The 144,179-nt window shown below is 39.8% G+C and overlaps 1 long non-coding RNA gene across 1 annotated transcript; it reads right to left on the bottom strand.

The window, feature by feature from the left end:
* Positions 1-33,804: 33,804 nt before the first annotated feature.
* Positions 33,805-98,119, bottom strand: LOC140454875 (uncharacterized). Its single transcript, XR_011952745.1, has 3 exons — positions 98,012-98,119; positions 64,175-64,295; positions 33,805-33,880 (listed from the first exon to the last, which is right to left on the bottom strand). It is a non-coding gene; the product is annotated as an uncharacterized lncRNA (long non-coding RNA).
* Between the last annotated feature and the right edge of the window lie 46,060 nt (positions 98,120-144,179).

Below are 144,179 nucleotides of genomic sequence, written 5' to 3'. Positions count from 1 at the left end.
CCTTTTTGGGTCCTCACTTCTGGAGAAGGCCATGGAGTAGTAAAGTGCCTGATTGGGCCTAACAGCAGGAACAAAGAAGACGCATGTTAAATCGGCTTTCAGAAGAATTGAAGATAAGTTTGAGATGATTTTTGCAAGCAGAAACTATGGCGAGGTTTAGAGAAGGAGTTCGAATAGACAGGAAGTAGTTCAAAAAGCGTTCCAGCAAACACTACCTTATTGCACCTGGGGATGAAAATAATCCTGGCCATGCCACTGATACCAATGTTCTGCAAACAATTATTTATAAATTGCTTGTACTTCTTTCTTGTGAATCTCAGAAATGCCTCTGCAATTGTTAGTGAAATGTTTCTACATCATGCAGTGTTTTTGTATTTTTGTTGGCACATTTTCACATTTCCAAATAGTTAGTTAATACTATTGGATCCATTAGAGTCATAGAGAAACACTCCCCAAGGTCCAACTCTTCCCCAGTTTTCACAAACTAAGCTTGTTCCACTTGTCGGCTTTTGGCCCATATCCCCCTAAACCTTTACTACTCATATTCCTGTTCAAATGGCTTTTAAATGTTATATCTGCATCTTCCACTTCCTCTGGCAGATTATTCCACAGATTGTGTGAAAAAGCTGCCCCTCAGGTACCTTTTAACTCTTTTTCCTCTCACCTTTAAAAATATGTCCCCTAGTTTTTTTATAAATTCCCCTGCTCTGAGGGAAAAAGACCTTTGCTATTCACCTTATCTATGCCGCTTTGCTATTCGTCTTATCTATTTTATAAATCTCTGTCAGGTCACCCCTCAACCAAGTTGCAGGCTATCCAGCCTGTCCTTATTATTCAAACCCTCCAGTCTCAGCAACATCCTAATAAATCTTTTCTGAACCCTCTCCAATTTAATAATGTCCTTCCTATAGCAGGGTGACCAGAACTGTACACAATACTCCAAAAGTAGCCTCACAACCTCAACATGATGCCCCAGCTCCTACACTCAATGGTCTGAGCAATGAAGGCAAGTGTGCTAAATGCCTTCTTAACCACCATGTCTACCTGTTACACAAATTTCAAAGAATTATGTACCTGAACACCCAGATCTCCTGTTTGACAACACCTACCCAGGATCATACCATTAACTGGAGAAGTCCTTCCCTTGTGTGTTTTACCAAAATGCAATACCTTGTATTTATCCAAATTAAACCCCATCTGCCACTCCTCAGCCCATTGGGCCAAGTGATCAAGATGCCTTTATAATTTTCAATAACCTTTTTCACTGCCTATTCTACCATCAATTTTGGTGTCACCTGCAAACTTACTAACTATGCCTCCTAAATTCTCATCCAAGTCGTTTATATAAATGACAAACAAAAGTGGGCTCAGCACCAATCTCTGCAGAACACCACTGGTCACAGGCTTCCAGTTCAAGAACAACCCTCCACCACCACCCACAAGACAATTTTGTATCCAACTAGCATGGTCTCACTGGGTCCCATGTAATCTAACATTACTAATTAGTCTACCATGTAGAACCTTGTCAAAGGCTTTGGTAAAGTCCAGGTAGACAATGTCTACTGTTCTGCCCTCATCAATCTTTTTGGTTACATCCTCAAGTTTATGAGACATGATTTCCCACAAATAAAGCCATGCTGACTATCTCTAATCAGTCATTGCCTTTTCAACTGCATATAAATCCTTTCTCTCAGAATCCCCTCCAACAGCTTACCTATCACTGATGTCAGACTTGCAGGTCTGTAGTTTTCCCTACAGCCTTTCTTCAATAAAGGCACAAAATTAGCCACCCTCCAGTCCTCTAGCAGCTCACCTGTGACTGCAGATGATACAAATATCTTGCTAAGGGCCCCAATTTCTTTTGTAACTTTCCATAATGTTCTGGGATATTCTTGATAAGCTCCCAGAGATTTATCCACCTTTGTTTTTTTAAGACCTTCAGCACCCCTTCAGTAATGTGGACTGATTTCAAAACATCAATATTTATTTCCCTGAGTTCCCTAACCTCCATGTCTTCCTTCACAGTGACTACTGATCCAAAATATTCCATTAGTATCTCTCCCATCTACTGTGGTTCTACACATAGATGACCTCATTGATCTTTAAGAGGCTCTATTCTCTCTATGGTTGCTCTTAGTGTCAAAGTAGATACAAGTTAATTATGTTAAGGAGAAAAAGTCTCAATACAGAGTGAACTCATTGTTTTGTAGGCATTCAACCAAACTGACTCAAAGAAACCGGAGCTGTGTGAAATGAACCCCTTACTTGAGTATTTAATAACTTGCAGAAAATTAGTTGCTCCTGTGCCTTAGAGAAAGGCTGATACTAACATTAATATTAAAAAAAGGCAACAAATCAGAATCAAAATATTAGAAACAGTCTATAGCATCCCCTTGACAGAGCAGTGGTTGGTTGAGGTTGGAGAATCAAGCTTGATAAGCTTCTAGGGTGAATCTCCACCATGGGAGTGCAGAGTCAAAACAAACCTGTTTTTGCACCCTGTCCATCGAATGAGATTATAGCGCTAGTCAAGGGATGAAATTGTTAAATTTAGATTTGGTTTCATGCCTTTGGGCTTTCTAAGTGAACTCTTGAAGAAAATATATATGTGCGTATAATATTAGGTTCAAGTTTCATTCCTAGTATATTTGAATATGTCACCATTGATAGTGAGACATGACAAGCATCCTGACTATAACCCACTTGTGAATTTGTCACTACTCAGTTATTTGGTTCCCCTCATTTGTAGAGATATTTATCATATTTCACCACTACCCATGAAATCACTAAGGTTTCTCCCATCTTGCAAAATATAGAAATATTTTTAATTTGTGTTGATGAGTTGTTCTGCTTATTTGCAGTGTAAGTCTTAATTGAAATTATGTTAAATAGTTGTGACTTTTAACGGCATACGCGAAGTGCTTCAGGCTTCAAATGCTGAGATGACATAATATTAAGTAACAAACAATTTTTCTTTAAAACCTTCTTTGTAAGCTATATATTCATGCTAATTTTCCAGCTGATTATATTTTTTCTTAAAAACTTACTTCCTAAAAACTTATACCGAAAAACTTAATTACAAGAGTTTTTACACACCGGCCAACCTTAGTTTTAATGCAATCAGTCTGCACATACTCACTCACCTGACAATTTATGATAGTAAGAAATATTAGGGCTATTTAGTTCACATTGCAATTTATGTCTGTGAAGTATACTGAGGTGAGTAATTATTTACCAGTGACAGCAAATACATTATGTCCCAGTTGCAAACTGCAAAGGTAGAAGGTAAATTTTAAATGGTGAAAATCAGATAAAACAGTCTGAGCCAAGGGACTTCTTTGCATGAAAAAAGTTTAATGGAACAGTCCCTCTCTTGTTCATCCACATCCATTAAATTTATTACCTTATGGAAACGAGTGTTGAACAACTTATCTGTCCACTATCAACAAGTTTTAACATCTTGCGATAAAAATAATATGACAATAATTCTGATTATTTTTGAAAGGACAGCCAGAATCATAACAATAAATAATTTTTGTAAATATTTTTGAGGGCCTTTTTTTCAGGATTTGATCGATTTTGTAGCTCCAGTTTAAGTGCACCTGACAAAGAGGGAGCATGGTCTCTTTAAGTGCTGGCACACTTATGAAACAGTATACATGATTTTTTATGACTGTTAGAATATGAGTTTGATTTGTTTCCTCACTTCCTCCACCACCCCCCCCCCCCGCCCCCACCCCCACCCCCACCCCCACCCCCACCACCACCACCACCTCCTCACACCAATCCCTTGCTGGCTTGTTCAGGGACTCTGTCAGAGATCACAGAAAGTAATTTTTCCCATCAATCTCTGCAGCGCAGGCCTGCATGGATGGAGTGGAAAGGGGAAGGGGGGTGGGGGAGGGGGCAGCAGAAATCAAATCACTTAATTGCGGCATTTTTCATCAACGTCTTTTGTTTTATGGTGGTGGAGCCCTGAAGTAGCCGACCATGATTCATGGCTGCCACAGCCGCCGCGAGCAGTTCAATCCTTCATTCTGGGCAGTTTGGAACTGAAAGTACCCACACAATTACTTTGATGAATATGACTTGTTTGTTTTTTTTTTCCCTTTTTTTGTGAGGGGACCTGGGAAGGCTGATGTGAAGTATAAAGATGATTTTTGCCTCACATGGGCAGGTTGAACATTTACATACAAGATCTTGGAAATGCCGAAGGATTTCTGTCGTGCAAACACTGATATGTGGAATAACTATCAAGTCTTCCACCAGCACACGAGAAAGGGATAAAAGATATTGAGGGTTTTTTCTTCCCAGTCAGCACAAGCATACCCTGCTAACACGGGAGGTCAGGCAATAGAGAGAGAGTTAATTTATTTATTAACACTTGCATGGTCACACACTTTTAGGTGTTGTAACATATAACTTCTACATTCATTTTCTCATGTATTTAAAAATTCAATATATATTTAAACAAGCATTTTGAAACATTTAACAATTTATGGACACTATGGTACTTCTACCATGGACCGAGTGACTGCAATATTATGCATTGTTCTCTCTGCATTCTTTAAGTAATGAAATTAGGAGTGTAGTACAAAACCATTTAAGTTCACTACCTCCATCTCCTTCACAGAAAATGTTCTTTTTGTTTAACACAATTTTAGTTATGACAATTCAGAAGAGTTTTCATTGACCAAGTCCCTGCACTTCACCAAAGAGAGCTGTCGTCAGTGCAGTGGATCAACTAGACTCCCAGTCGCTACACAAACTTATTCCATTACTGCAGCTTTAGAATCATGCAGTACAGACGGGAGCCGTTCAGCCAATTTGTGTAACTGCCAGCTCATTTGCAAGCACTATCTGATTACTCTACTCTGTTGCTGCTTCTCTCTAGCCCTGCAATGTTTCCTTTTTTAAATGTATCTGATTTCTTTTGAAAGTTGCCATTGAGTCTGCTTCCACAGTCCTTCCAGGTAGTGATTCCTGACCATAACAACTTATGTCTGGAAAACTCTCATATTTCCTCTGCCTCTTTCTCAATCATTATAAGCCTGTGTCCCATGATTAAACACCCATCTATCTTTGATGGAAACTTTATTCTTGAATACGTTCATAGATGGATTGTGATCATTCTAATGTGGCCAGGTACAGCCAAGCAGATCCTTCTCCAAAGCCTTCAAGAGAAAGAAAGGAAAGGAAATCATTGTATTTCTGCAGCATAGATTCATGTCAACAAACCATTGCAAAACACTTCATATATTGAATGAATTAATGTTGATTGAAGATGGCTTGTCACAGGATGAGCAGTTCGGACTCTGGGTCTGTGCTCGATTGAGTTTAGGAGGATGGCAGGGAGCATCTCCTTGAAACTTACAGAAAACTGGGAGACCTGGATAAAGTGAATGTGGAAAAGATGTCTCCTCTAATAGAAGACACTAGGACCTGAGGGCAGAGACTCATAGTGAAGGGATAATCTTTAAAACTAAAATGAGGAGGAATTTCTTCAGCCAGAGGGTGATGAGGCTGTGGAACTCATTGCCATAAAAGGCTGTGCAGGCCAAGTCACTGACTGTATTTAAGACCGAGATAGATAGGTTCTTGATGAGAAAAGGCATCAAAAGTTACAGGGAGAAGGCTGGAGAATGGGTTGAGAAACAATCAGGCATGATTGAATGGTGGAGCAAACTCGATGGGCCGAATGACCTGATTCTGCTCCTATATCTTATGATCTTATGGACACTGGTTAGTGTAAAAATAAACTCTGATTTATTTAGTGCCTTAATAACTTCAGAATATTCCCAAACTACTCAAGAACCAATGAAGTACTTTCTGAAGAGTGGTCACAGCTGCGAGTTAGAACACGCAACAGCTAATTTGCACAAGGTTCTGAAACAGCAATTTGATAATGTCCAGATAATCTGTGATGCCATATTAGAGGTAAATATTTGCCGTAGGAATAGTATAATTGAATCTGTTCTGGCACCGAACCAGATGACTGATTCTTCACTTTAACATCTTAAGTAAATGATGTCATCTGCAAGAAAGCACAGATTCTCCTGGTTTGAACTGAAAGATCAGTCAGGATAATGTGCTCAGTTCTCTAGAGCAGGATTTGAACTCTCAAATTTTTATTCAGAAGAAGGAATGCTGCCAACTCCACCATTACTGACACTTGCTGGCTGGGCCTCCATCAATGAGAATTTAGAAGCTGATCGTTCAGATGTTTTGGGGCATGACTTGTCCCAACATGAAGCAGTACCATTTGGCCTATTGAACCTACACCAGCTCAGTTGTCTAGTGCCAATTGTCTATCTTTTCCCAGTATCCCTTTACTGTCCAAATGCTGTCTAGCGGTATTATTGCTAGACTTTAGATCCAGAGATCCAGGTAATATCCCATTATAATAAACAGGCAGGAGACTGCAAGAACACAGCAAGCCAGGCAGCATCTGGAAGTGCAGAAGTCAACATTTCAGGTGTAGCCCTTCTTCAGGTCCTGAAAAAGGGTTACATCGAAAACACTGACTTCTGCACCTCCTGATGCTGCCTGGCTTGCTGTGTTCTACCAGCCTTCTGCCTGTCTACTTTGGATTCTCGCATGTGTAGCTTTTTTGTCTATATTCAAATCCTATCATGGCAGATGGTGGAATTTGAATTCAGTTTTAAAAGGATTTCTCTCATTAAGTATCTAATGATGACCATGAATCCATTGCTGATTGTCACAAAAACCCATCTGGTTCACTAATGTCTTCAGGGAAGGAAATCCACCATCTTTACCTGGTCTGGCCTGCACATGACTCCAGATCCATAACAATGTGGTTGACTCTTGAACTGCCTTCCTGGCAATTAGGGATAGACAATAATTGCTGACCAAGCCAGTGATGCTATCATCCAGTGAATGAATAAAATTTTTAAAAATCGAGTTGATTTAAACTTTCCATCACCACATTTCCAGGCAGTCACTCCACACTATTACATTCCAATATACTACATGTTGTGAAAGACAAGAGGTGGACCTCATTACATCTCAAAAGTGGTTTATCAACTCCTATCATCAAATAGACAGACCCTTAGACTTGGGGAATGGTGCAGAGACTCAGCAGTCGTGGAGAAAGAGTTAATGTTTGAAATCCAAAATGAGACGAAATGTCATACTGGACTCGAAACACAAAATAAGTTCCTCTGAATATGCTGCCAAACTTGGTAAGCTTCTGCTGCATGCTCTGTGTTTGTTTCAGATTTCCTGTATTTGCAGTATTTTGTATTTAGTTCTGCATGTTATAACACATACAAACAGGTTAATTAAAAATATCTATAAATGAATAAATAGAAATGAACCCTTATGATAGTTCTTATTTCCAGGATGATCTAGTTTTGTTTAGGCTGTTTAGAACCCAAACAATGAGGAGATCCTTGTATTTGGCACAGTAAATGGTAGAGCAAAACACTGCAGGGCTTTATTAGCATAATGGAAGTGTCGCTACCTCTGGACCAGGAGGTCTAGGTTCAAGTCCCATGTGCTGCAGCGATTGACAGGGCTCTGGTGGTATAGTAGTAGTGTTGCTATCCTTGAGGCCAAGAGGGTCTGTGTTCAACTCCCACCTGACCTCGAAATGTGTCATAACATGTCTGAACAGATTTGTTTAACTGTGTCAGTGGTGGATCAGGGACCTCCCTCTCCAGCTGCTCAAGAGATCCAAATAAGGCAGCCACCAGTGTATTCCAATGATAACTTGAATCGATCAGGTCTGGAAAGATCTCTTAGCTTGGGTCATATTATCTAAGGGATCAGGCTTAGTGGTTTGTCTCTGACAGCTGAAGATCTCACATTGTGGATAAAAGAGTTAACGATAACTTTACTCTAAAGTTAGCTGCTGACATCTGCAAAAGGGGTTGTCATAGTGACGGCCGATCATAAAGGACTGGAGCCTCAGATTGAGTTCCAAAATGACTTCTCTGAACATTCCTTCGTTAAGTTGTATTTAATTAATGTTAATGTCCACACGCCTGAGCATCAACCTGATATTATTGTCTAAGTAACTGCTTAAAGCTTTGCTAATGGGATAGCAGATATAGTCCTTTACGTTTTCTATGAGCTAATCATCTCTGCTGGATTTTGCAGACAGCTTGTCTTCATTCCTCTGTACTAATAAAATGTACAACTTGGAGAGCCACCTTTTGTCAGTGATCTCAAGTCAGCTTTAGATTTTGTATCTTTGAATTTTCTTTGTTAAAAGTTCTATTCATAATTCCAGTTGATGGATTAAAAACCATTATTTTATATGAAAAATGCTTTCATAACAGTGTTAGATTTATATTGATAACTCCAGGATAACAAGTATGTTGGCACAGAAGCTGTCACCAGTAGCAACATGTAATGTCAACATCATCACTTATTTCCTTTCACATCAAAACATATTGTAGACACTTTTAACTTATTTATTTTTAAACTGCCAAATATTGACTAGTTATAAGTCCACAATTCCCTGCACCAACAAGTTAGATAATTTTCCCCAGTAGGAAAACCTTTTCCTATCACACAAAGCCTAAGCAATAATTATTTCTGTTTAAAGTTCCACCTTTCTTTGTTACCATGAGCAGGTTTGACAGACCCAATAGTTGTGGCACCTGATTCTTGCACAGTTCTGACAGAACCATGATAGCATGTATTAAGAAAACCAATGAACCAGGCCCGTTGTCTATAAATCAGGAACTCTGCTCCATTAAAGATAAAACAAAATAGATTTGGAACACAGGTAAGTGATCACCTTTAGGGCTGTAGTCTGACTGACAGGCAATTGCTCTTACATGGAACAAGATTAGAACCAAGCATTCCAGTTTCGGTAATACAGATCACTTTACTCTGTATATGTCTCAAGTTCGAAATTGAAAAAAAATCTAGTTTGGTACTCTCTGCAATTCCACATTGAGACATTAGCAATGTATTCCCTTTTCTCAGTTTCATTCTCTCCTGGCATCACACCATTTGGGAATTTAAAAGCACATTCACCTCCATGCTATCAGAGATTTGATCCAGATATGATTACACAAATACAATCTCCACTCTCTGACTGATTAGACCACCAACAGTTCCAGAGCAAAAGGATTTGTAGCTTGCCACTAGACTGGCAGGCATCTGATTCTGCCCATTGCAAAGCTGTCACGTACCTCAACTCCCTTCCCCATTCCATGTATAAAATCTTTTTGCCTACTAAATTCACCTCCGTAGCTCCAAGAATTTCAGAATCATAGATGTTGGTTTTTAATTGAAAACTAGCTTCCACATCACTTCTACCTGCTTCAGGCATAGTGTGTGCCTCTCAGTATCTTGTTGAGGACATTGTTAGCAATGCATTGGGAGTAGGCAGGTCCTGAAGTTCATGAGCATCAAACATTGATCTGAAGCATGACCTGCTATTTTCAACTTCACTGCCCTAGCTAACATTCAGTCTGAAACATATACAGCTAAGCATGCAAATCAGACTTGAGCACCTGTGAAAAACTGCCCCATCAGCAGCAGTAGAATTATATTGAACAACAATCCGCACTCTTATTATCCAACAAGGCCCTCACATTATCATTACTATCAAACCATGGGATCAATGGAGAGTGTAAAAGGGCACACAGGAGCATGATCAGGCTTACCGAAAGCTGCCAACACACTTCCCTGTTCCCTGGCCAACATCTTTATCTCAGGCTTGCTGCAGTGCTCCAGCGAAGCTCAGCACTAGCTGGGAGAACAGCATTTCATTTTTTGCTTTATTGACCCTGTAGCCTTCAAATTTTGAGCACTTTCTCTCATGTCCTTACTCCAACACCCACACACCAGGCCTTGTAATCACAAAGGCTGCTATCACAACCATCCCGTTGTCAGTTACTAATGGTCTCCATTATCAACTTTTAATTCTCTCAGGTTGACCTTTACCCATTCCTTTATCTGCCCAACTGTTTTTCTCACTCTCTGGGCTTCAACCCCTCCTATCATTAACTTCTTTCCCCCTCCCCCATCTTCAACATGTATTCACTGTACCACTATTTCCCAGCTGCAGTCCAGTTTTGAAGAAGGGTCACTGGACCCAAAATGCTAAGTCTGCTTTCTGTCCACAGATGCTGCCAGACCTGCTGAGTTTTTCCAGCAATTTCTGTTTTCGTTTCTGATTTCTAGCATCTGCAGTTCTTTTGTTTTTATCCAAAGCTAAAGTTCTGCCCTGATTAAACTACAATACAGGATTACAACAACAAACAAAATGCTCAGCATCGGTTTGACATCAATCGTTTGGGACTGCGACCCTTTCATTTAAGGAAGGCTTAATGATGCAGTTACAAAAAAGTCGTGTTGTTAGAACAAGGTAACATGGTTTTATGAAAGAGAAGTAGGTTCGACAAATTTATTAGAGTTTTTTTTTGAGAATGTAACTTCGAGGGTAGAAAAAGGGGAACAATTAGATAAAGGCATCTAATACATAAGATAAGAGCTCAAGGATTTGGGTCTTATTTTAGCCTGGATCGAGCGGACAAAAAGCAGAGAGCAAGGTTGAATGGTGGAGTTTCAAGTTGATAGGCTGTACTGAATGAACTCCAGCAAGGAACCTCAGCTACTGACAAACTATAACAATGACTTAAACAAGAGACAGAGAATAAACATCTGAGTTTCCTGATGATGCAAATTTAGGTGAGACTGCAATCTGTGAAGAGACACAAAAGCTACGTAGAGATATAGCTGGGTTAATTGATTAGGAAACAAGGTGAGAGGTGAAGTGGAATATAGGGTAATTGTGAGATTATCCTCTTTGGTAGTAAGAATAAGAAAGTAGATAATTAAAAACAAAATTACAATCCATATATTACATATTTGGACCTCTAACCCTCATTGTCCAGATTCCTAATTTTTCTTTGATAATCAGTCTTTTTTTGATAGCCAGTCATGTTCTCATCATCATTATCACAAAGCTTAATGTCATCTGCAAGCATCATTGATCATGGCAGAGGCTGTCTCAGTTGCTCAGTTAGGACATCTATGATCATCAGGAAGAAGAAGAGGCGCGGTGTGGATCCTTTGTGTGAAGTAACTTTGATTTTGAAACTTTAGCTTTCCCTCACATTGCTTCTTACTGTTGTCTGGCACATCTTGTATGTGTTTCTCTAATAGTCATATGTATCTGTTGGGGACTCCATGAATTTTAGCATGTCTCCATACTTTTTCCCAAAGCACATGGTCATAATCCTTCAACAGATCAATGAATACAGTCTTCACTGTGTTGTGTTGGCCTTCCATCTATTTCTCCATCACTTCTCTAAAATCAAAAGTGCATCAATGATGCTACTTCAAAGTTCCAAGATTGACATATGAAATAACTGAAACCAACATGTTCATTGTAAAAGATGAGAGACTTAACAAATAATCCAGGTCTTTTTCAATATAATTTCAGTTACATCACACTCTAAACTTTTTCTATAAATGCTGTGTCTTATGATCTTATACTCCACAATCAACTGATGAAAAAACAGTGCTCCGAAAGCTAGTGCTTCCAAATAAACTTGTTGGACTATAACCTGGTGTTGTGTGATTTTTAACTTTGTATACCCTAGTCCATCAGCAGCATTTCCAAAGCATGACTTCAAGTCTTGAATCTGTCCTGAATTTCGTGGATTTCCATTATTTTTCTGAGTCACTCTGCCATATCTTGAATTAGTGAGGTTGAAGTTTAATTCTTCAGTAATCTAAGCAGCCATGAATATCTCCCTTTCTTTGATTAGTAGTACCATTGATGCTCTGTGTTATGTGGGTGCTTCCTTTGGAATCAAGGCAGACAAATGGTAAATCTGAAAGGAACACTTCATTGATGATGCTCACACCTCCGAGACTGGACCAAGCTCTATCCTTCTGGGTCACCTGACCAGCTTTCTTAAAGGGGCAGCAACTCCAACTACATACATAACATTTTTCTTCCAAGCACTTGGGATTTTCCATTTGCACCACCTCTGTGTGAAAAAGTTGCCCCTTAAGTCCCCTTTATAGCTTTCCCTTCGCACCTTAACCTATGCCCTCTAGTTTTGGATACCCCCACCCTAGGAAAAAGACCTTGCCTATTTACCTTATCCATGCCACTCATGATTTTATAAACCTCTATAAGGTAACCCCTCAGATTCCGATGCTCTGGGGAAAAATAGCCCCAACCTATTCAGCCTCTCTCGATAGCTGAAACCCTCCAACTCAGGCAACCTCCTCGAAAATATTTTCTGAATCCTTTCAAGTTTCACAACATCCTTCCGACAGTAGGGAGATCAGAATTGCATACAATACTCCAAAGATGGCCTAACCAATGTCCCATACAGCCACAACATGACCTCCCAACTCTTATACTCAATGCACTGACCAATAAAGGTAAACATACTAATCTCCTTCTTCACTATCCTATCTAACTGTGACTCCACTTTAAAGAAACTATAAATCTGCACCTTTTTGTTCAGCAACACTCCCCAGGACCTTACCATTAAGTGTAAATGTCCTGTCCTGATTTGCCTTTCCAAAATGTAGCACCTCACATTTATCTAAATTAAACTTCATCTGCCAATCTTAGCCCATTGGCCCATCTGATCAAGATCCCATTGTACTCTATGGTAACCTTCTTCATTGTCCACTACACAACCAATTTTAGTATCATCTGCAAACTTACTAACCATGCCTCCTATATTCATAGCCAAATCTTTTATATAGATGACAAAAAGCAGTGGACCTAGCACTGACCCTTATGGGCACACCACTCACCGCTGGCCTCCAGTCTGAAAAGCAACACTTCTCCACCACCCCCTGTCTTCTACAGCCAGTATCCAAAGAGGTAATTCTCCCTGTATTCCATGAGGAACCTTGTCGAACGCCTTACTGAAGTTCATTTAGATCACATCCACTGCTCTTCCCTCCTCAATCCTCTTTGTTACTCTGCAAAAACTCCCATCAAGTTCATGAGACATGATTTCCCAGGCAAGGTAAAAACAATGACTGCAGATGCTGAAAATCAAATACTGGCTTAGTGGTGCTGGAAGAGCACAGCAGTTCAGGCAGCATCCAACGAGCAGCGAAATCAACGTTTCGGGCAAAAGCCCTTCATCAGGAATAAAGGCAGTGAGCCTGAAGCATGGAGAGATAAGCTAGAGGAGGGTGGGGGTGGGGAGAGAGTAGCATAGAGTACAATGGGTGAGTGGGGGAGGAGATGAAGGTGATAGGTCAAGGAGGAGAGGGTGGAGTGGATAGGTGGAAAAGAAGATAGGCAGGTCGGACAAGTCAAGGAGACAGTAACTGAGCTGGAAGCTTCAAATTAGGATGAGGTGGGGGAAGGGGAGATGAGGAAGCTGTTGAAGCCCACATTGATGCCCTGGGGTTGAAGTGTTCCGAGGCGGAAGATGAGGCGTTCTTCCTCCAGGCGTCTGGTGGTGAGGGAGCGGCGGTGAAGGAGGCCCAGGACCTCCATGTCCTCGGCAGAGTGGGAGGGGGAGTTGTTGAGTATCCCTAAACAGTCTTTGCTTTCCAAATACATGTACATCCTGTGCCTCAGGATTCCCACCAAAAACGTACCCACCACCGATGTCAGGCTCACTGGTCTTTGGTTACCTGGCTTTTCCTCACCACCTTTCTTAAATAGTGACACCACATCTGCCAATCTCCAGTTTTTCAGCGGTTCACATGTGACTATCGATAATATAAATATCTCGGCAAAGGGCCCAGCAATCACTTCACTGGCTTCCCACAGAATTCTAGGGTCCACCTGATCAGATCTCGGGGATTTATCCACCTTGATGAGTTTTAAGATGTTCAGCACCTCCTCCTCTGTAACTTGGATATTTTACAAGATGTCGCTATTTATTCTCTATCTTCCATTTCCTTCTCCACAGTAAACACTAATGCAAAATAGTCATTTAGTATCTCCCCCATCTCCTGTGGTTCCACAAATAGGCTGTCTTGCTGATCATTAAGAGGCACTATTCTCTCCCTAGTTACCCTACTGTCCTTAATGTATTTATAAAAATGCTTTGGATTCTCCTTAACCCTATTTGCCAAAGCATGTCCCCTTTTTTGCCGTCCTGATTTCCCTCTTACATAAACTCCTATTGTCTTTATACTCATTCTGGGAATTCACTCAATTCCAGCTATCTATATGTGACATATGTTTCCTTCTTTTTCTTGACTAAAAACCTCAATTTCTCCAGTCACCCAGCATTCCCTACACCTTCCAGCATGCCCCTCAGCCTATCAGGAACATACTGCCTCTGGATTCTTGTTATCTCATTTTTGAATGCTTCCCATTTTCCAGCCTTATTTGCGAACATCTGCTGCCCAATCAACTTTTGGAAGTTTTTGCCTAATACCATCAGACTTGGCCTTCCTCCAGTGTAGAACTTGAACTTTTACATTTGTTCTATCCTTTTCCATCACTATTTTAAAACTAATAGAATTATGGTCACTGGCCCCAAAATGCTCCCCCACTGACACTTCAGTCACTTGCCCTGCCTTATTTCCCAAGAGTAGGTCAAATTTTACACCTTCTCTAATAGGTACATTCACATACTGAATGAGAAACTTTTCTTGTACACACTTAACAAATTGCTCTCCACCTAAACCCTTAACACTGAGGTGGTCCCAGTTTATGTTTGGAAAGTTAAAATCCCTTACCATAACCACTCTATTATTCTTACAGGTAACTGAGATCCCCTGACAAGTTTGTTTTTCAATTTCTCACTGAAATATTAAGAGGTCTATAGTACAATCGCAATAAGCTGATCATTCCTTCCTTATTTCTCAGTCCCACCTAAATAACTTCCCTAGATGTATTCCCAGGAATATCCTCCCTAACTCTAGTTGTAATGTTATCCTTAATCAGAAACTCTTCTTCCCCTTCTGTCCTGCTCCCCTTTCTATCCCTTCTGTAGCATCTGTACCCTGGTACATTAAACTGCCAATCCTGTCCATCTCTGAGTAGACAAGTGTGGCACGAGAAAAGCATAGCAGATCAGGCAGCATCCAAGGAGTAGGAAAGTCGACGTTTCAGGCATAAGTCCTCCATCACAGCACCAATTCCCACCTCCCTCAACCCCGCCTCCCTCCAACTCTTTCTAATTTAAATCCTCCTGAGGAGCTCGAGCAATTCTCCCCTGCCAGTGTATTAGTCCCCTTCCAATTTAGGTGCAATCCATCCTTCTTATACAGGTCACTTCTACCCTAGAAGAGATTCCAATATCCAACAATGTGAATCCTTCTCCCCTGCATCAGCTCCTCAGCCACACATTCATCTGCTTTATCCTCCAAATCCTACCCTCACTAGCTTATAGCACTGCGTATAATCCAGATATTACTACCCTCGAGGACCTCCTTTTTTAGGACATGCCTAACTTCTTATATTCTCTCCTCAGAATCTTGTCCTTTTCCCTTCCTATGTTATTAGTTCCAATGTGTACAATGACCTCCTGCTGGACCTTCGCCTCTTCAAGAATATTCTGCACTGTCTCCAAGATATCCTTGATCCTAGCACCGGGGAAACAACACACTATTCTGACATCATGCTGTTGGCCGCAGAAACGTCTGTTTGTGCCTCTGACTAGCGGGTCCCTTATCACAATCAATCATTTGGAACCTGACAGGCCCCTTATTACATTAGAGAGAGTCTCAGTGCCAGAAACCTGGCTACCAGTGCTACATACACCTTTAGGGGTATCACCCCTCTCCTCCTCCCTACATTTTCCAAACCAAGATAATTGTTTGAGATGGGGATAGTCACAGGTGACTCCTGTACTACCTGCCTCCCTCTCCTGCCTTTCCTGGAGGTCACCCATCTACCTGATTATATCTTAGGTTTATCTCCCTCTCTGCAACTGCCATCAGTCACACCTCCTACGTCCTGTAAATTTCTTGTTGCCTCAAACTGCCACTCCAAGCAATCCATGTGATTCGATGGGATCCACAACCAAACACGCTTCCTGCAGATATAATCATCAGTAACATGGAAAATTTTCCCAATCTCCCATATCCAACAGGAAAAGCACATCATTGTACTAAAGGCCATTTTTGCACCTTAACAATCTACAGACCCAACAAGTAGCCCAGTCTTACTGCTCTAAAAGCACTGCTCTGGGCTAACTTAGTACCTATGTTTTATAAATTTAAAATTTAATCAAAAGACAGATCTCAACCAAAACATATATAATCAAAAATCCTGTTGTACTCGACCTTGTGGGGGTTAGCAGTTAATAAAATTGCTCTTTCTTTCACTCAAGAAAATCTTGTAATTGTTATTTCTAGTTAACCACATTTTAATTGGAGAACGACATACTTGTGCGCGAAGAAGGAATTTTAAACATTTCAGTGGGGCCAAATGAGGAGGTTGAAAAGCAAGGAGCCGAATCACCTACCCCCACTCCTCCCGCCCACAGCCAAACCTGGTTATAACATCTATAAATTTAAATACATACTATGCATTGCTAAATCACTGATTTATAAAGAAAATAAATGTAAGAATATAAAAGAAATGTGCTAGCTCTTTCTCCTTACCTCCTGCACACCATCTCTTTCTCTTGGCACCTCTTCTACACTCCAACCCTCCATACTACTGCAGGACATGCTCCCTGACCTTCTCCCTGGCTCCAGGAGCTGCACACCCAGAAATGGCAAGTAGAGATTATAATCTAGCAGGAGGATTGCCTAGGTGGAGGGGTGCCAGCACTGCAGGAGAGTTAGGGATCAAAGAACCCATAATAATGCCAATAGGATCTTGCATCCCTTTGCCATGTTTGGTACAAAATACTGTTAATGTAAATCCAATGTTAAGCAGAACTATTGGTCCCACCAAAAACACAAAGTTGTTTAAAACAGTGTGAAAAGTAAGGAATTACTTTGCAGTGTTTATCATATCTTGGGCAACCAGACTTTTTTTTCCTTTCAGAAGATGTGCTGGAGCGTGTTCAGTGGAAGTTCATGAGACTAGCCCCAGAAATGAAAAGCTTCACATATGAGGAATGTTTGAAGACTCTGGGAACTCAATGAAGTTTAGTAGGATGAGGGAAGATGCAATTGAAAATTACAGACACTGAAAACTGGACAGAGTGGAGTTTGGGAAAATGTTTCCATTTGTAGAAGAGACTTGGACCCAAGCACCTAGCCTTAGAGTAAAGGGAAGAACGAAGATAAAGAGAAACTTCTTCAGCCAGGGAGTGGTGAATCTATGGAATTCATTGTCACAGAAGATTGTGGAGGCCAGGTCATTGTGTGTATTTAAGATTGAGATAGATAGATAGGATCTTGATTGTCAAGGGGATCAATGGTTACGGGGTGAAAGCGGGAGAATGGGATTGAGGAACTTATCAGGCATGATTGAATGGTGGAGGAGGTTCAATGGCCTGAATGGCATAATTTCTGCTCCTATTTCTTTCAACCTTATGAATCTTTAGAACTCTCTTCCTCAAAAGTTGGTGCCGCAGAGTCCTTGAATATTTTTAAGGAAAACTTCCCCCGGCAGCTTGTTCCATATATGCACAACCCTTTGTGTGAAAAAGTTGCCCCTCAGGTTCCTTTTAAATCTTTCTTCTCTTACCTTAAACCTATGCCCTCTAGTTTTGAATTCCCCTGCTCTGAGGAAAAGACCTTCACTATTCACCTTATCTATACCCCTTATGATTTTATATACCTCTGTAAGGTCACCTCTCGGACTCCTATGCTGCAGGGGAAATGTCCCAGCCTGTCCAGCATCTCCCTTTAACTCAAACCCTCCAGTCTCGGTAACAGCCTTGTTAATCGTTTTTGCACCATTTCCAGTTTTATAACATCCTTCCTAAAGCAGGATGACCAGAATTGTACACAGTACTCCCACTGTGGCCGTACCAATGTCTTGTACGGCCACAACATTTGGATAGGTATATGGAGATTTAGAGGGATGTGGGCAAAATGCCGGAAAATAAAATTAGTTCAGTTTAGGAAATTGGGTCAGCATGGATGAGTTGGGCTGAAGGGTCTGGTTCCATGGTGTATAACTGTGACTCTCTATGAATATCTGACTCAAAGGTTGATCGATTCTTGCTAAGCAAGGGATTAAAGGTTATCGGGGGTATAGGGAAATGTGGACTGAAGGTTACAGTCAGATCTGGGACAATCTTATTGAATGGCAGAGCAGACTGAAAATGCTGAACGCCCCATTGCTGTTCTTTGTGTGAAAAGAAGCTGAAGCTTATTGAGGCCAAAAATGGTCAGTTCTGCTCCCTTTAAACTGTAAATATTTTGTTTACTTTCTTCATTCTACTAAAAAAACAGCACTTCATACTTATTTAGATGAGATTTCATACATCATGTGTTAACAGTTTCACTAGTCTATGTCATCCTACAGTCTGCTCCTATCCTCTTTGTTATATCTTCTACTGTATGTCATCTGAAAACTTGGAAAGTGTGCCTTGTATAGCCAAGTATAGGTTATTAATATGGATCAAAAACAACAGGAACCTTGATATGAACCCTTCGGGATATAACTCTATACTTCCTTTCAGTCTGGAAAACACTGTTCATCTCTATTGCCTGATTCTTTCGTCTGTACCTGACTTCAAAGGGACAGAATGTCAACATATTGACATAATTAACCAACAGATATAATTGAACCCCAACACTTACACATCCATACATACACACAATCTGTCATTTTATGAGAGTATTCATGTGTTCTACAAGTTTTAAAAAGGGATAAAGATTGTCAAAAGCTTGGGTAATTTATTAATTCAACCAGTGCTGAATTATGGCACATGATTTATTGATCATTCAAATACATTGATTTGACTGCAACTAAAGATTTAAAGTAAAAACCTTTAACCAACATTTTTAAAACAATGTACCTCAAGCAAGAAGGAAATTAAGCAAGGAAAATGTATGTGTTGCAATCAAAAGAGGTATTGCCTTTTTGGAATTATATCCTGTCTCACACAAAGAGCTATAGGTTAATACAGAAAGAAATGTTACAGTGACTCCTTATTCACCTCCCCTCATGCAATAATAAGAAGGATTAGGCAGATTCGTGCATGTACAATATTTATTTCTGTAATATAAGAAAATGTATTTCTGTAATATGCATCGTCTATGCATGCCCAGTTAAAACAGTTCAATTTTTAATAGGGTTAATGTTTCCATTTGTCACTCAATATGGCCGCACAATCCCATCTTGTGGTACAATTTACTTACAACTTATGCGGTTGATCTTGATGGTACAGCGCCTAAAAAATGGTATTGAAAAAGCAGTGATTTGTGGTAACTGATCAAATTCCATCAGTTTTCTTGGGACTTGGATAATTTAATTATCTGAAAACTTGGTATCAGTGGTTTTCTGGAATATTTATGTTGATGATTTGACCATATGGAGTTAGTCATGACCATGTTTGCATAAACGCAGCTCTTTAAATTTCCAGTTATGTTACCAATCATAATTTTATTTGTAAATGTGTTAATGTCTGTAATAGGTACATAATGCTTGCTAGCAGTTTTGCTTTCATTGCAACCCCTTGCTTGATACATAACACAGCAGATTCCAGTCTAGGATATGATTTTCAGCTATTAGCTGCTGTTTCAGTCTTAAAAGTTAAGGAGGCTCTTCAGCTGTTCCATTCATCCATAGTCCACCTGATGTAAATTTTCAGTCATATCTGTAATCAAGAAAGCAGTATGTCTGAATGTTTTCAAGCTAGAAGTACCCTATGTACAATTCTGAGTGCTCTGCTTGTTGAAGAAACCTTTTGATGTTTTCTGTTGCAGTGATGCATTGCATGTCCCATCTACTTGACAAAGGCTTTGAATGACCAAAACAATACTGCTCTGGTCCTTGTCTCTCCTACTAGTAGAAACATCTTCTGTACCTCCAGGCCCCTCAATATTGTGTAAATTTCAATGAGATCCCCTTCCCCCATCTTTATAAACTCCTTGAGCTAGAGTCCTTAACCACTCCCCATATGAGAATTCTAACAGATTTGCCAGACATGACCTCCCTTTGACTCAGCCCTATTTTTCCAATCACTTTCTAAGTACTCCACAAACTCATCCTTAATAATGGATACTGAAATCTTACCAATGGTTGAGGTCCTGTCTTCTGCCACAATCCCACCCCTGCTCTTAAGCAGGATTACACTAGTCATTTTCCAGTGCTCTCTTTGACTTGTGATTTTTCTGAAAGATCAGCAATGCCTCCACACCCTCCTCAGCTATCTCCTTGCGAACTCTGGGTGTAGTCCATCTGGCCTGGGTGATTTCTCCACTTCAGACATTTCAGCTTCCCCAGCACCTTCTCCTTTAAACTCACCTTTGCCCCCTGCCACTCTTGAAGTTCTGGTACTCTGCTGGTGTCTTCCACTGTGAAGACTGATGCACAGTGCAATGGAGTCAGTGCAGTGTGTAGTTAGTCATGTATTGTATTACCTTCATGTAATTTAGACATGACATCAATAAGTATATAACCCAGACTATGTGTAAGTCAGAAATCCTATAATAGTGCAAATAGTTTTGTTAATAAACATCAAGACATCAGTCTCAACCAAAACAAAAAGTCAATAGGCAAATATATAGGGATGCATTCAGAACATATCATACTGGCAATGATGTTTTACCCAAAATCTATATCATGGTGGCAACAACAGTGTCAGCACATTGTTGACAGCAAGTTGGTTCTAAAATGTTGCAAAACCAGGTATTCTATGCTGCGACATTGAGACTATCCATCACCTGACTAACCTTAACTCAGACAGATTTGATGTTCAAGGCCCCTTTCTAGGACATGTGGTGTTATATTTAGAAGGTGATGCCCAGCATCAATCCTCCACATAATGCCACATTCACATTCAAGATAGGTTCAAGCTTGAATTGGATTTCATGGTAAAATTATCATCCACGAAATCAAAAATCATTCATCTTGGAGCAATTCCATTTCTTATGTTTCAAAGAAAGATTGCAGTAAACAGATAGGTTTAGGTCCTAGGAGACTGAATTTTACATCGAAAGGATTGCTACATAAGATTCATACCTTTGAACAGCTTAATCACAAGCTCTGAAGTGCCAAGCATTTTCCAAGCTTGGTGCCAAGGATGAACTTTTAATTGATGTATCTCCCCTTAGAGTCTTAAGAACTGTCAACTTATATTGCACCTTTCATTGGATATGTTTTATTATGACATCACAAAATTAAGATGACATACAGCAGTGTTTCAGTTTTATCCCCATAGATTTAAAGTTTGTGACCAAAGTCTCTCCTTTTAAAATCTTATTCACAGAAGCACATCATATATATGACAGGCAATCACCAATTTTTAAAAAACCCATGAATTAGACCAAAGGGTCTGTTTCCGTGCTGTACATCTGTATGACTCTAACAATTTCTGAAGCTCTTAGCTGACTTTCAAATCCTGTGACTACTTTAGAGATACAAGATTATGAGAAGTAAAAAAAAATGTAAATAAAAGTGGAAAACAGCAGAAACAAGTCCTAGACAAACCAACGTGATATTACAGAATAGTGTTAAAAAACCAGGATTATAAAGATTCTGTCTCAATGCAGGCAACTCATCAAGATAGGCAAATTGATGGCTAGTATAGGTAAAAGGTTATGATTTAATTGCCATTATGAAAAAATGGCTACCAGGTGAGCAAGACTGGGAAATTAATACTAAATTTCAACATTTAGGAAGGAGAGGCAAAAAGGAAAAGGGGTTGTGTTAATAATAAGACATGGAAGCAGTGTATTAGTGAAAGAGGATCTCGTATTGGAAGAGTAGGTCTGTTCAGATGGTGTTAAAAGAAAAGCAGCAAGGTCCCAGAATTATTAGGAGGAATGGTTTATATGCCAACAAACAATTTAAATTGAAGGTGCACTTGGCAATGCAAAGGTAGTAATCAGGGTGAATTTAATCTGCATGTAGTCTTGGTACACCTCAGATAATTAATGCTGTAAAGGCAGAATTCTTGTAATGTATTCAAGGCAGTTTTCCTGGAGCAATATGTTGAGGAGCCAGTTAGGGTGCAGCCTATTTTAGGTTTAATGTTCTGTGAAGAGCAAAAGGTAATAATCCTATGGTAAAGAACCATCAGAGACTTGTGATGAACAAAAGTTTTCTCATTGAAATACATTTTTCCAAACGTAGTCTGCAACAAGGGGCTTAAATTTAAACGGGGACAATGATGAAGGTATGATGGGGACGTTGGTCTGGTTGATTGGAAAAAAATACATTAAAAACTTCAAAGGTAGATAGAGAATGATTTGAATTTAAAGAAAGTTTCATTTTTTTTTGAAAAGGCATGCATTTTTATCAAACAGAAAGTCCAACAGGAAAATCAAAAGGACCATGGCTATCAAGCAAAGTTAAAGACTGTGATACCTCAAAGGAGGAGCCTTATAAAGTTACCAAAATCTAGTTGTAAACCTGAGGATTGGAAGAATTTTAGAATTCAACAAAAGAGGATAAATAAATTAACAAACGAAAAGAGAATAGAATTTTAATGTGAAATGGCAAGATTCATAAAATAGATTGTAAAAGCTTTCATGGGTATTTAAAAAGGCAGAGCCTAAGCAAGGACAAATGTGGATCCATTACAGGCTGAGATAGGGAAGTTTATAATAGGATATGACAGAAATGACGGATACTAGGGCAACACAAGGAGTCTGCTGAAAATAACTAAAATCCCAGCATTTATTGACCATGTGGAACTGAAAGAAATTAGTATAAGTAAAGTATTAGTGGAGAAATTAATAGGGCCAAAAGTTAACATATCTCCAGGACCAGATGACCTTCACCTACACTATTGAAAGGGATGGCTACAGAGATAATGGATTCCTCAATTATCATCTTTCAAAATTTGAGAAAAGTAGATTTCTTGGAAGGTTGCAAGTTGAAGAGATTTTGGAGATAGAAATAGACAAAACTTTGTATGATTTAGGACTGTATGGCAGCAGATGTTGTGATTTGAAAACAAAGTTGAGAATTTTACCAGTAAGGTCATGCTTAAGCACGAACAATTGCAAGTCAACAAGTTCACAGCTGGGACTTAATGCAAACCTGGACAGGATAGTACAGTTTTGGATGACCCAACATCTGCAGAAGATAGAATGTAAGGGACCAACTAGGCATGTGTTGTGATTGTTAAATCTAGAGTTAACAAAGGAATAAGCAATGGTTTCTACAACAGATGAACTGAGGCAGGGACACAGTCGAATGATGTTATGGGCCTAGACATAGATAGTCTTTCTGATATTGTGAATATGTAGTTGGATGCTCATCTTGAGGCAAAATATGATGCTAATATTGTGTGCCCTTATCTGGGAGGAGATCTTGTCTTTGAGAGCTGGAGGCCAGTCAAATGGTACATTTGCGGTTTCATGACAGATAGTGAAACAGTTATGAGCAGTTTTGTAACAGTGCCAAACTTTGCTTAATTATGGTCTTGCTAAATGCACTCTTACTGGGGAACGGAAGTGCAGAACTGAAAACTGAGAGGGTTGAAACAAGTTAAGATATGTCCAAAATATGGAGAAATGCCAGGAGATTGGTGATAAGAGCCATATTGACTCACTCAGACTGTTGCTGTTATAGAGTCATAGAGATATACAGCATGGAAACAGACCCTTCAGGCCAATCCGTCCATGCCGACCAAATAACCCAACCCAATCTAGTCCCACCTGCCAGCACCTGGCCCATATCCCTCCAAACCCTTCCTATTCATATACCCATCCAAATGCCTCTTAAATGTTGCAATTGTACCAGCCTCCACCACTTCCTCTGGCAGTCATTCCATACATGTGCCACCCTCTGTGTGAAAACGTTGCCCCGTAGGTCTCTTTTATATCTTTCTCCTCTCACCCTAAACCTACGCCCTCTAGTTCTGGACTCCCCGACCCCAGGGAAAAGACTTTGCTTATTTACCCTATCCATGCCCCTCATAATTTTGTAAACCTCTATAAGATCACCCCTCAGCCTCTGATGCTCCAGGGAAAACAGCCCCAGCCTGTTCAGTCTCTCCCTATAGCTCTAATCCTCCAACCCTGGCAACATCCTTGTAAATCTTTTCTGAACCCTTTCAAGTTTCACAACATCTTTCTGATAGGAAGGAGACCAGAATTGCACGCAATGAGGGATGTTAATGGAATAGATTTCAGTTGATTTTTGAATTAGTATTTTCTTCCAAATGCTTACCATAGCACCTTGTTACATTCAGCCTGAATATCAGAACAAAAATGTTGTTTACCAACCTTATTTCTTTGACTGACATCTGAGTTCACCGCTTCACTATTTCCTCAACTGGATTAACACTGGGATTAGCAGAGGGTAGGAGACAGTACATCAGATCAATCTACTCACCAAATACGTCTACTTACAGAAATTGGAAAGCAAATTGAAATTCAATTATAAACTGACGACCAACCAAAGTACTTTTCTAAAGTAGTCATCTGCGGTTTCATTTTGACATTTAAGTGCTCATCATGATAAGAAATTTATATTTTATTAATTGGGAAACCATTTAAATTCAATTTATTTCCTTTGTCTTATCTGCAATCTTACATATGATCACAGCCTTGCAGAAATTTTTTTTTTTGCTTTTGGAATGTACTGTTAGAATAATGGAAAAGGAAATCAAACAGTCTTGCAATTTATCCAGTTTTATTATGAAATGCACCATTTACCAAATCACAGTCTATATTTCTAATTGTATTTTTTGTTATTTAATCATTACACTGTTTTAATCCAAAATGTCTGCCTTTTAAACCTCAATTTGGAACAGAATTCAGTTTGAAATCAAAATTATTATTTTGAGTGCATCAGTATTTGTAATTAAAAATAAAGGGATAACAGGCAGTTAGACCTTTCACCAGGTGAATTCTTAGTTTTGAGCCACAATGGTCTCTATACTTTGATACCAATAATAATTATTGTTACTCTCCTGTTCACCTACCATACCATGACTATTGCTCTTTCTTCAAATAATTCTCCTCTTTCCTGCATTGATAATGGCTTGTGTTGAAAAATGTTGCCTTTTAACCAGCCCCCAACTTTTCCTTTTAATTCTTATTGTGATCATTAGCACTTGACTGATGAGTTAAAAATATTGCAACTTCAAGCACCAGTCCTGAAATCAATTGCATAATCTGGACTGCCACTTTAGTGCAATACTGAATGAGTGCCACATCTTTCGAGGTTCTGTCTTTTGAGCAGAATGTTCAAATTAAGGCCCCATTTTCTTAATCAAATAAATGGAAAATACCACAGCAATATTTAAGAAGACAATGGAGTTCAACAGATATCCTTTGACCAACACCAACAAAAATAATTAGTTTGGTGTCTAACCTCATCATTATTTATACAGATTAGCTACCAGGTTTGTCTGTACTTCAAGAGCAAAACCAATTGAAAAGTCATTCATTGGATCTGAAGGACTTTGAAATATCATGAGAATGTGAAAAGAACTGTATGAGTTCTCATCTTTTTTAAGTTTGTGCCCACTGGCAGCTGTCTGTTGACTGATGGAAGCAATCTAATGATAGCTTACTATAAAACTTAATAGTTTTGAAAATATCTCCTATATCGTTCTTGAGCCTTCTCAGCTTTAATGGAAAAACCCAAACTTTCAAAGTGTACCTTCATTTGGCTTGATAACATCCTAATTAACCAACATCATATTGTTTTCATATGCACATATATCCTTTCAATATATGGTACTCAAAGTTGTATGTAGTACTGTACCCATATCAAGGATCTTAAGCTTGTTTAATATAACCTTGTTATTTTGTATCGTACATCCCAAGACACAAAATTAGTGATTTTTCCATTCCTGTAATCATTTCTAATGAGATTGCTACAATTAATGTTCGTGTTCATCTCTAGATGTGTTTGCTGCTCTATTCCATTTAAAACATTTGACGTAATTATTTTATAAATTGCCCCCAAAATGTTTTAACAGTTTCATTGTGCTATCCTATTTGTGTGTCCTTTTAGTCTTTTACTACATTCATCACACTTTGCAGTACTATTGAATTTAATGGACTTTTTAAATTTAATCTATCAGTGAAATTACCTGAACATTTTAGAACTGCATTCATGACATATTTCGAGAAAAGGAATTGTCACTTAACTCTTCTTTGTTTCCTGGTCTCCAACAATACCACAATAATGGCACTATCACCATGCTAAATGGGATAGACTTCAAGTAGATCTAGCAACTGGAGACTGGGCATCCATGAGGCACTATGGACCATCAGCAACAGCAAAATCATACTCCAATACAATCTTCAACCTCATGGCTTGTCATATTCCCCACTTTACCATTACCATTAAAGCAGAGAATCAACCCTGGTTCAATAATGAATGTAGAAGGGAATAACCAGGAGCAGCATCAGGAATACCTTTACATGAGTTGTCAAGTTGGTAAAGCTACAAATCGGTCTACTTTTATGCAAAACTGCATAGCTGAGTGACTGCATAGCAATTGGATTAGATCTAAGCTCTGCAGACCTGGAGAAAGAGCCTCCACAAATATCCTCATTCTCAATGATAACAGAGACCAACACATCACTGCAAAGGATGAAGCCAAAGCATTTAAAGCATCCCTCAGCAAGCAGTGCCAAGTGGATAATCCATCTTGGCTTCATCCAGTGGTTTCCAGCAACACAGAATCTACTCTTCAGCCAATTTGATTCACTTCATGTGCTATCCAGAAGTTGTTGTAGGTGCAGGATACTGCCCAGACTATAGCTATGATAACATTCTGGCAATAACACTGAAGACCTGGTTCTAGAGCACCTGGCCAGGCTCTTTCAGTACAATGCTTGCATCTACCTGACAATGTGGAAAGTTACCCAGGTATGTGCAGTACACGCAAAACAGGACAAATCCAACCCAGCAAATTACCACACCATCAGTCTACTCTCAATCATCAGTAAAGCAATGAAAGGTGTTAACAATAGTGTTATTGAGACAACTAACTTAGCAGCAAGCTGCTCACTGGCACCCAGCTTTGGTTCTGCCAGGACCAATTAGCTTCTGACTTCATTACAGTCTAAGTTCAAAAATGGACAAAAGAGCTGGCTTTCAAAGATGAGGTGAGAGTGACTACTCTTGAGATCAAGGCTGCATTTGACCAAAATAAATTCCCCAATGCCACTTAGATAGCACCTTCCACACCTGTGACCACTGAATGAATAGTGACACTTCAAGATAAATTCACAACAAATTTTATCTATTATCACAGCGAAGTTCCACCAGCCACCCTTACAGGAGCTATGAAGAGAAGAATGAAAGAAAGTGAAAATGGATTACATGCTTTGAATGGCAAAATGAAATTCCATGTTAAAACATCACAGTTTCTTACACATTGAGTCCAGGCACTAAATTGATCACATACACAGATATTTAAATGATTGGGAAGTGATTATACAATGATGGTGAAAACCCAGTTATTTTCAGTACAAGGAAAAAACAACAGAGTAAATATTTTGGTAAACAATTATACTGCTACTGCATATTCAGCACTATGTTAAATTATGCATAATCATGCATAAGTAATAAGCAGAGTTAGCTGAAATCCACTGTCTCTTTTTTACCTGACCTATTTCCTCTGCTGCCGTTAGCATCCTAAATCATTCATGAGCTTTCCATGAGGATTCACCAAGTGCGACTGGCTTAAGGAAAAGGAACTTTCATAAAATTGAATGAAGAGAACGCATGTTTTTTGACAGTAATCGTATAACAGCAACACAATACTGCCTTGGGAGTTTTGGATAGTCATTACAATACACATTTTCTGGCATCATTTTGGTGGTAAATGTACAAACAAAATACATGAACCAGTGGAGGAATGGCAACAAGAGTTATTTTAAATAATTTACTAGAAGATATTTCAAATGCTGATCATGAAACACAGGCATCCAGAGTGTGCCAAAAGCAGTTTATAAATAAACAATAATATATATTCCTACTGAAGCCACATAGTTATGAGGGAGAAACCTCTGAATTTGTAACCTCGTGCTGTCTTTTGTTTTGTAAATTTGTATTTATATGATTTCTGAGTTCTGGTAAACTAAGAATAACCAGCATATGTTTATTGTGTTGCCATATCAGTTCAGTCTGACTTCTGAGTGACTGAGTTTATTTCATTCAGGAACAGGAACAAGAAACAGCAAAATATAACTTTTTATCTTAAACTTTACATTTGAGTTTCAAACAGAGGTGCCAGATATTTAGGTTTTTTTTGCCTTTTCTCATGGCCAACTTCCATGCCCTTGTTCCTGGCATTTGTTTTATTCAATTTAATTCTAGATGTTCAGGCTGTGCTGGTGTACCCTCCCTTTGCTTAATACATAAATAATAATTTACACATTCATGTCAGTGTGAGTGTGGATCACACGATACAGGATGGTAACCAACCTGAGCCCAATCCTGTCCGCATTTGCAACTGAAGAGAAAAATCTCAATAGTAATAGAAATGGTATTTTTTTTTCAATTTCCTTTCCGAACACACAGGTACAAGAGATGAATTTGGCATCACTGACAAAGTTTCAGCTAAAATCTCCTGACTCAGTTTGCTGTTCAAAAGTTGCTGACAGACACCTTAAGATGGTGGGTATGGTGATGATGATAAAGAGTATCTTCTGTCCAGCTGACAAGAGGCTACACTGCCAGGAACTGGTGGACTGGAGCCTGATATCAGCCTGGGTCAGTGTCTGCTTAACAAGAATGCCCAGCAGTACAGGATATAGGTCAGTTAAGGGTCACCAACTAATCTCTGCTACCTCACACTCACGTATGCAGCACATGCACGTGGATCAAATCACAGCTCAGAGACCACTACTCTCAGAATTGCATGAAACATAGAAAATAGGAACAAGAATATCACATTCAGTCTTTGAATCTGCTCTGCCATTAAATCTAATCATGGCTGATTATCCAGCTCAGTATCCTATTCTCACTTTCTTTTTGATCCTTTTAGCTCTAAGGAATATATCTCTAAGAAATATGTCTAACTCCTTAAGTTCATGGAGATGTACAGCACAGATATATCCGTGTTGACCAGATATCCTAGATTAGTCAGGTCCCATTTGCTAGCTTTTGGCCCATATCCCTCTAAACCTTTTCTCTTCATATACCCATCCAGATGTCCTTTAAATTTTGTAATTGTACCAGCTTCCACCACTTCCTCTGGCAATTCATTCTATACAAGTACCACCCTCTACCTGAAAAAAGTTGAAAACTTTGGATGTTTTGAACTCAACCACTTTATGTGGCACAGAATTCCACAGGCTCGCCTCTCTGTAGGTGAAGAGACTTCTTGTCATCTCAGTTTTAAATAGCCGACTCCATATCATTAGACCGTGACCATGCTCTGATTCTGTTCTCCTGGGTCATTAGGAACATCCTTCCTGCCTTTACCCTGCCCAGTCCTGTTAGAATTTGTAGGTTTCTGTAAGATCCTAGTCATTCTTTTAAAGTCCAGTGAATATCGTCCTAAACAAACCAATCTCTTTTCATATGTCAGTCCTGCCATCCCAGAGATCAGTTTGGCAAACGTTCGTTGCATACATCATGTTAGAACCTTTGGTGATTTTTCATTATTTTTATTCTTTTATCAATTTTAGTTTGGAGCTATGAACTGAAGTTCCTTTGAGTTGAAAGTAACTTTTGGACCGTGACTAACAGCTTGTGTTAAAAGGGAAACAGACCAAACACATTTTTGTTTATTCATTAGGCAAAGCCTGGAAGTTAATTGCAGGTTGGTTCCTGATCAGAGGTTCTGCAGATGGTTCATCACCAGAGAAGAGTCTAACAGATAGTAGAAGTTGGCTATTAAAGAGGTCAATACCTGGGAACTGCTTCCTGCAAGTCTGTAAAAGATCTTACTTTCAAGCAGATGGCAGATATTGAATGTTAACTCAGACCAAAGTTAGAGTTTGAAGTGGGTTTTGGACTGTGTTTTCCATGGGAAAGGAATCTGGCAGCCGATGCTACAGTATGAAGGTTAGAAAGTTCCCATCCTATCCTCCCATGAGCAGCTCTAGCAAGCTCAGAGAATAAAAAACGTATGTTATAAGTATTACTGCCTTTATCTGAGCAAACTAAAAAGGTGGCTCTGATTGACAGCTTCAGAATATCAATTAAAATTAAAAAATGAAGTGCAATCAGTTCTTCTGTAATCTGGTGGTTGTGTTTTGTGTAACTCCACATTATAGAAAAATCATGCTTTAGAAACAGTGGTTAAAATTTTGGTACTGCAATTGTGTTACAACTAACACATGTTTTAAAAGTTTGTGCTTTAGAAACAATGTCCCCAGTTCGTCATTCACATCACAGAAAATTTGCATTGACAAAATGTGTATTAAAACCGAATGACCTGTTTGTTTGTATGTCTGCTTTTTGGACCATAAGATGTTAAAGCAGAATTAGGTAATTTGACTTTGCTCTGTCATTGGATCATGACTGATATGTTTCTGAACCGTTATCTCCTGCCTTCTCCCTGTAACCCTTGATCCCCTTACTAATCAAGAACCTATCTTTATCTTAATCACATTTAATGACTTGGCCTCCAAAGTCCTCTGTGGCAATGAATCCAACAGATTCATCACCCTCTCACTGAAGAAATTCCTCATCTCCATTATAAAGTATTGTCATTTCACTGTTAGGCTGTACCCTCGGATCATGGTCTCTCCTCCCAGCGGAAACATCTTCTCCACATCCACTCTCTCCAGGCCTCTCAGTGTTCCTTTTTCCCTTATCTTTTTAAACTCAATCATGTACAGACCCAGAGTGCTCAACTACTCCTCATATGACAAGGCCTTCATGTCTGGGATCATTCTTGTAAACCTCCTCTGGACCCTGTCTAGTACCAGCACACCTTTCCTTAGATATGACACTCAAAGCTGTTCACTGACCAGCATCCCTGCTCTTGTATTTTAGCCCTCTTGAAATGGATGCTAAAATGGTTTTCCGAGCTGCCAACTGAACCTGCATGTTAACATTAAGTAAATCTTGAACTAGAGTTCCTTAGTCCCTTTGTATTTCATATTTCTGAAGCCTTTCCCCATTTAGAAAATAGTGTAAGCCTCTATTTTTTCTACCAAAGAGCATAACCTCACATTTTCCCACATTGTATTCTATCTGCTACTTCTTTGCTGACTCTCCTAGCCTGTCTACGTCCTTCTTTAGCCTCCCTGCTGCCTCAACACTGTCTGTCCCTCCACCCTATCTTTGTGTCATCTGCAAACTTAACCATAATGCCCTCAGTTTCTTTATCTAGGTTATTAATGCATAATGTGAATAGTTGTGACCCCTGTGGAACTCCACTAGTCACTGGCTTCATCCTGAAAAAGACTCCTTTATCCCTTTTCTTTGCTTTCTGCCAATCGGCCAGTCCTCTCTCCATGCCAATATCTTACCCCTAATACCATGGACTCTTATTTAGCAACCTCTTGTACAACACATTGTCAAAGACCCACTGGAAATCTAAATATATCACATTCACTGGCTCTCCTTTGTCTGAGTTGCTCGTTACTTCCTTATTACTTACAAAGTATGATTTATCAGTTGCTATGGTGAGATTTGAACTTTTGTGCCTGGATCATTAAATCACAGCTCTAGATTATTATTCTATTATTATAACCACTAAGCTACAAACTCACCTTTATGTGAATAAGACTGAAGACAAAGGTTTTGAATTTGTACCATAGACAAATTAGATTATTTTGTCACTTAATTTTATGTTGCAAAATTTACTATATTGTTGAAAAAAAATCATTAAATAGTTTGTTTACAATAAAACCTGGTGTCTAGATTTGGTTACTCACAAGCTTGGTTAGGAGGTATTGTGTCAATTTTGGAGGGGCTTTAATTTTGCTGTGTTTCAAATGCAGAGGTAGATAGGCTGATGTGGTTCACTGTCTGTCTCCATGTTGTAACAATCATGTCCATTCAATAACTTTCACCTACTTCTTCCTCCCAAATACTGACACTACCTGGCCTTTTGCTCTTCCTATTCATTCATTATAAACGTCTCACCACCTCTCCTGTTCCTACATCACCACTAACTACTCTTCCATCCACTTCCATCAATTTGGCAATAGTTAGTGCTTCAATCTCACTTGCAGTGCATTGCAGAAGAGAGGCATCAAAGAGCCCAGCTGCACATATAATAAGGAGAACAGCAAAGGTTAGCTTGGCAAAAGCCACAATGATTCTTGGTGATGGATGCCATCAATCTCACTTAATAAAACACTACCTCAAGTGGGAAAAATCTGACCGTTGTTTTTCTTGTAACAGTGCCTCATCAGGATAAACTAATAATTGCCATGTGACAACTTCTATTCAGTGTACCAACCAAAAGATTTTGCTGCAGACCAGTGACACTGAAACTAATATGTAAATTTTCACAACACAATAATTTCACAATGTAGCTTGTACTTGTTCTATGCACAGTACTAATCTTTTTCTTATAACCAGTTCTGGCTTCCGTGTGTATCCGTCGAAGTATGGTTGGTGATCATTTTAAGAATCTGACCACATGACACCATGATAACATTATTGGTGACTTTGGGCCGGAAACAGCATAGTCAGCAGCACTTAAAAATGTAAACCAAATGCAATCATTTTTGGGCTTACTAAATTACGATGGAAAGTTTGTCCCAAATCCCGTAACTCATTCTCAAGCCATTGTACAATTTATTGTGCCGAAGAATTTGGAATGAGAAAATCCATGTGGAGGCCAAAGAGGTTTTATTAAAGTCCGGAGTCCTGACCATTTTTAAGGCTACCATTGCAACTAGTATATGACGCATCATTGTATGGAGTGTGGGCAGTTGTTTCTCACATTACCCATTGGTGAAGAGAAGCCAATAACTTTTGCATCACAATTGTTATATATAGCAGAAATGAATGATGTACAGATAGAGAAAGAAGCTCTTGGAATCATTTTTGGCATAGATGATTCTACCCTATTAACAGATCACAGACCATTGTCCATGTATTTCGGCCTCATAAAGGAATACCTTACCTAGCAGTGAGGCCTGTGCAAAGGGTGGATATTGTTGCTATCAACTTACTCTGATATGATTAAGTATCAGCAATCCAACTTATATGGGAGTGCTTCTGGGCTCCCTGAATTTCCTTTGTAAAATGTTAAAAATCACACAACACCAGGTTATAGTCCAACAAGTTTAATTGGAAGCACTAACCTGTCTGACTATAACCTGATGTTGTGCGATTTTTAACTTTGTACACCCCAGTCCAACATCAGCATCTCCAAATCATGACTTTGCAAAATGAGTTGCTTACAAACATTCCTTAAGCAGACATTTTCTAGTTCAGGTAGAAAGCACTCAGGTAATGACATGGCAAGTTGCGAAGAACACTAGAAATAACCCACTACTATCGAAGTGATGGACATGGCATGTGTGGTAAGATCACAGAAACAATCCCATAACTGAAGCCATATGTCACACGAAAGTAAGAACTATCTGTACAAGCAGGATGTCTCCTCCTGGGAATAGGGGTCAACATTCCCCCAAAGCGAAGGAGATGTGTGATAAATCAATGACGCAAAGGTCAATGCGACATTGTCAGCATGAAGGAGATAGCCAGAAGCTACCTGAAATTGAGGAGAAGGTGGAAATATGTGTAGCTTGTGCACGAGTTCCCAACCTACCTCCATTAATGCCATTACACCACTGGGATTGCTTAGAAAGGCCATGGCAAAGAATCCGTTTCAACCACACCAGACCTTTTGCACAGCAATTGTTTTTGAAAGTGGATGACTCACTTACCAAATGGCCTGAAGTTGCCTTCATGAAGATGCCATCTTCAGAGAAAACAATTGAAAGTCTGATGGATTAATTTGCGAGCTTTGGTTATCTGGAACACAAGAGTTTATGGATTATCTACAGCAGAACAGAATTCAACATTTCTGATCAGTTCCATATCAACTAGTCATGAATAGTTTGGCAGAAAGGTTCGTTCAGACAATTAAACATTCCTAAAAGGTACCTAGAGGACAAGGATCACTATCCAAAACTTATCCAATTTTCATTACCATACTAGAATACAACCCATTCACCAACTCAAAGTTTTCCAGCATTATTCATGGTAAAGCAAGTATCAATTGATTTGCTGAAACCACTCGAGACAAAAGTCACTGTTGACAAGAAACACCAGAATCAGGTTTTCCTGTGAAAGCACGGGCCAAATGCTATATGTTCTGAAAAGGTCAAGAAGTTGATAGAGTTAATAGCCAAGGTCTTTTTCCAAGGGTCGGGGAAGGTTTAAGGTGAAAAGGGAAAGATTTAAAATGGTCCTAAGGGACAACTTTTTCACGCAGAGGGTGGTGTGTGTATGGAACAAACTGCCAGTGAAAGTGTTGGAACCGAGTACAATTACAACACTTAAAAGCCAACTGGATGGTCACATGAAGAGGAGGGTTTTAGAGTGATATGGGCCAAGTACAGTCAAATGGGACTGGTTTGGTCTGGGAAACCTGTCAACATGGACAAGCTGTTTCCATGCTGTAAAACTCTATGACCCTAAATGTTGGCAAGGAATTACAATAGTGGCTAGAAGTGGATAACAACCATCATTCGGGCGCAAACTGGATCCATCTCCTACACCATAGAGATGAGAGACGATGCAGCAGAGAAAAGACATGCAGATAAACTGTTTGTGACCAGAGTGAATATGCCAAAGAAAACATTCATTGATGATCCGTAGATAACTGTGCCAAATAGGGACTTGGATATACCGAAGAGCAAAACAGTAACTGAAGCATCTGAGGGATACTTCCCTCAGTGGATAATACCACAACATGGTGAGAACTTCTGAACATTCGGTAGTCTCAGGAAAAGGCAAGGGCAGGTGATGTTCCTAGCACACTGAAAATATCAAAGGTTAAAGCCAATGAGAACAGTAAACAGTCACCTCAGGTGTGCAACAGCCACACAGGAATTGATGTCTTCTGGAATATCATGCATACTGACTGTGGTATATATGAATATAAATATTGTGAATGTTTTCATTGCAGGGACCTCTGTTGTTAACGGGGAGGAATATTATGCTTTCGTGTTTGTATGGTGGACTATAACTTAAAGAGTCTGCTCACATAAAAGCATCGGTTATTTTGGACAGGAAACCGCTTAGTCTAATCAGAGCTGCCTACAGAGTTAACAGCCCCTAATAAAGCTCCTGTTGTTAAACCCTCTGGCTTTCTGATCTTTCCTGGGACTATTTAGGTTGGAATAGTTGACCAAGACTTCTGTAAATATATGAAACAATTGGACCATCCTAATCTTAAAGTTACATTGGTGGTAACAGCAGATCCTACGACTTTACACAACATAATAACTTGGAACTGACTGCAATAAAATTGGTTAATAGATAACATACTCAGAGATGTTGAATATTCTTGGTGATACACTATTCTTCTTAATAAAATTTAACTTTCAGAAAATAATTACTACTAGTTTAATGCACAAATGTTATTCTGGCAAAATGAGTTGGGAAGAACTCTTAAAACCTTGGAGATTCGCCAAATAAATTATTGATTAGATCATTTTGTCATGCAAGTGGAGATTCTTTTCTTTACCTGGAACACTTAGCAAGAGCAATCTATCTTTAGATCAAGTGCCTGATTTGCAATCGAAATAACTCCACAAAGGCTGGCATCCCATCACCAAATCACATGTGCATAGTACAAGATAGCAGCTTGGTAAAGTTTGGCTCTACTGATAATAGGCATGCAACCTGAATGTCTTCCACTCTCACCAGGAACCTTTGGGTAAAAACAGGGCTAAGGATACAGAATCTTTTTCAGACATAAAATATATATTTCCTTTAGTCTCTTGAACTATGAAGCTGGTTTCTCAATCAAATTCCTCAAGGTCCAAATTTTCCAACTGTTTGACATGGGGAGGAGATAATGGAGTAGAGGTAATATCACTGAACAGAGGCCATGGTTATCATATAACGACATGCATTTAAATCCACTGTGGCAGCTGGGAAATTTAAGTTCAATGAATAAATCTGGTATACAAAGCGAGTCTCAGCTAGATGGTCATAACAACTATTCATTAAGGAAATCTACTATTTGTAGCTGGTCTGCCCTACAGACCCATTGTGATGCGGTTAATTCTTAACTGCACTCTGAAATGGTGTATTAAGCATTTAGTTCAGGGTAATTAGGAATGAGCAACAAATGCCGAACTTTTCAGTGATGATCAAATGCCATCAAAGAATAAAAAGAAAATGTGTACCAGCTGGGTACCTTATAACTGAAGCAGCATTTAGACAGTCTGTTTTGGTTGGAAGAGTATATAAACCTATTTTCATTTCTATTTGGCAGGATGTATTATTGATATGTGTTGAGAGCATTAGCTGCATTGACTTAATTGTGGTGAATAGGAAACATTACATTCAACCTAAACATATCAAATTTTAGATTTGGATTAAAATTTCCATAAACTTAGTTGCCATACACTGGCAAACATTAATCTATGTGTATTCTTGTGCAAAGTGTTTCATGAGCAAAAACCTCTGCCATTGTGATCTTCGCAGAAAGTAAATTTTCACCTGAGTCTGAACACACAATTTTGGTCTTGTTCATTGAAGCCATACTATCAATTGCAATATTTCTTGATTGCTAGAAATATATACAGCATTCAGGATATTTCACCAAGTGTTTTACAGCAACATACTAATGTCAACGAAATGTATTCCACAAGAAGTGAGAGCCATGAACTGTAACTGGCAGCCATATTGGAATAATGTCTCCAGTCTTTACACAAGCAAACATGTTCTTTGCCTACCATGATTAAGACGGAGCACAAAAAAAGATTTAAAGGTTACTTTAAAAGGCAGGCTAATAAATAAACAAAAATGCTCAAACTATATACACTAGCAAAAAAAGTTAACATCTTCCAGGGAACAGACTGTCTGAATTAAATATAAACATAACATGTCACCCATTTGTCTGCCTGAGAAATACATTATCATTTCTTCATTTTTGTTGAGTCAAAGTCTTCGTGCTTTGTCTCTCATAGTACTGTGGAAGTACCAACACAACATGGACAATAAGGCAATCACCATCACCACTACCACCTTCTCACTGGCAATTGAGGCTGGACAATATATAGATGCTCGTATAATCAAAATAAGCAACCCTCCCACCCGAATACACAATATAGCCTTGCTGTCAAGCTAACTCTTCCATTAATTCAACCACATTACTCTGGGTATGGAGTCACATGTAGGCCAGACCAGGTACAGGACAGCAGTTTCTTTCCCTTGAGGGTATTTGTGAACCATGTGGGCAATTGATATGGTTAGTATATTAGACTCTTAATTCCAAATTAAATTACTGAATTTAAATACCAAAATCTGCTATGGTGAGATTTGAAAATTACCTGGTGCCTGGATTAATAGTCAAATAATGATACCACCAACCATTACTTTTTTTTTAAGGGTTTCTGCTTCTTTCATCCTTACAGGTAGGGAGTTTGAAATTCCCACTACCCTTTGGGTGAAAACATTTTTCCTCACATCCCCTCCAGACCTCCTGCCCCTTACCTTAGATCTCTGCCCGTTGATCCCTTCATCGGGGAAGCGTTTGTTCCTGTCTACTCTAGCTGTGCGCCTCAAAATTTTAAACATCTTAGTATGTCCCTTTTAATCTCCTTTGCTCCAAGAAAAACTATTCCAGTCTGTTCAATCTCTCCTCATGACTGAAACTTTTCAGCCCAAGCAACATCTTGGTAAATCTCCTTGCACCTTCTCCAGTGTTATCACATCCCTGCCATAATGTGGATTCCAGAACTGCACACAATACTTTAGCTGTGGCCTAACCAGACATTTTCTTTTTCGTTTTTCAATTATTGTTTTGTTTTAGGGGAGGTGGGGTAATTATTCTTGATGTTTCTAATATATCATCTACATTTCAGTCCAGAAGATCATTAGATATAAGAGCAGCATTAGGCCATTCAGCCCATCAAATCTCTGCCATTCAATCATAGCTGATATGTTTCTCCCTATAACCATTGATCCCCTTGCTAATCAAGAACTTAACTAGCTCTGTCTTAAAGACACTCAATGACTTGTCCTCCTGACTTTCTGTCAGTGTGATGGGGATGATGTTTTCATTTAGCTTCTTCCTTGTTCACACACTTCTTTTTCAGGGTCAAAGACACCACTCCCGTTTGGAAAGGTGAATATCTCAGTCCGTGCCTATCTGGTTTATGAATGGGTAATTATAACCTGAGTAACGCATTGAGAAACTGCCAAGATTGGGTGCACTGACTAAAGAGTCACTGAACTCAAACGTTTACTCTGTTTTTCTCTTCACAAATGCTGCCAAACCTGTCGAGTTTCTCCAGCACTTTCTGTCTCCAATATTCACAATTTTTGCTTTATATTATTTGTGTGCAAAGCTGTTTTTACATCCCAATTTTCCATTGAAGTCAAAGGTCAGTGATATTGGCCAAATCATAACATTGCGATTCCTTGCCTGTTTTTCTAAAAAGAGCCCCCATCAAATCACAATGGTTGATCCCCGGAAATAATGTAAAGAGCTTTTTTTTTTCAGTGATTTAAATTGAATTCTTTTTGGTTCATTCGTCTTTTCAAGGTCCAGTTTAAACAAGCTTAGTTGTGTTGAGAACATAATTTATGAATTGTAATTATTTAATTATTTGACATATCAAGTGTATAAAGCCATTTAGTTCATGCCATGCATGCTGTCTGCTAATTGTGTTTTATTTGTTTCATGTTATTTGCTTTTATAAACACGCAAAGCTTGTTTAGTGAGCAATATTTATATGGATGTCAACTTTTTTTAGATTCAGAAGTGTGTTGCCATTTAGAATGAACAAAATCTTAGATGCAATGTTCATAATAATTCAGTTGGACCTGCACATAACTTGACTGAATGCTTGGTTTTTGATTTACAGAATGCATACATAGGATTCCATGACACTGAGTTTTCGAGTTTAAACTTTGCCGTAGAATTGGCATCCAAAAGAAATTGTCTTTGTTGCAAATGTCTTTTTATTGTTGTACATATAGATCAGTGGTATAGATGCAGTGTGTAATATTTAATATGGGCTGCAGAAAGAGAAGGGAAATATTATTATGAGCTGAGAAATTTTCTTGAACAGATGGTAGGTTGAAGAGGTGAGTTAATCCCAGATGTGAGAGAAAATTTGATATAATTATTTCAATTTATTTTTTTTTTCTCTCTGTTACTCTGGCAGTTTTGTTAGAAATTAACTTCCTCCCCATGCCCCTGAATAAAAATGTTTAAAACTTGACTTTTCTTTCCAGTTGAGTGGTAGCTGCAGTCATCAATGGTACACACCAATCAAGTGACTTTTTCAGTGTATCTCTTTCAGCTTTTCCTCTCATGCTTAACCATTTGCAGTTCACCCATTTGGGAGGTTGCCCGAGAACTAATGATCCTTCCCAAAGAACTACAAGTGCTTTATAATAAAAGGCAACTCATGGGCGCAACAGAGCTTGGCACAGCAGGAGTTGGATGCAGCATAAATGGGCAAGGTTCCTGCATGTTACACCTCATGGTCAGTATGTCAGGATGCCTTGAGAGACATGCACATGACCTTGTCACTGTATTATTGTATGTGACCTCAGGTTTGAAAGGTCTCATGTTCTATTTTTCCTCGAATCACATGAAGAACGACACTGGTAGAAGCATATTCCCGTGTGGTAAATTTAGTAGCTCCATAATTTACCCATGCACTTATGTGCCCAGTGAATATGTTTGTACGTCATAGTTAATTCTCATAAATGTTCATTCCATTTTTCAATATCAATGCCCTGTTCTTATGTCATAGGAGATAACATAAGCATTGCCATGTCAGTAAAACACCCTGATAGAGGCAAATTTACACAAGTCATCAGAGTACTGGTGCATTTGAAACAAAAAAAGAGAAGCAGTTCAGATTTAACAGTGAAATGAAATTAATGCCAGCTTGTTACCTGAAGAAACATCTGACCTCAGTAGGCTTTGAGTACTTTCAACATTTACAGTACTAAAATCGATACAGTTGGATATACATGCTGTGTAGTTATTTGATTGAATTATTCATAGCCTGGGTGTAAATTTTGTTTTCTGTAACCTGATCCAGTTAATGATGCACACAACATGAAGAAAAACAAATTGTTTAACAGGGTAAGTGCCGCAGTAATGAGCATACATAGAACCAGTGCTCCCATAGTTCCAGTGTCAAGCCATACTAAAAAGGAAATCCAATTGGAGGTAAGGTAACACCTGTAGATTCTCCAGCCCAAGTTTCTTTTGAAGCAAATCACACACCAGGAATAAGCCATCACTGGCACTGGCAAGATTGCAGAATCAGGGCTGAATGGAACTGAATTACTCTGGCTCCTATTTTGGAAATGTGTGTCTGCATTTGTCTGGGTTTGGCCTAGACAGTTATATTTTTCCATGGTTTACTGTGACATTACTGTGACCTTTCCTGATGAAGGGCTTATGCCAGAATGTCGATTCTCCTGCTCCTTGGATGCTGCCTGTCCTGATGTGTCTTTCTGGCACCACACTCTTGACTGTGACATTTCAAATATAAGTCTTGGATGGAAGAGAGGTGCATTTTATCAATTCTGTGTCTGAAAAAATTATAAACTCACTTGATGCAAGTGGACTTACGATTATGAAGTATTTAGCTGACAGAGGAAATTGTTCCCTTTGTATCTGATTTTTACAATACCCTGACATCTGTTTTGTTATGGTTTGGTGACACAGATAATTTGAGTTTTCAATAAACTACTACTTAGACCAAATATCAGAAACTCAAACATGTATGAAAATGATTTTAAGTTTTACCTACTGTCCAGTTTTGGTCTTGGCAAAAAATGGCAAATAAAGTAAGCAAAAGACTTTACATAGCATATGTTATAATATAGGAAACATGACAGCCATTTTGTACGTAACAAATTTCCAAAGACAGCATTTTTTTTTCTTTATTCAAGGGATGTGGGCATTGCTGGCTAGGATAACATTGATTTCCCAGCACTTATTACTTTATAGAAGTTGGCCTTGAGCTGTATATTTTAACTGGTGCATTCTATATTGTGTAGGTACCACCCACAATGGTGTTAAAGAGTGATTTCTAAGATTTTGATCCCGTAGCAATGAAGGAACAGTGATATATCTCCACGTCAGGGTGGTGAGTGGCTTGGAGGGAAAATTGTAGATTGTTCAGTCCTTATATGTCTGTGATCCTTGTCCTTTTGGTTGGTAACAGTGTTGGTTTGGAAGTTGCAGTCTAAGAAACCTTGGTGAATTTCTACAGTGTATCTTCAGGATGTTTCGGTGATGAAGGGACAGAATGTTTGTGGATGCAGTGTGAATCAAGTGGGGCTGATTTGTCCTGAATGGTATCAAGCCTCTTGAGTTTCATTGGAGCTGCACCCATGCAGCTAAGCGGGCAGTATTCCAACACACTCCTAACTTGTCTGCCCTTGTAGCCATTGTATTTATATGGCTAGTTCAGTTCAGTTTCTGGTTAATATTAATCTCCAGAATGTTGACAATGGGGGATCCAGTGCTGTTGGTGCCACTGAATTTGTTGGTGCAAAGCTCCCTGAAAAGTCTGCTGGTTAGAAATGCAAGTTTCTCCATAATCCAATAATTTCGGCACTACTACCAAAAGGAAGGAGAGAGGATTTATTCTAAATATTGTAAAAACTGCATTTGCTGAAATTATTACAACTTGCTAGATTTGAAGTTAATAAATACACAATAAGCTCTGGGATGTTGAATTTAACTTCAATTGACTTAAGTCAATTACTATCATAGACTGATTAGAGAGAGCTGGATTAAAAGAACTTCCAGTTAGAAGACGACTCTGGGTGTGAGCGATTTTTCATAAGTTTTACAGAATGTGTTCAATTTATCCCAATAACTATGAAGGAGAAATACTCAGTAAGGCAGTGTGCTCAGTTGGTTCATTACAGAACACCAAATAGTGACATTTATATGGCTGGTGTTTATCATTTGTTCTATTCTATTGACTAAATCTTTCTTCTGTCATCTTCTGGCTGCTAAAAGTTACTGCTTATTAACTGTTACTCACTGTTACCCTTGTGTTATCCCTAAACTTTGATTAGCTAGCCCAACACAGGTTCAGCACACTGTTTATCTCAATCGAATCAGTTTCTGACCTTTTTTTTAAGCATGATGTTTATGATACTGATTTCACTTCCTGCTATCTCCTGACAGATTCCCTAAGTTTTTTTTTAATCATGATTCATTCATGGGAAGTAGACATCGCTGGCTGTGCTAGCAGTATTGCCTATTCCTGTCTGCTCTGAAGGTGATGGTGAGCACCCTTCTTTTAGCGCTGCAGTCCATTTGGTGGAGGTAGACCCAAGGTAGTTCCAGGATGTTGACCTAAGATGTCAATCACTTTAAAAGTGCAGTTACTATTTCCTTTGTTCTCCAACGAAAACAAGAGAACACATATATTGCAATAATTCTGATTAGACCATTCCAGATTTCTGGGAATCAAACCTTGTCATTGTGCCGCATCTGTATAGCCTGGCTTTTCTTATGAGAAATCATTAAATAGTTAATAAAAGGCAAATAATGTAACGTAACAAGCTACCATGACAAGACACCTATTAAATACAACCAGTCACAAGAACCACAGGCAAAACTATTTTGGGAACTTAATTCAAACATAATTTGTAGATCTGTTATATGCTTCAAAGTAAAGTGACTGTATATCATTTTCAGTCAATTAAAGTTTAAAAAGAACTCAGCCAATTTTGGGCATAGCTGTCTCCTTATATCTAAAGCAATTTTACGTCAATATGCCTTTGAAGGGATTGCAAAGTATCAAATCACTTCCCAAAACCTAGCTTATTTTCAGTGTTTGCTTTGACAAAAATGGTCTCACGTCTGATACTAATCAGGCCATAAAAGCCAGCATTGTGTCTTCTACATTATTTTTCTGTGTAGCCTGAAGCCATATGGTCGATCCACTTGACAGCTGAAATGCAGGTACAGTTAAACACCAGCACGGTGTGATACTCAGGTCCCACTGACCACAATTAGATTGTTATTCTGCAGAATATTGCAAGAATTATACAGAATATTGTAAGAATACTTCACTTGCTTGATCACTGCACAAAACAAAACTATAACTAATTGTTGAAAAGTGACCTCAATCTGACAATCAGAAAAGAGAGTTTATTCTGAACATCATAAAAATCACTCATATTGACAAGTACAAGCAGAGACTGCTATTCCCCAAGAAACACGGACAGCAGGTCCAAATGATAGCTAACTTGAAGATAACTGACTCACTGCAATGCCAAATATCTCTTTAGAAATATACCACTTACAAAAGGCCATGCTTTAAATGCTGTGTCAAGGAAAGGGGATGGCTGGGTGACCTACCTGCGTACCTTGATGGCTGTAACCAGCAGGATCTAAATAATGATGAGGGCATGTTACAGACCAAACTTTAGAGGCCTGCTGCCAGATCTCCTTCACTGAGGCTAACCTGATGGTGATCCTACCTTCATGACCACTGGACCTTAGGTCAGTCTCATCCACCTTGTCTCCCAAAATGAGTCCTTGCATTGTAAGATAAACAATCCCTCAGTCAGTGAGGAGACCTAATGACCACCCTTGCCCAGTTTGGCCAGCCTACCAAAGCAGTTTTGCTGTGGTGTGAGCTTTGGTGTATGCTAATAACTTCCTGGAGCGAGAGGTGACAGCTGGATGTGGGATATATAGGATAAACCACTTCAATGAATGGGGCAACCCAGCCTGTGAGTGATGCTACACCTCTGTCATGCACCTGAATGTACCAGCCTGTGCCAGAAAAGATAGATCTTCATCCCAAGAGTTCAGTCCATGACCAGAACCTGTCAGCAGTAGATTATTTCAATTATCTTGACAGCATACTCTCTCTCTCTCTCTCTCGCTGTCTCTGTTGGCAGTGTGTCACATGCAAGAATTACCAAAGCAAGTGTAGCATTTGGCAGACTTAGAACATCACTCTGGGAATGCAAAGGAGTATGTCAACCAACCAAATTTTAAATCTCTAAGGCAACAGTCCACTCCCTTCTCCTGTATGCATGTGAAACTAAGCTGCATACCAGTGTCATGCCAAGAAGCTGACTCACTTTCACTTGAGCTGCCTTCTGAAGCTTCAGAAGATTAGATTGCAGGACAACCTAGTGGATACTTTAAAGTGACATGGAAAGAAGATAAGGGTGATGTGAGAAAAATACTTTTTCATGCAGCAAGTTGCCCAGGTATGGAATGTATTGCCTGGAATTATGATGAAGGCAGGCTCATTTAAGGCAATCAATATGATATTGGATTTTTTGGGGGATAGTAATGGTGCGCAGGGCTATGGAGAAAAGGCAAGAGGTTGGCATTAGATGGTAATGCCAGACTAAGCCAGCTTGGGCTCAGTAGGCCGAATGGTAGCCTTCCTGCACTGTAATAGTTCCATGATTCTGTGACACAGAACTGGTCATCTCAGCTGGTTTGCTGACATCTATACCATATTGAGACAGTCATAATCAATTGAAGCTGGTCATATAATCTGAATGTCTGACACTCAGTCAACAAAGCAAATCTGTTAAAGCAAGCTTGTAAAAGCAGTGCACTCACAAAGCAGCCTAAGGCTGAGAGTCTTGGAAGAGCGTCACCCCGAATTGCTGTAGCACTATTAGAACTGGAAAGGAAAGACAAGGAGAAAAAGTCCCAAAACAGCAATTCATCCAGAATTCAATCATCTGTAGTACCCAGTCCAGAACTTGCAGCAAAACCTTCTATTTCCAGGTCAGCCTTAGTACCTACAGGAACTCTATAAAACAACCTGGATGATGAACAAGGAACAGTTTTGCCTCAACAAATGAACTAAGTCTTTTTTTAAAATTACCATGCAGCGTAAAGTTGACAAAATCAGTGACAGCATTGGTGTCAGATGCAGTCTGAAAGAAACTTGTACCATCTCCTAGGGATTATACGTGATTGACCTGAGTGAGAAGAACAGTCATCCTCATGAAACATCATGATCACATCACCAACTATTGGATGTCTTGTGCTGTGTCAATACTTTGTCTGTACTACAAATTTATACAGGAATAGACAAATTGGGAGCTGAAAGACAACATTCGACCCTTCCACTCTGTACTGTCACTCGGTAACATTGGGGTTCATCCACTAGTGTTCCAGTACCATATTCCCACCTATAACCAGTAATTCCTTTGCCTGATAGGAGTCTATTTCTGTTTTGAATATATTGAATGACCCCATTTCCATGCAGAGATTCCAAAGTCAGGGAGGTGACTGGCCTTGACATCAAGTCTGTTTTTGATTTGAGTGGGGCTTCAAGAAGCCCTAGCAAAACTAGAGTCAATAGGAATCAGCAGGAAATTTATCGACAGGTTGGAGTCATTCCTGGAACAAAGAAAGATGATTGTGGTCAGTCATCTCAGCTCCAGGACGTCTCTGTAGGGGTTCCTCAGAGTAGTGTCCTAGGCCCAACCAGCCTCGTCTCTGATGAAGAGTCATCTAGATTGAAAATGTTAGGTTGCTGTCTCTCCATGGATGCTGGTGACGCACTGTGATTTCCAGCACTTGTTGGTTTCTGTTCAAATTCCAGAATCTGCAGTAATTTGCTCCTACATCCTCATGGACCTTTTGTCCATCATAACATCAGAAATGGTGATGTTCACCAATGATTGCACACTGTTCAGCACCATTCATGACTCCTCAGATACTGAAGTGTCCAAACGTAGCAAGACCTGGACTCTGTCCAGGCTTGGGCTGACAAGTGACAATCACCTCAGGTAATGCCAGGCAATTACCATCTTTGACGAGGGAAACAAATCATCACCCCTTGACAGTCAGTGACATTACCATTGCTGAAATCTCCACCATCAAAATCCTGGGGGTTACTATTTGCCAGAAATTGAACTGGACTCATCACATAATAACAGTGGCTACAAGAACAGGTCAGCGGCTAGGAAACCTTCAGTGAGTAATTCATCTCCTGACTCCCCAAAGTCAGTCCACCATCTATAATGCACAAATCAGCAGGTCTAGCAGCATCTGTGGAGAGGTAAAAAAAAAGAGTGAATATTTTGAGTCCAGTGACCCTTTGTTAGAGCTGAAAGTCCAGTGTGATGAAGGATCACTGGATTTAAAATATTAACCCAATTTTTCTTTCCACAGATGCTTCCAGACCTGCTGAGTTTCTCCAGTGCTTTTCTGTTTTTATTTTAGATTTTTAACACCCACTATTGATTGTTTTATTTTAGTGTGTTGGAATATTCCTTCCTTGTCTGGATGGGTGCAGCTTCAACACCACTCAGAAGCTTGACACCCATCCTCAAGCATCCATTTCCTCCACCACTGATGTACAGTAGCAGCAGTGTGTGTCATCAAAAAGACTGACTGCAGAAATTCACCAATGCTCCTTAAGTTGTACTTTCCATGCCCATGGCCACTAGCAACTAGCAGAACCAAGGCAGCAGCTGCATGGTTACAACATCAAGTGCTAGTTCCTGTCCAAGCCATTCACCATTCTGCCTTGAAAATATGTTGCCATTCCTTCATTATCATTGGGTCAAAAACGTTGCGAATGTGCCCATAGTTCAAAAAGGCAGCTGACCACCACATTCCTGAAGCAGGTCTTATACCTGAAATGTCCACTCTCCTGTTCCTCAGATGATGCCTGACCTGCTGTGCTTTTCCAGCACTACACTTTTCGACTCCGATCTCCAGCATCTGCAGTCCTCACTTTCTCCTACCACCACCTTCTCAAGGACAGGTAAAAAATGCCAATTAAGTCATCATCTCATGAATGAATAATTTTTAAAAACCCTGCTTTCTAGCACTGTTTTAATTTTACTTTTCACTTCTTCGCTCCTCTGATTCCTGTGCTACTTCAGAAAATGTGACGTATGTGGTTTTTAAAAGCTACAAAGTTATCAATGAAAGAATTTTGAAGTTAAAACTATTGCTGCTATTCCTTACATGTCAAAAAAAACTCTTGGTCTAATAAACATCAGCATGTGTCGACATTGAATTCCTAGATATAACAGAATTTTGTGGCCTATCTGTTGTACAAAAATAAGGAAATTGTATCCATTTGATTTAACACTGAAAAATGCATTTCATTTTAAAGAATATCTTATTTTCATAAACATCTGAAGTTGTGGTTAAACTCCCATTATTTTGTATTTACTTGTAACTTAATTGAATATTTTTGTTGCCATACCATCTTATTTAGACTGAATTTTTCATACAATGTGTCTTTGCCTGTTTAAAATGAATGTCGTTACAGCTAGCCTTGCTCACTTCCTTTTAAGTGATCTGTACAATCCAACATTAGTCAGACAGAAACCAAAAGGCGGAGGGCATTGATGTGGTGGTAGAGTATTCTGCTGGAGTTTAATTATTTTAGAGTATTTCCATAAAGAGTAATGGGCCCAAAGCACTTTTATTAAATATCCTAATGTAAATATAACAAAATGGCATACTGTATGTCAACTTCATTCATTTAAATGATGATTGCTTAATTGCATAACCTGCTTATTTGCATAAAGATGTACATTATTAAGCAAGAAGTATGGTAATTAGTGAATTTTCAAATTTTAAAGTATATTTTTTATCTGCAGCTGTCATCACAGTTGCCTCATGTTGTGCTATACTGGTGGCAGCTGTTATAAGATAGCCTTGTATGGACAGCTTGCTGTTTCCATACCTTAATGTGGAGGAACGTCTTTAAGCTCAGCTTTGATTTACTGTATTAGATGATTGCGATAAGCTTGATGTAACTTAGCATTTTTTCCCTAGATTTTGCAGTAACAAACAAACAGTTCCCACGAATATTTGGTAATATTTACAGATCCTTCCTCTGTCGTTTATTTCCTCATTAAGTTTTCTCTTGGCCATCTGTCAATTTCTTGATACTTTCACGAATATCAGATGGATGCAGATTCTGATCAAGAGGAGAGGGAGAGGTGAGGACCCTGAATCAGACAGTCAGCATCATTGAGAGGAGTGGGAGAAATTTAAGGAGCAGATAGATCAGTGGCAGAGCTTTATGGAGCAGTAGTGACAAAGTTAAAAGGAGCGGCAAGGTCCCAGAAGCAGATTGCTAGAAAGCAGATTTGTGCAGGACTTGTAACCTGCAGCAGAGAGGTTTAAAGGAGCAGAGAGAGCAGTGAGGTCCCATATGCAGACAGAGGATCAATGGAGCTGCTTCAATAAAATCAAGAGTGTGATATCAAGGAGATTAAGTCAGTATTAGTGGGTTTTTTTTATTGTGTTTTGGAACTATATATTAATTCGTGTTAAGACTGTTAAGTACAGTTTAAATAACCTACATCGATAATTAATATTTCAGAACTTTGAATTGAAATTGTGTCATTTGATAGAGCAAGGGTTTTGGAGTGTTTGTGTGACATGAACAAGATGAAGACTTTTCTGGTCTATATTTATGTAACAGCAAGGGTAAAATAAAAGCAAGGATCCACATTCTGTTTAGTCACAGTATGTCTGAGCTCAGGGCTGTGATTTGCACATCCTGCTCCACGTAGGAAATCCTAGTCTGGATGACCATGTGTGCAGGATATACCACCTGTTCAACCAACTCAAGCTCTGCATTTTTGAGCTTGAGTGGCAACTGGGGGCACTACAGTGCATTCATAAAGCTGAGAGGGTCATAGACAGCATATTTCAGGATGTGGTCATTAGGGGATCGGTTTGCTCAGCTGGCAGGATGGCTGGTTTTTGATGCAGAGTGATGCTAATGGCATGGGCTCAATTCTCCTTCTCAACCTCTCTTCTCATTTGAGGCATGATAACCCACAGGTTAAACCACCACCAGTTGTCTGCGTCTAATGAAAAAGAAACCCCAATAGTTTGGTGGGACCGTGATGAATTTAGCTCATTACATCTGCATTGGCTGTCCGAGTGTGCACTTCACTTTGTGCCGACTCTTGCTAATCTTAGATTTTCCACCTTACAATTTATAAATAAATAAACCATCCTTTAACAGCACAAACACATTCACTAAAACAATTCAGAGAAAATCCATAGCCGACAATTGAATTGATTTGCAGCCTGAAACTTCCTAATCAGATGATTATTTGATTAGCCACTAATTGCAGAATGAAAGGAGGGCCAGGGGATAGTACTGAATAGAATTTAATTTAAATAGCTCTTATTTTTGACTTGAGCACGTGCTTGATCTTAAGCAGAAGGTTTTACATTGCAAAGCATGATTTCATGGCATTTTGCTATCACTTGCCACTACCGTCATAAAGATCCTGGATAGTTTATCAAATGTCAGTCTTCTAAGGTTGAACCTATAGGAGTGAATTTCACTCAGCGTTTTCCCTCATTTTCTGGAACTTCAGCAGAATAGCTGCAGGAACTCAGGAAAAAATGTGCAGAATGAGATAACTCATTCAGACAGTCATACATGTTTCATCGTTCTAATCTTTACTGAGTTCTTTGAGCTGAATCTTTTGCCTAAGTGTGAGTTTTATTGAGTTGTTTTGGAAAGTTTCTTGCCACAAGACCTAATGTGAATTTTACGCCGTATCTATCTAAACTTGCCTCACGATCTATCTCTCCACCCTATGGCATCCCTCACACCTGATTCTACTTCCACCTCTCCACATACTCACCCCAGAACAACCTGTCACTTAGCAGATATGCGCCAAGGGACCAGCGACCCTGAAACACTCACCATCTTTCAAGGCTGCTGACTCTTCGGCAAGCATTGACAATCTGGCAACATCCCTCATTGAGAGTGTAGTGCTGGGAAAGCACAGCAGGTTAAGGAGCACCCAAGGAGCAGGAGAATTGAAGTTTTGGGCATAAGCCCTTCATCAGGAATGGGGCTCACTCCTATTTGAAGGGCTTCTGCCCGAAACGTCGATTCTCCTGCCTCTCAGATGCTGCCCGACCTGCTGTGCTTTTCCAGCACCATAATCCTGACTCTGATTTCCAGCATCTGCAGTCCTCACTTTCTACATTATCCCTCATTGGCACAGTAATGGCACAGCAGACGCAAAGCCACACTGCTCATGGCTCATGGCATCATTCCCTCACATGTACAACCAACATTCTCATCCGAGCAACAGTTTAACCGCCAGGTCTCACTCTTTACCTGACCTTTGCTGCATCATTTCTAAACACCTTCTCTATGTCACCATTACTCTGTGCCCAGTGCCCACTGGAGATCTTGTTATTATCCAGTAGGGAACCATCACAGACAGGCAAGCAATCAGACAATTCCAAACATGAACTTTTATTCTCAGCAAAAGTGAACAGTAACAGAATGGATAGGGGCCGCGGTTCACCAGCCAACTGTTGGTGTTGTGGCTAATGAATGTTTGATAGTCAATGATGATCTTCTGTACACTGCTATATTCTCCTGGAACTGGGCGTCATATAGGTCCTGACTGGCTTGTAGTGCACAATGTATCCCAGCTTCATCATGCACAAGGTGAGCTTTCTCTTACTCTTCAAGATGAGGATGGATTTGCTGGGCTGTGTGTGGGCTCTTGCCCGGAGCTCCTCACAGTGATTGGAGACAGTAGTGGCAGCAGGGACGTCCTCCTGGTGTTCTGGGGCTGGCAGCAACAGCAAGCCAGCAAGGTGACATCTTGGAGGAGGGTGACTGGAGCGGGACTTGTAGCGGGATAGCTGTGGCAGCCTGGTCTGGCAGTGGAGCCAGGGACTCCTGGTTGCAGAGTGTGTGTGGGTTCAGCACAGGACCTGGCCTCTGTGAGGTGGGCCCAGTGGTAAAGACATGGTGCCCAAAAAAGAGCAACTCCTATGTTGGTGGGTCTGGTGCATATTACACCTTAATAATGCCCACCCTGTTCCTGTATGCTGACCCACTTCTTTTGGCATTAACTCCCCCCCATTGCAGCTAGGGTCCCTGCACCCTACTCAATGATCAATGGACAAAACCTTCGGATTCACCCTGAACCTCTGACAAATTTTAATGGTATGGATGCTGTGATCATGTAAGTCAGAACCAAGTGAGAGAGCAAGGGAGCGGCCCTGAGATGCTGTCTGCTCCAATGTGAGCTGGGTGCCTTCTCCCTGAGTGCAAACTGTCCCTGCTGCAATCTTTCAATGCTAATTGCTGGTGCTCTCTGCAATGTAAGTCTGACAGGTTACCAGTTTGGCAGGGGGGACAGAAAGCTTCAATTCATTTAAAAAAGAATCTAGATCTGCACCAGATCAGGAGCTGGAAGGTGACTTCCTTTTGTCTGACAGACACAGTGGTGATTGGTCGAATGGCCTTTTTCTGTGCCACAACTTTCCTCTGGTTCTAATGACTGAAGAGTTAATATGAAAAGGAAAATTTGAGTATAAGAAAAAGCTAGCTGGAAATATATTAACAGATGCTAACGGTTTCTGAAACGTTAAGAAATGAAAGAATTGAGAAAGTCAGCATTGGTCCTTTACAAAGTGAGTCTGGCGAAGAATTGTTGAAAAGTACAAAAAATAACAGATGAGTAGTCATTTTGCTTTGGTCTTCACTATACTGGATACAAATAACATCTTAGAAATAGGTGTACATGAGGGAAAGGAAAAGAGGGAGGAACTTAGGAAAATTACAATCACAAGGGAAGTGGTATTGAGTAACTTGTTGGAGCAATGAGTTGAAAAGTGTCTGATTACTGATGGACTTTAACATTGTGTCTTAAAATAAATGGTAATTTCAAGAGTTGAAACATTAGTTTTAATTTTTCAAAAGTACCTAGATTCAGGGAAGGCTCCATTAAATTGGAAGATTGCAAATGTATCTTCTTCATCCAAAAGGGACGGAGACAAAACGTAAGAAACTACTGACCAATTCACTTAATATCAGCCATAGTGAAAATATTCAAAGCTATAATGAAAGAAGTCATAGTGGCTTCCTTCAAAAATGTAATGATTTGGAGGTGCTGGTGTTGGACTGGGGTGGACAAAGTTAAAAATCATACAACACCAGGTTATAGTCCAACAGGTTTATTGGGAAGTACTAGCTTTCGAGGCATTGCCTCTTCATCAGGTGGTTGTGAAACAGGACCAGAAGACACAGAATTTATAGCAACCTGTAACCCTTTTGCTGTAAATTCTGTGTCTTCTGACCCTGCTCCACAACCACCTGATGAAGAGGCAATGCCTCGAAAGCTAGTACTTCCAAATAAACCTGTTGGACTATAACCTGGCATTGTGTGCTTTTTTAACTCAACATGTAAGGTCTCCAGGCAGAGGATCTGAATGGTTTCTGAAAGGGAAGTCATGTTTTAACTATTTATTGGAATTCTTGGAGAAGTAATATGTGGTTGATAAAGGGGAACCTAAGGATGTATGGTACTTTGGTTTCTAAAAGGTATTTGATAAGATACCACATTGAAGGAATTAAAATTGTGGAATTAAAATCTCATGGTAAAAAGGAGAACATATGGTATTGATAAACGATTATCTAGCTAATAGAAAACACAGCAGTATTAATGTGTCATTTACTGCTTGCCATGCCATGCTACAGAGATCTATGCTAGGACTTCAACCTTTTACTATACATATCTAAATGACTTGGATGAAGGCAGATATTTTCTAATCACATGTTCAAAGATGTTATTATCTGCTTCCAGGTCAGATGAGATTTGAAACACGGTTTCCTAGTCGGGACACTGTCACTGCCCCACATAGTTGTTAAATTGGCTGAGCACAAAATTAGTGTTATGATCCTGGATGACTCCCTGGATCCTGGATGCAACTGGACATGTCAGATTCCAGAATGAAATCTAATTAGTAAATGTTGTTTTCATATTTTAATTTAACATGGGAGTCTTTCACTGAAACATGAACAAAGTTACAGATTTGGTTTTAACAATAGAACTGAAGTTTATTGCACAAAAGAAATAAAATAAAATGAATAAAACAAGCTAAATGATCTAATTATAGGCATAAAGATCTTCAACCACACAAGAAAGCAAAACCCCATTTACTTCCCAGTGCCATCAGTTGGTCAATATCCAGATATTTTTCTTCTCTATTCAATCTGTTTTTTGACTTAACCTTTTGTTCTCAGTTCCTGTTCTACACAATGTGAAACATTTTCCCTTGAGTGTGTACATTACTGAGATATTCGACTTTCTCAGCTTTGAAAAACCAGTGCAGACTTCGAACTAAACACTCCTGATCTGCATGCTTCTCTTTCACTAAGGGAACTGATTCCCTGAATTGCTCTAAATCACCCCCTTTTCCTAGGAATGACTGTACCCGCATCTATCTTCAGCCAGGTCTCCTTCAAACTGAACCTCAACTTTTCAACCTTTTTTTTAAAAGAACCTCCCCAGTCTAGATTCTATCAAAGTCTGAGAGTTAATACTTCCTGTAAACCTCCACAATATAAACACGTTTCTGTTAACACTCCAGAGGTCATTGCAGTCACTTGATCATCGACTCATGATTTTTTTTTCTTAGTTCTGGACAGACTGAACAAGTCAATTTTTCAATCCATAGAATCCCTACCGTGTGGAAGCAGGTCATTCAGCCCAACAAGTCCACACTGACCCTGCAAAGAAAGTCCCATCCAGGTCCATGCCTCATCCCTATAACCCTGCAATTTTTCCCATGGCTAATGCACATAGCCTCTGCGTCCTCTGGACACTATGGGCAGTTTACCTCGCCAAAAAATGTCATGAGTATAATTGTGAAACTTCAAAAATATTTAAATACTTTAAATCCAACCCCTTTCACCACACCTCCTAAAAAAGACTGAAAATGTATCTTTAAGCGGCATTTTAGTTCCCACTAAAATTCTTTCAATCCTGTTTCTGTCACATTAACAGTAATAGTATATTGACTTTAAGGACGCAATGAGTTCAGAAGTCCATTTCAGTCACAACATTGTTTCTTCCTTGTCTGCTCTTGATAAAGTGTTCACTGTAACATTTTATTTCCCAGGCGCAGAAATGATATTTAAGTTGGACAGCTGGAGGATTAAGCTCCACTGAAACAACAGGAAGTTCTTGTGCTGAACTTTCTCAAAATAAAAGGATTTTGATCTCTTCTATTTTGTTTGTGATTCATATTTCAGCATGCTGTAGCCCAAACCCAGGACTCAGTATTTCTTAATCACCTGTCAGACATTTATGTTGACTATAGTCACTTACTTCAAAAAATGTTTTACATTGATGAAGTTTATTTGTTGATCTAAGAGCTGATATTTCTCTGGCTGTATCAGTCAATAAAACATTTATTATCGCTTTAGCAAGTCAATTTTGGTGACAAATCATACATGTCCATGGGGTGTAGCGTTACTGGCTAGGCCAGTATTTATTGCTCACTCCCAATTACCGTTTAAATATTGTGGCTGTGAAAGCTGGTCTGATTCTGGGAAATTTGGCATGTCCAAAATGACTCTTACCAATTTTTATAGATGCAGCACAGAAAACATCCTACCCAAATGCATCACAGCGTAGTATGGTAACTGTTCTGCCCAAGACTGCAAGGAATTACAGAGAGTTGTGAATGCAGCCCACTCTATCACGAAAACCAGCCTTCTTTCCATTGATTGCATCTACACTTCTCACTGCCTCCAGAAAGCAGCCAATATAATCTAGGATCTCTCCCACCCCAGTTATATTTTCTTCCACCCTCTTCCATGATATAAAGGTTTGAAAAATGGGCCAACAGATTCACGAGCTGCTTCTTCCCCATTGTTATCAGCTTACGAATGGACCTCTCATATATCGGAGTTGATCTTTTTGTGCGCCTCTCTGTAGCAGTAACACTGTCATTTGCATTCTGTTCTAGAACCCTGACGTAATTATGTAAGGTATGTTTTTTTTGGATAGCACGCACGCAAAACAATCTTGGTATATGTGGCAATAATAAGTTAAATCAAATCAAATTAAATATTACACCCCTGGACTCCCAAAGCCAATCCATTATCTAAGAGGCAGAAGTCAAGGGTTTGGTGGAATGCTCCCCACTTAGCTGAATAAGTGCAGCTCCAACAACATGCAACTAAGTCAATGCCATTCAAATTGAAACAATCCACTTAATTAGCACCACAACAATCATTTTAAACTTTCAGTCAATTTACCATCGATGCATGGTAGCAGTGTGTACCATGTTCAGAATAAAGTGTAACAACTCACCAAGGCTCCTCTTTGAAAGGAGTTTGTAAACCTGCAAGCTCTACCAGCTAGGAAAACAAGGGCAACACATCTATGGGGACATGACCTTTGTTCTTGCCAGGCCATAGTTCTGGAACACCCTCTGTATAAATTCTGTGGGTGTACCTACACTACGTGAGTTGCAGTGGTTCAAGAAGGTAGATCAACACTTCTTTCTGAAAGACAATGGTACCCTTGTCAGTGGTGCACAACTTTCATTAAAGAATAAAACAAAACCCTCCCACACACGTTTTTGATGATACAGTTTTGTTTTCCCCTGTAGACCTTCCAGTTATGAAAAGTCAATAGGTGTACATGTGCATTCTGAATATGTAACAGGTTGCTTTTGAGTTAGGAACCATATGCTCAGGCCCAACTTCAGTGACGACCTGATTGATATCAGACCTATATGTTAAACCAGTTAGAGATCCACCAGTTCAAGACAAAAACTCTTCCAAATGGCTCTGATATCAAAATCTGCTTTTCAACTCCATTTGCTCTCCAAAATATCTAAAATGTATATTACAATGAAATTGGTGCATTGCCCTTTGGGGATTTGCTTCATAAATGGATGTTTCAATATTTCATATTCTGGGCTTTTATCATTCAGAAATCCAGTATAGTAGGGTTTTACAATGAACCTTTAGCAGTGAATGCAAATTCAAACCAAGATGTGGATATGACGTCAACTATCATTCGATGCTGAGGCTTAATTTTTGCACATACATTTAACAATTTACTGGGGTTTTCTGGCACTCAGACTGGTTCTAAACAGTTGTATTTAGTCCCACAAGATAAGTGGACTCACAATACCACAGTTAAGTTTCAACCAATCTATGAGAAATTAGCAGAGATTTTGAAGTCGTGATAACAGTGAATCCATGTTCACTATAATTATGATAAAATAAAACAAAGAACTGTGGATGCTGAAGATCTGAAACAAAAACAGAAATTGTTCCTGAAATTCAGCAGGTCTGGCAACATCTGTGGGAAGAAAATAGTTAACATTTTGAGTCCAGTGACTTCTCAAAACATGAACTCTACTTTCTTACCACAGATGTTGTCACACTTGCAAAGTTTTGCCAGAAAAATTTCTGTTTTTATTTCACTATCATTACTCCTGGGAAACTGCAGGCACTCTTTTGAAACCACGGATTTAACAGTTAATGGCAGAAATGCAGGTGTTCTTATTGGTGGTATTTAGCTTTTACAGTGGGTGCACTGTTCAGGTATCTGAGTCTGCGATCAGTTAGAAATCAATGAATTGATGAATACCTGTTATTTTACATTTTACTTTAGTTGTTAAAAATGTTTGGAACAGTTACATCTTATTGAATGTGATGTCTCTGAGTTTTTGTGGCAGACTAAGTTCATACTTACTACAAAAAAGTTTTACTGTTCCTGAAATACTACTGTTATTTTTTCTCCATGATAAAAAGTGTGAACGTATATTAATGTTTTTAAGTATTAGTTTCTGAGATTCTGGTTTTGACCTTATTACCATGTTCATGTCTCAATCATTAATTTCACTCCCTGTACAATCTTTGATTTAAAGTGAATGCATTTAACTTTATGGTTCATTGTCTGAGAATATTTCAGTGTAATCAGCTGCTTATCCTCCTTGATGAAATCATTGTTTCTGGTTGGCTGGAGATCCCCTTAACTTAACACAACATTCAAACTGACATTAGGGAAGGGGAAATTTATACTTTCTGGTAGCATTCTTTGAGGTCAGTGTCAAATACAACTGATTTGTCACTGACCATAAATCCAAGCCATCAAGTGGAGAGGTGCAGAATGGTGAACAAATGCCTTTCAAGCATTTCTGACCATTTCTTAATTGCAAATAGAGCTGCCTGTATTCTAGAGCAGCAAATTCAAAATGCTATTGGGTCGATGGAAAAGATACTTTAAAGGCACAAGCACTGACCTTGGTATGATCCCTAATTTCTGGATATTTCTGTAAGCTTTTTGGATCTTTTGGAACATGCATTGTCCTCATTTTTTGCTGCTACTTGCCATTGATTTTTTTTTGCCAAGGCTCTTTTCTTACTGACAGTTTCTTACTGACAAATAGCTCATGGTACAAATTCCTTGGGACACTCCTATGATGCTCCCAAATTTGGAAAAGAATGAGAGGTTTCTAAAAGAAAAGCAAATCCAATTATTCTTAAATACTCAACAGCCTGTTCTTTTTGTTCATTGCATGAAGTGTTCACGATCATAGATCATGAGACCATAAGATATAGGAGCAAAATTAGGCTATTCGGCCCATCACATCTGCTCTGCCATTCAGATGGATAGTGGGACAGGTCAAGAGAGCAGTGCCAAGATGGAGGGTTGGATCTGGAATGGGTTGGGGAGAGGTGAGATTAGGAAACTAGTGAAGTTACCAATGAGTAACTTTATGCTTCCCATCTTCAACTCATCCAAAACTCTAGTGCCCATTCCCTATCTGTCTTGAATATAGAATTCTCATTCATTCCCACTCCATCCTCTACCCTTATATCCATCTCCATTATTGTAACAACTATCATTTCATATTATAACATTCTCTCAGTTCCTCCGAGACTTGCCTCTTTTCCAACTTCTCTCCTTTCTTCATAGCAATGGTGGTTGTGCCTTCAGTCATTTGGCTCCCATGCTTCTGAATTCCTCACTAAAGTCTTGCAGTTTTTGTGTGCTTTCTTAAATTGAAATAACTTTGATTAATCTTGGGTAATTTTATTCACTCATGGGATGTGGGTGTTGCTGGCTGAGCTAGTATTTAGTGCTGATCCCTTGTTGCCCTTGAGAAGGTGGTGATAAAATGCCTTCTTCAACCACTGCAGTCCACATGTTGTTGACCCACAATGCTGTTGGGGAGTGAATTCTAGGATTTTGATCCAAAGATAGTGTTTTCCCAGTATCTGTTAAGGAAATGTCTTGGAGGTGATCTCTCTATGAAAGGCTGTGTAAAAATACAAGTTGCAGTTGCATTGTACCGAATTCTCCTCCTTGTAAAATCTCAGTTGTCAGTTCTAAATTAAGAATGCTATACAAATTCACTTTGTTGATTTTATGATCTGGATTGTGAATTTTATTTGGCATTTAGATATAAAATTGATTACTTATTGGAGTCGCTTACACTGCTGCAATTCTGAATTGACCTGTGAATGTTTTGCAGGTTTTAATTAGGGAGCCTTGAATGTAATGGTGTGCTTGGAGACACACAATGCAAATTAAATGAGGTCTCATGTTCCTTTTACATTAAGTATAATTTGTAAATGTTTAAGAGTGAACATTGTAACCTTCATAATTATTGTTGATTTAACAAAAAAAACATGCTTTTACACTTTAATATTGCATTAGTTTGCAACTTAGCATGCTAATGAATATGGAAAATAGGGCAGCTCGTGTTTTAGAGGAGCAATGAGAAGGGTGGAAAACCAATGGCAGAATTCTCTTAATTTCAGCAAAGCATTTTATCAAGTAAGCTTCATGATGCTGGTTAACCATAGCTTGGAGCAACTTTTCTCAGGAATATGCCACTGTTCCTATAAGACCATAAGACATAGGAGCGGAAGTAAGGCCATTTGGCCCATCGAGTCCACTCCGCCATTCAATCATGGCTGATGGGCATTTCAACTCCACTTACCCGCATTCTCCCTGTAGCCCTTAATTCCTTGTGACATCAAGAATTTATCAATCTCTGCCTTGAAGACATTTAGCGTCCCAGCCTCCACTGCACTCTGCGGCAATGAATTCCACAGGCCCGCCACTCTCTGGCTGAAGAAATGTCCATGCATTTCTGTTCTGAATTTACCCCCTCTAATTCTAAGGCTGTGTCCACGGGTCCTAGTCTCCTCGCCTAACGGAAACAATTTCCTAGCGTCCACCTTCTCCAAGCCATGTATTATCTTGTAAGTTTCTATTAGATCTCCCCTTAATCTTCTTATTACTTATGGAGTTGGGCTTTTGGGAACATTTTCTGGAAATTGCATGACAGGAGAGGTGGAAGTGCCCACCACTGCCAGAATCTTCCACCACTCCTGCTGCTGATATCATATTTAAAGCCCAATGCTCACCATTTCAGTTGCTACAGCTAGGAACTGCCCCTCAGACGATCATGCTCAACTATTTTCGCTGAAGGCATGGCCCAGAGAGTCATAGAATTCCTACAGTGTGGAAACAGGCCAGTTGACCCAACAAGTCCACACCGAACCTCCAAAGAGTAACCCACCCAGACCCATTCCCCTGCCTTATTATTTTACATTTACCCCTGACTAATGCACCTAACCCACACATCCTAAATATTATGGGTAATTTAGCATGGCCAATTCAACTAACCTGCACATTTTTGGATGCTGGGAGGAAACTGGAACATCCAGAGGTAAAAACAATGACTGCTGATGTTGGAAACCAGACTCTGGAGTAGAGTGGTGCTGGAAAAGCACAGCAGTTCAGGCAGCATCCGAGGAGCAGGAAAATCTGACGTTTCAGGCAAAAGCCCTTCATCAGGAATACAGGCAGAGTGCCTGAAAGGTGGAGAGATAAGTGAGAGGAGCATTTATCTCTCATTTATCTCTCCACCCTTCAGGCACTCTGCCTGTATTCCTGATGAAGGGCTTTTGCCCGAAACGTCGGATTTTCCTGCTCCTCAGATGCTGTCTGAACTGCTGTGCTTTTCCAACACCACTCTACTCCTGGAACATCCAGAGGAAAACCGCACAGACGTGGGAAAATGTCCAAGCTCCAAACAGGCAGTCGCCCGAGGATGGAATCAAACCTGGCGCTGTGAGGCAGCAGTGCTAACCACTGAACCAAGTTGCTTCCTGCTTCACGTACAGGGAGCTGGAGGTATCTGAGTTGTGGAGAGAAGAGGAACACTACCAGACAAAGTAAATCTGGACCAAAATTGTGGCCTGAGTTGGTGCTGCTTACTGTGTGAAGTGGAACATCCAGCAGTGCAGGGAGATAGTTAGTGATGTTCTGCACAGCACAAGGTTACTCACCACCAACTTATCCCAATGGTTCACAATCACAGAGCTAACATTTACTCCAACTATTCAACTATACACATTTCTCACAAAAAGGCTCATATACTGCAACTCTCACTCTTACATGCATCATGTCTATTCTACAGCTCTAATCCATTGCTGCCCACTGAATTTCCAATTCATTCACTGGGGACACTCATCACATTGATACCCCTGCTCCACCACTAACTGCTGTGGAAGAAGTGGAAGACATAAGGCTCCTCATTCTAAATGAAGAGAAAATACTTGATTTGTCTGGAGAAGATCACAATCACTCATGAGGCTGTGGAGATCTCAATAGCCAAGTAACCAGGAAATTTAATTGTGCTGTGCTGCCCATCCATTGGCATCATTCTTCATCCATATAAGCTTTTATCCCTCTTTGACAGCTCATTCCCTTCCTTCCCTCTCTTGGGCAATAATAGCACCAGTGAGCATCTGGAAATAGCCCACCAGCAGCAGAGAACCTCAGCTCCACCTCGAGCTCTGAGGAAGAAACTCCTGAACCCTCAGAGGATGTGCCAGTAAGCCATTCAGCTGCACCTCCAGAGGCACAGAGACCTTCTATTCCTAGTACTATTCCAAGTTAGGAATCAGGAGCACAATGTGGTGAGCACTTCAATGAATTGTCTCCTAGGTTGGCCAAGCACCAAATGTGCCAGATCTCTGGCACTCAGACGACAGCTGGAGACCAGGCAGAGGATGATCCCGTGATCATAACATTGTACAGACAGATACAGGAACAGCAGGTAGATTTGTTAAAACAGCCACTAAGCGGGATAAAGAATGGAGGAATTATCGGTATGGTGCTGGCTCCAACATCTAGCAGTCATCATGGACAGGTTGGTGACCACCATGGAAACCCAAGTCTAGCAAGATCAATATCTGACAGATCTGTGCACAAACCTGCACTCCTTTGATCTAGTCTTGCTTGGTCCATATCAATGACAAGGCTAGAAAGGGATGAGGAACCTTGCGCTCACTCGAGCTGCCTCTCCCTCTCAAGCAGAGTAGTGCCAGAAGACACCCATCATAAAAAGAATCAACACACAGGTGTCCCAAAAGAGTCCTCTCACTACACTCCAGATTTGCTCAGCCCCTGAACCTCCTGTGTCTTGCCTGTGATTTCAAAGCCTACAGGAATTCAAGTTGGGCATGTGCAGGTAACTCACTGCAGATCTCGTACCTCCAGAAGATGAGTCTGAGTTTTACAAGTCAATAGGGCCAACCTCAGAGCAGCTTTCCTCCACCCCAGATTGTGGAAGCCATGAATTCATTGTGGCTGTGATGACATTTCACCCTTCCTGCATTTCTGTCAGGTTGTTTCTTATAGTTATTACTTATTGTCCCAATTTACCCCAGAGCTCATGAGTTTTGAAATGCCCATGGCCTGTTGGCTCTACATTCTCCCTATGTAGAGGTCAGAGTTACCATGATACATACATAGGAAATCACCCATCCTCACACACCACTTCCAGGGGTTCAAATCCCCCTTCTAGTCACTGAGACGCACTGCACTATCACCAATTGACTCCTAATGTTGTCACCATTCACTTAGCAACCCAATGCAATGAAGCCCAACCTGAGACTCAAACTGTCTGTTTGTCCCAGGATTCCATAGACTGTATTCTAACAAATTAAGGCTGACCATAATCCAGCCCTTGAACTGAATTAGCAAAACAGCCTTGACTGACCAAAATCCAACCTCCAGATTCATGTTTCCACAGCAACCAGACCGATCTATCTCTAATCTCCTTAGTACTTGTACTTGCATGACTGACTGACTTCCCCAGAACTCAGATTGCATATATTCAGATCCTCAGACTCTGGTATGACCGAGCCCTTGACTGACCATGTCTAACCCGATGGACAGGAATCGGTGGTGGTAGTCTTTCCTGAATAACCGTAGTCCCCCTTGATCTCACTGAAGAATGATCATCCTACTATCAGCATCAGGCATTTACTTTAAGTACATGCCACACACTGCTTACACATGCTACAGTGTGATGTTGACGTGGCATGTACTGTTCACCTCTTTGGCTGTTCAACACTCCGCACTTTGACAAGCTGCCTGCCTGCCTTTCCTCTGCATTAAAAAGCAATGCAAGGTACTGAGGCAGCTAGCCTGTAGTTCAGCACAAAAGACACTGCACACCAAAAGAGCAATGGGAACCAACACAGGCTAGCAAAATATGACTCAGTTCTGAAGCCAATGAGAATGTGATTAGAAAGCTGTATGAAGTATACAGCACTTGTAAAAGTGCATGTGTGTTAAGAAAGCAAATTGAGAGCCATAAGTTGCATCTTGTGCAGATATGTGTGTGTGCCCTTCTGCACAAAATGACCTGACAGAAGCATGCATGAGATGGGTCCCAAATGAAGTGTTGAGTGGCTGAAGTGGGGTGTGTTTTAGACCGAGAGCAGACATGATGGTACTTTGCTGATGCCAACTTGCTTGGATAAAAGGTTAAAGAGGATGCTGGGAATGGAGAATGTGACAATGTTGTTGTGAATAAGCAGTTGAAAACTTGCTGGGACAAGCATTCAGCAACAGCAGCTACAAGGGAACTCGCTCTGACTTACATTGTAGGGATTTGTATCTTCTGTTTTTTTCAGGGGAGGGGAGAAGGATTTAAGTGGCTTATTAGTAAGGCAACTTTGGCTTTAATAAGTTGCAAATGCAAGGAAGTAAAGTAGTTCCCCAGTTAATGACAAGATTCAAAAGTCACCATTCAACTGTTGAGGGAAAAATCAAATCTGAATGTCAAAATTCTGATTTTTTTCACATTCTCTCTCTGTATTTTCCCATATTTTTCACCATTGCTTATATTATGAAGTACTGTACCTTTTAAGAGTGTTAAAAGCTAACAAGGACTTAGAGAGGTACAGAGAGTCCAGAACAAGGTAACAATGTAACATTTGGTGAAATAGTTAGATTAGCTGGGCTGCCTGGAGATGACAAAACAAATTCAAATTCCACCAATCAGTTTAAGTTATGCTCCAAAATACCAACTTGTAATCAGGTTTGAATTTAGTATATTGACAATATTTTTTTAAAAAAACAATGAAACAATCCAATGCTTTAGGGTATAAGACCAGAAAAAATTGAAAAGTTGAGGGGAGAACTGCCAAGTCACCAACATGTACAGACTGCCTGAAAAATAGCTCTCTTAAAGGTATCTTTATCGATCAGTGACCTGTGAAACAGAAATCCCTAAGAAGAAGAAAATCTACAAGTGGAAGATACCCAAAGAAGATTCAATAGCTGACTGGTTTTGAAATTTGAGTTTTGGTAAACCTTAAATCAGGGGTTTTATCTGACTAGTATCATAGAAGGGAAAATAAACTGGCCAAAGAGAATGCTGCCATAGATTCCTATAGGACATACGTTTCCTAATTTAGTTGTAATCCTGAGTGAGAATATTAGTGTATGGAATGTTTTGCAATAGAGTGTGGTTGAGATAAAGATAATCATTTATTACGGGAGATTGATTAAATCTTTTAAATATATGTTTAACAAGAGGAGGCTAGGACAGAGGTATTAATTTTGGATTGCTCCTCAGATGTTAACTAATCAAAAAATGGTGGATAAAAGTCTTTCTTCTGTGCTGTAATAGTTATGCAGTTCATGTGCAAAACAAACAGCTGTGTGGCACCTTGGGGCACCTTTCTTTATTAAATACATAATACAAATGCAGTTGTGAATTAAATATGACACAACAGTAAATTCTCAGTTATCTATTGTCAAGCCTATGAATTTGAGTATTGATATTTGGAGCATTGAACCTAAAGAAAATAACGCATTGCAAATAGGGATAAAGGTTAAGTGTCTGCAGCTAAAACTAAGTAACCAGAAAAGAAAATTGTGTGGAAGTAAATTAATGATATATGGCTAAAATCATTATTGTGGAAATGACCTTGGTTTGTCTTAACATACCATACAACAGAGCAGTTGTGCCTTTTGTATACAAATAGTCGTTTCCTCATAAGGAACTTGAGTATGGATAAAAAAATCAACAGGTTGCCGAAGCTGTTCATCTTGCAGTCATCAGGAGAACCTGAAAGAAACACCAAAGCAAAGGGTAAGCAACATTTTATATGAGAGAATCATAATTGGTTGGCAAGTGAACTCTGACTGGGAGAGGCATTGCCATGGAAGATGTACCAGTTAAAGATTACTGACAGTTACCTGCCCAGTTTTGTTTACTTTTAAAAAATTTTCAGAGTTCATTTCTCTATTTTTTTCTATTCATTGAAGTTCACGAAACAATAGTTCCAAATTTTTGTTTGGGACTGTTTCACAATCTAAGTGTGGCCCAGTTTGAGTGGATATTGGTTTATTATGAACTAGCATCTTCTAATTTTACTCCCTTAAAAAGAAACTATTTCTCTGTCTATCTATTTTTGCCGATGACTGACTAAAGTATTCCTTTGTCCTTTGTCTTCCCTCAGTTGCCAGCAATTTACTCACCGTTTTCCAATCATGCTGTTCTCTCTGAGATAAGCCCTTCTACTCACTACCTTAAGACAGACAGCCAAGATCTGAAGCTACAACACAGCCAATCTGGTCATTCTTTAAAGGGTCTAGTTCTACCAGATCAAACATTTAATGTGCATTTATCTCCTCACCTGTTTATGCTATTCTAGGATCATTGAGCTCAAGGACTACCTACTCCTTTTCTCCTTACCTCCCAGTCTCTATGACTATATCAAGTGAGAAGATGTCATGGGTTTCTGAAAATCTAAGATTGTGATCCATCATGCATCTACTTATGCTGTTACCTCTCATTCCTCTCCACATAATGTCCAACTGCCTTTAGATTTCACTTTGCATCATCATTAAACTCCTATTTTTCTCTCTTATCTCTCTTATTCCCCTTTTTTCCTTCTGAACTACTCTTCTGATCATTTGACCATCCTTCCTAACCTATGTGTAGCTGGGATTATCAATGTCTCACTTTGTTGAAGCATTATCCAACTTCCATTGAAAACACAAATAAAACAAAGAACAATGAATGCTGAAAATCTGAAAACTAAATGAAATTGTTGGATAAACTTGGCAGGTCTGGCAGCATCTGTGGAGAGAAAACTGAGTTAACATCCAAGTTCAATGACCATTCTACATAACTAAAGAACTCAAAATGTTAAGTCTGCTTTCTTTCCATTTAAAGCTATCATCATCACCCAGACCTCAGCAACATACTCTCAGTCTATATCTTCTTCCTACAGTCTCAACTCTAACCTCTCCTCCGTCTCTACGGTCTTTAAATATTGGAATCATATCTCTAGCCTGTTTATCTCTATAACCTGCTTAAAGCAAGCCTGCTCTGGCCAAAGTTACAATTGATATCTTTTGATGAGACCATGGTGCATTATTCTTTCTTGTGTTCCATGATCATGACTGAAACATTTGGCTAACCTTGGGTACTGCTGAAAAAAGACACAGTTTGCCAAAACTTTTCTTTTCTTCATTCATCAGGGTACTTCACAAGAACACAATTTCCAGAGGGAAATTTATACTCTGTGAGAAGAGAGTGCTGATTATTTGGCAAGTGGCATCTGATGGGCAGTGTTTTTGCCATGGAGAATGCATCCATTAATGTTAATTGTCAATTAAAAGACCGTCTTCATTAAATTTTAAACTGAGCATGTTGAATCTGATTAGACAGGTCATTTAATGGGGAACGCAGTAGCTCAGTGGTTAGCACTGCTGCCTCACAGCACCAAGGACCCGGGTTCAATTCCAGCCTTGGGCAACTGTCTGAGTGGAGTTTGCACATTCTCTCCATGTCTGTGTGGGTTTCTTCGGGGTGCTCCAGTTTCCTCCCACAGTGCAAAGCTGTGCAGGCTAGGTGGATTGGCCATGCTAAATTACCCATAGTGTCCAGGTTTGTACAGACTAGGTGGATTAGACATTGGGAATGCAGGACTTCATGGATAGGGTGTGGAGGTGCATCTGGGTGGGATTCTCTTTGGAAGGTTGGTTTAGACTCAATGAACTGAATGTCTTGCTCCTTATCTGTAGGGATTCTTTGAGAAATGAACTGGCGAATGGATGTCACTATTTAGGCACACAGTGTGCTTACGATATTTTGTCTGACAGCAAAGAGCGGGGCCCTGTGTATTAATGTATATAACTTCCAGCACATGCACCAAACTATGAGTCTGACTGATAATTATACATGTAATCCAGTGAATAATGTCCAATTGCAGAGCCACATCCAATGTTTTAAGTTTCTAAACTTGGCTCGTTGCTTGTTGCAACAGAGGGACATGTGATCAGTCAGTCTTAGGGGCATATGCCCTACAGATCAGTGGCACTGGCACTGAAATATACCACGTTACTCATTTGTGCGACAGGCAGAATATCCTTTTGGTTTAACAGCAGCATCCTCTAAATGGCAACTACAACTTGTGTTGTTACTGGATAGAAACAGTTTGAAACAGCTAGCTCCACGTGGTGGTCAAACTTTTAAGGTACCTTGCCCTAATCTGAGGCTGACTGGACATTTTCAGAAATAGCAGTGACAAACTTCGGGCCTTCTATGAGTTTGTGTGATATTCAGTGAAAACTTACCTGATCAGGGTAGCCATTATCACCTAGGATGGTTTTGATGTGCCCTGTTTCAGCAGTGAACAAACAGCTCAGGCCCTATATGATGTTTCCAATAAGGCCAATGTTATACTGGTGTAACTGTGTGAATTCCAATGCATACGCTGACCGGTGAAGGTAAGTTTGTGACAGGCAATAGTAGAGAACCCCCGGTCAATAACTCAATTAGCATGTTGAGGAAAGGGACTTCATTTGACAGATGATTTTGAAAAGAGAATTTCAGTGCAAGATGGTTCTCATTAAGATGTGTAAAGAAAGAAATACTTGCAACTGCAGATTCATATATAGCAGGCATATCATCAACATCATGGAAGTATGCAAGAATTTGAAGGTAGGTGTTATTCCATCCAAGACACTTCATCATGGAAACTCCAAAAAAGATATTTGTAAAAACAGGGCGTGGTAGGATCCCATGGCAGCATCATCAGCACGATGGCTCAGTGGTTAGTACTGCTGCCACACAGTGCCAGGGACCTGGGTTCAATTCTAGCCTTGGGCGACTGTATGGAGTTTGAACATTCTCCCTGTGTCTGCTTGGGTTTCCTCCGGGTGCTCCGCTTTCCTCCCACAGTCTAAAGATGTGTAGGTTTGGTGAAATGACCATGCTAAATTGCCCAAATTTTTGTTTAGATGCATTAGTCAGAAGTAAATATAGGGTAGAGGAATGGGTCTGGGTGGGTTACTCTTCAGAGAGTCGGTGTGAACTTTTTGGCCCGAAGGGCCTGTTTCCACACTGGAGGGATTCTATGGATTCTATCTGTCCAAGCGTATGTGGTATTATTGAAACTGAACTCAATTGCGCAAGTTGTTGAATTCAGCATGTTCACACAGAGGTGGCAGGTGCAGATCACCATGATATACAGCTGCAATGCAGATGTCTGTGTGAATAGGCTCACAATGTCAAATGTTAAATGGATACTCCATTGTTAGTGATTTGCGAGCTTTGTATTGTCCACATATATAAGATTGACCCTGTCAGGAACTTCATAAATAGAGCCTGAGCGGTTTGTTCACTGTGCAAACTAGATGGTGAAATCAGGTGCAGAGAAACCGTCCTGCAGGATAACGGCTACTCTAATGCTGAATACTGCATAAGCATATGGATGGCCCAAAGACTCTCTGTCCTGAGACATTTCCAGTCTACTTTACATTACCCAGATACATTGATGATTAAATACAACTATGGAAACTTTAGATGGAAACTAGGTATTTTACCTGCTGGACGTGAGTTGACCAGCAATAGTGGAATTGTGGCCATTCATAAGAATGCCAACATAATAATTACAGCAGAAGAGACCAATAATATTCAGTTTGAGTCAGTCCAGGACTTATAACTAAACCCAGACAGGTTTGATGCCAGGGGAAACTTCAACGGTAATGCTGTATTTCAATTCAGAGAAAATACAATTCCATAAATCAACCCTCCCAGAATGTGCAATGCTCAGATACTAGCAAAGCTTAAGAGTGATTTGGAACATATGGAATGTAGGAGTATGTTCCATCCTGTACATCAATACAAGGATTAGTGTAGATCTAAGACATATGTACGAAATACATGTGGACCCCAAGCATTTAAAAGCATTTTCTAAAGAGAAGCCCATGCATGTGAGCATGTGGGTAAATGTACAAATTGGGGTGAGGTGATGACCTATTGGTGTTATCAATGGACTACTAATCCAGAGACCAGGTAACGTTCCACAGAACCAGGTTCAAATCTCTTCATGGAGGACGGTGATATTTGAATTCAGTTTATAAAATCTGGAAATAAGAGTCTAATGATGATCAGGAAACCATTATTAATTGTTGGAAAAACATGTCTGGTTCACGAGTACCCTTTAGAGAAGGGAAGCTTGTCTGGTCCACATATGATTGTAGATCTACAGCACCATATTGACTCTTAACTGCCCTTGGGAAATCAGGGATGGCTGATATCGCTGGCTTGGGAATGAATGCTTTAAAAAATTAGGAGCAGAGGTTAGCAATTTAGTCTCTTCAGTCTGTTCTGACATTGAACAAGGTCATGGCTGATCTTATTGTAACTTAAGGCGAGGAATTTAAAATTATAACAATAGATTTGAGTTAAATGTTAAATACAAAGAAAATTTAGATTTTTACATAGAGGTGAAGACTTCCTTACCCAGCAACTGGCAACATCCAATATTAGATGATGTGAATCATTGCATCATAAGAACTACATTGTTTTCTGAACTGGAAGCCAATCATGAATATTGTTCTTGGCAAAGGAAGCTGAAGAAATCATTGTTTTTAGAACACGATTTGGAACATATTGCTTCCAGAGACTACCTTAGACTCGAACTCTCTTTCTAGGAGCATATGGACAGAGCTGCACAAATGCTTCTGGATGCATATGTTTTGCTGATGACATTGTGGAGACTGCAAATGCCGGAGATCAGAGTCGAGAGTGTGGTGCTGGAAAAGCACAGCAGATCAGGCAGCACCCAAATTGACATTTCGGACATAAGCCCTCTATCAGGAATGGTGAAGAGCTTATGCCCAAAACATTGGTTCTGCTGCTCCTCAGATGCTGCCTGACCTGCTGTGCTTTTCCAGCACCACACTCTTGACTGATGACATTGTGGTAATGGGCAAAACCAAATATGAACTTGATCAAAATCTGCACTCATTAATGGCACACCTGATAAGGCTAGGAGCATTAATTATGCAAAATGGCAACCTAGTTGCATTGGTTTCCAAAATATTATTGCAAGCACAATCCAATTATTCCAATATAAAGCATGAAACTCTTGCTCTAGTATTCACCATCCCAAAATTCCACATATGCCTGTTAAGTAAGAAATTCACAGCAGAAACTGATCAGAAACCAGTGGAAATGATGTGACATTGACGTGAATTAGTGCACCACACAGACTACAATAACTTTGAGTAAAAATACAGGAGTATGACTTTGACTTCTGCTACAAACCTGGTACAGAAATTGTACAGACTCACTAGCAGATTACCTAATCCCAATAAGAATGCAGAATTCCACTAAACGAATAAGTAGGCAGCATGGACATCAAGGGGGCAAATGCATTTAAAGTCAGTCTGATGAGTCTTAGTCAGCGCCAGTGCAAATAACTTCAGGAAGAAACAGCTACTGATCCATAACTGAAGGCACTATGGAAAGTTATCATTGAAGGATGGCCTGACATTAACAAGACCCCTCTCAGATGCTTTAACCAAGCAAAGGTCAACGAGGTATCTCAAGAGATGTATTTTTTAAAGGGAAATAAGTATTATTTTTTCCCCAAAGCTCTACACCAGAACATATTGTCACAGCTACATCAGAGACATATGGGCATATAGCAAACAAGATGTCTGGCACGATATACTGCGCATTGGCCAAGGATCAGCAGTGACACAGAGAAGACAGTGAGGATGTATGAGGCGTGCCAAAGTCACCAACCATAGCAACACAAGGTTCCTCTACACCCTCATGAGATTCTGTCGTCTGTCCCTTGATGCAAAATTACAACAGATTTATTCAACACATGCGCAACAATTTTCCTCATGGCCACCGACTGCTTCATATTTCCAATTATCTGAATTAAAGTACATTTCAAGCACATCCATGTAATATTCAGTTTGGTATACCTGAAGAAATCAAATATGACAATAGGCCACTCTATACATACTGTGCATTGATGTATGTGCCAAATGGAGCATAAACATACACAGCCAGTCACACTTTTTCCGATCCAATGGTGCCATCAAATGAATGGTTTCAATGGTTATCATCGAGGTCAGGGCATCAAAGCAAGATTTTCATAATGCAATGTTACACTTAAGGGCTACATGTACTGTCACCAGCAGATATTGGAAGGCAAGTTATTACAAGCCTATAATTGTCCAAGTTCTCAGATAGAAGACGAACATGTTGTAAAACAAAGGGAAATGAAGATCTTACATGACTGACAAGCAGGTCCAGAACTGAGGAAGGATCATTTGACCCAAATCGTTAACTCTGATTTCTCTCCAGACCTGCTGAGATTTTCCAGCAATTTATGTTTTTGTTCCAAAACTGCTTAATCTATGCATAGAAGAGAAATCAAAATTATACGTCCTCCATAAGAAACATGGTTACCTGTAGTGGTACCAAAAGTGTGCAAAATGTCTAGATTCTAAAAAGTCACCACATTGAGGAGAAACATAATCCAAATTAGGAAACTATACAATTGTTCAATTGTGCACAAGACACACAGAAAAATAGACTTGGATTGTGATGGTGTAGAATAACATCAGTTTAACAATCAACATGCTAACAATGACTCAATGACTCTATAATTTGCAAAGCACTAACACAGCTGGGCAACCCAGGCATGAGGCCTGTATCCCCAGAAGAAATGTTCAAACACTTAGATATTATGCAAGCTCTTAGCGGCATGAAAATTTCAATTCTTGTTCATATATAAATAGTTTAAAGATTACTTTTATATATGCATTTTCACTTCTAGGGTGTGTAATTTTATCTTGAATGAATGGGGAGTCTCTCCTGGTGTTTTAAGAGTTATGCTCCTTTAAGAGCTTAATATGCAAATGAGCTAATGTGAACCACATGACATTTGCTATGTGTAGTCCAGCAAGAAGTATGTTAGAAGAAGGCTGTATATATTCACTGTAACTGTATGATGCAGTTTAAGCTGTTAATAAACTTGATGTAGATTTTCAATTAAACTTAATCTGTGCGAATTAATCAACGTTGCTTAACAGTAACACAGAGAAAGAAGCAAACATTCCTTGATGCCATCACCTGCCAGCATTTTGAAAGACACTGTTCATATGATGCTGGTATTGAGTTCTTCATTACTGCCCTTGCCCCATAATAGCCTCTTCTGGGAATACCTGGCATCAAGTCATATATAAGTCAAAACGTATTCTTCGTGAGGATAAGAAGATCAATGCTGTTCCACCCTACCGTACACTTTAATGCTTATTCCATGGATATCTCCTTCTTAGCCACTTGCTCAGATTGGACCAGTCCACATGAAACTTTAGTGTCTTGCTTGACCTAAAGTTTAACTTCAACTCCATATCCTATCTATCACCAGGGCCATTGATATCCATCCTGAGGTCATTGCTGGCCTCCACTGTTACTTAACCCCACCTCCTGACAATTATCTTTTTTTTCTGTCATCTCTTGGTGTGATTTATCAAATGCTGCTGCTCAAAATCCATCTTCCATTTTTCATAAATCCTTAATTATTCTTAATACTCCTTAATCCATAAATCCCATAAATTCCAAAACCCTTGACCCCACAAGTGAATGATGCCACTGAGGCAGACTCACCCTTTGTGCTTGGCATGAGTCATCATTAGCAATAATATCGACTTTTGTTATTGTTGAATAATGCAGATGTAAGACAAATACCAGCTTCTCAGAAAAAGGTTTTTGTGAAGATTTTGTGATTCCATACTAGAACATTTCATATAAACATGATCTCTTTTCATGTTAATATTTATAACATGAAAATGTCCTTAATTTCTTTCCTGATGAGTGAATTCCATGGGTATTCCATGGGATCTTATGCCTTGCTTCTGTAATCCATAGATTAACGTTATGTGAATTACTGTCATATTGAGTCCTGCTCACCTATTATCCCATTGCCAAACACCAAAATTTGTTTCCTTTTCACCAACATATTGAAATTATCAACATTGTTCTCTTCATTCCGTCCTCAGTGTCATTGCACAACCCTTTTTTTCTATCCTTTGCCAACATTGTAGCAAGTTCCATGTTTGCCTTTTAGCCTGGCCTTTCATGCCTTTTCCTCTCCTTTACCCCATATTAATGTCAGAGCTGTTACCTTCGACCTCTTCCAATGCCTCTGTTCTTCTATTTCTCTCCTCACCTATAAAATCTTATTAAACTCATCTTTTCAATTAAATTTTCAGCTGCCTCTCCTAACTTTCCTGCCACCATTCTGTGGTGACTCCTTTATCTTTTTTTCTCTCCTCTATAAAGCACTGTGGATTGTTTTCAAAGATTGTCTGAATGATGAAATGTATCCTGTCAGATGTCAATGGAGTTTCTTTCACTGCTGACCTTACAGGTGAAGCAGAAGAGCATTATGATGAACTTGGATATCATTTTAAAAAGCAGGAAAACTGGCAACAAGGCAAAGCCATAGAAAGAGATAGCATATCTCAATTCCTCTGTTTTTCTTTTGCCTTATTAACCCATTTGTGAAAGTCAGGTTTGGTGGCACATTGATATACATAAAAGTGTGCCCTTGGGGGATTATTGTTCAGTAGTTGGGCTGACGTCCTTTGTTGTTATAGTATGAAGGGTGATTTATTTTGTAGCTAGTCCATTCTGTGCCTGGCAATGACAGCCAAATGTGTAAAATATTCAATTCCCAGCACTGATATTCCTCAGCCTCAAGAATAATTAACGAAAATAAAAAAAAATGTGCTGAGCTCCAACCCCTTGTCTGTGGGGCTCCAGGTAGATGGATTGTGTTAGGGGAGCATTGTGAAAAAACAAAAATCTTTAATTAAATTTTAATTCTGCTTCTGCTTTTGAAATCACTCTGTATATAGGGCAAGTATTCCCTTTTTAAAATTAATGTGATACATTTAAGTGTGAAAAATTGTAAAATTAGACCCATTACCTTCACTCACATAGTTAATCAATTGAAAACTAAACATCAGTTTATTCAGTGGCTCAAAGATAGAAAACAACTTTAGCAAATGGAAAATTAAATCTTCTGAAATGTTAGAAATGAAATGGTAGAAACTGCTTCATTATATAAAAAAAGCTCTTCGCAGAATATCTTCTGTAGCCATTCTACAGCAGTCTATTGAGTTGCACAGTTTATGTGTAAGGAAACAAGTATCAACTTCTTTCTGCTTCCCCATCTGAATTTAGTCTTTTACCTCAGCTTAATATTGAATCAGATTAAGTATATTGCAGTTTGGTCAGTATTGGTCAAACAAATATTTCAGTTTATAATCACAGTATTTTTAAAATTCCATGTCACTAGTTACTCTCCTGGGGCAATATGCATGGGGAGATAGGACTAATTTTCAGATGGAAGGGAGGATAAAAGGTGTAGAATAATTCAACTAGACAGAGGCAGTTTAGTCCTACTATTAAAGGAATATATTTTGCCCTCATTTTTATATTTACAATGAATTGCTGCGGCCATATCTATAATGGATATTGTAATTACAAACTCCTGGGGTGCAACAATAGCAAATGTGGACAGTTTGAAAACATTGATCAGGGCCAGAAAACTGGTGTAGGAATTGCAATGACCTCAATTCCAATTCAAGTTACAATCACAGAATGACTACAGTATGGAGACAGGCCATTTGACCCAACAAGTCCACCCTGACCCTCCAAAGAGTAACCCACCCAGACCCATTCCCCTACTTTACTTTACTCTGACTAATGCACATAGCCTACATAATCCTGAACTCTATGGGCAATTTAACATAGCCATTTCACCTAATCGGCACATCTTTGGATTGTTGGAGGAAACTGGAGCACCTGTAGGAAACCCACACAGATGCAGGGAGAGTGTACAAACTCCATACAGACAGTCGCCTGAGGCGAGAATCGAACCCTGCTCCCTGGTGCTATGAGGCAGCACTGCTAACCACTGAGCCACCATGCTATCAAGTTATAGGCAAACTTTGTGTTGCTTGTGAATATAAATGATGGCAGACGATTGGTGCAAAATAGTGAGGAGCTAACACTAGCTGAAGTCAACCTGCACCTTTTAAAGGGGAGATGCACTGTGGCTGGAACAGTTGCTGGAAATAGTTTTAAAAGTGACTTTGACAGCAAGAGGTCTCAATAATTGTAAGCATGGCAACTAGTGGTCTCTAAGGTTTTATAACACTGCATTGGTGGTCATAGTGTAGGAGGTGAAGTGGAGGAGAGATGTGATCTAACCATCAGGAACTAGAAAGTCAATAAGATAAACTTTGCAGATGGTGGGATCAAATACACATGACAGTCAATAGCTAGGAACGAAGTCTGAGGACCTATTTGAAATGTTGCAGAAGTTCAATGACCTTACCTTGGTGGGCAAGGTCGGTGAATATGTCCTCTAAGGCAGCATCCTACTGAATGTAACCACCAGCCTCCCACAATTCTCAATGCACTACACCCTTTTCACTCATAGTCTGTACCAATTTTGTTTCGTACTTCACAGTTATAGCTTCATCTCAGCTTCATTCATTTAGTTCCACTGCAGACTTCACATTTAGCAATATCTTGCACATTCATTGAATTAACCATAGCAGTCAGATCACCCACACTTGCACCATACTCAATATACTTCCAGAACAAAGTAACATGTGATGAGAAACAGCAGAATCTAATCAACAGGGAAACAACCGTCACCGTGAGTCCTTGCCCTCCAGAGGAGGCAGTGCTTGATATCACTGAATGAGTCATTGCGTAGGACCTGGTTGACAGTGGGGCTAAATCCATAGTTAGTGCTTATCATCCGACTTCCCACATTCACTTTCCACTCATCTGACAATAACTTTTGATTTCTAAGTTTAGGTTTGTGTATGTTTGCTCTTGTTATTTGATCTTCCTCTCATCGCTATCCTATTCTGTTTTTCTTGGTCTTTCAGACATTTGAAATCACAATCTGACCATGAAATGGTGAAAAAGTAAGCAGACAATGATGAGGAAGAGAAACATTACTTGATTTTGCAATGACAGTGACCAGCTTACTTGCCACCAACCACTGTGTCAATATATAATTAGAGGAATCTTTTGAAGCAGGATCTTCATGTGGGGTGGCAGTGCACAAGTGCACCAAAAGAAGGCTGATGAAATTATCAGTGCTAACATTGTCAGTGTGTTACCAGCTCTACCAGAGAGACTGCATGAAGTCTGAAAGGACATGGCATAGTCTGGCATTGCCTTTGTCCAGAAGATCGCACAGAGCTTGTACCCTCTCCTTTCCAATGGGGAAGTTATGGTCAACTCGAAAAACACTTGCAGATCCAAAACGCAATGCACTATCTGAAGATTGACTTCGGCATGTCAAGTTGAACTCTCCCAAATTCCTAATTCTGCAGAGAAAGCTTAGACTGAAGTCATGCAAGGTTAGTTTGTTACCGCTGGAGACACCAGTGTTCAGTGAGGTTTGTAGCATGTCACAGTTTGGCAGCAGTTTGCCTTCAAACTGATTTTTAAGGTTTTCATTGTCCCTATGAAGTGGCAGAGGCTCCATGCAACATAAACCTGATATCCTTTCAAGGTGACAGTGTTTGTCCTTTCTACTTTACAAGTGCCCATGCAACTGCCTGTCAGGTTGCTGCAGCACAAGTCAGAGTGGTGCTAGCTGAGGTCATTCCACCAGTCCCTTCCACTGTAAGTCATCAACCTTTCAGTAGGCAAGTTGCAGTTACTGGCCTACTACTCTGTAGGAACACTAACACATGCAAAGGCACATGGAAAACAGACACTAAGAATGCACAATGATGTGTCAATGACTTGTATACAATGTTGTACGGTTTGACTATATATTTGGTTTGGGGTATTTATTTTGTGTTGGTTTTTATTTTTGCATTGTGGCCAAATGGAGTCTGTGATGGTCACTGACAGTAGTTAATATAATGTGATCTTTTGGTGAATGGAGAATTGGGGCTCCAATTTTCCATTCACCAACAGATCATCACATTAGAGTTATCGCGGTCAGACACTCCATTCACAGGCAGACCAGACAAACAGAAAACAGCTCCATTAGTTGCTTCCACCTCCTTTTCCTCCTGAGTTTGTCTCTATGTAGCTGATATTGTTCTATAAAACTGAATCTATCTCTTCCTGAAGACAAGGTTGTGAAACAGGCAGCAGACTACTCATTCTACCAAGTACAACGTGGTTCCTCCAGCGTGATCTAGGCAATAGAAACATAATCTCAGCAGACTGCTCAGTGGCATTTCTTGTGGCATGAATCATAGAATCACAGAATTATTATGGTGCAAAAGGAAGCCTTTGGGTCCATTGTGCTTGCACTGGCTCAATAATCTAGTCCAGTTCTATTATCTAGTGTCAGTCTGCTCACTCTTCCCATAGCTCAGTGCAATATTTCTATCCAGAAAACCATCCATTGCCCTCTTGAATGTTTTAATTGAACCTTCCTCCACCACGTTTTCAGCAATATATTCCACAGCTCACTGTGCGAAAAAAGTGTTTTCTCCCATCACTCTTGTTTCATTTGCACATCACTTTATTCCGTGCTCTCTAATTCTTGTTTCTTTTACAAACAGAAACAGCTTCATACTATCTACTCTGTCCAACCAGCTCATGATATTGGAAATCTCGATTAGAACTCCTTTCTGCCCGTTTTTCTCTGCTCCTCGGATGCTGCCTGAACTGCTGTGCTTTTCCAGCACCACTCTACTCTAGAATCTGGTTTCCAGCATCTGCAGTGATTGTTTTTACCTAGTTGATTTTAACCCTACTGTGAATCTTCTTGCAAGGATGCCTGCCTTGAAGAAGTTTTCCTCCTCTCTCTACAAGATTCTCAGGGAGTCCCTCTCCCACTGCAACTCCCAGGTCATTTCCTCTACCCTGAAGCTCTTCAACCATGTCCTGAAACAGACTCACTACCACAGCCACATTTGCTTCGTCAGTGCCTGCCTCCATAACCTACTCATCCCACATGGACTCCGGACCACCTTTAAACCAGCAGAGTTCGGATCCAATCAGGACAAACTGTACAGACTACAGATTCAAAAACACCAGCAACAGTTCTTCTTCAAGATCCTCCGCTCCATGCTCACAGCAATGCGCCGGCACCTAACCTCATGTACAGTTAGCCCTGCTTCAGCTGAGGGCCACACTCTCTCAGAATTGCAAAGGACCCCTCCTTTACTATATTTTCAGGAGAATTCATACTCTCAACAAACAGTATTTCAACACCGTCTCAAACATCAAAAATTATAAGTACAACAAACTTTTGTCTATCCATCTCCATAAGCAGTATTCCTCAAACATTCCAATAGATTCCCCGGCCTCTGGAACTGCTCGGATGCCATTAGCCATGCGGCTGGTGCAGCTACCATCCCCATGGTGATGGATGACATCACTTCCACCCCCCATCATGGCCACTTCCACAGCCACTTCCGCCCCTCACAATCCCTCATGCACTACACGTGACATCACTTCTGCCCCTCACATCATCGCTGATGTCACACGCTCAGTGATGTCAGCCCCCCCGGCCACTGCCGTGTTCGGCACCACTTTTACCCCCACCAAGGCCACTTACCTGCATTCTGCTGACACGCCCCCCCCAGAGATCCTACTGTCACCATCCCCACCCCCAGAACCCTGAGGGGAACACCACCCCTGCTCATGACTCCACCCCCATTCCCCCCACCACCACACGCACTCCAGTTACAGGCTCCGCCCCTGCTCCCAGCTCCACACCCACACCACTTCTCAGCTCCGAGCCCTGCCAAGTTTTCACCATCCCTCCAGACCTCCCCCTCACTGAGGACGAACGATCAGTCCTCAGCAAAGGACTCACCTTCATTCCCCCTCTGCCCATGCATCAATGAATTTAATACACGCCGTGATGTTGAACACTTCTTCCATCGCCTCCGCCTCCGAGCTTACTTTCACAATCAGGACACCCGCCCACCTTCTGAGGACCCCTTCCCCCCCATTCCAACACACTCCATCCACCTGGACACCCGTGCCGGCCTATTACCTGCTCTCGACATCTTCATTTCCAACTGCCGCTGAACATTAACTGCCTCAACCTGTCTACCCCCTTCCCCCACTCCAACCACTCACCCTCACAACGCGCAGCCGTCCAATCCCTCTGCTCTAATCCCGACCTCACCATCAAGCCAGCAGATAAAGGGGGTGCAGTGGTAGTCTGACGCACTGACCTCTACACCACTGAAGCCAGATGCAAACTCGAGGACACCTCTCCTACCACCCCCTCGACTATGACCCCACCCCCATCACCAAACCATCATCTCCCAGACCATACAGAACCTCATCACCTCAGGAGATCTCTCACCCACAGCTTCCAAACTCATTGTCCGGGAACCCCGCACTGCCCAGTTCTACCTCCTTCCCAAGATCCACAAGCCTGACCACCCTGGCTGACCCATTGTCTCAGCATGCTCCTGCCTCACTGAACACATTTCTACCTACCTCGACACTGTCCTATCCTCTAGTCCAGGAACTCCCGACATACGTTCAAGACACCACCCATGCCCTCCACCTCCTCCAAGACTTCCGTTTCCCCGGCCCCCAATGCCTCATCTTCACCATGGTTAGCCAATCCCTCTACACCTCCATCCGCCATTACCAGGGCCTCCAAGCCCTCCGTTTCTTCCTCTCCCGACATCCCCAATAGTACCCTTCCACCGACACTCTCATTCGTTTGGCCGAACTGGTCCTCACCCTTAACAGTTTCTCCTTTGAATCCTCCCACTTCCTCCAGACCAAAGGGGTAGCCATGGGCACCCATATGGGCCTCAGCTATGCCTATCTCTTTGTTGGCTACGTAGAACAGTCCATCTTCCGTAATTACACCGGCACCACTCCCCACCTCTTCCTCCGTTATATTGATGACTGCATTGGCGCCACCTTGTGCTTCCGCGAGGAGGTTGAGCAATTCATCATTTTCACCAACACATTCCACCCTGACCTTAAATTCACCTGGACCATCTCTGACACCTCCCTCTCCTTCCTGGACCTCTCCATCCCCATTAATGACGACTGACTTGACACCGACATTTTTTACAAACCCACTGACTCCCACAGCTACCTAGATTACACCTCTTCTCACCCTACCTCCTGCAAAAATGCCATCCCATATTCCCAATTCCTCCGCCTCCGCTGTATCTGCTCCCAGGAGGACCAGTTCCACTACAGAACACACCAGATGGCCTCCTTCTTTAGAGACCACAATTTTCCTTCCCACGTGGTTAAAGATGCCCCCCAACACATCTCGTCCACATCCCGCACCTCCACCCTTAGACTCCACCCCTCCAACCGTAACAAGGACAGAACCCCCCTGGTGCTCACCTTCCACCCTACCAACCTTCGCATAAACCAAATCATCCGCCAACATTTCTGCCACCTCCAAACGGACCCCACCACCAGGGATATATTTCCCTCCCCACCCCTTTCCGCCTTCCGCAAAGACCATTCCCTCTGAGACTACCTGGTCAGGTCCACAACCCCCAACAACCCACCCTCCCATCCTGGCACCTTCCCCTGCCACTGCAGGAATTGTAAAACCTGCACCCACACCTCCTCCCTCACCTCTATCCAAGGCCCTAAAGAAGCCTTCCACATCCATCAAAGTTTTACTTGCACATCCACCAATATCATTTATTGTATCTGTTACTCCCGATGCGGTCTCCTCTACATTGGGGAGACTGGACATCTTCAAGCAGAGCTCTTTAGGGAACATCTCTGGGACACCCGCACCAATCAACCACATTGCCCTGTGGCCCTAACGTTTCAACTCCCCCTCCCACTTTGCCGAGGACATGGAGATCCTGGGCCTCCTTCACCGGCGCTCCCTCACCACCCCCCCCCCCACCGACATCTGAAGAAAGAACGCCTCATCTTCCACCTTGGAACACTTCAACCCCCAGGGCATCAATATGGACTTCATCAGTTTCCTCATTTCTCCTTCCCCCACCTCACCCCAGTTCCAAACTTCCAGCTCAGCACCGTCACCATGACCTGTCCTACCGGCCTATCTTGTTTTCCACCTATCCACTCCACCCTCCTCTCTGACCTATCACCTTCATCCCCTCCCCCACTCACCTATTGTACTCTATGCTACTTTCTCCCCACCCCCACCATCCTCTCATTTATCTCTCCACCCTTCAGGCTCTCTGCCTGTATTCCTGATGAAGAGCTTTTATCCGAAACGTCGATTTTCCTGCTCCTCGGATGCTGCCTGAACTGCTGTGCTTTTCCAGCACCACTCTACTCCAGAATCTTGAGAGAACAGTCCAACTTCTGCATTCTATCCTCATAGCTAAGGTTTCTCACACCTGGAACCTTTCTAGTTAATAACTTCCATACGGTCTTTCCTATAATCTGGTGTGCATAAATGTACACAGTACTCAAACTAGTGTCTAGCAAATGTTTTCTACAAGTTCAACATCACCTCCTTGCTCTTACACTCTATGTCCCCATTAATAAATCCAAGAGTATTGTTTATTTATTGAAATCAAAAAAAGCTGGTGATCACAGTGGGTAAGGCAGCATCCATGGAGAGAGAGAGAGCAAGCTAATGTTTCAAGTCTCGACGACTCTTTGTCAGAGCTGACATGACGTGTGGAGGGAGCAACATTTATGCGATGGTCGGGGAGGAGATGGAGTGCTGGGATAGAAAGGGTGCTGATAGCCTTTATTGTTTTCTCTACCTTCAATGATTTGGGCGCATATACACTCCTGCATCCTCTTTAGAATTGCATCCCGATGTTATATTGTCTTACTATGTTCTTCTGGCCAAAGTACATTTTCTCAGCAATAAACCTTAACTGTCACCTATCTGGCCACACCTTCAATTTGTCAATGTCCTTTTGGAGTTCCACATTAGAATCCTATAATGTGGAAATAGGCCCTTATGCCCAACAAGTCCACACCAATCCTCCAAAGAGTATCCCACCCAAACCCATTCCACGACCATATTACTCTACATTTACCCGTGACACATACACCTAACCTACACATCCCTGAACACTATGGGCAATTTAGTGTGGCCAATTCACCAAACCTGCACATCAATTGGACTGTGGGAGAGAACTGGAGCACCTGAAGGAAACCCACACAGACATGGAGAGAATGTACAAACTTCACACAAACAGTCACCCAAGGCTGGAATTGAACCCGGGTCCCTGGTGCTGTGAGACAGCAGTGCTAACCACTGAGCTACCATGCTTCCCTCCTTGCAGTTTATAATTCTTCCAAGTTTAGTCTCATCTGCAAACTTGAAAATTGTCCCCGCACACCAAGAACCAGCTTATTTATAATTATCAGGTAAAGCAAGGGTCCTCTGGGGATCTTCACTACTTGTCTTTACTTGCATTGTGGCCATACTTGTGTGTAGCTTGCACACTGGAACCATCAGCCATGTCCATAATGGATTTGCCCTGTTGTTCATTTTTATGCCATGGTAGCTCAAATGGTGATGGACAGTGGACTGCCACAGACTGCTGGTGCTGTGACTGCTGCCAGGCTCAAGATCATTGTGCCTTTGAGTTACCATTTTTGCAGCAAACTGAATGAGGATATGGGTGGCCATAAAGGCAGACAGACTAACAGGAACCTTTTAAAATAATAATGGTGAGTGTCATACCAGCTGCTGCATATTCAGCCATGCCTGATTAAAAGAAGACTTTAACTGGTTAACTAAGCGGTGTGGCATCAATTCAAAGTTATATGCTGATTGTTGTCATTATCTGTTTGCTTTTCCTGAGCAATGGTGGATACATGCTAAAAGTATCACCAGAATGGTGTCTGGTAAAATCTGTATAATAGTGATTGTATGGGTCCAATATGGGTGCCATTTGGAACATTCTTTGGGGCCATCTTTTAGGCAGGACTAATTTGCATCTATTGTTTCAAAGGGACAGCACTAATGAATTCCTGGCATGTTTAGTTCTCAGGAGAAAGTGAGGACTGCAGATGCTGGAGATCAGATCCAGCAACACATTTTTAAGCTATGTTTAGTTCCCAACACAGTCCAAAGCAATTTAATCTGGAGACAGAATTGAGGATATAGCCCTACCTCATCACAGTTTAGCCTTTAACTAAATGAAGATCAGAATAGTATATTTATACTTGATGTTGCCAAATGCATCCTTTAAGACTTCTCTGCAGAGAGGCACAGGAAGATGTGTTGCAGACTTCAGAGCGTTTGCCTGCACATATCTTCCACTGACACTGATGAAAATTCATGGTCAGAATCTTCAAGCTATAAGACCAATGTTTGCCTATTTCATGACCATTTATCTTGCTGTAAGGTAATGTCAATGCCATGAGTTTGGAATGTAAGCCTCTATGTTTTAGTAATAATTCCATACGAAAGTAGCTTGGAAGTGATGCCACATTACACAGTTCCTTTACTTTAAAACCCATGAGAGAACATTTGCTGTGTATTTGTTACTTAATAACACTGTGTATTATTCTTTGTTCTAATAAAAATGGCATATATTGATGGTTGATATCAATCATAGAGATCTTTTTTATATCAAGTAAAACTAATTTACAATGAAAATTGAGATAATGTTTTTGTTTCTTACAAAAACATTTCATGATTTTTCTTCTCTTCAAATATAAACCATTAAGGTAGAATTCTATGTATACCAAGTTACCATTCTTCATACCTAAGATTGAATGAGGAGTTCTGATGGCTAGTGGATTGTGCAGAGGATGAAGGAAATCTAGCCTAGTCGAATCCTGTTTACAAACAGCATTTATACACATGCACACTTTCTGATGACAATTGTGAAACAACAATCAGATAGGAACTCTGATCTCTCTTTCACTTGCCAAAAAACATTGAGGCCAGGTGGCACCCATATTCCCATTGTGATGCAGAGTAGCTAATGTGACACAAAAGCTAAGCACTGAATGTTATCCTACTGGTATAACTATGGCCCACTTGTAAGTAATTTCTCTTTGATTTCAGTTGCCAAAATCTGACAATGGTGAAACATGTATGCATGGAGCCAATTAAGTCAATTAGGGAACCATCAGTTCAGATGGCTCCACTTGTGATCACAGAGGGACAATTATTCAACTTGGATGGTACCTGCTGTCTCATTTGTCTTGCTTTTAGCATAAACGCTACCTGATCTTCTAATGATGAATAATAACCTTGGCACTGGTTGCTACAATAAGACAGAGAAATATAAGTTGTCTTGAACTTCAGAATGTATTGTCAAACTGAACAAGTCTCCATAGTCCTGTTTGAATTTGTAATGCTGACTCTGTTTAAATTATGTTGACCCGAGTTCAATTAATTTAATTTACTTTTCTTACTAATTAAGTGAGATCATAGCCTGGAAATTACTGTAACAAAACTATGACAATATTTAGCACTTTTGTATTAAATTCTTGTCTCTGCTGTTTTAATGAAGCTATTCATTCATTCATTTTAAATTGCTTGCAGTAATTTCCAGACTTACAGGTCTCAACCCAACTTTGCTTTTGTTTGTTCTATTCCTTTTCTTGACAAAAACAAAGGGGTGGTTTATTTTTTGTTCTCCAAGGTGAGGTAAGTTGTACAGGGACCTTTTTTTTAGATTCCTACAGCATGGAAATGGGCCCTTCAGCCCAAGTCCACACCAACCCTCCGAAGAGCAACCCACCCAGACCCATTCCCCTACATTTATCCCTGACTAATGCACCTCACACTACAGGCAACTTAGCATGGCTAATTCACCTAACTTGCACATCTTTGGACTGTGGGAGGAAACCAGAGCACCCAGAAGAAACCCACTCAGACACAGGGAGAATGTGCAAGCTCCACACATATAGTTGCCCACGGCAGGAATTGAACCTGGGTCCCTGGCGCTGTGAGGCAGCAGTGCTAACCACTGAGCCAATGTGCCACCCCTAATTGAGCTTTGCTTTCTTTGTCACCCACCTTAAAAAGTACTTATTGATTTCTTTTTAATATCCCTTGATGGGATGTGCAAACGCTGAATAGATGAGCGTTTATTGCCAATCCATATTGCTCTTGAGTTAAGTGGCTCCTCTCCATAGTTTGAACTTTGTACATCATTTTGATATTGGTATATTATTCTCATTCAATTCATGATACATTTGGCTTGGCTAAGCATGCGATACCAACATCACAACTGCAAGGCCAGGACAGAGGATGTGTATACTGCTACAGGTGGCTGGTCATCTGAACTTGCACAATTGGCAAACTGATTGCAATATAAATAAATATGAAGGAATTTGCTTAGCAGAAACAATAAGGGGGGCACTTACTGCTTGGATAATGAGAGCCTAATTTGAGATTACTGGGCTATCTTAAATTGTAAAATTTGTGGATTCCTTGAGTTCTTGTGATTGGTGCTTCTCTGCTTTGTTTTATTTCTTGTGTGGGGGTCTAAGACGTTGAGGAGGAAACAAGGAAAGAGTGAAAGTGAGCAGGCAATTCAGGTTCGGCTGTTCTGGATTCATTCTCCTTCTCTGCTCAGTCCAAAGCTGTTTTCATGAAATGCAGTGCACTCCTGAATTCCCAAATCTGCATCGTTTGCTTTTCAAGTTGCTAATCTGCAAGTGACTTTCATCCCAAGATGTGAAGTTTCAAAAGAGAAATAAAAGTAAGAGAAAGTTTTGCCTGACTGAGCTTCAGTGCGTTTTGATAAAATTTTAATGTTGACTCTGACTATCTTAGTTGATCTCACATTGCAGTTTCGTGAACTTTGTTTAGTCTGGTCAAGTGGCAATTGTGGCCATCTGAAATCTCTCTTTTTCCCCTTTTTTATAAAGCCCTTTAGTCTGGGAAAGGCTCAGGTATTAAAATGAGACGATGCAAGTTAAAAGTTGATAGTTCAGATTTTACCACTCTTGGGACAAACTGAACAGATAGATGCGAGTTTTTGTTCAGTTTTTCATCTAAATGAGGCATCTCTGATTAATCCTGAACTCCGTTGACTAGACTGTAGGCCCAAGTCTTGGAGTGAAACTTAAAATCACAAGTGTATGATATGGAGACAAAATGTCTACCACTGAGCCAAACTTTCTGCTTGCTTGGATGGATTCTCTATTAGACCACTCGAAGAACTTTACAGCAGTCAATCTAATCACCTCAATATCTGCTTCTCCGACATCATGTAATGTATTTCAGCAACACAGCAAGTGTACTTTGACAATTCCTCCGAGCTTAAGAGATTGAACAAGATCAGAAATATCTTATTACTATCACTTCCAAGTTCTCCAAGTCACACACCACCATGATTTGGACATTACCAATCCCTGCTCATAACTGGGAAAATAAATCTCAGAATCCTTGACCTGATTACCTTGTGAGATCCCAATGAGAGGACTGATTTGTTTCAAAAAGAGTTGCCGCCAACTCAAGGAGACTCCAGGCTAATTTTACTCCAAGAAAGATACTTGTGTTTAGTTTGGATGAGGGGGTTTCCCTTTCTTTTCTCTATTTTTACCCCCAACTTTATACCCCTTTGTGGAAAGGGTAAAAACCTGAGCACAGTTGATGCACAACTGCATTTGCCATTCCTCACTATATCTTACTCCAACAAATGGACCCAGGACCAATGTGGCAGAAAAAATAATCTCAGAGATGGGAAAAGAGTTCTGGTTTTTGTAATTGTGCCAGAGATTTTGTTAGACAAATTATAGTTGTAAATATAAATCAAGGAAGAGGCACATGAACTCACCTGAAATCCTGTAATAATAGCATATACTGCAGATGCTGAAAATCTGATCTTAGAAAATTAAAACAGCTGGAGAAACTCTGCAGCTCTGATCAAAACAGAGTTAATGTTTTGACAGTGATATGCAAAGGAGTCATATCATTCTTGAAAGTTTAACACTATCTCTCTCTCTCCACAGATGCTGCTAGGCCTGCTGAGTTTCTCCAGTAATTCCTGTTTTTATGCCTGAAATTCCATAATGGATAAGCTCAATTTATTGATATCTTGCTACCGGATTGGAGCAACATTGATCTTGGGTTACTATATAGCTTTGTCAAAGGAGAATGAGGTTTGACAGAGCTGAATGTAGTTTTGTCTGATTTGGTGATGGAAGGTGAAATAAGTTATATGGCAGATCTACACAAGTCTGCATCTCCCAATATTTAAGAAAAGATATGGAACAGACCCAGAGAATAACAAAAATAGTCAAAATCTTTATCTGTGACAATGGGATCAAGAATGGAGATGAGGAAGTATCTGAACTGATTGCTGACTGCAAGACCATCATGGCAAATATCGGCCAAAGGCTAAAGAGTTGCCAGTTTGAAAATTCAGTTATACGTGAATGAGCCTGGATGTTTATACCTATAAGGAATTACATAATGGTGTAGTGATGACCTTTCTGGGAGCAAGTGAGAACTGCAGATGCTGGGGATCAGAGTTAAAAAGTGTAGTGCTGGAAAAGTAGAGAAGGTTTCAGGCTTCATCATAAGCCTTGATGAAGGGCTTATGCCTGGAATATCGACTCTCCTGCTCCTCAAATACTGCGTGACCTGCTGTGCTTTTCCAGCACCATACTTTTTGACTGATAACCTTTCTGGACAAAATAATCCATCAATTTTGTCTAGTTTGTGCTCCTTGAGATGGAAGAACAGGCTCCAGATTGCTATGTCACTTACTGTCTTGAATTCCTACAAAATTTATGTGAAGTGGTCTATGCCAGCTTTTGCATCCTGGTATGAGGCTAGAATGTGTAATTCTTCAATGTTTACAATTGCCAAGTTTGTGCCATATCACTGTAAATAGCAAATTCATTTCAGCATGAATTTGGCACTGTGTTGTGGATATAGAGATGTTCTCTAGAATAGCACATTCTTTGTTGTGTGGGAATCCCTTTTTTTCATAGCTACTGACAGGTACAATACTGTCATGAGTAAAAATTATAGGTCTAGCCCACTAATCAGTGGTCACTTGAGGCCTATGCTTTTGTATAGACCATCTGTAGAACATTTTAATTTAATTATAAGCTTAACAAAGATACACTTGTCACCTTTCACTGTGCCTGTTCCCTCACTGTGTCTAAAACAAACAGAATATTACACACTATGTGGCAGAATTTGGACTTGATTTAATTTGTAGGAAAACATGGAGGGAGTTACACATTCTTTCTTGTTTAATAAATAGGCATTCTGGTGCTTAATTTATAATATCCTGTTCTCATATGTCATTTGTATCAGCTATTGTTTGGAATATTCTGCTGCATGCAAAAGTGGGCGAAATTACCAAAGCTGTAATTTTACATGTGTGCTTTAGCTTCCTTACATTGATGGCAGCAGTCCAGTAGAATTTAGTCTCCATGACTGAAAATGAATAATATCCTTGTAACACCAATGCATGAATGATATCACCAGGGTGAAGAGGAAATAATATAATCATACGTTCCTACTATTTAATTGTCAGAAGCACAATTGGTCTCCTGTGAAGCGTCTTGGCAAATTGGAGTTTACATTTAACACTGTTGTTCTTGTTTTTGTGCACCTACAAATGGCATGCAAGTAGCCAGTTTAGCAGGCCACAGATCCGAGCCTGCTCTGCACAGGAGTTCAGGCCATTGATAAATTGATCAGGGCCTCTATTTCAGCAGGCAGGAAATTTTGTGAAATAAGCAAAAGCCTGTGCTTATTTCATATCAGAGCAGCCAAAAGTGGTTTCTCTAACAAGCTGCAAGTGGCATTTCTGGGATTTGAATGATGTAAGCAGCTGCTGGAGGGATTTACAAAAATGACCCACAAACTTGGACATTTTTTTAAAGCTTTTTGTAGAATCAGAAGGAGGAGGGATTCCCTTGGTTCCCGCAAAGAATTGCAAGCAGCCGACCTTCCTCTATTTTCAAATGTTCCTCTCTGGCTGCCCAGACTGATCTCTCAACAATTTAACAAAGAAAAATTAATAACAAAAGACTTGAATTAAGTGAGAGAGTTAAGGAAATCTACTGTTGGCAGGAAGAAAAATGTAATAAAGCTTCCGGGGAACATACAGACCAAATAAAGATGTTTTGAAAGATTTTGTCACACTAATTCACTTGAGATTCATTCACGTCTGCCCTAGTTATTGAGGAAGAACAGAGATGGAGTTGGTCAGTACTGATTGGGGCTGATAGTGGTCTGCCTACTCAATCTCTACCTCCCTATGTACACTCGTCTTTGGGTGTTACCAGAGCTCAGCAAAATCCAATGGGGAGGAAAGGAAGTTGACTGGTTTATCTAAACTTATCCAGCAACTAATGGCAGCTGCTGAGGAAGGCAAGTTTAGGAAAACCAGTCAATTGAGTGGGGAGGTAGGGATTGAGTAGGCAGAACACTGGTCTTTTTAAAAAAATGTTCACAAGATATGTGCATCACTGCCTGACATTTACTGCTTCCCCTGAATTGCTCAGAGGGTAAACCCATATTGCTATGGGTCTGGACTCTTGCACGTAGGTTAGCCTCGATAAGGATGGAAATTTTCCTTCCCCAAAAGCTATTGGTGAAGATAGATTTTGTGACAATCAACAATATTAACATCGTCAACATCAGCTAGGCTTTATTCCAGATGTTTATTTCATTATTGAATTAAAATGTCATCATCTGCAATGATGGGATTATAAACTATGTCACCAGAACATGAACCTGGCATTCTAGACTACAAATCCACTGATATTACTGTTACATCACTGCCTCCCCCTCTGATGGCCAATTTCCTGCTCAGAGGAAAAAGGACCATCTGGAGGGTTGATTTCAGGGATGGAAATCCAGCATTAGACCAACTTGAAGCTGTACAGAAAATAAATATCCACCTTTGAAAATCCATTGTGAATGATGCCCCTCTCTCTAGTTTGTCAGTATAGTTGGACAGCGGCCTAGTCAGTCCAACACAGCTACAGAGTTAAATACTTGTGCAAAAACGTTTATATTTGAAAAAGAACTACTTGTGAAATATTACAGGGAACATTGATTGCAGATTTGATGTACTAAAGTCTATTTTTGTATATTTGACACTTTTATATATTCATTTCTTCTTACAGTTGTACAGCCTTTCTTGATGGGACAAATAGTTGCAATAATTTTGAAGAATAATTGCCGATGAGGTTCAGCTCCAAAGGAGCTCCTGACTCTGAAACCTTTGCTTTCCCTTTCCATTTAATTTTGAATAAAAAGTATAATTAAGCTTGCATTTCGTGAGTTGTTCACAATGTATAAAATAGAAGTAAATTTATGAACCAAGTATCAAAATGAACTTTAACAGCATTATCAATTTTCCTCTCAAATCTCTGTGTTCCCCATGGTAGGTTTTGCATTTGTTTAGAAAAGATGATGAAATTGTTACACTGTTAATCATTTACCTGTTCCAGAAAATGTCATGGAGAAGTCTAGAGAGTGACCCAGCTCACCCTTGTTGATAAGTCAGTAACAGTTATAGAGATTACCAATTGGGAAAATTCAGTATGTACAGGAGAAGATCGTAGACTAACTCACAAAAATCATATTGATATTCTGGTTATGCACTGTATGAAGAGTTCTACCAAAATAAACAGTCTTGTTTATCAGTTGAAATTGTCATGAAATAGTTGCAGCTAGGAGCAAATATTTAATACTGCAATCTGACATAATCAAGCTGGTGCTTCAGATTTTTTATTTCAAAAATATACTTTAGTCATAAAAGAATTTTTTATATACATAAATATTCACTAGAGCAGTTCAATTCTGTACAGTCTTAGTATTTTGAGAACAAACAAATGCTGGAGTTTGACTCTCCCAACAATTCCAAAAAATCCAAGGCATTTTTTACTTACACAAGATACTCTGTTGGAGAATGGTCTGTAAATTGAGTTTTCTTTAGTTTGGTTTTGGACCTTTTTGTTGTGTTACATAACAAGACACAGCATTACCAACAACCAGCAATTAATAATTTTGTATGCCAAAGTCTTAACTTAAAATTGTTTTTTTAACAAATCTGCACATCATTTTAATCAGAGCTTATTTTGTTTGTTTAGTTACTGCATTTTACATTGTAACAAATTAATTCGGTAGTCAAACAGTCACTCAAGGACATTTGAAAGTGCCAGTGATTATCACAAACATTTTAACCACTGAGCACTCTTTTTTCTTTACAATACTCCGTATATCATAGAATCCTTACAATGTGGAATCAGGCCATTTGGGCTAACAAGTCCACATTGACCCTCCGAAGAGTGTCCCACCCAGACCCATTCCCCTACCCAACACTTTACATTTCACTGACCAATGCACCTAGCCTACACGTCCCTGAACACAATGGGCACTTTGGCATGGTCAATTCACCTAACCTGCACATCTTTGGACTGTGGGAGGAAACCTGGAGGAAACCCACACAGACACGAGGAGATTGTGCAAACTCCACACAGACAGTCGCCCAAGGCTGGAATTCAAACCCGTGTCCCTGGCACTGTGAGGCAGCAGTGCTAACCTATCTTCAAGTAAATATTGGTAAATTACACTGCTGACTTGCAAAGAGCAACTGCAAAGAGGATACAAATGTTCTAGGTTATCAAAGACATTATTTTTTCAAATAGTGCAAAAGAGTAAGCAGTAAACCTTGCAAAGGGTTAAAATGTGTTTTCCATCCTTAGCAGCAGGAATAGGACCTCATTTGGATTTTGGTTGGTGTAAATTTCTAATTAACCCAAGCCGCCAACAGCAGGTGGTAGAGGGAACCAACTGCCTCAATTACTCTGTTCACACATGACTTTCCTGTGTTGCTAACATTTTCAAGCAATTTGATTACGTCTGCTGAGATACCATTGTCTGTGTATTGATTAAGTTGTTTTTCTTTTGTCGGGATGGTGGGGAAGGAGATCGCAAACACTGAGCAATAGGGAGCATGATACAATAAAAAGCAAAATGTTTAAAGATCAGTGAGATGGTACGTATCATTGCAGAGAAGCTTATCTCTGCATATACAGCTCCCTGGTGGATCTCCCATGATAAACATTAATGGAACAATTAGCTGTGAGTGACAATGAATCTGGACACAAAGGCAAAAAAAAATGGCTCAACAGAGCCAGATTTGATAGTGCCAGAGTCATTGAAGACTACTAGCTACTTTCTTCTCTTTCGCACCATTCAATTGCTGTCATAAAACTCCCCCTCCCCACCACCTCTCCCTGCAACCGAACACAATATGTTAGCCTTGTTGGATAGATAGGCCGAACAAACCCAACATCACAAAGAAAGCACCATCATGCAGCACTTCTCTTTGTATCATTGAAATTACAAGTCATTTAATTAGTCTGTCATCTTTATTGCAATGTCAGACAGCAGGGGATAAGACCAACTCTTGGTAATGGACTGGGGTGGGAGTTTTGCTGGGGGCAAGGGAAGGTTATTGGTTTAAATGACACTGTCACAGATGGCAGTGAAAGAGAAATGGTTTACTTTGATTTGGAGAGGGGAAGAAAGAACAGCTTGTAATCATAGGGAATCATTGGAATGAATTTTAACAACACGGGAATCGTTTTGCATTTAATGCTGTAATGGTACAACTTCTGGGAATAAATGTTTTTGTTAGTTTGCAGAATTTTCTACTTGTGCTATCATGAGGCTTATTTATTTGTGATTTTAAAAAATTAGTATTATTTATGCCAATGCATTTAATGTAGCTGTGATTTCTGTGGTCTATATGAATGTGTCTTGATGCTCCTCCTCCCCTACTTCCCGACTGTGTAGCTTATTAGGAATCCCAGCTTCAAATGGTTAATGACTGCTTTAAAGGCAGGGTAACAATGAGGCATAAATATAAACAGCCTTTATTCAGCCTTTGTCAGCATAGAAACAATGCCTTACACTTATGCAAGTAAATTATATTGCAAACATAATTTGGAAAGGGATTTGCTCCAGAATGTGTATATAAAATCTGCAAATATGTATAGAATTAAGAATGATACAGCACAGAAGGAGACCATTTGTCCCATCATGTCTGTGCTAATATTACTATCTAATTAATTCCACTCCCTGCCTTTTCCCATAATTCTTGCCTGTCAAGTACTCAAGTGTTCATTTTTGCATGTCATTTGTGAATCTGCTTCCACCACCCTTTCTGCCAGTGTATTCCAGAGGACAGCAACTTGCTGCTCAAAAAGAATCCCTCATGTTGCTCGCGGTTCTTTGAAATCCTCGGTCTCTGGTTACTGGCCTTTTGCTACTGGAATAGTTTCTCTTTCTCTACTGTATCAAAACCATGCACAATTTTTGTCATTTTCTTAAATCTGCCCTTAATCCTTTCTACACCAATCAGAAATCTCAGCTTCTTCACATTATCAAATACATGGTTCCTGGCATCGTACGAGTAAATCTCCACTGTATCTTATCCAATTAAGTGTTCACTGTTCGTGGAAATAATAATGTATTAATACATGGATTTTTTTTCTATACCTTCATGGGATGTGGGTAACCCTGGCTGGGCCCACATTTATTACCTGTCCCTAGTTGCCCTTGAAAAGGTAGATGTGAGCTTACATCTTGAACTGCTGCAGTCCATGTGCTGTATGCAATGCCCTTTGGGAGGGAATTCCAGGATTTTGACCCAGCGACAGCGAAAGAACAATGATATATTTCTGAGTCTTATGCTGAATGACTTGGAGGGGAACTTGCAAGTGGTGAGGCTCCCATTCCTTGGCCTTGTTCTTTTAGCTGGCAGTGGTCATGGGTTTGGAAATTTTTACAAATCAGTCATTGGCTTAAATGCCTATGGCCACCTTTACACCTTAACTTTAATGTGAACAGCCCAAACTTCCATGGTGCAGAATTCTTCTCATTCCTTATGGGCCATAGCATAACTAGCATAACATTTGGTTTAAATTACATGGGATGTTATTGAAGATCCTTTTTGGTCTTAAGAACTGAAGATCCCATTTTCCAACCGAGCCCTGGATATCAAGACAAGTTAGTAAGCGGCAAGAGGCCTATTAACAGGGATTATCACAAATTGTCACCCTCATTATTACTTAATCTACCTTTATTAATATGCAGTCTGCTATTCTACCACCACCAGACAAAACCTAGATACCAGGATTTGCCATTGTGAAAGTCTGAGTGGCATTCCGGCATGCCTTTTGCTCCTCCAGACTTCCATCTTGGGTGTCATTTTTGGACAGTCCAGACAGAGTGCTGCATAATCCCAGCATACTGTGCTCTGAACAATTGGAGTAGACAAAGAGGGAAGATGATGGAAGCTGATTAGCTGGACAGAAGGGAGATGAGGATATTGCAAGGGAACATCTTCCTGCATGACAGAGCACAGCAGTACTGAGGTTTAAAAGCCAAAGGACTTGATTGACACCGTTTCCAGTAGGTGAGGGGTGACTCTATCACTCATTGTTTGTAAAGTTGTTGTTACTAGAAAGACAAGCTGCTTGTTTCTGTTCTGAGAGGCAAATGCATTTCTGTTTGTTTGATTTCTGCTCACTTTTGCTGCTGTTGAATAAAAATGAATGTTTAGATGCATTTGAAGGCTTTCCTGTCTACACTGGGGAAAGAGTCTCAGCAATTTGGGATCTGGCAGAGGATGTGGCAGAGGACAGGTGTGCTGTGTGGCCTGGTTAAAAAAAAATCATTCATGGGATGAGGGAATTGTTGGCTTGGCCAGCATTTATTGCCCATCCCTAATTGTCCAGAGGGCAGTTAAGAGTCAACCACATTGCTGTGCATCTGGAGTTGCATGTCGACCAGACCAGGTAAGGATGGCAGTTTTAGTGAATTGATGGGATTTTCTAACAGTCAACAGTGGTTTCATTGTCATCATTGGATTCCAGATTACAGAATAATTCCAGATTTGTATTGAATTCAAATTCCATTATCTGCCATGGTAGAATTTGAACCTGGGTCCCCAGGACATTACGGGGGTCCCTAGATTGACACACCAGCGATAATATCACTCATCCATCCGGTGTAGGAAAGTGCAATTATATGTGCAAGAAAGTGTCAGACGTACTGCCTCATGTTTGGTTGTGGACACTGCTCAACTACATAAATGGCGAACAGCAATTTCAAAGAGTCAACCTTAACTGCTGCAGTTCAAAGATAATGTCAGCATCAGGAATACTGGGAAACCTCAGCTGTGGCAAACACTTCTGCCTATCGTGACTGGGAGAATCGGGCTAGTTTTGAATGAAGGAAATGTGGTACCTAGGCAAATTTGGGACAATAACATGAGAAAACTCGTACGGCTTTGCAGAGAGAAACCCTTTGTGAAGCTTGACAAAAATGGCACTTGGCCAATATCTGGTAAAATTCAGCCCACAGGCTGTGAATTCCTTCTTCAGTGATAAGATTCAACCACCTGCACTGACCCCAACAACGTCTACAGGATCAAGTCTCTATTGCCTCTTTAAAATAATCAAGACGTGTCTGCAAAAGTCTCTTTTTTTTAAATTTGCTCGTAAGATATGTGATTTTTGGCTTGGGAAACATTTATTGCTCACTCTGAGTTGGCCCTGAGAATATGGGGGCATGCTGCCTTCTTGACTCATTGCAGACCTTGGGGTGTAGGTACATCACTGTGCTCTTATGAGAGGTTTTCAAGAGTTTAACCCAGCGACAATGAGGAACTGTGATATAGTTCCAAGTCAGGATGCTGTATGAGGGAACTTTAAAGTGGTGATGTTGCCGTACATATGCTGCCCTTATCCTTTTAGGTGGTAGAGATTGTAGATTTGAAAAGTGCTATCAAAGAAACCTGGATGATCGTGCCATGTATTTTGTAGATAGTTCCCAATGCTGTCACTGCATCGGTGGTGGAGGGAGTGATTGGTGAAGATGGTAGATGGAGTGCCAATGAAGCCAGCTGGTTTGTCCTGAATAGTGTTGAGCTTTTGAGTGTTGCTGGAGCTGCACTGATCCAGGCAAGTGAAGAATATTCTTGCAAATGCCATTAAATTGTGGAAATTGTGGAAATAGGACAATGCTCGCTGCAGAATTGCTCACTTCTGACCTGCCCTTATAGTTCAGTCCAGTGATCCAATTCAGTTTCTAGTAAATAGGAATCCCTTGGCTGTTGACAGTGGTCAATTCACTCAAGGTAATGCAATTTAATGTCCAGGTGAGATGGTTATATTCTCTCTTGTTCAAACTGGCCATGACTGCCACTTATTAGCCTAAGCCTGAATATTACCCAGTTCTTACTGGGTAATACTGGTTATTTCAGGATCTACGGTATTGTAAATGGTGCTGAACATTGTGCAATCATTAGCAAAAAATCATTCTGATCTCATGTTGGAAGAAAGGTTATTTGTGAAGCAGCTAAGGATGTTTGGGACCACGACACCATACTGAGCAACTCTTGCAGAGATGTCCTGCAACTGAGATGATTAGCCTCCAACAATCAGAGCCATCTTCATTTTTGTCAGCTTTAATTCCAACCAGCAGAGAGTGTTCCCCTTGTTTGTAATTGATTCCAGTTTTGCTAGAGCTTTGTGATGCCACACTGTCAAATGCTGCCTTCACGTCAAATGCAATCACTTTCATTTGCCATCTGGATTTCAGCTCTTTTGTTCCACAAGGACTGTGCAATGGTCCATTTGACCAGTACTGTCATGGATAGATGTATCTGCAGCAGGTCGATTGGTGAGGACAAGATCAAGCAGGTTTCTTGTTCTTGTTTCTTCACTTACCACTTGATATAGACACAGTCTAGCAGTTATATCCTTTAGGACTCAGGCAGACCAGTCAGTACTGTTGTGAATAAGTCACTGTAGGTGGTGAACATGAAAGCTCCCCAATCCGGGTATATCCTATGTCCTTGACATTCTCAATGCATCTTTCAGTTGGTGTTCTACATGGAAGAGTACTGATTAATCATTTTTCTGGGGGGAGGCAGGGGATGGTAGGTGGTAACTCGGAGATTTCCTTTCCCATGTTGCTATGAGACTTCATGGAGTCTAGAGTCAATATTGATTGCTCCAAGTTCAATTCCCTTATGACAATATGCTACTACACCAATACCATTATCAGATCTCTCCAAATGATAGGACAAGACATACTAGAGTCATCTAGCTTACTCTCACACCATGGATGTTTGCTGACCCTCTGTGATCTCCAATGTTTGTTGTTTTCACTCCATGAATCATAATGATAGTTCTGGGACATTGCCTGATCGGTGTATTTCCATGGGAATGACTATCAATCCCAAAAAGAGTAATTTATCCTTCCTGTCTATTTCCTGTTATATAATGAGTCATTTTCCCATGCTGACATGTTATTCCTCTACACCATGTGTGTTTATTTGTCTAGTGACCTTTGTTGTGGCATCTTATCAAATGCCTTTTTGAAATCCATGTACATCACCACTAATGTTACCCTTTATCCATATTGTTTAATACATCCTCAAAGAACTCAAAGTTACGAGTTCTTAACTCGTAACTCGTAATTAGTTTTGCACAAGTCCTTTTTTACAAAACCAATTGACTCTGCCTGATCCCATTATGATTTTCAAGCCATCCTGTTAAAAATTCCTTAATAGTAGATTGTAACAGTTTCCCTGGAACAGATGTTAAGTTAAATGGTCTATTGTTTTCTGCTTTCTATCTTTCCCTTTTTTGAAACTTATCATTTTTCTATCTACTTGGACACTCGGGAATCTAAGGAATTTTGGAAGATTGTAACCAATGTACATACTTTCATTGCAGTCAGTGAAAATATGTACATATGTATCCTTATGTTCTTTTAGGACATAAGGAGAAAAGCCATGTGGTTCTAGAGAACTGTCTGGTTTTAGATATCGTAGGTCTTCAAGTAATTTCTGTCCCGGTGATGGTAATTGTTTTAGGTTCATCCCTTGCTTTTGTCTCTTGATTTTCTACAATGTTTGGAAAATGTTCTTCCTTTTCTACAATGAAGATTGTACAAAATACCCATTCAACACTTTTGCTATTTCCTTATTTTCCATTATTCATTCCCAGACTCTCTCAGTAGAGCACCAACACTCACTTTTCTTTACCTTTTTGAATACTTGTAGAAATTCTTACCACCTGTTACAATGTAGCCAGCTTTTGTTCATACTCAGATTCATGGGGGTAATCTTGTGGAATAGAAGGAGGGGTTAACATCCCTTTTCTCATGCAACAAGAACCTCATCTCAAAGTAACCAAACAGATCTTTGATTATTTGCACACTTGGATTTTCATTCTCATAACTTTATCCTGTCACTTCATAATTCTCTTCCTTTCAATCTTAGCAATGGCTTCTTAACATTTGATATGCTGTTTGAGCCTTTATAAGAATTTCCAAAGCTGTTCAGTTGTAGCACTTTTCCTTAATTCCTTTGAACCTTCAGATTTTATGTCCATGCAATCTTCTGTTCCAATTAGTGGTATTCTCTCTTTACCAACACAAATCTGAATATTAATAATTAGAAAATAATAAACAACAAAGAGGTAAGTGCCCAATTATCATGATTCTGGCAATGTTCATTGAAGGATATATGTTGATCTCTTACCTCTTTCACTCTTCTTGAGTCAGGTGTGGGAACTTTGGTGTCTGCTTAAGAGAATTGGAGGGACTATGGTTTAATTCTTATCTGAAGACAATAACTAGACAATGCAACACTCCATTCCGTACTGCATCACAGTGTCAATCTTGATTATCATTTTGAGACCTGGAATGGAAGTTGATCATTATTTTTCAGTGAGAGAACTTAAGGAGCAATGTTTAAGAGACTGTAAACTCTTATAATATTTTTACTGGCATAGTACTAGATGTGATGGCACGTTATGTGATCTGATCCCTAGTTTATCTCCTGTAGGAGCAAGATATCAGTATTATCTAACAGATGGAGAAAAATGAGATAATATTGATTTTGTGTGATAGTGTTAATTGGGAGATAGTGAATAGGTAGCCAGTATATATTGCTCCCAATTGTATTTCCAGTGAAGTTGGGCTGCTGATTCACTAAAAATATTTTACATTTACATATCATTAAGTTGAATTACATGAGTTTACTGCACAGAAGCAAACAATTCATTCCCACTGCTCTGTGCTAGTGTCCATCTTCCCTAACCTTCTATTTTAACTGAACCCATCAACAAAACTTTCTATTCTTTTCTACATTGTGTATGATAACACAAGTCAAAATTAGTCCCTTACATCTGTTACCCAGACTTAACATTCAATCATTGCCTTAGACAGTTCATTTCATATGGTTCAGATGGCAGCAGTAATAGTGTTGTCTTCTTTCTTAACTATTGATTATTGAATTAAGGAGTTAACAACAGCAAAGCGATAATGCTCTTACTCAGCTTCCATGTTGTTGTGTCTTTCTGTGTTCCTGTTGCTGGCTGTAAGTGCGGAGAGATGTGACGCTGTCACTCAAGCGAAGGAAGAATTAAACAATCCTGGCAGCAAAACACGTTGTGAAGAGGGAAGCTAGCAGTGTTTATAAAGAGATCGCTAGCGTAAAGCATAAAAATGTTCCCATAATGAAGATTGATGGTGGTGCCTCTCCTTTAGCCTAGTGCAGATCGGCACTATTCTAGAGCTAAACTACATTCTGCTCAAAGAACAATGCTGCATTGATCTTTATTGTGATAATTGTTTGTAAATTGTGTTCAAAATTGTTTTATAAATACTGCTGACCATCCCCCTTTTTGTTTGCTAATGGTGCTCTGTGTGAGATGCTGCCATTGGTGAGTCATTTCAAGCTTTTGCCACATTAAATGACTCTCTTCACCCACTCTGAGATACTTCATGCATACGTGCATATACACATTTGCAAATATGATATCTCACAAGTTTTAATGTAACTTATAAAGGTACTAAGATGGCTTGAAATCACAATAGATAGATTTTGGAAGATAAACATTTATCTCAGAATTTTATTCTATTCACTTAACCTCAAAATAGCCTCTTATTATTGAGTCTCGCTATGCAAGCCATGATGGCAAAGTCATATTTATTGCCTACTCTTTGTTGCTCCAAGAGCATTAAGAGTCAACTATTCAAAGTGCAGTTGAAGTCGTATATAAACCAAACTGGCTTAGGTTGGCAAAAAGCCCCTCCCTGAAGGAAGCAAGGAATGCACCTAATATGAATCCTTATTTTTCTGTGCTTTTTAAATTAATAAGCATTGAATACTGACGTAATTTCTCCTTAGCTGATAGACAAACATAATTAAGTTTTACTTACTCTAAAATAGTATTGTAGTCATGAATAGGCATCAGACTTGTAGTATTCATTTAAAACAGTTATAAGATGGTGCATAGGATGTTAGGCACCTGCTGGAGCAGACACTGTATCAGTTCTGTCAAATCCTTGTTCTGACACTGTAGCATAACTGTGAAGTAGCATGCAATTAGTGACTGACAGCGCAAAGTATGCAGATGGTGCATGTTAACTATTTCTGCACCATAACCCTATTCAAAGTTTTCTACTTTAACAATACAGGACCACAACACTGAACCCTTGTCCAGGCTTAAATCTCTTGGTGTTAGCGAACTATGTTTAATTATCCTTGGTGGTCCTTTACTTGCATTCGGACAAGCAGCAGGGACAACACTCCATACCCTGAAACATAGCAAACTAGGTTTTTAAACGTGATTCTATTGCAGCATTTCTAAGTGAAGTAAAATATGTGCATTACCATGACACAAAGAGTGGAATAGATAGTGTATGGTGACCTGTGTATCCACTCGATGTTTTAGCCAGCAGAAGCCAGAATTCTGAAACAAAACTGGAAAATGTTGGCAATACTCAGCAGGTCAGTCAACAAATCATCAGGCAACAGATATTAACTATTCTATGAATTTCCAACATTTTGATTTAACAGTGCAGTTATCTTATGGAAATACAACTTGATGGCAGCCCTGACCTTGGGGATAACAATGTAAGCAGGTGATATTCCTGCTTTTAGAGGAGAGGAGATCTGCCTGAAGAATGGATCTATGCTTGTGCCTCAAGCTTAGTGGCACCAGAATTGCAATTTAAACCATTTTCTACTCTTTTGAGTCCAATGAGCAGGTTGTGCATTCAGCTCAGTCAGATATACTATAGATGTACTTTTCCCATTATGTGATTTACATGGATTGCACCCTGCCATTGGCAGATGTTTAACAACTTGGGAAAACAAGGCATGGTTTGCGACTTTCAAACAACTTTGCACAAGCAGTGTAGTTTGTTACAGCTGATGTTTTGGAATCCACCCTTGAATGTATTAGGGACAAATTTTACAGCACATTATCTAAGCACTTGATCAACACACAGCTCTATAATGCGACATACAAAGTATGTCATTAATAATATCTGACTCCTTTATAATGTCTGTTTGTGATTCCCATTGATACAGAATCCCTAATTTAAAAAAAAACTTCCCTAACACATTAGCCTGACTCTCTCAGGCAGGATTAAATGGGGGCTGTATAGCATTTGGGTATGAGTGAAATGCTTCCTGGATGACGTTAACCTATATTTTCATTTGCACTGCGGTTTTAATTGTTCAAGCAATCAATAACATGTCTCATCTGTGTAGGGGATTCCATGAACCAAGTACAGATCCAGTTCAGTGAATACTCTAACATATTTTAAAATAACGTGCAGTAACACCCTTAAGAAGTATTTTACTGAACATTATTTACTACAAGTTATGCATAGCATTCATAGAATTTTACATTTGAGGCCAAACTGATACCTTTTCCTGTTGGATTTAAAGAAATAATGAGGAACAGATGGCCTGTAGTCACATCCCAGAAACTGTGTCCCTCAATTAAACAGGGGACTCCTTCACATTAGCATCAGATTTAACTGAAAAATAATGTGCTGCCTGGTGCCAATTGAATTGCATATAATGTCGATATTTATTTTTATTTGAGCTAAGAACATTTCAGAAATATCTTTTTTATGGTGATCTGCAAGTTGGGAACAGACAGATCAGTTTTCCATAATTTTCAGTTTGTACTTGATATAAAGAGAATGGTTTTTGTCTCCTTGACTTTGAAGTAGCACCCAGTTTGAATGGTATTTTATGGTCAAAAGCAAAGAAATTTGTGGGGCTAAATAGTGTAGTGGATTTCCACACCATCCTTTAAGCCATAGGTTTGAATGAAATGTAACTTCACAAAACGTAAGTCTTTGTCTGAGAGTCACGGAAATTGACCCTTCGATGCAACTGATCCATATTGATCATGTTTTCAAAACTGAGCAAGTTCCACCTGCCTGTATTTGGCCCATGTCCCTCTAAACCTTTCCAATTCATGTACCAGTTAACATATTATTTAAATGTTGTAATTCTACTCACCTCTACCACATCCTCCAGTAGTTCATTCCATACATGCACCTGTGTGAAAAAAGCTGCCCCTCAGGTCCCTTTTAAAAATCTTTCCCCGCTCACCTTAAACCTATGCCCTCTAGTTTTGTGATAGCAAAAAGGCCTATCACATGCAATGTATTTGGGCATTATGTGGTGAAGATCACAGATCAAAATTACCCAGAATCAGAACATAATATAAATGTTATTCATTCATATTAACTCTTGTAGCAGTTTTGATTGAGTGAAAGAGGTCAGAGAGGAACATCCAGAGTATTTCTTTCCCTTATTGGCCCTGAGTTATTGTTTCCCTTTGGGTTTTTGTGCCTTTCTCAGTAGATTACATGGTTGTGAGTAGTTTGTGATGAGGGTGTAGTAAATGGGTCTAGTTGTAAGATATAGGTTGGATTTCTGGACCAGCTGGTCTTTTCCTGCCCACCATTTTCACATGCTGACATGTCAGGAAAGCTTAAGACCACTGTAATATGAATAAGTTCACACAGTCAGGGGTCATTTTGTTGCTATGTAATGGTGTAAACTGGATACTATTGATTTGGTTGCCTGTTATGCATTTTTCCCAATGTTCATTTTCACTGATGTCAATAAAATGATATTGTCCATTACACTACAAACCAAAGTCAATCAGTGCTTCTCTTATCAAGAAGAGCAGGCAAAACCTTCCCTGCCTTTGCTGGTGATTCAGTGTTGGTACTGGCATTAGCTGTCAAGTATAATCCAAATATTTGGAGTCACAAATCATTCAGTCATACAGCACCTTCAGTTCTAACCAGTCCATGCCAAACAGAATCCAAACTAAGTTAGTCCCACCTGCCTGCTCCTGGCCCATATCCCTCCAAACCTCTCCTATTCATATGTTTATCTGAGTGTCTTTTAAATGTTGTCATTGTACATGCATCCAATGCTTCCTCAGGACCTTTATTCCACACGTGAGCAACCCACTGTTTAAAAAAAATGCCCCTTGTGTGCTTTTCTAAATCTCTCTCCTCTCACCCAAAAAATATGCTGCCTAATCTTAAAGTTGCCTGTTCCAGGGAAAAGACACCTACCATTAACCTTAACCATACCCCTTATGATTTTATAAATCTCTATAAAGTCATCTCTCAACCTCCTATGCTCCAGTGAAAAAAGTTCCAGCCTATCCAGCCATTATTTATTAGTCAAACATCCCATACCCGACAATATCCAGGTAAATCTCTTCTCTATTGCTTTTGTCTAAATAAAGAAATATTAAGAGGACAATGAAAAAGTTAGGTTTATCAGTGATTATAATAATACAATGTAGTTTCAGGTAGCTCTCATATTGTCATAGCTTCTATGTTTGATGATTTGCAGTTGCTGTGTTGAAGTGTTCTTGTACAGGCAGTATCAGCACCTTTACATTTGCAAATGAAAATCAGAGCTGCATAAATACTAGTGCACAATTTATTCCAACTTCCTGTCACTACTTTGATCATGAATGCTGCAGCACACTATAGTAAGAATATTTACAAGGGTGAGGGAATGTTCAAATTTGGAGCCAAACCAGGAAGTACAGATATTGTTGTGGAGCTGAGTAGCCATTCAGTTAGCTTTTGAGAAATTGATAGTCCAATTCATCAGTTCAATATTTGCAATTTTGAGACTAATTCCAATCAGAACATTTCTGTTGGATAATGCTCTCCAAGCCAACAAACACATCAATAGTTGACACAGGAAGCAGAATTTGGAAGGTGTGTATGTGGTTGGAACTTTGTTGGCAGAGTACTGTTTTTGCTTCCCTGGCTCAATATTTTTAAATGATTTATTACTGAATGATGATATGACTTATAATCATGGGATTGTGGGCCCAATCCAACAGATTTATCCTTATCTGTTAGCCAAAATAAATGTCACAAATTAATTTGAGCAAGAGTGGAGGGATGTTGTACAAAGATTGTACAAAAGGACTGTCACGAGTGCTATCTTTGGAAACTGCTGGGGGTTGACATTGAAAACGCAGTTCAACATCACTTCCTGCTAGCCGGTACTAATGAGGTTTTCTTTCTTTCTCAGCTTTATTCTCATTCTCCTTTCCCTTTCTCTATCACTTTATACTTTTTAGTTTTGAGGTATAAGATCACGTACCAATAGTAATCAACACCAAAAGCCATTTCTCTGATTTTGGAGTGGTTTTGAATAAGCCAATAATCACAGAATTGTCCGGTGCAGAAGGAAGCCACTTGACCCATCATGTCAGTATTGGTTCTTCAAAAAAGCTTCATTGCTTCGTGACAATCTCCTGCCTTTACTCCATTCCCTTGCACACTATTTCTAAACAATTAATCGTTTAATACCCTCTTGAGTGTCTCAGTTGAAACTGCCCTCACCACATTTCCAAGAAGTGTATTCCATACCTAACTACTCACTGTGAGGGAGGTTTATCACATATCACCCTTACTTCTTTTGTCCATGAATTTAAATTTATGGCCTCTTTTTCCTGTTCCAGTTACGAGTGAGAACCACTACTCCTTATAAAATCTATCTGGCTGCTCAAAATTTTGAAAATCTCTATAAGATTTCCTCTCAGCCTTTTTCTCTTCAAGATGGAAAGAACTAATTTCTTCTATCTATCCTCATGACAAAAGTTTCTCATTCTTGGACCCATTCTCATTAATCACTTCGGCACTCTCCAATGAATTCATGTCTGTATGCAGGGACAGATAGGTGATTTCACTCTGAACCTCAGTGCATTTTTAATACTGACCATTTTGTTTAGAAGTTCAAGAATGTTTGGAGCTGACTTTCCTTCCACTTTATCATCTCCAATGTGGAGACAATGCTAGCTGAGATAAGAAATGCACAGCCTGTTAAATCTCCAAAATATTATACCACCAGGGCTTTTGAAAATAAAAAATGCAGTCTTTAAAAAATGTTACTTGGAGGGGATTACAAACACAGTAGGTGCCTTGATATGCCTTTGTTTAATATAGATTACTTAGCATCTTTCACGAGGGGTAACAGGCCATCGTTTTGAGAATCCCATAAATGGAATGAAATACTATATTTAAAGGGATGACTGCTCCACTTATTAATTCTTTCACAATGCATCAGAGAAGTAAGTACGATATTTAGCTCTACAAAGAAAATAACTGCTGTGCCTACTTCAATCACATACTGCAGGCAACTGCATTGCTCCGTGTTCATAACGCAGCTAAAAGCAGCATAGTAACAATATCTTGGAAAGCAGACAAAAGGATTCTGAAATCCCATGTTATTTCTTAAACAAGTGTAAAGGGTTATTTTCACACAATTGTGTACAGTTTATCACACAAAGCATGCAGACATTTAAACGTGTTGCATATATTTTAAATTTTCCAATTGCTGTAAGAATTTATTGTATTTCTTAGCTTAGTATGAGTCCAGCTTTACAAACATTGCAACTTCTGTTATTTTGGTGGGGTGTAATGTACACTGAGTTTGCATCTGTTATCTATTGTTAGTTCTGAAAATCAATCACTTTCTAAATCGTATCAAAAATAGAATACAAATAAAACTTGAGAACCTCTCGAGGTATTTCCTTGCGAATCTGTTTTCTTGCATCTTCAGCTATTTTTAAAAATGTTCTCATACAAATCAGATGGGGTGAAAATATTTCCAATTTTTTGTTGTTGTTGTTGTCGTCCTAAAGCAGCTGATATAATAAATGGATAATGAACTTCATACAATTATTAAGCTTCTAGATTGTATTGCTCTTCAGTCATAGTGAAAATTGCCCTGCAAATGTAATTGTAATATAATTTACACCATTTCTACCACTTTGAGTAAGTCTGCCAATTTCCTTACACTGTCTCCTAGGACTGGCATCTGTTGGTATGTGATGGCAGCAAGATTGAAAGTGTAGCTTTATAATTTCTATTTTCACTGATGATCATACTGCTTGAAGACACCCATAAAAATATTGTAAACAATGGGGAGTCCCTGGAAATGGTATGCAGCCTTTTGACTAAAGATTGAAGGTTGGAAAAATGCTTTTTGTTGATGAGATTTATATTTTCTCAATGTGTGAGTCATCAACAGCATAGATACCATACCACAGCATAGTGAACACCACAAAGGCAAATTGGTTTCAGTGGAACACCTTATTTTCTAACATCAATTCTTTGCCTTAGGTTTTGGTTGTGTTGTTCTAGGGTTATTCAACTGCTCTGCTTATTATACTTTTTATCTTACATTAATACCCCAAAGACTTCATGCTGTGTGATTTAGATAGCGTTAGTTTAGCGTATTCTCCTTCCCTCCTCCGGGGACATGCTTGCACCTGATTTCCACAGAAATCTGTCAGAACAGCTTTGGATTTGCATTGCTAACATATCTTTGCACGTGCACCCTTATTGGTTCTTGTGAAATTTCATTGATTGCTCTGAATTTGTCAAGTCCAGAACTCTTCGACCAAAAATATAGGCAGTGAAAACAATAATGTCGCTTTACTCCTTCATTCCCATTCCTTAAAACTCAGAGCAGTTACATCGCAAGAGTTGAATTATTGGTTCCTGAAAAAATGCGTAGTGTCAGACATTTGAATGAGCTGAAATAAGGTTTAATGGGTGGTTAAAAAGGTTAATTTGAAAACTATTCGGTCACAGCTGCAGGGATACAAACAAAAGCCTTTGATGGCATCCTTACATAGTTTTTGGATAAAATCTTTACTGGAACAAGCACATGGTAAATAATACCCTGACCCATAATCAAAACAAAACCATACCATGGTAGAATGGTGACAGCAGAAGCACACCATTCAGCCTGTCATGTTCATGACAGTTCTCTGCCAAATTTATCGCCGAATTAAAATATTTTCTTTTAGAAGTTTCAATTGAATCTGCCTCCATCACACTTTCAGGCAGAATGTACTAGATCCAAACTGCACATTGCATTTAATTTTTAAAAATCCTCAACTTACTATTACCTTATTTGCCAATCATCTTAACCCAGTGGACTTTAGTTATCGACCCTTCTGCCATTGGGAACAGTTTTTCCCTATCTCATATGCTCAGACCCTGCATAATTTTGAGAAACTCTAACAAATCTTTTCTCCAAGGGCAGAGGGGAGTTCTCTGATTTTATTGGGATTGCATTGTCTTTATATCTTGACTTTTGCCCTTAACTGCTGATATGCCATGCTGTTCAATGGAAGCAAAACCACTAACTGGGATTGCTTCCAAGGTATTACCTTCTTCTACATTTTTCTCCAGGTCTTTGGCAGATACATTTACTGGAATGAAGAACTTTTGATACAAGGAAAGGTAAGAGAAAGTGGGTGTATTCACCTTGGAGAAGAGAAGATTAAGAGGCAACCGTATTGAGGTTTTCAAAGTTGTTAACAGTTTTGACAGGGTAAAGGAGAGTATTTTGTTTCTACTAGTTGGTAGGTCAGTAATTCGAGGTGACAATTTCAAAATTGTCAGGAGGAGAGCTAGGAGTGAGATGAGAAGAAATGTCTTGGTAGAGTGGGGGTGGAAGCAGATTCCATCAGAGATTTCAAAAGAGAGTGGATATATATTTGAAAGTGATGAACTTATTGGGCTACAGAGGTAGTGCTGAAAAATGGGATGAGCTGGGTTGCTTTTTTGAGAGCCAGAACACACATGATTGGATAAATGACCTCTTTCTATACTGTAAAATTCTATGATATACCTCATTTCCTGAGGTTCACCTACAAGGGGTCCTTCGACCTTATCTATAATATGTCATGAGATGTGTATGAGGGAATTGGAAGGTGTATCCACAATGCATGAATTGTCTAGAGTGGAGATGGAGTGTCCTTGGTCAGCTCCACCCCCTTGAGTCTTGGCTGTAAGTTCTGGGTGACTTGCCGTGGCAGGGAAAGTGGACAGTTGGCTGTCTGCAGAGAGGAAAAAAATGTTCCTTATCATTTATCTTAAATGGGTGACTCCGTTCTCTGAAGCTATGGGCTAAACCCTCCCACAAGGGGAAACCATCTCTCTGCATCTACACTGTTAAGTCCCCTAAGAATCTTATACATTTCAGTAAGGGGGCTTCTCATTCTTCTAAACTCTAAAGAGTACAAGCCCAATCACTCAACCACACCTTGTAAAAAAAAGTCCCTCCATACCTCCAATTATAAAATGGTTCAAGGGCAAGGAGGCAGAGTGATAAAGTGTTTTGCAAAAGAAACAAACATAAGGTGAGAAAAATAAACTTTTTCATACAGCGAGTGGTGTTGGGATGGAATGCACTACTTGGAAGTGTGGTGGAGGCAGATTTAATTGAAGCATTCGAAAGGGCATTGGAACATTATATCATAGAAACAATGTGCAGGGTTATAGGACAAAGGGAACTTTTGGTGTTGTTAAAATGCTAAAAGTGCCAGTGCAAATGTGATGGGCCAAATAGTCTCCTTTGAGACCATAATGATTCAGTGATTCTATACTACAGTGTTTTCAGTACCATGAAGGTACCACAAATACAGTACTTAGAATTAGATAGCACTCCAGTTGAGGCTAAACCAGGATTGTATACATTTCATCATAACAACCTTGCTTTTGTACTGGATGTCCAGGATGACATTTTTTATACACCCAGGAGACTGCATACTATATGAACTACCTTCACTACCAGACCTGCCATCTTAGTGATATTTGCACAGGTCCCTCTGCCTCTGCACCTATTAGAATTATATTATTATTTTACATTGTTTCTCCTCATTTTTCTTGCCGGCGTTAATCACTTAAAACTCATTAAATTTCATTGCCCACTTACCTATCCCTTCCACCAGACCATCAAAGTTGTCTTGAAGTCTGTCCTCCTATTGTCATCACAATCCATAAAACTTTGATGTGGAGGAGCCGGTGTTGGACTGGGGTGGACAAAGTTAAAAATCACACAACACCAGGTTATAGTCCAACAGGTTTATATGGAATCACTAGATTTCGAAGTGCTGCTTCTTTATCAGGTGTTGTGTGATTTTTAGCATAAAATTTTGTGTCATCTTTAAATTTTGAAATAGTGCCCTGTACACTAAAGTCTTGGTCATTAATACTTAGTAGTAAAATCGAGACTCCTAACACCGACTCCAAGGGATCTTAAATATCTATCTTCGTCCAGTCCCAAACAAAACTGTTCACCTCTGCTCTCTGCTGCCCGTCATTCAATAACTTTATATGTATTTTGCTAGTATCCTCTTTAATCCATGGGCTTCAACTTTGTTGACAATCCTAATTTGTGGCACTTGCTTAAACACCATTCAGACATCCATGTACATCACATCAGCCAGATTACTTTCATCAATTTCCCTGCTACCTCATCAAAAAGCCCATGGAAGTTTCAAAAAATAAATAAGAAATCATGCTTGCTTTCCTTAATTAATCCACATTTATCCCATGGATCATTAGACATGTGACTATATCCAGCAAGAAAATGATAGTACATGAGCAAATCCCTGTATACTGATATGTCTCAACTGAGAAGAAATTTTAGCTGCTTCTAAATCTTCATCCAGAAGTCTTAGTTAGTCATCCCTAAGCACCAGTCAAACCAATAATTATTAGTACCTGAACAGTATAAAGAGTCATATGCATGACTTTATTTATATATTTGTATATAATATTAGCATCTCTCCAAATAAATGCTTCTCTGGTCAAGAACAGATATTCTGGGGTGAATGAAAACATCTACCTAAAGCACTTTCTGTACTTTAAGTCTAAGTTTAGGTGGCAGTCTTAATTCTTTTGGCAGGACTCTCACCTCGAAGTCTAAAGCTCCAACTCCAGTAATTTGAACATAAAATTTAGGTTGACACTTCAGTGCACTGCTGAGACAGTGTTGCACAGTTGGACAAGATGTTACGTTGAGGCATGGTCTCCATGTTGGATGCAAGGAAAATCCCATGTATGGTACCATTTTAAAAAAATCAGGAGAATTCACGCCAGTGCTCTTGCCAACATTTATCCTTTAATCAACAACAAATTGTTGTGTATAAATTGGATACTATATTTCCTACATAACAATAGTGATTATACTTCATTAGTTGTGAAGCCTGTTTTAACATCATGTAAATAATAATATAAATTTGAATTATTCTTTCTTTTGGAACATGAAAGCAGTAATTTGCTTTTCTGATGTGTCACACACATCATTGTCCACTGCATCTCCTTTCCCCTGATGAAAGATTCAGTTTGTGCTGGCTGCTACATCATGTGGATTTCCATTAATAAATTTTAACATTAGAGTTATAAGAAATACTATTTTATAAGTATGCATTGAAACACATTCCTTGTGCTGCAAGATGCAGAGAAAATTTAGTGTTTGTTGAATTAAAGCGTGATGTGAGGTTGGAATGAAGTATTACTTATTCTACCAGATTCTGCTCATTGAAATCAATTGAAGGGCAAAGAGTTCACTTAATCCATATTACCTGAATATGAAATTACATTTCAGTTGTGAACAGTTGTGACTGCTGTTTACACTTAAGATCTAATTGATTCATTTAAAGCAAAGGAAAACTCAAGAATTATGTTTACTGTATGTACTCAATACAAATGTTAATACAGATCTAAATTTTGAGAGCTATTGGTGAACTTTAAAATTGTAGTTATATCGGCCATTTGTGTGTGTGTTATCTGTAAGAAAGCTAATTTATTTTGTATCAATGTAAATTATTCCCTTGATCACTCCCTCTATATTCCTATAGTTCTACTACTCTGCACACTTCCACACCTTCTCCTACTGTAATCTGTAGATAATCTGGGGCGTATATTGTTGTGGCAACTGCTAGAACTGCTTCTGCAATCAGCTTGACGGGTGAAGGCATTTTAAAAACGCCTAGTTTTGTTTCCATTTGAGGGAAGAATGTTTTATTTCTGCAGTGTTTCTCCATCTAGTGGTCCAACCTGAATCGGAACAAATTTGAGACAACACATTTGAGCGACAGTCAAAAGAGTTATTACACTAAATTTTGCAAGATGCCAATAGGTGTGCTGCATTTAATCTTTGAGATACCTGTCTGCCTGAACAGAAAATACAATGATGGAAAACATAAGAATGCAAAGCTGTTTTCATGGGATCTGTTAACACTGTTGGGCAACAAAGCTTTGCAAAATTATTCAAAGATTACTTGCAGAAATGTACATGTGCTACACAATTTTTTTTTAATACTTGTTGCCAAATTGTGATGCAGTTTATGCAAAAATACATTTTGACCATGGAATGTGCTAAAGATCAAATTCTGTTGATGATTCTTTTTGCCTTTTAATGTGAGTATTCCTGGTGTACATTCAAAGCCAATTATATTGTCAAATACACCCTGTTCAAATATACCGAAAGCCAGGTTAACAAAGCTTTCTGAATGAACATTTCTGTTTGATCAATCTTCTCGGAAGTAACAGAGAATCTCAATAAAGGACTGCAATTGATGTGATTTACATGGATTTTCAAAAATTGTTTGATAAAGTAACGTGTAAAAAAAAGTATGGCAAAGATAATGTCATGATAAATGAAGAGGAAAATGGCAATTATGGGTATATAGAAAGTGTACCCACAAAACTGGAGGACAGGAAGCAAGCGTCAGAGGCTGAGGGATGACCTTATAGAGGTTTACAAAATTATGAGGGGCATGGATAGGATAAATAGACAGAGTCTTTTCCCTGGGGTCAGAGAGTCCAGAACTAGAGGGCATAGATTTAGGGTGAGAGCGGAAAGATATAAAAGAGACCTAAGGGGCAACTTTTTCATGCAGAGAATGGTACGTGTATGGAATGAGCTGCCAGAGGATGTGGTGGAGGCTGGTACAATTGCAACATTTAAGAGGCATTTGGATGGGTATATGAATAGGAAGGGTTTGGAGGGATATGGGCCAGGTGCTGGCAGGTGGGACTAAATTGGGTTTGGATATCTGGTCGGCATGGACGGGTTGGACCGAAGGGTCTGTTTCCATGCTGTACATCTCTATGACTCTATGACTGAGGACAACAGATTATTTTCATTAGACTGGAATTGTGTGGTTATCCCTTTTTTCTTGGTTCTTTAAAACAGAGACAGCAGTCAAGTAGATAAAAACTGAGGGAATAATATCAAAATTTGCAGCACTATTAAAACAAAGTATTTCGCAAATTGTGAAGCTTTTCAACAGTTGGCAGAAGTGGCACATGCAATTTGGTGTTGAATGTGCATATGCCTCTTCCCTATTAAGTATTTGGGCACCTGTTAATTGCTGTAAAATGGGTGTGATGTCAACCAATTTCAATACAATTGGACAGGCTATTTCCAGACCTGGTTGGCAGACAGGAAGACAGGGAAGAGGACCAGGAAGAAACAGGAAGCCATGTCAGGACAAGAAGAGCCAGACAGTCAATTTAAACAAAGGTTGTATTAGGGATGATTTTTCAGGACTTGCCAGCATATTGCAGAGGCAGTGCAGGATTCCACTATAGTGAACAAGTGCCAAGTTCATGGGAGCTGCCTCACTGCAGCTGTTCACAAAGCCAATAGAGCTGGGCTCTCGGCAGCCCAAAGATGATGCCACAGAAAGAGACATTCATGTTTGTGGTCCCAGTAGGCTATCCAGAGACACCTACCTACTTGGTCCCCTCTGATGTTTCACATTTATTTCACTGTTTGAGCACATCTCAAAATGAAGGCATCCTCTCAATCTTCAAGCTGCCTCAACAGCACCCAACACCTTGTGGTCACTACCAGTGCTTTTTAGCTGCCAACCTTTTGATTGACTTCTGCATCTCACTGGAAAGGTTGGAGGTTGCCATTTAGGTTGGAGAGACGGTGGGTTCGTCCAGGAACATTGCTGAGCCAGTTTCACAGTTGGCATGTGCAGCCTCAGAACCCTCATTTGGTTCCACAATGAGGGCCCTGAAACCCCTGGGAATTGCAGCCTATCATTTCTCTGTGACTATATATGCATGTCTTTATTTGAACAGCACGAAAGTGAACATACTGATCCATTCCTTAATGTAACCAACTGCTTTCAATAACATCTTCTAAAAAGTGCCTAAACTAGCAAACCATTTCATGCTCTAACAATTTTAACCTGAACTTCATTTTTTTATTTTCTTGATGATCCTAGTTTCTCACTGCCCTTTTCACTTCGTAATTTCACAAACCTCTGTTAAAATTCCTCTAGGCCTTTCCTGTTTCAGCAGAAGTAGTTCTATGACTTTGCTCACAAGTAGCACCTGTTCCTAGCACCATCCTGCTAAATCCAGGCTACATATACTGCCTGGCTTTAATGTACATTTAATAATGGTGTGCCCAGGACTGAACAATAATACTCTAACTGTGGATATAGGCAATATTTTCTACCAACTTTTCTTTATTTCTTTATTCTTATGGATTATACTCCAATTAAATCCATTTTTATCATGTACAGTAAATAATTATGGAGTGATAACAAAATTGCAAATTTAATATCACCAATAAATTTAAAATGCCTTTCTACAAAGAGCAGATAGAACATAAAATTCATTGCCTGAAACTGTTGTTGAAAGTGATTGCAATCATTTTTTTGAAAAAGAGAGAGAGCAATGGTTTTGGACAGGAACACTGAGTAGTTTGAATCAGTTATTCTTAGAGAATGTGCCTGTGTGGTCACTACCTCTTCTGGCCAAAGGAGTTTCAGGCCCTTTTTAAAATAAATTAGATTGATTTCACTGTTCATATCTCCCCCTTTGTGGAAATATTCTCTGTAAGGTCAAAGAAAACTTTGAAATAAAAAAACCTATGGTTCATTTTATCTCACTCTGTCAGAATACCTCCACTCTATTTTTCTTCTCATTAAAAGATTTTGCTCTTGCATAAATGTATTCAGTTCTCAACCAATCTGCTTTGCAGAGTCCCCAGGCATGCACGTGTTTTTGGTCTTCTAAATGATTAAAAAAATCTCTAATATGTAACCACTTTAATGTTTATTAACTTCTGTTCATCTTCATTTTGACTAACTGTTTCGCTTAGATCTTGCTTATTCCACTTCCAATTACTTATTAAACACTATATTTTAGTTCTTCAGTCTGTAATTTTAGTTTCCATTAAATTGTTGTCAATTATATCACAAGTCACAGACCTGTATCTGTTTTCAGGAGACAGGCTGCTTTCCTACAGTTTTGAACCCCATTTGTTTATATGGTTTCATTTTCTCATACCTTCAAGTTCACCCACCATTTTCAGCAATAAACATTAGTGCACTTTGTTTAGTCTTGTTGTTAATTTTTTGACGTTACTTGTAAAAACATGAGCCCCCTCTTTATTTTGTTCTTGTCACCTTTGCTGATCTCTGAAACTTATTTGCACCCATTCTTAACTTTTTTTCTGTGCCTGCCTATCTTCTTACACTGCCTGTCAGTCTCTGACCTCTGTATCACTTCTTGGTCTCAGCTCTTTCTCTCTCAAGACTGCTCTTCATGTTGAACCCTGTTTGTTGACTGACTTTTGGCCACTTGGGCATTTTCATTCATAGTATATGGTGGATGTTCACCTGATGGGATAACACCTATAAAATACAATTTTCAGTCGATTTGTGCTCCAGATCTGCTGCCATGTCTTCTCTATGTGCAGCAAATATGCCTAAGTTTTATTCAATTTTCTTAAGTTATTCTAATTCTTTAAAATATTATTTGAACTTTAATGTCCGTGATTTGTATTCTGATTGCCTAAAATCTGGATACTGAATTTGTAACTTCTAGTTTCCATAACAGCTACCTCATGACCTTTTTGAATGGGGTGGTAATTTAGTAGCAATTTGTTTCACATTGGATTAGATTTAAGACATTTTAAACTGGCGCTCTCCAAAACTGCAGGAGTAAAGCAGGCAGGTGATGTGCAGTCTAACTAAAGATTGTCTGCCAGGCTGAGGAGTCTGGGATGAAATTGAGTTCCTCTCCTGATCCAGGAGCATGTTGTCCCAGTGGCTCCATTATAGAGAAATAGGAACCTGTATAATTTTTTTAAAAATCTTGATGCTAAATCCTCAGAAAGTCAAGGTGGCATCCTTAGACTTCCAAAGGTGTGGCCAAAAACATCGATGTTTGGGAAGATATGCCTAATTGGATAATAGCTTTTCCAACCATTCTCAAGGTGCTTAAGGTCAGGGAACATCTGACGAGAGAATCTGCACACACCCAAACATCGACTCACCATTCAGACTTTGTTGATATAAGTGATAATTCCATCCCAACAAGCAACATTTGAGTAGCTTTTTAGTATTGCAAACCTTCAGTATTACTGAAAATGGACATATTTTATCAAAGCTTTACATCGTGTACTCATTGGGATATTTTGCAAAAAATATAAATTCAAGAGAAATAAAACATTTAAGCAACATGAGAACAGAGTGTTGACTGTTTGGAAAGTGGACTCTAATTGACAGGCATTGCTTTGAAGATTGCACCCATCAATGCTGATTGACTATTAACTTCCAGGCTTTGTTAAATTGTAAACCAAAAAGGTTGATTGGTCAAGGCATTGAGCTGAGAAGTGAACCAGTGAATGTCTATCACCCAGTCTGTTGATATGAAACAGGCAGAGTAAGTGCCCTATTATTTCTGTCAGCAAAGAACTAGGCTCTTTGTATTAATGTATGTGCCATCTAGTGCCAGTTTTAAATTTAGTTAGTAGCTACTTGGGATCCTGCATCTCCATGCCCTGGAATAAATCATCAAATTTGACATGATCCATGAAGAAAACATAAATATCAAAACAAATAATGCACCTTATTAGGTTATATATTCTTTTGCACTCAGATTTGTTACTCAGCTGTTGAGAAGCTCTTGCTTGGAGGTTGTAGAGCAAGCTTTTAATGTATATCACGTTCCAGTCAATTTGAAAACGTTACTATTTAATTATAATGAGTGTTGTTAAATAACTAACCATTAAATTGTTGCCATCCCATCACATAGGAATTGCCTTGTCTGCCTACAGATATATTTGACAACTGGGTTGACCTACGATTCGAGGACAATTCCAATGTACACTGATATCATTACTTATGCCAAATGGTTTCAGCAATTAGCTCATAAGCCTTTGATTTGTGCTTGTAAGACCAATTAGCCATGTTATAAAGTCACTGTTGTTTATATATTAGTTGGCCACAAATCTATCTGCTCATTCAGAAGTGATCTGTTTCAGCATTCATTCCATAATCAGTTTAATAAATATAATTATAATGGTTTAATGGCTCTGATAGTGACTTCTGATTGTTACTTTAAAGTTATATGTTCAAGACTTACCCCTCGTCTTAATACAGTTCTAGTTATTGCATTTGTTCTGATCCTGGGTCACACGCCTAAGGAAATGCACCATATTCCTTTATTGGGGTAGATTTTGATCTTTGGGTTTCATGAGTATATTCAGCATGGGGGAAGGGAGCTCCATTGGGAAAGCAGCTTCATGGCTGTGGCCACAGACTGGACTGTGGGATATCCTCATTGAAATGGGATGCTGGTGTTCATAACTCCTATTTCTTCCATTGTCACAGGGATGTTATTTCAAAAAATATATACTTTCTTGTCTTCAGTGATTACCATCTTTAGAATTCTGAACTGGCGTCTGCCCAAACAATAATTCACTTCAGCAACGGGGCTCTGTATATGATATGATTTTTTTTTAGTATTTTTTTCATGGGCTGTGAGCATCATAGACATGATCAGAATTTGGTCCTAGGAAGGTGTTAGTGGACTGCCCTCTACTGAACAGCCACAGTCGAAATAGGCCCGGATTTTGAGCTAACAACATTGATGGAACAGCATTATATTTCCAAGTCAGGATGCTGCGTGGCTAGGAGAAGAATTTGCAAATGGTGCTATTCCTATACATCTCCTGTCTTTGTCCATCGAGGAGGCAGAGGTTTTGGGTTTGGAGAGTACTGTCTGAGTCGAGCAATGACAAATGGCTTCATTACTGAAACATTCTCCTTTTGGATCGTGTCAAGTAGGGCTGCATTATCATCCCAAAACTCGATCTACCTCACTGCAATACCTTCCCCTCACCACCGACAAGCACCCCATTGGAATGGAGCTAACTTACGGAATCAGTGGGAAATTATTCAACTTCCTCTGCCTTTGGGCCAAAACCAAAGCCGCCCCAACCAGTGTCATCGAGCTGCAGTATGCAGATGCTTGCATATGTGCAAACTCAGAGGATGTACTCTGGATCACCATCAGCACCTTTATGGAAGCATATGAGGGCATGCATCTCAACCTGAACATCCACAAGCCGAAAATCCTCCACAACTTGGCCTGACATTGTACTGTGAGCCCCTGATCATCAAAGTCCATGGGGCAACCTTAGAGAATGTTGGCCACTTCCAATAACTCAGGAGTGTACTTGTTGGCCAAAGCAGCTATTGGTGAAGAGATCTGGCATCACCTCCAGTGTGCTAGAGCAGCCTAGTGGGCAACAACATCAACTCATGGTTTACAGAGCTTTGGTGGTTCCCAGCCTCCTATATGACTCTGATACATGGATTGTGTACACCTCAAAACACCACCAACAGTACCACCAACACTGCCTGCACAAGATCCTACAAATCCACTAGGAAGAAAGATGCATCAACACCAGTTTCCTCGACGGAGCCAACATTCCCAGCATTGAAGCACTGACCCACCTTGATTGACTGTGATGGACTGGGCCATTGTCTGCCTGACTGACACAAAGCTTCCCAAGCAGTTGTTCCATTCCCAGCTCTGAAACAGCAGAAGAGCCTCAGGTGGACAGAGGAAGTGCTTCAGCAATACCCACGAGGCCTCACTGGCAAAGTGCGGCATTGCCAGACTCCTTGGAATCAATGGGCCAAGACTGTCCAAAGTGGAGGAGATGCATTCTGGGAAGGCATTGAGCATGTCCAGACTTGCCGCTGGGAAAAAATTGAAGCCAGGCGAAAATAGAGTAAAGACAGTGCTGTGATACTAAAGGTCTACCCACCTCTTCCCATGACCACCAATTGCCTCAAGTGTAACAGAGCCTGCAGTTCAATTATCCATCCTTGATGATAGTCTCCAACAATCTCCCCACAACTAAGTTTGGCTTCTCCTTCTCAGGCTTTCCCTTCATCTGAGGCAGGTGACCCTCAGGTTAAACCACCATTAGTCATCTTCCCCTAATGAGAGAGCAGTTGTATGGTCTGGTAAGACTGTGGTGACTTAACCTTTACCTTTTAATTATTTGTAATAAATAGTCATTTTTGTTCAGCGGAGAAATCTGAATCTGAAAGTCTGGTAAATTGGTAACATTTCACACTTGTAAAATCTTTACTTTAGTGATGACCCCAGAACAGCAAATATTAATTTTCAGCCCACTCCCCTGGTGAGTCATAACATTAACAACATGAACTATGACCTCTGGCTGTTCACTGTCCTCCAGAAAAGGGTCCAGTAGGTGCATTTGACACCCTTGGACCCGTAACTACTGAGGCAACAACCAGCCTGGAGCCACAGTTACAACTGTAGAAACTAGTGAAGTTATTTAAGGGATTAATAGCACTAACATTGGACATGCAAAATTCAGGAAATTTAAAATGCATGTAACGTTGATAATACGGTATTAATGGATGACTTCAATTTGCATACAGACTTAGATAACCAGGACACAGTAATACTATGGAAGATGAATTCCTGGAATGTGGATGAGAAGCGTATCCAGAACAGTCTGTTGAGGAGCCAAGTTGAGATCGAGCTGTTTTTGATTTGGCGTTGTGTAATGAGAAAGGTCTATATAATAGCCTTGCTTTAATGAAACCTTGCAATAATTTTGCTATAATGCTTTGGGAAATAGCGATCATAATATAATAGAATTTTACTTGAAGTTTGAATGTGACATAGTGCATTTTGAAATTAATGTCTTAAATTTGAGGAAACAAAATTATGTGGATATGAGGGACTAATTGGCTAGGATGGATTGGAAGAAAAATATTATTTTTGATAATTTGCAGGCATTAGATATTTTTTGAAGAAATATCACAAGATCTACAAGCTATATATATTCCTCTAAGGCACGTACACCTAAAATGGAGGATGATGTGACCGTGGTTAGTAAAAGGATTTGGAAATTACATTAGGTCAAAGGAAGTGATTTAGAGGAGTGACAGGCATAGTGGCAAATTTGAGGATTGAGAACAATTTTTGAACCAGCAAATGACAGCCAAGAAACTGAAAAGGAAAGCAAAGGAAATATGTATGCAAGCTAGCAAGTATCACAAAGAGGGACTGCAAAAGCTTCTATTGCTATGTGAAGTGGAAAAGATTAGAAAGAATACAGGGATAGGAGAGTTTATTATGGAGGACAAATAAATTCTGGAGAAATTAAAGTCAATTTTTATTTGTCTTCATGGAAGGAGTAACAGAAAATCTCTGAGGAAACATTAGATGACCAAGGGACCAAGGGATAACTGAATGGCATTTTTCATGGGTGAAGTCTTGTCGAAGGTTGGATTGTGTCTCACAATGTAATTAGATTAAGCAAGTTTGTGTTACTCGGGCTCTTAATTTTGTTTGGGATCCTCAGCTGGTTTTGAAACCCTGATGTTCGATTGGACTTCAACTAGCTAGAGACCACTGAAAGCAGTGAAAAGCATTGCAAGTATTAGAATTTTGTGAAAGTGAAAGTAATTCATAGAGATGTACAGCACAGAAACAGACCCTTTGGTCCAACTCATCCAAGCCTACCAGACATCCTAATCTAATCCCATCTTCCTCTCAACCCTTCTTATTTCGTACCCATCCAGATGCCTTGTAAATGTTTTAATTGTACCAGTCACCATTACTTCCTCTGGCAGTTCATTCCATACATGCACCACCTTCTGTGTGAAAAGGTTGCCCATTCGATCCCTTTCAAATCTCACATTAAATCTTTGCTGTCTAGTTTTGGACTCCTCTACCCAGGAGAAAAGACCTTAGCTATTCACCCTATCCATGCCCCTTATGATTTTATAAACTTCTATAAGTTCACTCCTCAGCCTCCAACACTCCAGGAAAAATAGCTCCAGCCTATTCAGCCCCTTCCTATAACTCAAACCCTCCAACCCTGGCAACATCCTTGTAAATCTTTTCTGAACCCTTTCAAGTCTCACAACATCCTTCCTATAGCGAGGAGACCAGAATTCCTTGTAGGTCCACAAAACAGCTGTAGACTGTTGGCAGCCCAATTTTCATTCCTGTCAATATTGTATCAACCCCACTGTCAAATGATTTTTTAAGGGCATTTGCCAGTTCACAACCAAATCACTGCTGTAGATACTGATGAGCTTCTGAACACCTGATTGGTGCCTGCAGCTCGCTGTTTGCATGCAGATGATGGCGGCTGCCAAATTCAGCGCAGTCTTTATGTCAGCAGAACACGAACTCAATTTCACCCCCTCTGTATGATGTCAAATGGAAACATCATTGGACACAATTGTCACACTTCATCTTCTGCTGCCACTCTCCATCTACACTGACCAGAATGCAGTGTGCACCGGTGTTGCAACAGAAATCTCCAGAGAACAGAAAGGCAGTGCTTTCAACTTGGTACATAGCTCAGCTGTATTTGGAGTCTTTAACATCCACACAGCTGACTTAAAGATTCTTTTTGTTCTGAAGTGATTTTTGCTGAGTGTCTTTAAATCACCCAAGTAACTATCTGAAACAACCCTGAATCAGAAATGAAAATGATGAATGTTAATTATGCCAATCCAAAGCCAGAATCATTTCTGTTGACACCTGGAAGTGACAACAGCAGGACTATTGGTTATCTTTCTCTGGATAAACACAAAGACCTATCATGACAGTCAAAGGGGTCTTAATGGGTTTGAAGTTTAATGAAAATGAAAGGAAAATGATTTTCTCTTGTTCATGGTACAATTAGCTATTGTGGCTTGTACAGTAAGGAATGACTTGAAGATATTCCAAACTGTGGATAGCTTTTCCTTTTTAAATGCAGAATATATTCAGCATCTGAAGTTGATAAGACTTAGTCCCTATGACTCCAGCTGCAGGATTTCTATGAGTGTGCTAAGTATGAAATGGCTTAAAATCATGTTTAATCAAAAGAGACTCCAGTTATTTATTTAGTTGTCGTCCAACAGCATAGGAGCTGGACAAGTCTTTAACATACCTGAATAGGATCCATTTGACTTATTTCTGATTATTACTATTTTGTGTAAATAAGATATTTGGATCTGACTATGTCATCCAATAAAAAAAAGGGGACATGTATAAGTATTCTGATGGTCCATTTCTCTATGTACACCATTTTTAGTAAAATTTGCCATTTATTATACATCAGGTTACAGAAGGGAGACCATGAGTGATTGAAGCAACAGCAATAAAGACAGTTGCCTTACAGATGAGTTTCAAATTTTTTTCGCTTTACTCTCTATCACTTGTGAAAGGATTAGAATTCAATTTCTGAGAATTTAATCAAGGACTATGGACTCCAAGAACCTGAGGAAGTACTTATTATTGGTTACCCACATGTAAAATTACTTTTCAGCCAAACTGATGATAATTTATTTTTGCATTTTTCATTGGCTGAACTTGCACCTTCTTCAACTTGCTCATACTGTAAAAGATTGACCCTATCCGTCACTGCACCATGCTTTCCTACAGAAAATTCCACAAAGTCCAACTCTGTCTCTTCCTCAAACATTTGTAAGTTCCAAAAAAAACACAGAAACATGTTCAGCACAGTAATCTGAAACTTATCATATTCTGTAGACTGGCCATCTGCAAGGGTTGAAAACAACCTCTCATTTTTTGACCAATATTGAAATAGAAATTTTCAAGTTTATCTTGGCCATTGTAACTTTATAGCAATTTCTCAAATGAGACAAAATACATTTCAACTCCTTCCTCACTGAGGTTTGATACAAGTCAAATATTCTTTGTCAAATCAAACCTAGGAGTTAAATCTGACCCATTCTAGGCCATGCCTGCTATTGCTTTTTCACATAATCAGAACTTTTCGTTATCCAATTATAAATTCTTGATTTCCCAAAAAACAAAATCAAGGTGCTGGAAGTCTGAAAGGAAAACAGAAAGTTCAGGGGAAACTCAGCAGTTCTCATAGTGTCTGTCAAGAGACTTTGGACTGGTAAGATCATAGACATTGCTTTAGTTTATTGTAAGATGAAGAAAGAGTTCCAATGCATGACTATCTTATGAAGATCATATATGTAGCATGTCCTATTGCATAAACTGTCAAGAGTCTGGCTGTACTGCTAGCCATTTAAATCATAGAATACTGTCCATTGACTGCTGCTAAAGGGGGCATGGTTTGACTTCCCCTAACTATCCTTCACTACAAGGAAATGAATTGATTTCAGGTACTCTCCACATTTCTGAAGGAGATGGGGTTAGAACCATCGGCTAGAAATGTAAAGGTGGGTCCACTCAGCTGTGAGGCAACCTGACTGTAATGTCACTCCTCAGAAAACCTGGGCCAATAAATGAAGCAATACTCCAGAAGAAATCCATTGACTGTGAAGCACCTTAGGATATCCTGAAAATGTGAAATACTCTCATGGATCAAATTTCTCTATTTATTATTAAAAGTGTTAAAGGGCAATTGCAGTACCCCTAGAAATTATACCTCAGTATTTTGTTGAGTGCAGATTTATGCCAGAACTGGAATATGGATTTTTTTTTCAAAACAATAGACACAGCTAATGGATTAGATTAATAGCTATGATAGGGAACAGTTTTGAGTCTTTAATTAACCATTAAATTTTCACATATTGAGACACACAAAACAAATTAAAAGTGGGCAGTTGGAACTGCTTGACAGATTCCAAGAAATCTTTTAAAATGTAATACCCGTATAAGATGCAGGACTGAGATGTGAAATGCATGAATTTTAAGGAAGTCTTTGACAAAGTTTCATTCAAATCCTGTACTTTTATTCTAAAAATGTGACATTCTTTCAAAATAGAAATTACAACATTTAAAAGACATTTAGACAGATTCGAGAGTGTGGTACTGGAAAAGCACAGCAGGTCAGGCAGCATCCTAGGAGCATCTGACCTGCTGTGCTTTTCCAACACCACACTCTCAACTCTGATCTCCAGCATCTGCAGTCCTCACTTTCTCCACATTTGGACAGATGCTTGACTTAGAAAAGTATAGAGGGATACATGCCAAACACAGTCAAATGGGATTAGTTTAGCTTGGCACACTCATGCAGCATGGACAAATTGGATCAAAGGGTCTGCTTCTGTCTTGTATGACTCCATGAGAAGAATTAAGAAATTACTGGGAAAGAATAAATGATTTAGAGTTAGAGAGAGGAGAGAAAATAGGTTTAAAAAGTTATTAAAAAATAAAGAGATATGGAGAGAAAGAACTTGACTTTTGTATAGTGGGAGAGACTCCCTGGACTTATAGAAATAGTGGGTGGCAACTCCATGCAGAAGTCCTGCTGCCATTTTTAATTGATGCAGTTTTTGCCAGCAGATAAAAGAAATAGGGCATGAATCTGACAGTGGGGAAAACCCACACTCAACAGAGTCTCTTGTATATTGTGCTGAATTCGTAGATCTCATTTTGTCTGCCCTCAGGGCCTTAAATTATAATGTGGGAGTCATTAATTGAAGGAGTAGACATTAATGCTCTTAAACATTGGATAAAGTCTCTTTATGTGACAGGAGGGAAGTTTTCTATATCCCATGGTCTCTTAAATAAAAAAAATATAGGTCGAAGCTGTTGGAATGCTTTGATTGACAGTCCATCTGATGTAGGACAGAAAAGAATACCATCTGTTCCAACAGTTTCAATAGTGGCATTTGTTTATATTTTATGAAGGTTATTACCATTTTAAATGTTTGTTTGAATTTTAAATGTTACATGTATCTTAAAAGGAGTTTCTGATTTCAGATTGATTGACATTTTAATGAGGCTTTTAAAAAGTTAGCAGTTCTTGATGAGGGATCTGAATAAGTGATTTTTTTGTAAGAAATTATCCATTTGTCAAGATTTAAAAACTTGCAATGGGCTTCATGAATAACAGTTTTTTATTCAGTCTCAGGTATGAATGAGAGCTGTATTAAATAATTAGAAGATTGTTAGAAGTGCAGGGGATAGTGGTGGGGGGTGGGGGTTGCTTGTTAGGGGTGGAGTAGGGATGATGGGGGTGAGGACTTAACATCCTGACAGTTCCTGAAGCAGACGAGAAACACATTCTAACCAGGCTGCCTCAGCATTCATCTGCCTCTTTGGTCTATGCTGGGATTGGTGGGCTTGACGGTGCACCACATCTCACCCCACCTCCATGGAGCAAATATCAGAGCCAACTAAATAAAAAAAACTGAAAGAACTGCGGATGCTGGAAATCAGAAACAAAAACAGAAATTGAATTCAGAACTGAGTTCTGAAGAAGGGTCCCTGGATCCAAAATATTAACTCTGGTTTCCCTCCAAAGATGCTGCCAGACCTACTGAAATTGTGGGTGAGTTGGACAATTTCCCAACTTAAGGCTATCTGTTTTGACAATGGAAAGTTAGACGGAGGGATTAAGGCATTTTTGTGGAGTTGTTGGAGGTGGTTTGTGATATTCTAATGATTCAGTCCTGGGATAATTTCTATTTCCACACATTATGTATTAAGAACCATGTCGCAAATGAGTTCAAAATAGAAGATATAGGAAACGAAAAGAACTACAAAGGGTGTTTGATAAGAAAGGAGAATGGACTAACAAAACAACAAATTGAATTCAGTGCCAATAACTGTGACATAGAACAGTAATGATTGTAATTATACTGAGTGACAGTACGCTGGGTGCAGTGAAAAGGCAGTAGTATTTGGGACCTGGACTTATGTCACAAATTTGCAGTTCCGACATTACTGACTTTAAGAAACTATAATTTGAAAAAGAATTCCTTCTAAAGTCTAAGATAAGTTTTAAAAATCAACGGTAGTCTGTTACAGTGGCCTGTCAAACACGACTGAACTGTGTTCCACCAGCAACAATCACAAAGGTCGATAATTATAATTTGATTAACACTTGAACAACAAAATGGATCTTTCTAAAGGTGTGAGAATTGAAAACTTGTGAGAGAACAAAAGACAGAAAAAGAACACATGCAACTAACTTCTTTATTTGAGTTTACTCTCCATCAGAGTTCAGATGAAGAGTCATGTAGACTCAAAATATTAGCTTGCTTACTCTCCATGGATGCTGTCTGACTCACTGTGAGTTTGAGTATTTGTTTTCAGTACGGATTCCAGCGTTTGCAGTAATTTGCTCCTAAATTAACTTCTTTGCTTTATGAAACAGTGGCTCACATGCAAATGACAAGACAGCCATTTACTTTCATTATGATCAGCACAGGTTACAAAAGCCATTGTATGCAGAAGAACTCTGAAAGATATCACTGGAGAGGGTCTTCATAGGAACATAAGATTTAGGAGCAGAGTTAGGTTATTTGGCCCCCAAATCTGCTCCACTATTTGATCATTTCTGATATGTTTCTCAAACCCCATTCTCTTGCCTTCTCCCTGTAACCTCTCCTTGAACCCCTTACGAATCGAGAGCTCCATCTTAAAGACATTTAAGATGTCGCCACATCTTTCTGTAGCAATAAGTTCCACAGATTGCCCTCCCTCTAGCTGAAGAAATTCCTCCTCATCTCAGTTATAAAGGTCATCCCTTCACCATGAGTCTATACTTTTGGATCTCAGTCTCTCCTACCCATGGAAACTTCTTCCCGAAGTCTACTGTATCCAGACCTCTCAGTATTCTGTAAGTTTCAATTCGATCCCCCCCTCCACCTCATCCTTTTAAACTCCATTGAATACAAACCCAGAGTCCTCAACAGCTCATCATATGATAAGCCCTTCATCCTGAGGATCTTTCTTGTAAAACTCCTCTGGACACCCTCCAAAGCCAATCTATTCTTCTTTAGATATGGGGCCCAATTCCGCTCACAATATTCTAAATACAGTCTGACCAGAACCTGATACAGCCTCAGCAGTACATCCCTGTTCTTGTGTTCTACCCTCTTGAAATGAAGGCTAACATTATATTTACCTTCATAACTGACAACTGAACTTACATGTTAACCTTAAGAGAATCCTCAACTAGGAATCCCAAGTTCCTTTGTGCTTCAGATTTCTAAAGCCTTTCCGCATTTAGAGATTAGTCTACATCTCAATTCTTCCTACCGAAGTGTATAACCTCACACTTTCCCACATTGTATTCCATCTGCCACTTCTTTGCCCACTCTCCTAGTCTGTCCAAATCCTCCTGCAACCTAACCGCTTCCTCAATACTACCTGCCCTTCCGCCTATCCCTATGTCTTCTGCAAACTTAGCAATACTGCCCTCAGTTCATTCGTCCAGATTGTTAATATATAACATAAACAGTTGGGGTCCAATCACAGGCCCCTATAGAACTTCACTCGTCATTGGCTACCACCCTGACAAATACCCCTTTAACCCCACTCTCTGCCTTCTGCCACTCAGCTAATCCTGTATCTTTCCCCAGACACCATGGATTCTTGTCTCATTTAGCAGCCTTCTGTGCAGCACCTTGTCAAAGGGCTTCTAGAAATTAATAGGTATATCACGTCCACTGGCTCTCCTGCATTTAACTTGCTCAGGTTCTCCTCAAAGCAGTCTAACTAATTTGTCAGACATGACTCCCCTTGATGAAGCCATGCTAACTCAGCCTTATTTTACCTTGCATTTCCAAGTTATTTGCAATCTCTTCCTTAATAACAGACTCTAAAGTCTTACTGAGGCCAGGCTAACCAGCCTATACCTTCCTGTCTTCTGTCTCCTTCCCTTCTGAAGCAAGGGTGTTACATTAGACATTTTCCAGTCCTTTTGGATCATCCCTGACTCCAGTGATCTTCAAAGATCATTGCTAATGCCCCCACAATCTCCTCAATTATCTCCTCAGAAGTCTGGGTGTAGTCCATCAGGTCTGGGTGATTTATCCATATTCAGACCTTACAACTTCCTGGCAGCTTCTCATTAGTGATGGCCACTACAGTCACCTTTGTGCCTGACTGCCTTGAAGTTCTGGTCTGCTACTGGTGTCTTCCATCATGAAGACTGATGCAAAGTACCTATTCAGTTCATTTAATTCATTTCTACTTCCCTAGTCTCACTTTCCAGTGATCCAGTGTGCACTCCTGCCTCTCTCTTACCTTTTATGTGTCTAAAACAACTCTTGCAATTTATTTTCTAATACTAACTAGCTTACTCTCATATTTCATTTTCTCTCCCCTTATTACTTATTTAGTTATCCTCTGATAGTCTTTAAAAGCTTCTCAATCCTTTGGCTTCTCATATGCTTTTTCTCTTGCTTTAATGTTATTCCTAACTTCCCTTGTTCAATCCTCCCCTCAGTTTGGTTCTTCTTCCTTGGGATGAATTTCTGTTGTGTCCCCTAAATTACCCCCAGAAATTCCTGCCATTGGTGTTCCACTGTCTTCCCTGCTAGGCTCCCCTTCCAATCAATTCTGGCCAACCCCTCCCTCGTGTTTTTGTAGTTATCTTTACTCAATTATAATAGTATTACATCTGATTCCAGCTTCTCCCTCTCAAACTGCAGGGTGAGATCAATCGTATTATGGTCACTGCCTCCTAAGCGTTCCTTCACCTTAATCTTCCTAATCAAGTTTGCCTCATTACATATCACCAAATCCAGAACAGCCTGTTACCTGGCGAGGTCTACTTCAAGCTGCTCCAAAAACAAACTATTTGCTAGACATTCCAATGATTCCTTCCCTTGAGATCTGCTACTAAACTGATCTGCCCTATCCATCTATAAATTGAAGTTCCTCATGATATTTGTAGTAGTGCCTATCATACATGCCTTTTCTATCTCCTGATTTATTCTCTTCCCCACGTCCTTACTATTGCGAGGAGGCTTGTACATAGCTCACATCACAACCCTTCCTTTCCTTTGCAGTTCCTCATCTCAGCCTACACAGATTCTATGACTTCCAACTCTATATCTCTTTTTGCTATCAATTTAATTTCATTTCTTCCTAACAAGGCAACCCTGCAAACTCTGCCCATCTGCCTGTCCCTCAATAGAACCTTGGATATATAGTTCCCAGCGCTGCTCCATTTGCAGCCGTGACTCTGTGATACCCAAGACATTGCCTATCAATTTGACTCTGCACTACAGGTTCATTTACCTTGTTTTGTAGACTGCATGTATCTAAGTACAACACCCTCAGCCCTGCATTGACTGCCTCCCTTCTCACAGTTGTCCACTCATCTGCTTTGCCTGAAGTTAGATTCCCAACCCTTTCCAAACTTTATTTCCTATGACTTGTTGTGGAAACGTTATTAATCTCTGCTGAGCCCTCCCCACCATTGAAATTTTACTCCCCCCCCTGACAATGTTCAGTGAATGCCCTCCACATAGCCCTACTTATGCAATTTACCAGGACTCTAGTCCCAGCATGATTCAGGCAGAGACCAACCTCATCGGAACAGATCCCTTCAGCGAAAGGAAGTGCAAGATGAGGCATTTTGAAATGACCTACTGTTCCGTTGAAAAATTCCAAGCTATCTGCAGAGCTAGCGCTGAGCAAAAAAACATTTTCTCCCATCCCCTGCAAACCCTCAAACCCTGCTGAGCCTGTCCAAACAAGCAATAACTGAATATTCAACTGCAGGAGTCACCACAACTACTGAATCTGGCTTGAGATTTTCAGCTTTTCACTTCAGAAAGAGAGTCTTCAATCAGGCCAGGCTTGCAATAATCTAAACTTTATATTTACCTTTCCTCATTAGCTCGTTTAAACTTGTATATTAACCAATAACTTCATCTTATTTTTACTTAAACAAAATGTTTAATAAATTAATGTTTTATCTTGTTCAAAGCATTAGGCTGTGCTAGGTTTATTTTAAATTAAAATGTTCAAAAACTAAAAGGGTGCATAAAAAACAGGTTTAAATAAATTCTTAGCTCATGGATTAATTGGCCACTCTGAGATCACACCTGATTATGTGGTCATGAGAGTCTGTAAGATGGTAAAGTCACCTTCTAAAGTTGGTAAAATTATTAAAAAGAGATTTCTCATTTTTATCACAAGTTAAAAAAAATTATTACAAAGCTGCTTAATATTAAATATTGTTTGGAGGGCTTAAGTTTTGAAACATTTTAAAAATGGATTTATTTCATGTTTTGGAGATACCTGGAGTAATTTCCTTAAAAGAGGTCATTGAAAGTTCACTGTGGACATTGAGATGTATTTTTAACAAACCTTTCTGTAAATCACATGCCTGGCAATAACAGCTTGATTTGTTGTCATCACCTGCTGGGGTTGTTTTGAAAAAGTGGCTTTCAATGGTAATTATTGTTTGATTCAGAAGGAGGAAATCCCGACAAGAACAAGCTGCCTGGTTGATCTCTCCCACTTCTGAAAAGAAAACCTGGAATTTGAGTTCAAGGGCAAATGTACATGTTCCTTTGAAAAAGTAATTGAAAGAACATCTCAAGATTATATTTTCTGAGCAAACTGTATCTGCAAGGATTTTTTTTTAAAAATGCATGATTAGTGACAGTCACACACGTCAGAGCAACGGATTGAGGAGCATGAAATCAAAAGAGAAAATGCTGGAAAATCTCAGTAGGTCTGGCAGCATCTGTAAGGAGAGAAAAGAGCTGACGTTTCGAGTCGAACTGACCCTTTGTCAAAGCTGCACTGTAACACTTCTGTGATTAATTTATTATCAAGATTTAGGAGCATTCTGTGCTTTGTCCTTTTTGCCTTCAATAGTAGCCATTGGTCAAAGTATTATTTACTTCGAGGAAACCAATTTCTACAGAGAAGTTTGATTTTTCTCTTTTCCTAGAGTATGTATGCATTTGTATATGAGTTTCCAGGACACTTGAGGGATAAGCATCTGATTTTATTGTCTATGTTAACAATGTATACAAGGTTCAAAAGAGTTCATGAAGAAAGGTAAATATAAATATAAAATTTAGATTATTGAAGATTTTCTTTCTGAAGTGAAAAGCTTAAAACCTGAAGTCAGATTCACAAGTAGTTGTGATGACTCCTGCAGTTGAATATTGCTTGTTTGAATACGCTCAGCAGATCAGCAGGATTTGAGGGATTCTATGTCTTTGTTGAATTTGTTTGGTAATAAATTAATCACAGGAGTGTTACCATGCAGAAGGAGATGATTCAACCCATTACATCAACACTAACTTGTGAAATGAGCATGTTTAGCTAAAACCAATCTCCTGTTTGTTTTCCCCATATCCTAGCACATTATCTTTATCCAAATAATCATCCAAAGCTCTCTTGAATGCCTCAATTGAAGCTGCCCCCGCCACTTTTCCAGATAGTGCATTCCATATCCTAGTCACTGAGTGGAAAAAAAATTCTCACATCATCTTTGCTTCTTTTGCAGATTGCTTTAGATTACTTACAGTGTGGAAACAGGCCGTTCGGCCCAAAAAGTCCACACCGACCCTCCGAAAAGCAACCCACCCAGACCCATTCCCCTACATTTACCCCTTCACCTAACGCTAAGGGCAATTTAGCATGGCCAATTCACCTAACCTACACATTTTTTGACTGTGGGAGGAAACCATAGCACCCGGAGGAAACCCACGCAGACACGGGGAGAATCTATGCCCTTGTGTTTTGGTTCCTTTAACAAAAGAGAACATTTTAGTTTTAGATTACTTACAGTGTGGAAACAGGCCCTTCGGCCCAACAAGTCCACACCGACCCGCCGAAACACACCCACCCAAACTCATTCCCCTATGTTTATCCCTGCACCTAACACTACGGGCAATTTAGCATGGCCAATTCACCTGACCTGCACATTTTTGGATTGTGGGAGGAAACCAGAGCACCCAGAGGAAACCCACGCAGACACGGGGAGAATGTGCAAACTCCACACAGTCAGTCGCCTGAGGCAGGAATTGAACCCGACTCTCTGGCGCTGTGAGGCAGCAGTGCTAACCACTGTGCCATCGTGCCACCCATTTGTTTCACTTCTATCCAGCCTGCTCTTGATTTTGAAAATCTCAATCAGATCTCCTTTTAATCTTCTTCTCTCCAGGAAAACAGTCTCAATTTGTTCAATCTATCCACATAACTGAAGTTCCTCATCCCTGGAAAACAATCTTGTAACCTGTACTTTCTCCAATGTGTTCATGTCCCGCCAACAAGGTATTGCCCAGAAAATGCACACAATGCTCTACCTGAAGGCTTAAACAGTAATTGTATACATTTCAAACCTCGATTGATAGATCTTATTATAAAGTCATAGTCATAGAGCATGGAAACAGACCCTTTGGCCCAACTCATTCAAACTGACAAAGTCTCCCAAACTTAACTCGTCCCATTTGCCTACATTTAGCTCATATCCTCTAAACCTTTCCGTACCATGCACCTGCCCAAGTGTCTTTTAAATATTGTAATTGTACTTGCCTCTGTTATTTCCTGTGGCAGTTTTTTCCATACATGCACCACCCTCTATGTGAAAAAGTTGCTTCTCAGGTCCCTTTTAAATCTTACCCCCCCACCTCCTCACCTTAAACCTATCATTTTGGAATTCCCTGCTCTGGGGAAATCAGCTTGGCCATCACCTTATCTACGCTTCTCATGATGTTATAAAATCTATAAGGTCTATAAAATCTATAACCTCTATAAGGTCACTCCCCAGCATCCAACACTCCAGAGAATAAAGTCCCAGTCTATCCAGCCTCTCTGTATGACTTCCAGTCCTAGTAACATCTTTATAAATCTTTTTTGAACCCTTTCCAATTTAATAACATTCTTCCTATAGCAGCATGACCAGAATTGTAAGCAGTCCTCCAAATGTAGCCTTACCAATGTCTTGAACATCCGTAACATGACTTCCCAATGCCTGCCTTGACAGATGAAGGCAAGTGTGCCAACTGCCTTCTTCACTAGCCTGTCTAACTATGATGCCACTTTCAATCACCCCTAGGTTCCTCTGTCTGTCAGCACTGTCTAGGGCACCATTAATTGTGTAAGTCCTGCCGCAGCTTGTCTTACCAACATGCAACACCTTGAATTTATCTGAATTACACTCCATTTGCTGTTCCTTGGCCCACTGGCTCCATTTATCAAGATCCCAATGTACTCTTTGATAAACTTCTTCACTGTCCATTATACCATCAATTTTGGTGTCACCCACAAATTTACAAAGCATGCCTCCTATCTTCTCATCCACATCATTTATATAAATGATGAACAACAGTGGACACAGCACTGATCCTTGTGGCACACTGCTGGTCACAAGCCTCTAGTCCTAATATGTTTAACTGGTCTTCTTGGTAACCAGAGAAAGGTTCTAAAACAAAAATGCAACAGAAGCTCATGAATCTGCTGCCTCATTCTGAGACAATACAACAGAATGAATTATAATAGACTGACTCTTATTCCGTTAGAACAAGTAGATTACAGGATGATATGATAGACATGTTTCAAATTATGATACAATGGAGCAGAGTGGCTGACTGTTTCCAGTAACTGAAGGGTGAAACATGAGGGGCCTTAAGTTCAAATGATATACAAAAAAACTTAGGATAGAGAAACATATAAGGTTGTGGGGCTCATAAATTGTCTTCCAAGATTTAAGATTTTAGCAGAAACAATGTCACATTCAAGGTTCAGTTGGTAGGTGAATGTAGGAAATGAATTTAAGGAATATCAGAATGGGAATGGGTAAAGCAATTTGGCTGGATGGGGAACAAACACAAATATCGCCCAATTAGAACAAATCGCTAATTTCTGTTGCATCTTTGATACCGCGATTAAATTCAGAGATGTCCATTGTTATACAGTATAATATGGCAAATTTCTGAAGAAACATCATACCAGATCCAAAACTTTACCTCTATTTCTGTCTCCACAGATACTGCCAGACCTACTGAGTCTCTGCAGCACTTTCTGTATTGGTACAGTTTGCAAAGGTTTGCATTAAATGAATTTGAGTCACTTCCATATAGTTCTTCGACCACAAATATAAAATGATTGCTAATTTCATATTAAATGGTAACAACTGGGGAATGCAAAAGATGGCTTCCATCAGAAATGAGATGGAAGAGTACCTTTCTGAGGTTACAATCACAATGCCTCTCACTACCTTCATAGAGTCATAGAGTCATAGAGATGTACAGCATGGAAACAGACCCTTCAGTCCAACCCGTCCATGCCAACCAGATATCCCAACCCAATCTAGTCCCACCTGCCAGCACCCAGCCCATATCCCTCCAAACCCTTCCTATTCATATACCCATCCAAATGCCTCTTAAATGGTGCAATTGTACCAGCCTCTACCACATCCTCTGGCAGGTCATTCTATACACGTACCACCCTCTGCGTGAAAAAGTTGCCCCTTAGGTCTCTTTTATATTTTTCTCCTCTCACCCTAAACCTATGCCCTCTAGTTCTGAACTCCCCGACCCCAGGGAAAAGACTTTGTCTATTTATCCTATCCATGCCCCTCATAATTTTGTAAACCTCTATAAGGTCACCCCTCAGCCTCTGACGCTCCAGGGAAAACAGCCCCAGCCTGTTCGGCCGCTCCCTGTAGCTCAGATCCTCCAACCCTGGCAACATCCTTGTAAATCTTTTCTGAACCCTTTCAAGTTTCACAACATCTTTCCGATAGGAAGGGGACCAGAATTGCATGCAATATTCCAACAGTGGCCTAACCAATGCCCTGTACAGCTGCAACATGACCTCCCAACTCCTGTTCTCAATACTCTGACCAATAAAGGAAAGCATACCAAATGCCTTCTTCACTATCCTATCTACCTGTGACTCCACTTTGATTTCCCACACACAAAGCCATGTTGACTATCCTGAATCAGTCCTTGCCTTTCCAAATACATGTACATCCTGTCCCTCAGGATTCCCTCCAACAACAGGCTCACTCGTCTATAGTTCCCTGGCTTGTCTTTACCGCCCTTCTTAAACAGTGGCACCACGTTTGTCAACCTCCAGTCTTCTGGCACCTCACCTGTGACTATCGATGATACAAATATCTCAGCAAGAGGCCCAGCAACCACTACTCTAGCTTTCCACAGAGTTCTTGGGTACACCTGATCAGGTCCTGGGGATTTATCCACTTTTAACCATTTCAAGACATCCAGCACTTCCTCCTCTGTAATCTGGACATTTTGCAAGATGTCACCATCTATTTCCCTACAGTCTATATCTTCCATATCCTTTTCCACAGTAAATGCTGATGCAAAATATTCATTTAATGTCTCCCCCATTTTCTGTGGCTCCACACAAAAGCTGCCTTGCTGATCTTTGAGGGACCCTATTCTCTACCTAATTACCCTTTTGTCCTTAATGTATTTGTAAAAACCCTTTGGATTCTCCTTAATCCTATTTGCCAAAGCTATCTCATGTCCCCGTTTTGCCCTCCTGATTTCCCTCTTAAGTATGCATGTGTTGTCATTATTCTTTGCCAAACAGTTTTTCATAAGAACACTGGTTTGTCACAAGCAAAAGAAGATTTGTTGTGGACCTTTAATTAAAATATTACTTATTTGGTCAAGCTGTTGAGGCCAGAAGGAAGAGTTGTTGTCAAAATGAAAATAATTCTATTCCACAGTATTAACATCACTCGATTTGATGGCGATAATACAACAAAAAAAGCCTTGCAATTTTGCATTTTATTCATATTAACTAAACTTCTAATTACCATGCAAAATTAACAGTATTTTCACGCTGCATTCATTTAAGATTTTTTTATTCTAATGAATGAACAAAGAACTTTCTTTAAATTGTATTCAAATTAAGTTCAATCAGCTGGATTTTTCTTTAAATGTCTCATTAACACCAGTTTTTAATATGCAGTGCTGAAACAAGGTTCTCTTTTTACACTGCTGGTCAGAATATTTGGTAGGACCCACTGAAATTCACACTAAGCAGTTTATTAACAAATGGTACACCCATGCTGTATTTTTGTTTTACCTACAACAATCAAGTTCATAACAACTGAAAAAAACGGAGCTCCAATCTAGCAGCAAGATCAGTCACCAGCCTTGTAATATCACTGTTAACTGCAGATTCATACAATGATTTTATTTTCACATTAAAGACTGTTGCGGTTCTGGTAATGTAATTTTTCTATTGTGACATGTAGAACCACAATACTGTGAATAAATTGATGCGGCATGTGGTTGGAGCCTCCCTGCCTGCTTTATCTGTGACTCATTAGGGATCCTAAAACATATTGGGGGAAAAAAGAGATAGTTAATTACTTGGCACGCTGATGGAAGAGCTGTGGCCATAAAGGGACCAGAAGGTCCACACCACCACGTGATTATCCCAAACCACACTATAAACAACCATTAACATGATAATACCCATTAATCCTGCCAAAAACAACTCGTTATTCAACTTTAGTTTGTAGCAGGCATTTATGTGCAGTGGGGGGAATGAGAGATTTGGAGCCTTATCTGTCAGAGCATCAGCCTCAAAGGAAGGGTGTTTTCCAGTGCTTTCATGTGAGGAAACCATTCCATTTATTGAGACACCTATTTATTACAGCACTTCAATGATCTTAATTGCCCTTCATGTTGGGGCCTTGGGAAATATTGAGGGTTAAGAACAGCATATTGGAACTTCACTGAGGATTCAAAACACATACACACACACTCTTGTGTCTATGTAAAATGTGGGTAATTTTACAATTACGTTGCACACGAACATGGTTAGAGAGAAATTACATTGCTTGTTTGGGGTAGAGTCCATTAAATTGAATTTAAATACTGCACTAATATAATAATCAACTATTTAAATAATCAGCATTGTAACCTTTCCAACACCTGTAGTCCATTATTAATTATATACATGAATAATGATTTTTGAAATGTAATTACTGTAAAGACAATTTTGGCAGCTCACAAAGCAACACACTTGCCAAAGAGTCCCCTGACTTTTAGGTGAATTGCACATTTGAGCTAATTTCCAATGTAACATCAATCTAATATAATTAACCCACAGATGAGGCCCAAAACGGCTCGGTGCAGTGGCCTATATAGTGTTCATTCTGTTGCAGCCCCGAGCACTTTTCTTATCAGATTACTTTCAAGCATTACACTTTGCTGGAATAATAGTGTGAATTGTCTCTTTGAACTATATATTGAAAGTGCAGGAGCGCGCTGCAGTGAATCTAAATACCAGAGTGTGATCTGCACACAAGCTTTGACAATTATCTGCTAGACTTAACAATAGCTCTTGCTAGTATGTTTTGATACTGAGTATCTGATACAACAAATAAACAACTTAAATTTAAAATAAATAAAAATTTCCCATGAAGAGAACATAATTAGTCAATGGCATCTCCACAACAAGATGAGTAAGCTAGCTTTTTTGGCATTCGGTTTCAGATAAATAGTCTAGAGTAGAATAGGGGAATGCGACAATGGTTTGTATCATTATGGGTTGCTATGCTAATGAAATCTGCAAAGGTGTTTATGTTAGCTATGGTGCTGAAAGCTGCTGATAACAGTGATGCTAATACAGTATCTGCTGTATTCCATCCCATTTATATGACACAGCAGAATACATGTTACATCCTGATTGAATCCTCCTGCTGCACCTTTGGCATAGCAAATTGGCAAGTACAGTTCACATCTTAGCACAGAAATTTAAACTGCTTGCATGCAGTCGGGGGTACAACATTATACCATCATCAACAGAAAACAAATAGTCTGGCACTATGCAGCATAGTACATTTACAGATGGCATAATTCAGTTCAGCAACACAGAGCTGTTCAGTGTGTTACAGGATTGTAGATGCATAGATGTACCTAATATATACATCAGAATCCAGTGCATTAGAAAGAATTCAGAGAAAGTGCTTTTTCATTCATTCATGGGATAGTGGCATCGCTGGCTGGGTCAGAAAGACTCCAGTTGCCATTGAGAAGATGATGCCTTTTTGAAACACCACAGTCCTTTTGGACCCACAATGCCTTTGGGGATCAAGTTCCAGAATTGTGACCCAGCAATATTGAAGGAATGGCGATATATTTCTAAGTCTAGATGATCAGTGACTTGGAGGAGCACTTGTAGGAGGTGGTGTTCCAATACATTTGCTTCCCAAGTCCTTCTCAACTGTAGTGGCTGTAGATTTGGAAGACGTTATCACAAGAGCCTTGGTGAATTTCTGCATCTTGTAGATGATACACACTGCTGCTATTGAGCTTCAATGGTGAAAGGACTGTTTGTGGATGTGAGCTGTTTTGTCCTGGATGATGCCACATTTCTTGAGAGTTGTTAGAGTACTCATCCAGGAAAGTAGGAAGTGTTCCATTACATCTTGACTTGTGCCTTCTAGATGGTGGACAGATTTTGAAGAGACAGAAGGTTTATTACTTGCCACAGGATTCCTGGCCTCTGACTTGCTCTTGTAGCGTTTATAGTTATCGGAGTCGTCTCGTTCAGTTTCTGATCACTGGTAACCCCCAGAATTTATATTGCAAAGGATTCAGTGATGGTGATGCCATTGAATGTCAAGGGGTAATGGTTAGACTCTCTCTCTTATTAACGATGGTCATTGGCTGGCATTTATGTGGCATGAATGCTACTTATCACTTATCTGGCCAAACATGGATATTGTCCAGGTCATGCTGCATTTGGACAGGAATGCTTCAGTAACTGAGGAATTGGAAATGGTGCTGAATATTGTCCTATCATCAGTGAATGTCCCACTTCTGACCTTATGATGGAGGGAAGAGCATTGATAGACATGGTGTAAATGTTTAGACCTGGGACACTACCCTGAGGGACTTCTACAGAGATGTCTTGGAGTTGAGATGACTGACTATCCGCAACCGCAATTATTACTTTGTGCTAGGTATAATGCCAATCAACAGAATATTCTTCCCCAATTCCCATTGACTATTGCTTTGCTTTGTCTCTGTAATGTCACACTTGGCCAAATTTTAATGTAAAGGTCAGTCCACTGTTATCTCACCTCGGTTCACTCAACTCAAAAACTGGAATTGGGGTTCTATTATGAGGAAAGATTAGACAGCCTGGGCCTGGACTAATTGGAGTTTAAGAAAGCACGAGGTGATTCCATTGAAGTTAATGTGATGAGGGACTTGACAGTATGGATAACAAAGGATGTTGCTTCTTTTGTGTATGACCAATATGTAGGAGTCATCATAAAAATAAGGAGTCTTCTAGTTAGCATGGAAGTGAGGAAAAATCTTTTCCTCTCACAGGATCGTCAGTATTTGGAACTCTCTTAACTAGAGGGCAGCAGAAGCAATGTCACTGATTATTTTAAGGCAGAGGTGGTTAGATTGTGTGTGTGTCTGTGTGTGTGTATATTTATCATAGGATGTAAGTGTTACTGACTACAATTGGACCTATTGCCTAGGGGGCAACTTAGAGAAAACTGCATTGTGGTGGGTCTGGTACCATTTGCTGCCTGGAACAGCTAAAGGTGGAGAACTTCTTAGTGAGATGATAGGTTTTGACAACAATCAACAGTGTGATATGGTTACCATTAGGCCAGCATTTTATTAAATTCAAATTTTCCCATTTTCCATGGTAGGATCCACACCCATTTCTCCAAAACATTAACTCAACGTTCTGGATTACTAGTCGAGAGTGTGGTGCTAGAAAAGCGCAGCAGGTCAGGCAGCATTCGAGAAGCAGGAGAATCGACATTTCAGGCATAAGCCCTTCATCAGGAATGAGGCTTTCTGATTCTCATTCCTGATGAAGGACTTATGCCCAAAATGTCGATTCTCCTGCTCCTCAGATGCTGCTTGACTGGCTGTGCTTTTCCAGCAGCAAACTCTCGACTCTGATCTCCAGCATCTGCAGTCCTCACTTTCTCCTTCATTCTGGATTGCTAGTTGAGTAACATTGCCATTATGCCACCACTTCCCTTGAATTCCCTTAACTCCCAAGGGAGACAGAGGCTATCAGGATTAAGCAGGAATGTAGATTTGAGGCCATAATTAGATCAACCATGAACTTATTAATTTATGGAGCAGGCTTCACAGATCAAATGGCCTACTCTTGCTCTTAATTCATATATTCATACATCAGAAAATGCTGAAAACATTCAGCGTCTGTGGACGGAGAAAAACAAAGTTACTGTGTTACTTCAATAACTTTTCATCCGAATTAGAAAAACTTCGGAAATGTAACAGGTTTTAAGGGAGTACATTGGCAGGAAAAGGGGGAAGTAAACAAAACAAACAATTTTGATAAACTCAAAGGCCAGAGATTAAAAAACAAAAGAAATGATAAGACAAAGTGAAATGGGATTGTCAAGGTACAAGTAAAGAAACAATCAAGGATCCCAGAAATGGATAGCAGAATCACTGTTCTTATTTTTTGACTGGTAATGATGATATGGACTTTTGAACTCTATGTTGAGTTTACAAGGTTCAAAATAATAAAGTGAAAGATTATGGGTGAAATCTTTTCAGCCAATAAATAGGGTTAGCATGGGAGAGAAAGTTGGGAGAATCCCATGAGATCAACACTGAAGGAAATCCTGAAGTCAAGAATCAAAAGTCCTATTTTTGAAGCATGTGTTGAATGAGATTCTTGCTAGTAAATGATAAGAGACATATTTGCACATATTAGCATGCATTAGCAAGCTCATTATTATGTTATTTCACCTCATTAATGTATATTTTCATATTCTTCTCACCCCCACCTCCCCGGAAGACAGAAAACAGATGGCAACAATTTCCAACATAAACGTCAGGGCAGGCACCAGGCAGCCTCAGCTTACCGCTTTATCCTCTGGCCCTCTATCAGTCTGTGCTCTAGGAGCAGTGACTACGTGCTTCCCCCGCATCTACCAGGATAAAGTCCTTGTTGGCAAAAATTGGTCCCGACCAGAGTTCCTTCTAATTTTCTTTCCCTCCAAGGTCCGTGTGTGGCAGCAACTTCAGGAACCAGAAGTCAATGATACAATGCACGTACCAATGCCAATTGTCAGGTGTGAAGCATCAAAGCAGCTATGTGTGCACACAATACACAGCTTAAAGGGAATTGACAGGAACAGTGCTGGGCATTCTGCAGTCTGCCAGTGCTTAGATGAGCACATAGCTGGGCTCCACCACCAGAAATGCCAGGCATTTCCCAGCAGTGAGCATACTTCCACATCCAGTGAGTAGGGTGCCATGTGGTCATGGTGTATAGTTAATGAGGAAAGTTTGGGAAGGTAGCTTATGCAAACTTGTTGGCCTTGCAGAGAGAATCCCTCTTTGAAAATTGCCAAAATTGAGGCTGAGCTGAAATCAGGTAGGACTCTGCCCAATGTGTTTACATAAGAAGATCAAAAATAGGGATGTCAGCTTGGGTGAGTGGAGCAGAGAATGAAATGACAGGCACCCAGAAGTTCAAAGACAAACTTGCAGACTGCATGGAGGTGTGACATCAAGTTATTAGCCAAGTTACATCCTGTCTCCCCAATATAGAGGACACTACTTCATGAACACTGTACGTTGAATTGAAAGAAGTGCATCTCAGCCAGTGTTTTGCATGGAAGGAGGTTTTGGGGGTTCTCAATGGTACAGCAAAATGGTAAAAGCGCGGATATCTCATCTGATAACATGGGGAGTGGAAGGTATTTGATGGTTAGTTAATGAGTGAAGCAGGTTGTTAGAGATGGAACTGCTCTTTCCTATTGCTAAAGAGAAAGGGAAAGGAAGACATGACTGGTTGTGACATTATGCTGAAGGTGGTGCAAATGTCAAAGGAAGTTCTGCCGAATGTGAAAGTTTGAGTTAGAAGGTGAGGTCAGGGCAAAATTAATCATGGTTCTAAGTTGGAATAGGGGTGAGACAGACGTATAAAGGTTTGAAAATATTGATGAGAAACCTGTCAGCCACAATAGAGGAAAATCTTTACCTAACGAAAAAAGACAACAAATAGAAGTACTAGTATGAAAAGAAGGAGCATCAAAATATTGCTGTTAGAGACCAAGAAACTGAGAGAATTGAACAGAGTCCTACAGGAAGTGGAAAGGGAGGAAGAGTCATCAAGGTAGCTGTGAGAATTAGTCAACCTGCAGTGGATATTGGCCAACTGCCTACCCCTAGAAATGATACAGAAGTCAGACTAGGAAAGTGAATTGTCAAAGATGAAGTGAATGGAGGGTTGAAATTGGAAACAAAGGTGATGATGATTTGTAGTTTTGGTGAGAACAAGAAATGGCACAGATGCAGAAAAAGGCATGAAGGAGTGAACCTGAGTACAACTAGGACAAAGCATGCAATAACCTGGTGTTTTGTGATTTTTAACTATTCCCAAAAAGATAGACATATCCAGGAACTGTGAAGACTCACCCTATATTTGGAAGAAATAAATTGAATGAAAGGAGAATTTGTTCAATGTGAGAACAAGCTTACTCAGGTGGAAAGTGTGGTGGTTGAGAGTTCAGTCAAAGCAAAAAGCATTTTCATCATAAACAGGGATCTCTCAGACCATGTTAATGAGAGATCAGGGTGTGAAGGACAAGAACATCATCATGAAAAGGAGATGGTGAGAGCTAAGTAGTTGAAAAGCGTAAAGTTACACAGGGGCTGGCAAGATTTGCAGGTGTAGGTGGAAAGAGAGACTGGACGGGGCAATATAAGTATTGAGTTACATTAGTAGAAGTTCAACTCAAACCCCTTTCAATAATAAGTGCATTTCTCTGTCAAAAGTAGATGGAAAACATTCCCTCGAGGACTTCCTTCAGAATAGGAAAGACTTTTTACAGGAGTTCTCCATGAAGATGACAGATTTCAGAGGTTAATGACCAATCTTTTCAGCAAGGAAGCTGAAGAGGTATCTATTACATGAGCTCCATCCAAGGTGATGATGTAACACAGTCTTTGGGTGGAGTACTGGGTAGTCTAGGAAGAGGTACTATGAGAATCAGTCAAGTCATCATTATAATTATGCTTCACTAGTTAATGTTGATGGAACTATTGCTGTCAGAAAATATATTTTTTTCATTTAAGGCAAATATCTCATCTTTAGACTCTTAAATGGTTTACCTTCTACTACGGATAATTTGGCAGGGCCTGAGACTTAGCAAAAAAAAGGAGAATCGTTGGGTTCTTGTGGTACCCTACCTCTGAGCCAGGCAGCCTGGATTGAGATCGACCTGATGTGTAATGTGTGTAATATCATCTCTGAACAGGGTGATTAGAAAATACCAAAAGAAAGAAGGATTAGTGACAGTACCCTGGCATAAACCACTAGTGATTAGATTAGATTAGATTACTTACAGTGTGGAAACAGGCCCTTCTGCCCAACAAGTCCATACCGCCCCGCCGAAGCGCAACCCACCCATACCCCTACATTTACCCCTTACCTAACACTATGGGCAATTTAGCATGGCCAGTTCACCTGGCCTGCACATCTTTGGAGTGTGGGAGGAAACCGGAGCACCCGGAGGAAACCCACGCAGACACGGGGAGAATGTGCAAACTCCACACAGAGAGTCGCCTGAGGCGGGAATTGAACCCGGGTCTCTGGCGCTGTGAGGCAGCAGTGCTAACCACTGTGCCACCGTGCCGCCCACCGTGCTTGGTATCCAAGACCTGATATACATTATCAATTAATTAACACCTAATAGAAGATTGATAGAAAAAGGCTGTGCAATTAAGCATGACTTGTTGTATGGGATGATCAGTGAGCAACACGTAGAGATAGAAAGAAATATTAGTCATAGAGATGTACAGCACAGAAACAGACCCTTCGATCCAACTTGCCCATGCTGACCAGGTATCCTAAATTAATCTAGTCCCATTTGCCAGCACTTAGACCATACCCTTCTAAACTCTTCCTATTCATATACCCATCCAGATGCCTTTTCAATGTGGTAGTTGTACCAGCCTCCACCACCTCCTTTGGCGGCTAATTCTATACACGCACCACCCTTTGCATGAAACAGTTGCCCCTTAGGTCCCTTTTAAATCTTTCCCCTCTCACCTTAAAGTTATGCCCTCTAGTTCTGGATTCCCCCAACCCGGGGCAAAGACCTTGTCCATTTACCCTATCCATGCCCCTCATGATTTTATAAACCTCTATAAGGTCACCCTTCAGCCTCCAATGCTCCAGGGCAAACAGCCCAGGCCTATTCAGCCTCTCCCTAGAGCTCAAATCCTTCAGCCCTAGCAACATTCTTGTAAATCTTTTCTGAACCCTTTCAAGTTTCACAACATCCTTCCTATAGAGGGAAACCAGAATTACATGCAATATTTCAAAAGTGACCTAACCTGTACAGCCGCAACATGACCTCCCAACCCCCATATTCAGTGCTCTGACCAATAAAGGGGAGGTGCCGGTGTTGGATTGGGGTGGACAAAGTTAAAAATCACACAACACCAGGTTATAGTCTAACAGGTTTATTTGGAAGTACAAGCTTTCGGAGTGCTGCTCCTTCATCAGGTAGCTAGTGGAGCAGGATCACAGGACACAGAATTTACAGCAAAAGAGCATAGTGCCATACAACTGATAAATTCTGTGTCCTAAGATCCTGCTCCACTAGCTACCTGATGAAGGAGCAATGCTCTGAAAGCTTGCCCTTCCAAATAAACCTGTTGGACTATAACCTTGTGTTGTGTGATTTTTAACTCTGACCAATAAAGGAAAGTATATTGAATGCCTTCTTCACTATCCTATCTACCTGCGACTCCACTTTCAAGGAGCTATGAACCTGCACTCCAAAGTCGCTTTGTTCAGCAACACTCCCCAGGATCTCACCATTAAGTGTAAAAGTCCTGCCCTGATTTGCCTTTCCAAAATGCAGTATCTCACATCTATTTAAATTAAACACTATCTGCCATTCCTCAGTCCATTGGGCCATCTGATCAAGATCTCATTGTACTCTGAGGTAACCTTGATTCCAGTAATTGAGCAGATATTTCAGTGAGGAAAACTATAGAAAATCATGTCCTTTTTATTGTTGGCTCAGAAGCTACAAAGGAAAACTATTGCATTGTAATTCCAGTCAGAATGTCAATTGATGGTACCTTATGTTCATCTGACTGCTCCATTAGTCCCAAAGCTGAGGCAACCTTAATAAATTACTTTCGACCTGATAGAACATTCCTGATTAAGTGTTTATGCCCAAAATGTTAACTTTCCTGCTCCTCGATGCTGCCTAGCCTGCTGTGCTTTTCCAGTGCCACACTTTTCAACTCTGCTAGAACCTTTGTCAAGGTCCCCTCAAAGCAACCTCATGACTGCCTTATTCCAAACATGAATAAAACAGTCGAATTCCGGAGGTGAGGTGACAGTGACAGCCCTTGACATCAAAGCCACAATTTTACCAAGTGTAGCTTCCAAAGAACCTAGTAAAACTGGAGTCAATGGGAATCAGGGGAAAATCTCTCTGCTGGTTGGAGTGATTGGCACAAAGGAAAATGGTTGTGGTTGTTGGAGGTTAGTCATCT

The sequence above is a fragment of the Chiloscyllium punctatum genome, chromosome 3 (genome assembly GCF_047496795.1).
Source record: "Chiloscyllium punctatum isolate Juve2018m chromosome 3, sChiPun1.3, whole genome shotgun sequence".
Lineage (NCBI taxonomy): Eukaryota > Metazoa > Chordata > Chondrichthyes > Orectolobiformes > Hemiscylliidae > Chiloscyllium > Chiloscyllium punctatum.
This window is presented reverse-complemented; position numbering and strand designations above follow the sequence as displayed.